The sequence below is a fragment of the Nerophis lumbriciformis genome, linkage group LG19 (assembly GCF_033978685.3).
Source record: "Nerophis lumbriciformis linkage group LG19, RoL_Nlum_v2.1, whole genome shotgun sequence".
In the NCBI taxonomy this organism is placed as follows: Eukaryota; Metazoa; Chordata; class Actinopteri; order Syngnathiformes; family Syngnathidae; genus Nerophis; species Nerophis lumbriciformis.
In genome coordinates this window covers 7,563,318-7,707,496 of record NC_084566.2, presented here as the reverse complement: position 1 = coordinate 7,707,496, position 144,179 = coordinate 7,563,318, and the positions used below count along the sequence as shown (strand labels likewise).

General features: G+C 38.5%; 4 protein-coding genes across 8 annotated transcripts; 1 reads left to right on the top strand and 3 right to left on the bottom strand.

The window, feature by feature from the left end:
* Positions 1-23,582: 23,582 nt before the first annotated feature.
* On the bottom strand, positions 23,583-59,106 carry trappc11 (trafficking protein particle complex subunit 11). The gene is made up of 30 exons (XM_061979602.2): positions 58,939-59,106; positions 56,887-57,109; positions 54,499-54,668; positions 53,097-53,167; positions 52,527-52,641; positions 51,470-51,569; positions 51,296-51,369; positions 50,369-50,465; positions 49,847-49,980; positions 49,505-49,646; positions 48,356-48,449; positions 47,163-47,242; positions 45,975-46,053; positions 44,803-44,857; positions 44,510-44,655; positions 43,145-43,206; positions 42,138-42,270; positions 41,210-41,340; positions 39,258-39,383; positions 37,653-37,828; positions 37,413-37,561; positions 35,645-35,766; positions 34,883-35,002; positions 34,377-34,442; positions 30,171-30,318; positions 29,778-29,889; positions 29,574-29,665; positions 27,735-27,868; positions 25,890-26,054; positions 23,583-24,110 (listed from the first exon to the last, which is right to left on the bottom strand). Exons 2-30 carry the CDS (start codon positions 57,091-57,093, stop codon positions 24,066-24,068), a joined length of 3,345 nt encoding a protein of 1,114 aa, XP_061835586.2. The 5' UTR covers positions 57,094-57,109; positions 58,939-59,106; the 3' UTR covers positions 23,583-24,065.
* A 5,355-nt stretch (positions 59,107-64,461) lies between these two features.
* Positions 64,462-81,165, bottom strand: spdl1 (spindle apparatus coiled-coil protein 1). Of its 2 annotated transcripts, none has more exons than XM_061979907.2 (14): positions 81,089-81,165; positions 79,141-79,311; positions 76,596-76,772; positions 75,581-75,775; positions 75,376-75,516; positions 72,569-72,667; positions 70,422-70,532; positions 68,756-68,896; positions 67,899-67,999; positions 67,438-67,558; positions 67,018-67,084; positions 66,650-66,820; positions 66,502-66,577; positions 64,462-65,003 (listed from the first exon to the last, which is right to left on the bottom strand). In XM_061979907.2, the coding sequence occupies exons 2-14, from the start codon at positions 79,309-79,311 to the stop codon at positions 64,847-64,849; spliced, it is 1,728 nt and encodes a 575-aa protein (XP_061835891.1). In that variant the 5' UTR covers positions 81,089-81,165; the 3' UTR covers positions 64,462-64,846. The 2 variants fall into 2 exon arrangements, with proteins under 2 accessions (XP_061835891.1, XP_061835890.1); XM_061979906.2 differs by having other exon boundaries at positions 81,035-81,163.
* Positions 81,166-86,493: 5,328 nt separating this feature from the next.
* uvssa (UV-stimulated scaffold protein A) lies at positions 86,494-132,793 on the top strand. Of its 4 annotated transcripts, none has more exons than XM_061979604.1 (15): positions 86,494-86,652; positions 90,271-90,395; positions 92,911-93,064; positions 94,510-94,686; positions 104,049-104,169; positions 105,839-106,288; positions 108,720-108,829; positions 109,036-109,164; positions 114,999-115,113; positions 118,751-118,958; positions 120,337-120,462; positions 120,549-120,732; positions 123,530-123,638; positions 128,563-128,746; positions 132,266-132,793. In XM_061979604.1, the coding sequence occupies exons 2-15, from the start codon at positions 90,286-90,288 to the stop codon at positions 132,357-132,359; spliced, it is 2,271 nt and encodes a 756-aa protein (XP_061835588.1). In that variant the 5' UTR covers positions 86,494-86,652; positions 90,271-90,285; the 3' UTR covers positions 132,360-132,793. The 4 variants fall into 4 exon arrangements, with proteins under 4 accessions (XP_061835588.1, XP_061835587.1, XP_061835589.1 ...); XM_061979603.1 differs by having other exon boundaries at positions 120,334-120,462; XM_061979605.1 differs by lacking the exon at positions 128,563-128,746 and having other exon boundaries at positions 120,334-120,462.
* On the bottom strand, positions 125,088-126,162 carry LOC133618850 (thyrotroph embryonic factor-like). Its single transcript, XM_061979607.2, has one exon. The coding sequence runs from the start codon at positions 126,055-126,057 to the stop codon at positions 125,161-125,163; it is 897 nt and encodes a 298-aa protein (XP_061835591.2). The 5' UTR covers positions 126,058-126,162; the 3' UTR covers positions 125,088-125,160.
* Positions 132,794-144,179: the final 11,386 nt, after the last annotated feature.

Below are 144,179 nucleotides of genomic sequence, written 5' to 3'. Positions count from 1 at the left end.
ATTTCATCATTGATATATAAACTATCAGACTGCGTGGTCGGTAGTAGTGGGTTTCAATAGGCCTTTAAGACTGTGTGGTATAAAATGAGTAAAACATCAATAGAGTATTTTGTTTTCCAATTTTTTTCTGCAATCCTGTTCTTTTTAAAGTGAAGGTTACAATGAATACTTAAACATTTATAACAAATCCATAAAATTATAAGTTGATTTTAATATTAGCCTCAAAATAAAACATTGCAACTTTTGACACAACTTTCCACATAAGCTGCCGCAAATTCAGGTAATTTAGGCCACAACGATCAAAAAACTAATTCCAGTGAAATCCTGGAGAGACTGATATATCTACTGCTGTGAAATAAAGTACAATAGTGTGACTGAGAAGCTGAAATGTATGCAACTGTCACATAAGAGGACCAAAATAAAACAATCCAATGTCCATAAACAATATTGGGTACATATCTGCCCTCTTAGTAATTGAACTTTAATGTGGTGCATATGTTAAGTAGCTGAAACAGTCAAAACAGTTGAAGGGTCAAACTTCGATGGTGCGCTGGAGGCAGATTGGTGATCTCATTGGTCACATGTTTACATTTTAACAGCAATGATTGAATTTGTTCATGCACTTATTTGCTGGCCCAGAAGCAATCAGAAACACAACACTTCCTTGTGTTCACCCTGCATTGCACACTTCCTCTACCCTTTTCACAGCCATTCAAACTCAAAGGCCATCAGGCTGACTGCACCCATCACATGCTTTTAACGTTGCCGTGGTGACGGAGGGAGGAAAGTGCACGGCCGGCTGAGAGGGGCAAGCTCTGACGGCAAGCAAGGTTGCACAATTTGATCTGTGAATTCTACTAAATTAAACTGCTCATTTTCATGCACTCTGTCAGCTGCTGTTAACATGATCTTACTGCTAACACACATATGCACAAGCATTAACACACGCACACACGCACACACGCACACACAGTGAGGGTTGTCTGCTTTGATAGAAACTTATTCCGCTCAAAAATTAATCCGCAGCCAAAGATTAACATTTAACAAAAATATCTGAGGGACAACGTGTGGAAGCAACATTAAAGCAGACATGATTAGTATAAATATACAAACATATTATGTTGTAAAAACAGTATATATATATATATATATATATATATATATATATATATACAGTTGCGATCAAAAGTTTACATACACTTGGAGAGAACATAATGTCATGGCTGTCTTGAGTTTCCAGTACTTTCTACAACTCTTATTTTTTAGTGATAGAGTGATTGAAGCACATACTTGTTGGTCACAAAAAACATTCATGAAGTTTGGTTCTTTTATGAATTTATTATGGGTCTACTGAAAATGTGACCAAATATGCTGGGTCAAAAGTATACATACAGCAATGTTAATATTTGGTTACATGTCCCTTGGCAAGTTTCACTGCAATAAGGCACTTTTGGTAGCCATCCACAAGCTTCTGGCAAGCTTGTGGTTGAATTTTTGACCACTCCTCTTGACAAAATTGGTGCAGTTCAGCTAAATTTGTTGGTTTTCTGACATGGACTTGTTTCTTCAGCATTATCCACACGTTTAAGTCAGGACATTGGGAAGGCCATTCTAAAACCTTAATTCTAGCCTGATTTAGCCATTCCTTTACCACTTTTGACGTGTGTTTGGGGTCATTGTCCTGTTGGAACACTCAACTGCGCCCAAGACCCAACCTCCGGGCTGATGTTTTTAGGTTGTCCTGGAGAATTTGGAGGTAATCCCCATTTAAAGCACCAGTTCCATTGGCAGCAAAACAGGCCCAGAGCATAATACTACCACCAACATGCTTGACGGTGGGCATGGTGTTCCTGGGATTAAAGGCCTCACCTTTTCTCCTCCAAACATATTGCTGGGTATTGTGGCCAAACAGCTCAATTTTTGTTTGTTGCAGTATGTTTTACACTTTAAAGGTTTTTGTCCATCTTAAACATTCATTTATGTTCCAACACATCTTTACCCAGACGTTAAGAGCATTTGTGAACTGTTGAGAAGATCATTAGCTAACAACACCCAAAACTAATGCATGTGCATGTGTTACGTACATAAGTACGTAGTTAGAGGGATGATATAACGCTTACAATACTTTGGAAATTTAGCGCCCTCTGGGCATCTGTGTGGATGTTGCAAACAGCCCCTTTAAAGAAAACATAAGTTTGTTCCAGATTGTTAACAATAAAGAGCGATTCCCAGGCAGCGTGAAAGAAGCAGGTTGCATTTGTGAGGTGGTAAATGTACAATAACTTGTACTTTCTGCAGCTCTCACTTGCAGCATGAATTGGCTCTGAAATATTACCCATGAATTCTCCTTGCTTGCTCTTTTTTTCATACTCATCAATGAATGCTTTATAAAATAGATGTATAACATTTAACTTATGACTTTTGTGTCAGGAGCCAATGATTAAAAATTCAAAGACAGATGGCCGCCTTTCTTATGTAAAACAATACTTTTTCATTTGCATACACGAACTTTGATTGCACACGCACGCACGCACACACATACAAACACACACACACACACACACACACACACACACACACACACACACACACACACACACACTAATAACCTGGAACAAGAAGCATAATATAATATGAAAGTCAGAGAAAAAAATTATTTCATCTCATACTAACCCATAATAAAAAAAATTCAATTACAAAACCCAAAACCAGTGAAGTTCCCACTGTGTTACATGGCCTTTCCTTTTAACAACACTCAGTAAGCGTTTGGGAACACCAATTTTTGAAGCTTTTCAGGTGGAATTGTTTCCCATTCTTGCTTGATGTACAGCTTAATTTGTTCAACAGTCAGGGGTCTCAATTGTGGTATTTTACGCTTCATATTGTGCCACACATTTTCAATGGGAGACAGGTCTGGACTACAGGCGGTCTAGTAACCGCACTCTTTTACTACGAAGCCACGCTGTTGTAACACATGCAGAATGTGACTTGGCATTGTCTTGCTGAAATAAGCAGGGGCGTCCATGAAAAAGTCGTTGCTTGGATGGCAACATATGTTGCTCCAAAACCTGTATGTACCTTTCAGCATTAATGGCGTCTTCACAGATGTGTAAGTTACCCATGCCTTGGGCACTAATACACTCCCATACTATCACAGCTGCTGGCTTTTGAACTTTGCGCCTAGAACAATCCGGATGGTACTTTTCCTCTTTGGTCCGGAGGACACAACGTCCACAGTTTCCAAAAACAATTTGAAATGTGGACTCATCAGACCACAGAACACTTTTCAGCTTTGCATCAGTCCATCTTAGATGAGCTCAGGCCCACGAAGTCAGCGGTGTTTCTGGGTGTTGTTGATAAATGACTTTCGCTTTGCATAGTAGCGTTTTAACTTGCACTTACGAACTGTAGTTACTGACAGTGGTTTTCTGAAGTGTTCCTGAACCCATGTGGTGATATCCTTTACACACTGATGTCGCAATTAGATGCAGTACCGCCTGAGGGATCGAAGGTCCGTAATATCATCGCTTACGTGTCGTGATTTCCCCAGATTCTCTGAACCTTTTGATGATATTACGGACCGTAAATGGTGAAATCCCTAAATTCCTTGCAATAGCTCGTTGAGAAATGTTGTTCTTAAACTGTTGGACAATTTGCTCACGCATTTGTTCACTACGTGGTGACCCTCGCCCCATCCTTGTTTGTGAATGACTGAGCATTTCATGGAAGCTGCTTTTATACCCAATCACGGCACCCACCTGTTCCCAATTAGTCTGTTCACCTGTGGGATGTTCCAAATAAGTGTTTGATGAGCATTCTTGTGCCAGCTTTTTTGAAACATGTTGCAGGCATGAAATTCTGAATGAGCTAATATTTGCAAAAAAATAAAGTTTACCAGTTCGAACGTTAAGTATCTTGTCTTAGCAGTCTATTCAATTGAATATAGGTTGAAAAGGATTTGCAAATCATTGTATTCTGTTTTTTTTACGATTTACGTGTAACCTGTATCGCTGTTGATGAAGTATGCGTTGCATTCACTCGTGTGTGCGTACAGAAGCTGCACATGTCTTGTGACTGGGTCTGAACAATGTTAGAATGGATGAAAAGCGGACGTGACGACAGCTCGTAGAGTACGTTTAAGGCAGTGCATTTAAGGCACGCCCCCAAGACTGTGGTCCGGGTGGACTAAGAGATATAATGACTGATGAACACCTTCATTCGATAATGAAGGTTGCCTCAGCTCAAAGCCTGAGCCTCAACATTAATGAACTAGTCTCCAAGAAAAGATGCCAGGTATCTGGCTTGGGCACATCAGATTAGATCGGTGTGTTGGAAACTGAGCAGTTTAAAGTCCTGAATGATTGTTTTGTTCATTGTTATTTTATTTTCAAATTTATTAGCCTGAGGAAAAAGTTAATGTTGATATTTACCTCAGAAGGCTGCAAATAGAAAAGAGGCATTCAATTTTTATTTAAATTGTATTTAATATGCCATTGATATTTTTGAATTATTATTATTATTATTTGAAACTCGATTTTGCATGTCACTATAAAGTTATATAAGCCTTGCTTGTTCAATATTCAATGCAAAACTTGTTTGGGTCCCTATTAAATGGTTCATTTGTTCAACCTTGGCCCGCGGCTTTGTTCAGTTTTAAATTTTGGCCCACTCTGTATTTGAGTTTGACACCCCTGCTCTACACAAAGAAACAAGAGGGGGGCTGAGGACTGGTGAGTGTCACACAGTGTCCTACAGGAAGAAACAACAGGCCTCCAGGAATACATCAACAAAATGGTCCCCAGGGAAGACCAGCTAAGTGAATACTTGAGGCAACAGAAGTCCAGTAAAGAGGAGGAGTCAGATGGGCTGTCATGGAGAGACAAAACCCTGTATGGCATGTACCACCAATGAATTAAACAAGTGTCTGACACACACTATATATATATATATATATATATATATATATATATATATATATATATATATATATATATATATATATATATATATACAGTATATATATATACATATATATATATATATATATATATATATATATATATATATATATATATATATATACAGTATAAATATATATATATATATATACATACACATATATATATATATATATATATATATATATATATATATATATACACAGTATATATATATACACATATATATACTTTTGTTATGTTAATGGTAGTGGGTAGTGGCCAAGTGGACTTGGCAACTACTTCAGGGCATGACGACCCTGCCTGACACGAGTCTCGGGCTCAGCTGGCTCCGGCTGACAGTACCCGGTATGGGCCCCTGTCCAGGGTTACGGATAACGGAGTGGAGCCCCGCAGGCGGTCTGGTGTTCGATACAACACTTTTCCGGCAGCTCCTGCAGCCAAACTGATGCCAAACGTATCGCTATGCTTTCCTTTGGACTACGTTAGTAAGGACGAGAGGGGGATTCTGACGAATGGGCTACCCAGGATCTCCATACCTCTAGCCCAGGCTTGCGCCAAAAAACTGGAGAGGCTACTTCAGTGCCACCGTCAAAAGTAGCAGAAACAACACGGGAGATAGCAGTTACGAGTTATAAGCCGTTTTCGATTGGCGTAGGATATCGGCGCTACGGGTTATCTCCGTCGGTGGGAGGGACCATTGCGTCCTACTGGTCAGTTACCGCACACCTTAAGCTGGGCAGCCCCCGGTTAATAAGGTACTGACCCGCCACAGGCCGCCTGCTTCATCGGGTGCTTGGAGCTTAAAGGACTGACTTGACAAGCGGACTGTAAATACTGCACCAGGCAAACAACGAAAAGAGAAAAAACTGCCTGTCTTGCGTTTGGCAAGCTGGAACGTCAGAACCATGAGTCCTGGCTTCTCGGAAGATTTATCCACGGTTGACGACAATCGGAAGACGGCCATCATCAACCGCGAGCTCAAGAGGCTCAACATCGATATTGCTGCCCTGCAGGAGACGAGACTCCCCTCAGACGGCTATATCAGAGAAGAAGACTACACCATATTTTGGCAGGGAAGAGAGCCACAGGAACAACGTCTGCATGGCGTCGGACTTGCAGTGAGGAACTCCTTACTCTCCTCAACTGAACCACCAAATGGAGGCACAGAACGCATACTTTCTCTTCGCCTGTCAAGTGCTTCAGGTCCAGTAAACATCCTGAGCATTTATGCTCCTACTCTTTGCAGCTCTACAGAGGCAAAGGATCAGTTCTACAATCATCTGGACTCTATCATCACTGACATTCCTGCCACTGAGCACCTGTTCTTACTAGGAGACTTCAATGCTCGAGTGGGATCAGACCATGACTATTGGCCCAAATGCATTGGACACTTTGGCATAGGAAAACTAAACGAGAATGGACAGAGACTACTAGAACTTTGTTCTTACCACCACCTTTGTATTACCAACACATTCTTCTCAACAAAGCCACATCACAGGGTTTCCTGGAGGCATCCCAGATCCAAAAGTTGGCATCAACTAGATCTAATCATCACAAGAAAATCGTCAATGAACTGCGTTCAAATCACCCGCAGCTATCACAGCGCTGACTGTGACACGGACCATTCACTGATTGGCAGCAGGGTGCGTCTTCAGCCCAGACGGATTCACCGTACAAAGCAGAAAGGCCGCCCACGCCTAGATACTGCCAAAATGCATGCCCCCGACCTACGTGAATGCTTCGCCGAGTCCATCGAAAATGCACTCCAGGACTGCCCTGCTGGTAATGCTGAAGAACGATGGAACTACATCCGCGATGCTGTTCACAGCACAGCCATGGCCATCTATGGTAAGAGAGAAAAGAAGAACCCAGACTGGTTTGTCGCTGGGCTTGCAGAGATGGAGCCCATCATCGAAGCCAAGAGAACAGCCCAAATGAGTTATAAGAACGATCCATCTGCAAAGACACTTGAGGCTCTCAGGAAGACAAGAAATAAAGCCAAACGCATTGCAAGGCAATGTGCTAACAGCTACTGGCTTGACCTCTGCGAGAGTATCCAACTGGCTGCAGATAACGGTAATTCTCGTGGCATGTATACAGGTATGAAGAAAGCTTTCGGACCAACTACCAAGAAGGTAGTGCCACTGAAATCCTCCACAGGAGAAGTCATCACAGACCGTGGGCTCCAGATGGAAAGATGGGTCGAGCACTACCAGGAACTCTACTCCCGGGATATTGCAGTCAATGACACTACAATTGAGAACATCGAGAACCTACCTGTCATGGATGATCTCGACAAGCTCCCAACCTTAGCGGAGCTCAAGAAGGCAGTCAACTCCCTTACCTGTGGCAAAGCTCCAGGGAACGATGGCATTCCCACTGAGATCATCAAGAACAGTAAGGACACTGTTCTTCTAGACCATCTTCATGAGCTTCTATGTCAATGCTGGGATGAAGGAACAATTCCTCAGGATATGCGTGACTCAAACATCATCACACTGTACAAAAATAAAGGGGATCGCAGCGACTGCAACAATTACCGTGGAATATCCCTCCTAAGCACTGTCGGGAAGACCTTCGCTAGAGTGTTACTCAACAGACTGCAATTGCTTGTTGCCCATGTATATCCAGAATCACAATGTGGATTCAGGTCGGGGAGATCGACCATTGACATGATATTTTCTATCAGACAATTACAAGAGAAATGCCGTGAGCAGAGACAACCATTGTATATCGCCTTCATCGACCTTACAAAGGCCTTCGATTTAGTTAGCAGGAAGGCTCTTTTCAAGCTTTTGCACAAGATAGGCTGCTGATAACATCATTCCATGAAGATATGCAAGGAACTATCCTGTGTGACGGCTCCGCATCAGCCCCATTCCCAATTGAGAATGGAGTGAAGCAAGGATGCGTGCTTGTTCCTACGCTCTTCGGAATCTTCTTCTCGTTGCTATTGTCAGAAGCATTCAAATCATCTGACGATGGTGTTTACCTACACACAAGGAGCGACGGGAAACTGTTCAACCTCGCACGTCTCCGGGCAAAGACTAGAGTGCGTAAAGTCCTCATCAGAGAGATGCTCTTTGCAGATGATGCTGCTCTGGCCGCACCATCAGAGGAAGCACTACAGAGGCTGATCAACAGCTTTTCTGATGCATGCAAAGACTTTGGCTTAACTATAAGGCTCAAGAAGACCAACATTATGGGACAAGATATGCGCAACATTCCAAGGATCTCCATTGGAAACCACACCCTGCAAGTTGTTGAGAACTTCACCTATCTTGGCTCAACCATATCCAGCAATCTCTCTCTCGATGCCGAGCTCAACATCCGCATCGGCAAAGCATCTACAACGATGGCTAGACTCTCCAAGCGTGCTTGGGAGAACACACTGCTAACAATCAACACAAAAATGAAGATCTATCAAGCCTGTGTTCTCAGCACTCTACTTTATGGCAGCGAGTCATGGACCTCGCATGCACGCCAAGAGCGCCGTTTGAACTCCTTCCATCTTCGGGGCCTGAGGCGGATTCTGGGAATCAAATGGCAGGATCGCATCCCGAATAAGGATATCCTCGAGAAAACAGGAATGAAGACAATCTTCGCTCTCCTTACACAACGACGTCTGAGATGGCTTGGCCATGTAAGTCGAATGGATGACAGTCGCATTCCAAAAGACATCCTGTACGGTGAACTGGCCTCTGGAACAAGGGCTGTGGGAAGACCTGTCCTTCGTTTTAAAGATGTGTGTAAGCGTGATATGAAGGCCAGTGACATCAACCCATGGGAAGCTTCTTCAGCTGAACGTGGGAAATGGAGGAAGTTAGTGAAGGAGGGCGTACATCAGAGTGACTTAAGAAGAGTAAGACAGTGGGAAGAGAAGCATGAACGTAGAAAGCGAGCAGTCACACCCCTACTGAATCAACCAACAATACAATATGTATGCAGGAACTACAACAAAGCATGCCTGTCAAGAATTGGCTTATATAGTCACAACAGGCGTTGCACATGACATGAATTGACATTTGTGCGCAAAACTCTATTGTCTCTCGAGACAGACAGATGCCAGATGATACTTTTGTATATATATACACATATATACACACATATATATGTATATATACATATATATATATATATATATATATATATATACATATATATGTATATATACATACATATATATACATATGTATATACATATATACATAAATATATATATATATATATATGTATATATATATAAACATTTTATATATACATATACATATATATACATATATATATATATATATATATATATATATATATATATAACTCAATTCAATATATATATATATATATATATATATATATATATATATATATATATATATATATATATTGAATTGAGTTAATGCATGTTTTATAATACAAGTATTTCATAAGAAATAAATACTTCAATAATCAAAATTGTGTGTGCAAAATAACAAATTTTACATAATTACAACTAGGGATGTCCGATAATATCGGGCTGCCGATATTATCGGACGATAAATGCTTTAAAATGTAATATCGGAAATTATCGGTATCGGTTTCATAATTATCGGTATCGGTTTCTAAAAGTAAAATGTATGACGTTTTAAAACTCCGCTGTGTACACGGACGTAGGGAGAGGTACAGAATGCCAATAAACCTTAAAGGCATTTCCTTTGCGTGCGTGTCGTCCGAGTCACATAATATCTACCAGCTGTTTTCATCACGAATTAATGCAAGGCATTCTTGGTCAACAGCCATACAGGTCACACTGAGGGTGGCCGTATAAACAAGTTTAACACTGTTACAAATATGCGCCACACTGTGAACCCACACCAAACAAGAATGACAAACACATTTCAAAAAACATCCACACCGTAACACAACATAAACACAACCGAACAAATACCCAGAATCCCTTGCAGTACTAACTCTTCCGGGACGCTACAATATAAAGAGTTGGACAATATCGGAATATCGGTTAAAACGCCTTTATCGGACATCTCTAATTACAACATAAATGAGCAAACCTTCTTGCCACAAATCCAGTATATCTTACAAGACTATATTAATGTTGCGTGCCACAGGGGACAGTGAGAATGTCATGGGAAATTTGCAATTATATTCTTATCAGTGATGGAGCAGGAAGGGGCTTGTAATTATGTTGCAGTAAAATGTAATATGAAGCGTCCTGTCATTCAGTAATTGATATTTCAAATGGGCATATTCATGCGTAATCACACGGTGCATGATCTGCATATGGTAATATGTAATAAGATCAATTACAAGAGGCATCTTTGTGGGAAAAAAATATATCTCAGGTTTTGTTTCCATTCTACAAAATGTTGCCTTGGGTAGCGCTTGTCTCAGCTAGCATCCAATATTGTGCGTGACAAACAGATGCTTTCTTTTTTACTTTGGTGCCTTGACAACATGGCTTGTTCATTCAGCCATCTTTAGCACCAAACCCGGCGATGCAAAACTTCCTTTTGTTTTTAAATTGTTAATACTCCGGCTTCCTCCCACTTCCAAAGACATGCACCTGGGGATAAGTTGATTGGCAACACTAAATTGGCCCTAGTGTGTGGATGTGAGTGTGAATGTTGTCTGTCTATCTGTGTTGGCCCTGCGATGAGGTGGCGACTTGTCCAGGGTGTACCCCGCCTTCCGCCCGATTGTAGCTGAGATAGGCTCCAGCGCCCCCCGCGACCCCAAAGGGAATAAGCGGTAGAAAATGGATGGATGGATGGATGTCCATCCATCCATCCATCCATCTTCTTCCGCTTATCCGAGGTCGGGTCGCGGGGGCAGCAGCCTAAGCAGGGAAGCCCAGACTTCCCTCTCCCCAGCCACTTCGTCCAGCTCCTCCCGGTGGATCCCGAGGCGTTCCCAGGCCAGCCGGGAGACATAGTCTTCCCAACGTGTCCTGGGTCTTCCCCGTGGCCTCCTACCGGTCAGACGTGCCCGAAACACCTCCCGAGGGAGGCGTTCGGGTGGCATCCTGACCAGATGCCCGAACCACCTCATCTGGCTCCTCTCGATATGGAGGAGCAGCGGCTTTACTTTGAGCTCCCCCCGGATGGCAGAGCTTCTCACCCTATCTCTAAGGGAGAGCCCCGCCACCCGGCGGAGGAAACTCATTTCGGCCGCTTGTACCCGTGATCTTGTCCTTTCGGTCATGACCCAAAGCTCATGACCATAGGTGAGGATGGGAACGTAGATCGACCGGTAAATCGAGAGCTTTGCCTTCTGGCTCAGCTCCTTCTTCACCACAACGGATCGATACAGCGTCCGCATTACTGAAGATGCCGCACCGATCCGCCTGTCGATCTCACGATCCACTCTTCCCTCACTCGTGAACAAGACTCCGAGGTACTTGAACTCCTCCACTTGGGGCAAGATCTCCTCCCCAACCCGGAGATGGCACTCCACCCTTTTCCGGGCGAGAACCATGGACTCGGATTTGGAGGTGCTGATTCTCATCCCAGTCGCTTCACACTCGGCTGCGAACCGATCCAGTGAGAGCTGAAGATCTTGGCCAGATGAAGCCATCAGGACCACATCATCTGCAAAAAGCAGAGACCTAATCCTGCAGCCACCAAACCAGATACCCTCAACGCCCTGACTGCGCCTAGAAATTCTGTCCATAAAGGTTATGAACAGAATCGGTGACAAAGGGCAGCCCTGGTGGAGTCCAACCCTCACTGGAAACGTGTCCGACTTACTGCCGGCAATGCGGACCAAGCTCTGACACCGATTATACAGGGAGCGAACCGCCACAATAAGACAGTCCGTTACCCCATACTCTCTGAGCACTCCCCACAGGACTTCCCGGGGTACACGGTCGAATGCCTTCTCCAAGTCCACAAAGCACATGTAGACTGGTTGGGCAAACTCCCATGCACCCTCAAGGACCCTGCCGAGAGTATAGAGCTGGTCCACAGTTCCACGACCAGGACGAAAACCACACTGTTCCTCCTGAATCCGAGGTTCGACTATCCGGCGTAGCCTCCTCTCCAGTACACCTGAATAGACCTTACCGGGAAGGCTGAGGAGTGTGATCCCACGATAGTTGGAACACACCCTCCGGTTCCCCTTCTTAAAGAGAGGAACCACCACCCCGGTCTGCCAATCCAGAGGTACCGCCCCCGATGTCCACGCGATGTTGCAGAGTCTTGTCAACCAAGACAGCCCCACAACATCCAGAGCCTTAAGGAACTCCGGGCGGATCTCATCCACCCCCGGGGCCTTGCCACCGAGGAGCTTTTTAACTACCTCGGCAACCTCAGCCCCAGAAATAGGAGAGCCCACCACAGATTCCCCAGGCCCTGCTTCCTCATAGGAAGACGTGCTGGTAGGATTGAGGAGGTCTTCGAAGTATTCTCTCCACCGATCCACAACATCCGCAGTCGAGGTCAACAGAGCACCATCCCCACCATACACGGTGTTGACACTGCACTGCTTCCCCTTCCTGAGGCGGCGGATGGTGGTCCAGAATTGCTTCGAAGCCGTCCGGAAGTCTTTTTCCATGGCCTCACCGAACTCCTCCCATGTCCGAGTTTTTGCCTCCGCGACCGCTGAAGCCGCACACCGCTTGGCCTGTCGGTACCTGTCTGCTGCGTCAGGAGTCCCATGAGCCAAAAGAACCCGATAGGACTCCTTCTTCAGCTTGACGGCATCCCTCACCGCCGGTGTCCACCAACGGGTTCTAGGATTACCGCCACGACAGGCACCAACTACCCTGCGGCCACAGCTCCAATCGGCCGCCCCGACAACAGAGGTACGGAACATCGTCCACTCGGACTCAATGTCCAGCGCCTCCCTCGTGACATGTTCAAAGTTCTTCCGGAGGTGGGAATTGAAACTCTCTCTGACAGGAGACTCTGCTAGACGTTCCCAGCAAACCCTCACAATGCGTTTGGGCCTGCCAGGTCTGTCCGGCATCCTCCCCCACCATCGCAGCCAACTCACCACCAGGTGGTGATCGGTAGAAAGCTCCGCCCCTCTCTTCACCCGAGTGTCCAAAACATGAGGCCGCAAATCCGATGACACAACTACAAAGTCGATCATGGAACTGCGGCCTAGGGTGTCCTGGTGCCAAGTGCACATATGGACACCCTTATGTTTGAACATGGTGTTTGTTATTGACAATCCGTGACGAGCACAAAAGTCCAATAACAAAACACCACTCGGGTTCAGATCCGGGCGGCCATTCTTCCCAATCACGCCTCTCCAGGTTTCACTGTCGTTGCCAACATGAGCGTTGAAGTCCCCCAGTAGAACGAGGGAATCACCCGGGGGAGCACTCTCCAGTACTCCCTCGAGTGAATCCAAAAAGGGTGGGTAATCTGAACTGCCGTTGGGCGCATAAGCGCAAACAACAGTCAGGACCCGTCCCCCCACCCGAAGGCGGAGGGAGGCTACCCTCTCGTCCACCGGGTTGAACTCCAACGTGCAGGCTTTGAGCCGAGGGGAAACAAGAATTGCCACCCCAGCCCGTCGCCTCTCATTGCTGGCAACGCCAGAGTGGAAGAGAGTCCAGCCCCTGTCAAGAGAACTGGTTCCAGAGCCCTTGCTGTGCGTCGAAGTGAGTCCGACTATATCTAGCCGGAACTTCTCCACCTCACGCACTAGCTCAGGCTCTTTCCCCCCCAGCGAGGTGACGTTCCACGTCCCAAGAGCTAGCTTCTGTAGCCGAGGATCGGACCGCCAAGTGCCCTGCCTTCGGCTTCCGCCCAGCTCACATCGCACCCGACCTCTATGACCCCTGCTATGGGTGGTGAGCCCATTGGAGGGGGGACCCACGTTGCCTCTTCGGGCTGTGCCCGGCCGGGCCCCATGGGGACAGGCCCGGCCACCAGGCGCTCGCCATCGTGCCACACCTCCGGGCCTGGCTCCAGAGGAGGGCCCCGGTGACCCGCGTCCGGGCGAGGGAAATCTGGGTTCCTTGTTCGTGTTCTTCATAGAGGTCTTCGAGCTGCTCTTTGTCTGATCCCTCACCTAGGACCAGTTTGCCTTGGGAGACCCTACCAGGGGGCATAGAAGCCCCCGGACAACATAGCTCCTAGGATCATTGGGACACGCAAACTCCTCTACCACGTTAAGGTGGCAGCTCAGAGAGGAGGTTAAATACTTAATAGTTAATACTTGTGTTAAACAATATGTCAACAAATAAAGTTTATGCATATGGAAATGAGCATGCAGTATATCTTTTTTTGTACAATATACAAATACATTTATATATATATATATATATATATATATATATATATATATGTATATATATATATATATATATATATATGTATATATATATATATATATATATATATACATATACATATACATACATATATATACACATATATATACATATACATACATATATATACACATATATATACATATACATACATCTGTGTATGTATATATATATACAGACATATATATATACATACATATATGTATGCATATATACAAATATATATATATATATATATATATATATATATATATATATACATATATATATATATATACATATATATATAGATATATATATATATATATATATATATATATATATATATATATATATATATATATATATATATATATATATACATGTGTACTGAAAACATAATTTTGATTCTTTGTATGTCTTGTACATGTGAAGAATTGACAATAAAGTTGACTGTTTTGTTGATATACTGTATATACATATGTGTTTAAACGTCAAAACACATTGATGTCAGTGTGTGCTGTACTTCCTTATAAGGGCATACCCATCTGAATGCCCCTCCCCCACTCTCCTTAGGAGGTAAACTCTGTGCTGCTCCCTACTTCACTCCTGTCTGCTCAAAGATACAAATTATGTTAAATGCTTTCATTAATATTTATAATTCATCTTTTGTCCTTTTCATTAATATTTATAGTTATTTGGTTTTGTTTTACTGAATTTGAATGTGTCAGTCTCCTTTAATAAAAGTGTTTAGTGTATAAAACAGAATATTTGGATTGAGACTGGTTCTACTCCTAATACTACTACGAGCAGCTCTTTGGTCGTGTTAGTAAAAGCGCAGAAAGGTTAAAGGTCATCATGAAGACAGCCAAGCAAGCGTGCAAAAAGTTTCTTGGACAAATAATAATATTTGTATTGCACTTTAAATTTGAACAACAAATCTCAAAGTGCTAGTAACAACAAGCATTTTAGTTTTCAATCTTCTTTGTGACCACAAAGTAAAAGATTTCATTTTGTATAAACATTTACAAAAATATAATAAATACATATTCAGAAATAAATAACATTTCTGTCTTTAACTGATTTTATAAAATATTCCTGTGAAAATATTTGCCATTCTTCTATGGAGCTACACTGCCACCTGCTGGTCGACAGTATACTGCACTGCACAATCTTGCCGAGCACCACTTGATTAAATTGATTGATTGAAACTTTTATTAGTAGATTGCACAGTACAGTACATATTCCGTACAATTGACCACTAAATGGTAACACCCGAATAAGTTTTTCAACTTGTTTAAGTCGGGGTCCACGTTAATCAATTCAGGGTGAAGACCTTTATCAACAACATGGAATAATAAATAAATCAGTAGATGTGATAGTTTATTTTACAGGAAGGCTCAAAAGACGACAAACATTAAAAAAAACAATGTGAAAATATTGTATTAAAATAAAATATAATTAAAACAATTATTTTATTAATATAATACAAGTTTTAAAAACATCTTAGTATTATTATAAATACACTAAAATAAAAAAAATTGTTCATTGACACAATTCACTAAAAGGTCATCGACGACAAAAAAAACTTTGGAAAATTAAAAATCTAAAGTGACAAGCGGTAGAAAATGGATGGATGGATACATTTTCAACAGATTTTAACAATCACATTTTTACTTTAAGGCATTCAGGACCAAAGTCAAGTCCACTTACACACAAAGAAAGAACCACACCATCTCTCAGACAGTCTCGTTCCACTTGTTGTTTAGTCCAGTCCTTTTGGTCCTGGACTGAGTTCACATCCGACCAAACAAAGCAGAGCAAACGCACTAAAGTTAATTTTAGCCAGATCAAAATTGACAACCTCACCAAATAAACAACCTACACTCAATATTTTTGAAATGAAAAAGTTCCGCCCGATTGTAGCTGAGATAGGCTCCAGCGCCCCCCGCGACCCCGAAGGGAATAAGCGGTAGAAAATGGATGGATAAAAATATTTTACGGATGAACAATTTAAAGATTTTCCCGTTTTAAGTACTACAAATGTAAAACAATATTTTAGAGATTAAAATGTTGCAAATATTTAATAATTTGATAGATTCAAGTTATCTAACAAATATTTCATAGTTGAAAATGTTAGATGTATTGCAAATTTTTTGTAGACGAAAATGTTCAAAAATGTTTCAGATTTTATAGATAAAAATATTACATTTTATTGATGAAACCGTTTTATACTATAAATAATTTATAGATGAAAATATAAAAAATATTTTATAGATGAAAATGTGTAAAAAAAAAATAGTTTGTAGAATAAATGGTCAAATATTTTATAGGTGAAAATGAGAGTTTTATTTTCTTGCTGATCTTCTTCATGTTGCCAAGAAGATTCATTCTTCTAACGGCTGCCGACATTCATGGAAGATACCCACCCAAAGGTTGCTGAGCCACTCAGCAGACAGAACTTGTGGCTTGAGTGTCCGCCCTAAGATCGGTAGGTCGTGAGTTCAAACCCCTGCTGAGTCATACCAAAGACTATAAAAATGGGACCCATTACCTCCCTGCTTGGCACTCAGCATCAAGGGTTGGAATTGGGGGTTGAATCAATCAATCAATCAATCAATGTTTATTTATATAGCCCTAAATCACAAGTGTCTCAAAGGGCTGCACAAGCCACAACGACATCCTCGGTACAAAGCCCACATAAGGGCAAGGAAAAACTCACCCCAGTGGGACGTCGATGTGAATGACTATGAGAAACCTTGGAGAGGACCGCATATGTGGGTAACCCCCCCCCCCCCCCTCTAGGGGAGACCGAAAGCAATGGATGTCGAGTGGGTCTGACATAATATTGTGAGAGTCCAGTCCATAGTGGATCCAACATAATAGTAAGAGTCCAGTCCATAGTGGGGCCAGCAGGACACCATCCCGAGCGGAGACGGGTCAGCAGCGCAGAGATGTTCCCAGCCGATGCACAGGCCAGCGGTCCACCCCGGGTCCCGACTCTGGACAGCCAGCACTTCATCCATGGCCACCGGACCTGTGCGCCCCCCCCTCCACAAGGAAAAGGGGAGCAGAGGAGAAAAGAAAAGAAACGGCAGATCAACTGGTCTAACAGGGGGGCTATTTAAAGGTTAGAGTATACAAATGAGTTTTAAGATGGGACTTAAATGCTTCTACTGAGGTAGCATCTCTAATTGTTACCAGGAGGGCATTCCATAGTACTGGAGCCCGAATAGAAAACGCTCTATAGCCCGCAGACTTTTTTTGGGCTCTGGGAATCACTAATAAGCCGGAGTTTTTTGAACGCAGATTTCTTGCCGGGACATATCGTACAATGCAATCGACAAGATAGGACGGAGCTAGACCGTGTAGTATTTTATACGTAAGTAGTAAAACCTTAAAGTCACATCTTAAGTGCACAGGAAGCCAGTGCAGGTGAGCCAGTATAGGCGTAATATGATCAAACTTTCTTGTTCTTGTCAAAAGTCTAGCAGCCGCATTTTGTACCAACTGTAATCTTTTAATGCTAGACATAGGGAGACCCGAAAATAATACGTTACAGTAGTCGAGACGAGACGTAACGAACGCATGAATAATGATCTCAGCGTCTCTAGTGGATAAAATAGAACGAATTTTAGCGATATTACGGAGATGAAAGAAGGCCGTTTTAGTAACACTCTTAATGTGTGACTCAAAGAAGAGAGTTGGGTCGAAAATAATACCCAGATTCTTTACTGATTCGCCTTGTGTAATTGTTTGGTTGTCAAATGTTAAGGTGGTATTTTTAAATAAATGTCGGTGTTTAGCAGGGCCGATAATCAGCATTTCCGTTTTCTTGGCGTTGAGTTGCAAGAAGTTAGCGGACATCCATTGTTTAATTTCATTAAGACACGCCTCCAGCTGACTACAATCCGGCGTGTTGGTCAGCTTTAGGGGCATGTAGAGTTGGGTGTCATCAGCATAACAATGAAAGCTAACACCGTATTTGCGTATGATGTTGCCTAGCGGCAGCATGTAAATACTAAAGAGTGCAGGGCCAAGAACCGAACCCTGAGGAACTCCGCACGTTACCTTAACATAGTCCGAGGTCACATTATTATGGGAGACGCATTGCATCCTGTCAGTAAGATAAGAGTTAAACCACGACAAAGCTAAGTCTGACATACCAATACGTGTTTTGATACGCTCTAATAAAATATTATGATCGACGGTATCGAAAGCAGCGCTAAGATCAAGAAGCAGCAACATAGATGACGCATCAGAATCCATCGTTAGCAGTAGATCATTAGTCATTTTTGCGAGGGCTGTCTCCGTAGAGTGATTTGCCCTGAAACCGGATTGAAAAGGTTCACAGAGATTGTTAGACACTAAGTGTTCATTTAGCTGCTGTGCGACAATTTTTTCGAGGATTTTCTAAATAAAGGGAAGGTGGGACACCGGTCGGTAGTTTACCATGAGGTCAGGATCAAGGTTAGGTCTTTTGAGCAGAGGATGAATAACCGCTTTCTTGATTGCTAGGGGAACAGTGCCAGAGGAAAGTGATAAGTTTATAATATTTAGCACTGATGGACCTAATAATACAAAAAGCTCCTTGATAAGTTTCCCAGGAAGTGGGTCAAGTAAACATGTTGTTTGTTTTATCCCACTTACACGCCGTAATAGTTCTTCTAATGTTATTTCATCAAAAAGAGAGAGACTATTTTGTATTGCAGTATCCGTCGTAGATACAGTTGTTTCTGTGTTAATAGAACCCAGTTGTAGCTGGGATGCGTTGTCTTTAATCTCCTTTCTAATGAGTTCAATTTTCTTATTAAAGAAATTAATAAAGTCATCTGCCGAGTGGGTGGAGCTATTGGGAGGAGTCCCTTGTTGGGTTAGCGATGCTACTGTACTAAACAAAAATGTAGGGTCGTTTTTGTTGAGGCGGATGAGATTTGAGTAATATTTAGCTTTAGCTAAGGTAAGCATGCGTTTATACGATATTAAACTATCACTCCATGCTTGATGGAAAACCTCAAGCTTGGTCGCGCGCCATTTGCATTCCAACTTTCTACATGATAATTTATGAGCTCTGGTTTCTTCTGTAAACCATGGGGTGCGCCTTTTAGGGGCCCTTTTTTGTTTTAGCGGTGCTATACTATCAATGGTTTTGCGCAGGGCATTGTCAAAGTTGTTAGTTAGGTTATCAATAGAGCCGACATAATTTGGGAATGGTGCTATTACCGAAGGCAGTAGGTCAGCAAGAGTCATCGTTGTGGCAGCATTAATGTTGCGGCTGCTATAGCAGTTATTATCATTATTAGTTTGTTGACAATGAGTCAGAACTTCGAATTTTATAAGGTAATGATCGAACATTACTTTAGTATACGGGAGTACCATAACTTTGGAGGTGATGACACCCTTGACCAGCACTAGATCTATCGTATTACCGTTGCAATGCGTAGGTTCATTTATTATTTGTGTAAGACCACAGCTATCAATTATAGTCTGGAGCGCCACGCACTGAGGGTCCGATGGGGTATTCATATGGATATTAAAGTCCCCCATTATGATTATATTGTCTGCGTGCGTCACTAGATCAGCAACGAACTCTGGGAATTCATTGATAAAGTCCGCGTAGGGCCCTGGGGGGCGGTAGATAACAGCCATATCGAGAGGCAGCGGTGCGACAGACCTCATAGTAAGCACCTCAAACGATTTGTATATATTATTTAGGTTAGGGGTAGGGTTAAAGTTTTCATTGTATATTAGTGCGACACCCCCACCCCTTTTAAGGGGACGGGCAATATGCGCATTCGTATAGTTAGGAGGAGATGCCTCATTTAGCGCAAAAAAATCGTCTGGTTTGAGCCAGGTTTCGCTAAGACCAATGACGTTAAGATTGTTGTCTCTAATGACCTCATTAACTAATAATGTTTTGGGAGACAATGATCTTATGTTTAAAAAGCCCATATTATAAGTATTGGGCTGTTTTGACGAGTTTTTGTTTAAAATTTCCGTAGTAGCAATATTAATAATGTTGCGTTTATTATACGTAGTGCACTTTAAATAGTTTCGACCATATCTAGGAATTGATACGACGGGAATTTTCAGATTGTTTGCTTGATGCTGCGATCGACTGAACGCATCATGATTTGCCACCTCAGTAGAATGCATATCTACCCCGGACACATTCACAACAGAAAACACATTTTGTGAGTTGTGTGTTATTCTAAGAAAATTGCTATGTGTACAGGAATTATCCAGCCTGGTGCTGGCTAGTTCTAGCTTAACTGACTCCTCACCCGGACTAGCAGGCTCTGTAATTGCCTGTGACCGGGCTTGCTCTAGTGTAGTTAGTCAAATGTGACTTAAACAGTAGTCTATGTTTTTAGACAGGATGATGGCGCCTTCCTGGTTAGGGTGAAGGCCGTCTCTCATCAGCAAGCCTGGTTTGCCCCAGAAAGAGGGCCAATTATCAATAAACGTTAGTCCCTGTTGTCTACAGAAGCTAGCCAGCCACTTGTTAAGCGAGACTAATCTGCTATATCTCTCATCATTGCCTCTCGCAGGCAGGGGGCCAGAGACAATTACTCGATGGCTGGACATCTTTCTAGCGAGATCACAAGTCCTGGCTATGTTTCTCTTTGTAATCTCTGACTGTCTCATTCTAGTGTCATTGGAGCCAACGTGTACAACTACATTCGCATAACTAGTGGTGCGATTAGCCTGTCGTACGTGTTTACTAGGCCTGTTGCGAGTTAGCTCCCTAAGATTAGCCTCAATGTCAGGTGCTCTGGCACCGGGGATGCACTTAATTGTGGCTGGTTTGCTAAGCTTTATGTTTCGGGTGATGGAGTCCCCTATGACTAAGGTGTGGTGCCCGGTAGACTGGGGTGTAGGACTAGCTAAAGAGCTAAATCTATTATGCGTCTCAACCGGTACACCGTAGCTTGTAGGCCGCTTAGGACTACTACAGGCTGGGCTAGTTAGCTCGCTACAGCTAACGCTAGCAGATGTGTCCGCAACATCTAAAGTTACGAGATTACTCTGCTCTAACTGGCGGACACGGCCCTCTAGCAGAGCCAGCCTCTCCGTGAGTAAGGTGCAAGACGCGCAGGAAGCCATACTCACGGTGTTTTCTGTCACCGAGTGAAGTTCCTGCTGTCTTCCGAGAAGTCCTGGTCACGGTGTGCAGGAGTAGATTCCTTCTGACCGGCGAACGGCGCCGCTTTTCTCCGCGCTAGCTTCGTTAGCTTAGCAGCTAGCTGCTAGCTAGCACTAACGAATGATAACAAAAGATGATCGATAGAACATATGGAATCCGAGTATGACTCAGCTTTTAGCCTAGCCGTCAAGCTAGCGCTACAACAGCACTTCTGTCTGCTCAGTGTTGCCAACTCCAAAAATTATTCCCGGGCGCAGCCAACGCTGCTGCTCACTGCTCCCCTCACCTCCAAGGGGGTAAACAAGGGGATGGGTCAAATGCAGAGGATAATTTCACCGCACCTAGTGTGTGTGTGACAATCATTGGAACTTTAACTTCAACACAATCACAGTCTTCTGGAGGGTCGCCACTTGGCTGTTGTTCACTTGTTACTCATGAGCCACAAGCGAGTAGAAATGGAACGTCTACCTCATGGAAATATCAGGTTCAAGGTATTCTCCCGACAAGAAAGGACTCTTTTTCGCAGTGAGAAGAGGCGACATCACTGCAGCAAACACCTGCTGCGCGCATAGTTCAGAGGTGGGTGGTGCTTCACTTCCATGTTGAGATTACTGTTAAAGTGCAGTGATAACATAACATTTAGATTGTTACTGTGACTGATTTAGTAAGTAAGATGGGATAAAAGCTCAACAGAAATGAAAGACGGTCGGCAGGATGTCAAAATGAGACTTTTTTTATTGCAAACTGTCGATTCAATATCAAAACATGTCAAGACAATTCTGAAACCGATCACACACGAGGGAGGGGGTGGGGGTGGGCGTGGTCGTGGTCGGGGTGGGACGGGGGCGTGGCTAAAAGGGGAGGAGTATATTTACAGCTAGAATTCACCAAGTCAAGTATTTCATATATATATATATATATATATAAGAAATACTTGACGTTCAGTGAATTCTAGCTATATATATATATATATATATATATATATATATATTTATTTTATTATATATATATATATATATATATATATATATATACATATATATATATATATATACATATATATATATATATAATAAATACTTGAATTTCAGTGTTCATTTATTTACACATATACACACACATAACACTCATCTACTCATTGTTGAGTTAAGGGTTGAATTGTCCATCCTTGTTCTATTCTCTGTCACTATTTTTCGAACCATGCTGAACACCCTCTCTGATGATGCATTGCTGTGTGGCACGCACAAAAGTGCTTTCATCAAATGCACTAGATGGCAGTATTGTCCTGTTTAAGAGTGTCACAACATTGCTGTTTACGGCAGACGAACTGCTTTACGGTATACAAAAAAGTGACTGCTGTTGTTGTGTGTTGTTGCCGCGCTGGGAGGACGTTAATGAAACTGCCTAACAATAAACCCACATAAGAAACCAAGAACTCGCCCTCCATCATTCTATAGTTATAATGTGATTGGGCAGGTACGCTTTTTTATATTGTGGAGGACCTGAGTCCGCCTGAATTTCGGGAGATTTCCGGGAGAAAATTTGTCCCGGGAGGTTTTCGGGAGAGGTGCTGAATTTCGGGAGTCTCCCGGAAAATCCGGGAGGGTTGGCAAGTATGCATTATCATAACAATCAACATTTTATGTTATTTATGCGTGACACTGTTATCTAAACATGGAAGCGTAGCTCCTCCTCTGAATGCAAGTGCTCTTAAAGCAGGAATAGAAATTCTGTATTTTTACAAAATACACAATCTGGCAAGACACCAACACACAGTAGGCATTTTTTTAAATTGTCATTACATCATATGTTTCCTTTTTGTGTTGAGCTGTTTAAAAAAGCATAATGTTTAAAACACATTTATTTGAAGCAAATTAATTGTCCGTTCATGAGGTTAAAACTTGAAAATTATTTGTCTAGTGTACACATATTAATGATGAAAAATTATACATATCTGCGATTACCCGCAATTAATTTTGAGTTAACTATGAACAATGCGATTAATCAGGAATAAATATTTTGACAGCCTCTATAAAAACACATTTTGAATATAATTTCAAATAGAAGCAAAACTATTATTCTACTATGATTTCATGTTTACTCTTGTTTTAAAACCCTTTTTAATGGTTATAAATGGTTTATATGTTCATGGTGAAAACAACATATTCACACTTAAAATGATAACACAAATGAACACAACTATACCATTTTCATTATTTAGTTTAGTTTGATTTCATTGATCATCAAATTTATGCTTCAGACATTTGTTTTTTACACAATTACATTTCTTCAATGATGAACTAATCTTTTATTTGCATCATAACAAATCACAATGTTCATGTTTAAGCTATTAAAATTACAACGTTTATATTTCATGTTTTTTATAGATTCTTTGTTGGTGTACATTTGACAAGAATGTTGTCGTTGAATCATAAAACGTAAAAAAAGTATATTTAAAAAAAACATGATGTCATGTTATTCAAGGTGAAATGTGAATAATTATCTATAAAACATACAAAAGTATTTAAAGAGACCATTGTGTCACCAAAATGTCATCTTTTAATTACACTGTTATTCTTGATGAATGTTGTAATAATAATTATATAAATGACAGTAAATTAAATGTTAGCATATGTTGTCTGAGAAGAATTACACAGTACAATGTATACAATACTGCAGTATTTTTACTTGCACTTCAAAGTCACGCTGCAGCGATGGAGTCATTGTCCAAGTCTTTGCCCTGCGGCTGCAAAAAAAACATAATAGAATAATATTAATATTGGTGTATTTCATCCCATTTAGCAGTAAATAAGTTATTTATTGTGTAGCAAAAATACCAACATAACAGTATAATTTGGTGAATGCCATAAAGTAATCACACAATTATATTCTTAATTATTATAACCTCCCTTTTTTCCCACATTTCACACATGATTTAAACATTTTGCCATCAAAACATTCAACCTATTCCTTCTATCTATTTTTTATGTACAAAAAATTCCCAGATATTTAGGATTCCCTGCTTTTTCGTAACACTTAAAAACTACCATAAATTCCGAACTATAAGCCACTACTTTTTTACCCTACACTTTGAACCCTGTGGCTTATAAAACAAAGTGGCAAATTTATGGATTTTTCTTTGCTGATGGCAATTATAAAAATTGTTTTATAAAAAAAATTAAAAAAAATTTTAATTAACCAGGTGTTTTATTGTTTGTGTTATGGCTCCATCTTTTGGACGAATTCACCCAGTGCAGGTGCTGCAGTGTTCTTCCATTTATCGGTCGTGCTTTTTTTTTTCAACCAGAATGCGGTCCATAGTGTTCTACTCGTATGGATACTTCATTCATCACTCCAGGCAACATTTGTAAATTTTACAGTATAACTAAAACTGTTAGTACTTACTAAACTGTCCCATGTGTGATGTCTGTAGGAGTGTTTTCATACATATTTGTACATGCATTAGCTAATATGCCAACAGGTTTATGGGTGTCTGTGTTAGTATTATTAACTTACAACTGCATTCTTTTTGTATTGTTTCAGTTTCACAAATTTCTCAGTCAATTCACCAAAATGTTACTGTGGAGTTACTGAGTCTGTTTAGTCGATTGAAGAGCTAGCTTCCGCAGCTATTGGGTCCATGACGATGACTTCTGTTTTGTTTGAACAGCCGTTTTACTGCCGTGTTACAGGCACCGTTTGGAAACAGTTAAAAGTATACAAAAAAAATATTTACAGAATCTTTCCCTGTAAATAACTCATGTCGCAACATATATATCTGCAGCTTATAGTCATGCAGCTAATATGTGGAAAAAATATTTATTTTCTTATAAAATTTTGTGGGCGTGGATTATATCCGCTCTATTGTCCGAAAAATACGGTACTCCCGCATTTCTCAACCGATTCAAATCATTCCAATGTCAAAATGCTCCTTGCTAATGTTAGTCAATTGATAGTATGCTAACATTAGCATGTAAACACTAGCATGCCAGCTTTTCTTAAACATATTTTTTGCAGGTATATACTGTACCTTAGAGTCATAGATTTCAGTACTTGAGGCATGCTAAGTGTTATCATGCTAACGTTAACACACTAGCTTTTTTAGAACATTTTGGAGGTATACAGCCTCATATATTTAGGTATGTGACGAATGTTGACTGTAAACTCGTGTAAACTCATTTTGCGGGGCACCCACCTATGAATCTTAGATTTTGTTACTTGTCGCTATCTGGCTAGTGTGCTAACTATAAGCGTTTCAGTTGGGCTTTTCAGCATTTGCACATGCAATTTCTCCTGAAATTACATTTTGTAGTGTTACATTTTATTACATTAGGCAGTAAGTAAGTAAACATTAGGTGTTGTGCAGAAGAAATACACACATAATAGAATGTTACATGTCATCACATTCAGCAGTAATTAAGTTAACACTCAGTATTGCGTTGAATAAAAACATGGTGTCCATAAGGACTATTCATGAACATTGTGTATATACGAGTAAGTTTTTTTTTGGTTTGGTTAAGTTTACCTTGACAAAGACTCGATGAGGAAGAAAGCGCTTGAGGTTGTAAGCATTATTGGACCAACGAGAGACATTGATGCTGAGTTGAGGCAGCGTTTGATAACCAGCCATCAGCGGATAATAATTATACAACATTTGCTGCTCGGAACCAGGAAGTATACGTAGATGCACCTGCAAAAAAAAAAAACGTAATTATCATCTATCAAAAAAAGGAAAAAATAACTGTTTTCATAATTTACTTGCTTTTGTATCAAATAAGTTTTATTTTTTTAAATGTAAAAACTTTTTGGAGAATTTGATTAAAAACATTTGCTGCACTTTCAACACATCAGCTGCAAACTTGATTGTGTGATATTTCATACATGACTTTTTGGAAGATCACTGCATGAAAATATGATATCCATTTATAAATTTACTTGCTTCTGTTAGAGGGTAAGGGCACTTTTTTTAATATGCTTATCATACACAATTCCTATGTAAGACAAGAACACATAGGGTTTTCCTCAATGCATTTTAAGTCATAAAATATGGCGGTGGCTAACAATGCAGCTAATGGAAGTACATTATTGCGGCCATAAAGCCCTCTAAAGAAACATCCAAAAACAACAATAATACGCCATTTATACCTTGCGACATGAATATTAATCAAGTATTGGCAATATTGTTATCAGCGCATTATAAACGCAGACAAACTACATTTAGTGCGCAGAAAGCTAACTAGGTTGTGCTGCTATATTGATTTATTGAGCTACTCTCTGAAACCGAGTAGTCAGGTAAGAAATCTGGATGTGGTAATGGACTCAGACTTGAACTTTAAACAGCCACATTGAGTAAATAACATGAGCAGTTTTTACCTCCTAAAAAACATTGTCAAAATTAAAGAATTAGTGTGCAAAGCAGACTTAGAAAGCCTAATCAATGCCGTTGTCTCCAGCAGGTTAAACTACTGCAATGGTCTTCTCACTGGGCTCTCTAAACGAGCTGTTAAGAAGCTCAAAAAGGTTAATTATGTCTTCTTATACATCCATCCATCCATCCATCCATCCATTTTCTACCGCTTGTCCCGTTCGGGGTCGCGGGGGGTGCTGTAGCCTATCTCACATATATTAAAATTAAAATGTTCTTGTAATCAGACAATATTTTCGGTATATTAGATGGATTTTTTACCTGACATGTTTCGACTGTCTTCTTCAGAAGGGTCACCTGACCACTGTGACTGTTACCTATCAGCTGTTCTTATAGGCATGACCTACCTGGCACACCTGTCAAGTCTACCTGGTTTGCCACGCCTATAAGAACAGCTGATAGGCAACAGTCACAGTGGTCAGGTGACCCTTCTGAAGAAGACTGCAGATGACAGTCAGGTAAAAATTCCATCTAATTTACCGAAAATTGTCTGATTACAAGGAAAATTGAAAAGTAAAAGTCCTGACTAGAACCAGGAAATGTGACCATATTAGTCCAGTGCTTAGGTCACTGCACTGGCTTTCTGTTGCTCAGAAAATAGACTTTAAAACGGCTTTGCTCGTGTACAAATCTTTTCATGGTACTGTGCCAAAGTACATCTCTGACATAGTGTGGTCTCAGCTTGTGCCCAGAGTCAGGACCAAACAGGGTGAGGCTGTGTTTCACTTCCTGTTTCCAAGTCAACTACAGTGACGGGTCAGCACGTTCAAGACAATAATGCAATCAATCATATTTTCACTTCTAAACATCCTTTAAATATGAGTGTTGAACTATGTTTAAGTCGTCAAGTAACAGCAGATTATATTCATGTTATGTTGCACGTTGTAAATGTTAATAACATCAACATGATGAGGATTATGATGATGATGATGATGATGATGGTACCTGTTTGAGTCCAGAGAACATGAAAGAATCAGAAGGTTCCACAGCGATCTGCACTTCCTGTACCAGAGATGTTCTGTTCTCAATGTGGAAACAAACTGGAAGAGACTCTCGCACTCTCCCAAAGGAAGGGATATCTTCATAAACAACAAACACATGACAGTCAAAGTGTGGAAATATATAATTACATATACTTGGATAACATCCTCGAAGTAAATAAACATCTTGCTATATATTATAGTAGCGCCTCATTCATTCATTAATGCATTTATTCTTACATGTATTAATTCAATCATCGATTCATTTGTTGATCAATTTATTTCAACAATGTATTCATCCATCCATTGTTTCATTCATTAATTTATGTATTCATATTTATTCATTCATATATCAATTAATTTAATCATTAATTCATATATTTATTCATCAATGCAAACAGCCATTATTTCATTACTTGAATTTATTATGCCACCAATGTATTTTTCATTCTTTCATCAATGAATGTATTCATTCTTTCATAATTTTTTGTATTAATTCATCCAATCATTCTTAATTTTTTTTTAAAAGATGAAGAAACTTTTTAGTTTGCGTGACAAAATGAATTCAAGTTATGTTAATTTGTGAATAACAAGTGAAATAACACAAATCAAGAAATGCTTAATTTCAGTTGTATTTTATTTATATATTTTAAAAGAAAATTAGTGAACAAAGATTATGAATAATTGTATTTATTAAAACTCATCCATAAAATGCAACTGAAATTAAAATGGTGTTATTGTTATAATTGAACGTGTTGTTCACAAATACATAACTTGACCAAATGCATTCTTTTTATTACACAAACTAAAAATGTCAAAGAGTAAGAAAAGTACAAATCATTTTAGACGTAATGCTAGAAGTAATGCTAGAAGTCCTACCAGACGTAATGGTAAAAGTACTGCTAAAAGTAACACTAAAAGTCCTTGTAGAAGTAATGGTAAAAGTATTGCTATAGGTAACATTAGAAGTCCTGCTATAAATAAATGCTATACGTAATGCTGAATGTAATGCTGGAAGTATTGCTAAAAGTACTCCTAGAAGAACTACTAGAAGTAACAGTAAAAGTACTGCTAAATGTAATGCTGGAAGTACTGTTAATAAGTACTCCTAGAAGTACTGCTTGAAGTAATGGTAAAGTACTGCTGAATGTAATGGTAAAAGTACTGCTACATATACGGTAATGCCAGAAGTACTGCTAGAAGTAATGCTAAAAGTACGGCTGGAAGCATTGGTAAAAGTACTTCTAAATGTAATGCGAAACAAAATTATTCTAAACTTATGTCCTGTTCTTCTTTCCTGGTTCTGACATAGCTTGGACTTATGTTATATGTCATATACTTAGGATACGTGCATACTTTAAATATCAGAGCGTACTGCATGGTTCTGAAGATCGCTGATGTTCTTCCAACACCAAAGTATATTCATTACAACAAGGCTGTCAAAACTGTAGCCTGCAACCCACAACCGATTTGTTTTATTGTCCAACAGAATAATCATCAGATTATGGAGCTTAGCTGACTTTTACCACTGAGTGTCGCTGCTGTGTCACATCAAGTATGGCCAATTTGGTTTCAAAGTTGGTAGCAAACAAGGCGCCCTGTAGTTACCTATTTTAGGGATCCTCTGGCCATACTCTGTCTGATTGGTCAAAAGCCTCTCACGTGACAACAGGGGGCCATGTTTGCTAAAAACGAGTTGGCCATACTCTCTCTATACACGGCTGTGACATCAAAGTAGACGTAGAGGCGGCACTAACTAGAGCAGTGATGTCAGCATGAGAAGGTAGAAAGTGAGGACACTGACCAGCATGGATGTGAAGTGGGACAGACTCCAGAAGGACGTGGGGCAGAGACACTGTTGTTTCAATTAAAGGACTGTCTGGACTTGAGGACTGTCTTTAAAACACAATAAAAACCGTTCAGTCTTTAATATTCAGCAACAGGAATTTTCTTTTTAATCTTCATTTAAAAACTGACTTGTGTGCGTGTGTTTGTATGTGTGTTGTACCTCCTCCATGAAATCAGGTATTGTCCAGTTGCCACAGTGTTGTTGTTATTATTTTGTGGTGGACAAAGAAGACTGAAGCACTCACTTGCACACTCATCTTTCTGCAGAATGACTGAAGACAAGAAAAAAGGCAAACTCATTCCATACAAACAATTTCATATGAGGACGTTTTATTAATGACTTGTTTGTTGTGTAGCAAGCAGTGAAGTTGTTGAGCTATAACATGATGTGTGGTTTTCATGAGAACATCAGTTTTTAGTAGGACTTTTCTATACCATGCACACCAGTATTGTACTTTTTAATCACACCTAATATTAATAATAAATATAAATATTAAATGTAGTGCATTTTATTGTCAAAAGTTACGTGATGTGTGATTAAATGAAAGTATACCTTGATGTAGTTGCTGTGGTGTGTTGGTCTTCATAGTGAAATTCTGCAGAGAGGAGGAAGCTAATAGCAGTGGCCAAGGAGACAAAGATTGGATCTCTGTTAGCATCAGGAAGGGAATATCCACTGCTACCTGCTCCAAAGGCTCCAACTGAGGAAAACAACACAAACTTCTCATCCATCTTATATTTTAAATGATCATTCCACTACATGATTTGGTCACCCATGCACGCACACGCATCAGCTTCTGATGGTATGTTTCACTTGCTTTATACATTTCTATACCCACACTCAAACACAGCTTGTCTTTAAAAACTGATTTTTTGTAAATGGGAGACTAGAGTGAAGATTTTAAAAAGTGCTGCTTTAGCATTTGTGTATTACTAAGTAGAACGGATCTTATTTTGTCTTTTGTCATAAGAAATTGGTAATATTTCAGCATCAGAAAAGCAGTAATAAAAATATTGATATATTTTAAATCTATCATGCACTTGATTTTATAGATTTCTAAATGGACAAAAAGGAGGCTTATGTGAATGGACATTTAAACATGTTTAAAATAGCAGTGTTAGTGTGCACATAACTAAAGTCAAACAGCTGCAAAATACCAACTTTATTCGTGATATAATGTCTAAATTTGTATCTAGTTGAAGTAACAGACCTGTGGTTTCTAACGATAAATGTTATATGTTTGTAAAGCTTTATTACACTTCAGTCAAATCTCACCATTTGTTGTGATGGTCTGCATCCCAATGAACCTTTAATTGATTTACTTCTTGTTACATGTATTATGATGTTTGCAGACAGCTTTGTGTGGTAAAATCATTACCGGTAATATATCCTGATGCACACCAGATTATTCCTCAACTGCACATATGCCTAACTTCTCTATTCTCTACCAATATTTCTTAGTTCCCTTATTTGCTTGTTGCTAGCTTCCACGCTAAGTTTTAAGTTTTTTTTGTAAGTTAAATTTTTCATTCCGTCGCTGTTAAAATAAATGTAGCATAAAGTACTGTTCATATATTTGTAAAGGTAAAACTATTAAATCAGCAGGGGATCAAATACTTCTTCTCCCTACTGTACACACTTAAGTCAGCCAGTAGTTGTGTTGAATTATATGCTTGCTCCTAACAGTTATTTTGTCATTGACCATAACTTTTTGGATTATGAAGCATACACAAATTATGTTTTATAGACCATCTTCAAGCCGCTTTCTGACCTTTTCTTTAGAATGCGCAGTTTTTTGAGGGGTCTTATATAAGTGCCTCCACTTCGACTTCATCTTCTCTTTGTCAGCCGTGTTGTAATTTCTAGATATACTGTATATTCGAACAATACACGACTTTGTAGTTGAAATGGCAACAGCGAAAAATGCATGTGTGAGCCAGTCTGCACCACAACAAGAAGATTGAGGAAAAAAATACCTTATCCTCTACAGTGTCAGACTACAACGGCGGACTCGCGCAAAGCTCTACGAGTTAATCTCTACCATATATGGAGATATCCGCTGACTTCCCATGAAGGAAAAACATCATAAATTGTGCAAATTTTAAACGGCTCATTTGGAGGAAGAACATTATTTTATACATATCTTTGCCGTGCCTCCATGGTTTCTTTTCAAATTTATAGGATTTATGCAGATCCCAAATATACAAAAACAGGTACTAATTGGTAAGAAAAGTTTTCCCATGTAGGAAAAACATCATAAATTGTGCAAATTTTAAACGGCTCATTTGGAGGAAGAACATTATTTTATACATATCTTTGCCGTGCCTCCATGGTTTCTTTTCAAATTTATAGAATTTATGCAGATCCCAAATATACAAAAACAGGTACTAATTGGTAAGAAAAGTTGTTTTTTCATAGTAGGTCCCCTTCAATATAGCAAGTGGAGGTGGGAATCTTTTGTAAATCACGACTCGGTTACGATTCAGGGTCTACGCTTCTGTTATGAATTGATTATTTACATATCTTAAATTATTATAATGTGTAATGTTAATATGTTGTATATTATTACATATTCTAAATGTACTACATTTATTTATCATTTGCCCCAATTTAGAACTGTCTGGTATACTTTATTTAACATTGTTAAATAAAGTATATCAGATGGTTCTAAAATGACAAGTCTCTAAGGTGCGCGGCTGCGCAATTGCACACTGCTATTGCGTCCTCTGCGCACAACAAATATATGCCGCCTGCAAAATAAAATCCAATCTGACCTCTAATCAAAATAAACACATAAGTATTTGTTCTGTAGGATTTTGCAATGCAACTCTGAGTGAAATGTGACAACAAGTGGCCCTAACAGATAAAACAATGTCAACACTGTTCAATTAATGTAACGTCTGTCGAGACGCTTTAAAGAGGACAAGAATTCCAGTGATCACTTTATTGAGCTAACCTGTTTATAATCGGCCGTAACCACATCAAACACATTAGTAAAAAACGTATATCCCCAAAGACTGGTCAATTTCTGCCGTACAAAGCAGGCTTAAACCAACTCTTTGTCATCTGTCATATCAACAGCAGCCGCTCTCTCTCTCTCTTGCGCCAACACACGCACTCAAGGCACTTAGCCAGTGATGCGTTTATTGCCACACAAAAAGTCAGACAACTCCAACACCACACAAAGTATAAATGCCAGGTTGTTACACTACGACTCCTCAATTAGATGTGTGCTTATTTGACTGTCATTTATTAAGAATGTAATTTATGGATATTAATCATGAAAGGCTGTTACTATATTACAGGAATGCTAATAAAAAATATATATTTTACAGACAGAAAATTACAATAATGTAAATTTTATCCCATGCTTATTACATCTCATAGTGCAAAATGAGAATGTTTTCAGGTTAAGTAAATGTGATGTGAAAGGGTAACACATTATTTCTAAAGTAGGACCCCACCTAAACATACAGTACTTGTACACTCATGAAAAACAAGATTTTGTTTGTTATTTTCATTGTACCGTAAGTGGGCCAAATCACCTATATTAGAAAATAATCTTATGAACATGACTGCTGTCATTTGATATATATTAAAACATTTAACTTGGGGCAGGTGTGATGCTGGTATGGCCACAGTGTGCACGTCTGATGTTGCTCACATGTGCTCCACTGAACTGAATGCTCAGAGAGTTTGTGCGTTTCTTCAGACACATGAAAAATTAGAGGGAATATTGTTTAACATAGCTGGAATAGGCTGCAGCACGCCCCGCAATCCCGAGAGGGACAAGCGGTACAAAATGGATGGATGCATGGATGGATGGATGGATGGATGGATGGATGGATGGATGGATATGTAAATAATTGATGTTTGGACATTTGTCCATCAATTCATGAATCGTTTATGTTTTAATGGTGATGCATTGGAGAATCGATAATTTTCCCCCACCTTTTAGCAAGTGTAAAACATTAACATAACATCAGGAGCTTGTAGAACAACAACACTACTGTATATCGTGGGATCTAACTGTGCAAAAAATATATAAAAAAATTGAAAATGAATAAATAGGCATGGATCACAACAGTTGAGTTTAATACCTACATGATTAATATTTCTCCATGGTGGGTCAATAAAGTTAATCTTAGTCTTATATTAATAATACAATTATTAAATAATATATTTATTACTACATGCACCTGGGGATAGGTTGATTGGCAACACTAAATTGGCCCTAGTGTGTGAATGTGAGTGTGAATGTTGTCTGTCTATCTGTGTTGGCCCTGCGATGAGGTGGCGACTTGTCCAGGGTGTACCCCGCCTTCCGCCCGATTGTAGCTGAGATAGGCTCCAGCGCCCCCCGCGACCCCAAAAGGGAATAAGCGGTAGAAAATGGATGGATGGATATTTATTACTAATAATACTTTGTTTATATTTATCATTTTGTACGTTTATTACCATTTATCCAATTTACCGGTCGAGCTACGTTCCTATCCTCACCTACGGTCCGTGATTACTCAGACTATAGTCGTACAGACAAATTCATTTCGGAAATATATTTAAGCTGTAACTGCTCATTAGACTCTTACAAAAATAACCACAGCCAAACTTTTGCAAATTTTAAAGCAAGGGCAGACAAAGTGCTGACAAAAAGTATAATTTTAATGAAAACAAAGAAAGGCAATGAGGAAATTATTTGTATCTGTTCCTACTTGAGTTTAAGTTGAAGACCCCTGATCTAAAGAAACAAGAACGTACCTTTGTGGACATAAAGTTGGCAGAAACCTCAAATGGAACAACTGTCTCTATGGTAATTGTTTCATCCTGTAAGACAGGGTGAAAGTAAACAATTAAATTGGAATGTTTGCAACTTCCTCAATGTTCATTTTTAAACCAGAAAATATATGACAAGAACACCATCAGCTGGTTAATGTTACGATTAGTGGTGTAACAGAACATATAGATTTGTAAATGTCTATATTTTTCACAATTACTAATTATATTGAAGAAAAATTGCTAATCGGTCCAAGGAATTAGTCCGGTGTTCACAAAAGCAGTCATGTTATGATAAAACAACACACAAAGCTAACATGTGTGATACATGATGTGAAGTTACAAGTAGTAGTCAGAAGAAGGCTGGACATATCGCTCACAATACGTAAAGTTAGCGCCTTCAAAACATCCAAGTAAAAGCTGTAAGCAGACCCTTTAAGAGACAAACAAACAAAAAAGGTGTGTGATTATTGAAATAGTTGTGTGGTTACCTTCTGACATTTGCACACTATCTGTCGTCCATCCACCATCACGTCAACGCTGTAAGCTACGTGGAACAGGAACAGCCTGGGTCCAGTTGTAGAACACGTCACATAGACACACCTCTCCAGCTGCAGACAAAAGCTGTGTCAAATGCGATTGTGTTTTTCCTTTCAAAAAAATTATATAAATCTGCAGGAAGGTCACCAACTCGATTGTGTCATCTAGAATCAGTTTATTTAGCACCAGTTTGTCTAGCTAGATACAATCTGTATGTTGAGAAGCTGTTTTTGGTGTGGTTTTGTTTGTTTCAATAAGTAGATTATCGATGCACCACCTCTTTGTCATTCATTAATATTCCAGGGAACAGCTAGAGCACATCACAATCCAGGAGATTTTTAACTTCAGTTAGGATGTTGGTAAACAAAGATCATTTCTGGGAGTCTCCCAAAGTATATGGAAAAATGTGTCTTTTCTGTTTGTTTTGTTTTGCAGACAGCTTTGTCTGGTGGCGGAGTAATGAGGCAGTCATCAATTAGTCTGATTGATAACTCCTGCGTTCACACCAAGAAGACATTAAATTATTCCTCATTGTTTCCCCACATTGACCTGAGTTCTCTATTCTTTGTCACTACTTCCTTGTTTGCTTGTTACTAACTTCCATGGTACATCTAGTTTGTTCTTTTTCTGTGTTCAGTCTTTTTTTTTTTTTACACTTTTGTGTCTTGGAAATGTTATCTAGAAAAAGTGTCAAAATAAAAGTGACTTTGTACCTTTTCACCTGCTTCCAGATTCCCCAGAGGTATGTCAGGGAGCAGAGGAAGTGCCGTGTCATCACAAACCTTGGAGTTATCCAGAGTCACGCGTGTAGTCTGGCTTAGATTAGCATCTTGGCCTAAAACAACAATCAAAATAAATACACAATTATTGCTGCTAAATACATCATTTATAACCTTATATTTATGTTGGTAGATTTTCTTCACATTCTGTATTTTGTTCAAATAAAGCGAGCATAAAAGTGATTGTATCTCTGTAGGAATTAAATGTCAATCAACAGGAGGTCAAAAAACTATTTTCCACATTGTAAAAGTGAGGAAACATCCAAAACACATTCACATCTATGACGGGGACACAAATGTTACCAGGATGTCAGTAACTGGTAAACAACTGGTTCTTATTCTGGATCCTCAAAACTAATGAGCTGCCTCTTGCAGCATTTTTCAATATTTCCAGACGCATGTTAATAAATGACTTCAAACATTATGGATGGACTGAATCTGGCTTTCACTGCAGTCTAGCCAATCAAACAACTATATTTATTGTGAAACTTGTATAAAAGTGTCACATGACGTATTAGGATGAGGGGTCAAGGGTCTAATGAGTGACATTGCATTGAAAGTCACCAAAGTCCAGATATTAGTTTTATAAATCACATTGTTGTTCCGACGAACCAGGTAGAATTAATTAAGATCTGATTATTTCTTCCTGCTTCTTTTTGGACATGTTGACTATGTGTATATTTATATTAAAGCCGTCAAATTTAATGCATTAACTAATGTGATTAATCACAAAAAGTTATGGCATTAATCATGTATTAACACAAAGTCATCAATTACACACAATTTACATTGACACATACATGCTACTTTACCGTAACCGTGGATGGTTGGTTACCTTACAGGCGGGGCTGTTTTTTATATGGTCAGTGATCAAGTCAATGCATACGTTAGTGCAAAGATGTGTGAAGAATTGTGCTCATTGACAAATTTCCTTTCAAAATAAACTCAAACGGTACTTTAAATAACACAATTAGCAAGTTTTGAGTGAGTAAATGGTGTGCATTCAGGTAAAATGTTTAAAAAATGTTTCTGAATGACATTCTGACAATAAAAATGCATTTGTGAATATTGGGGTCATGTTTTAAAGTTAATTAAAACCATGCAAGCAACTTATGATTAATTGCAATTAATCAAAAATCCAAAGTGTGATTATTTTGATTTTTAAAAATGTATTGTTTTACATCAGTAATTGATATATATTTGAGATGTTCCTTATGTAATTTTGTTAAATTGTTTCTAATTGTTACAGAATGATAACAGGAAGTGACCATATGTGTTAATAATTAATATACATTGGAAAAGGCATAGGATTAAATAAGATTTGCTTCTTACTACTACTTTCTGGACATGTAAGGAGAAATTAAAATATGTAAAATATGTGATGTATCATATGTAACTGTATACATATTCGAAATAAACTTAAAACCACAACCATAATAAACTACATCATCATCACGATGGCTCTGTTTGACAGTATATTACATAGTGTTTTAGTGTGAATAAATTAGATTTCACATTCAAATGAATCAATATTAATTCATTGAATTCAAATGAATCAATATTAATTCATTGAATTCAAATGCAATAATTTTAAAGTAAAAAGCCTCATATTACATGTGTGAAAGTATTATTTGAGGTGGGATGTACAATCAATAAAAGCTCAGAGAGAGAGAGAGAGAGATGTAAGATTGTGCAGAAGTACCAGGTTTCAGTCCTGCAGTCAATTTCAGGTCCTTGGATAGAGCTTCCTCGAGGGATTGAACAGTGAAGTGAATGCAGTACATTTCATTGCTGAGAGCAGGAGGTTGATGATGGAGCTCCACATGGACCTTTGGTACTCTTGATATGATCCTAAACATGACAAGCAGTTGAGAGCAAGCACACTGTAGCCAAACTTGGAATATTGTGCAGAATAACATGAGCAGTAATCAGCACGCCTCACATGGTACTTTGCAGGATGTTTAAGCGGTCCCAATCTAGCTCCTCTTCGGCGTCACTCCCGCCTGATGAATGGTTACTCTGTAGGACTTCTTGGGTTAAGGCCGCGTCTCCGCCGGCACCTCTCCATCTCAAAAACACACAGCGACCACTGCCAAGCATGACCTCAATACCAGTCACCTGACATAGAAACAAACATTGACTTGACAAAAAATATTTAAATGGATACATTTTAAACCTACTCAGTGGCCTAGTGGTTAGAGTGTCCGCCCTGAGATCGGTAAGTTGTGAGTTCAAACCCCGGCCGAGTCATACCAAAGACTATAAAAATGGGACCCATTACCTCCCTGCTTGGCACTCAGCATCAAGGGTTGGAATTGGGGGTTAAATCACCAAAAATGATTCCCGGGCGTGGCACCGCTGCTGCCCACTGCTTCCCTCACCTCCCAGGGGGTGAACAAGGGGATGGGTCAAATGCAGAGAACACATTCCACCACACCTAGTGTGTGTGTGAGAATCATTGGTACTTTAACTTTAACAATTGAAGAACTGCCCGGTGGACTGTTGGTTAACATGTTTGCTGCAGTCAGGAGACAGCGGGTTCAAATCTCTGTTTGGAATTCTCGGCGTGGAGTTTGCATGTTCTTTCCAAGCTTACTTCCATTTTCTCACTTCCTCCCACACCTCAAATACATACATGTTATTATACTGTCCATACAGCAGGTATGAATATGGTTTGCAAGTTTGTGTCGTGGGCTCTACCTTACCCGTGAACCAACTCAGTGGCCTAGTGGTTAGAGTGTCCGCCCTGAGATCGGTAGGTTGTGAGTTCAAACCCCGGCCGAGTCATACCAAAGACTATAAAAATGGGACCCATTACCTCCCTGCTTGGCACTCAGCATCAAGGGTTGGAATTGGGGGTTAAATCACCAAAATGATTCCCGGGCGCGGCCACCGCTGCTGCCCACTGCTCCCCTCACCTCCCAGGGGGTGATCAAGGGTAATGGGTCAAATGCAGAGAATAATCTCGCCACACCTAGTGTGTGTGTGACAATCATTGGTACTTTAACTTTAACTTTAACTGAGGACAAGCACTATAGAAAATGGATGGACACTTTTAAAAAAGTTACATTGTAAATGCTAAATGTATTTTCATGGCTTGAACAGACTTTATGGTGTAGTATAAATGTAATTTGACTTGAAGAACATATCCATCCATCCATCCATTTTCTTCCGCTTATCCCTTTCGGGGTCGCGGGGGGTGCTGGAGCCTATATTGAAGTAAAATCAATGAAACTGACATTTATTGACTATCATTAGCAGTTTTGCTCATGTGACAAAAAGTTTTCATTTTACAATTTTAATGCTAAAATTTGTGATATTTTGCTAGCTTGTTTTCAATGAATTCAGAGAATACAATAAAAACAGTTTAAGAGAAATATTTGACACTGTAATAAAAACTACAATTGTTACATGGATTTCAAATTAACTTTAATGGTTTTTAATTCACTTTAATGGTAAAGAAAATTAGCCCGTTCCAACCATACTTGTCAGGGTTAGGGTCCAAAAAAGTGTGAAGACCCTGAGTGAACATTCCAGTTTAGCTCACCTCAATTTTTTTCCCGATATCTTTGGTTTTTGCCACAAAGCTGAAGTTGTAACATTTGGTTTTTCCAGGCATTAGAAGTTTGCACTCCTGACTTGTTGCCTCCACAACACACCATTGATTGTACTCCTAGAAAGAAAGCAGAAAGTCTTTCAATTGTATCAATCAGTCAAGTAAAATAATCAAAAATGTTTAATCTTTCAAAATGTCATATTTGTGGTGTCATGTTTGCTGTTCATTTGGGTGTGCTGTAGTGTGGCATAAAAGGAGCAGGGTCTGCTTTTCATCCAAAAGTAAATGCAGACAATAAATATGACACCATCTTCCTGCTGCTGGAAAAGCTCGCCATTAACCAATCAAAGCATTACAGGCCATTAGGTTGATGAGGAAGACGAAGAATGGCCAGAGCCGTGCATAGACAGTATGGCAAACTCTGTTTCAAAGTTGTTAGCAAACATGGCGCCCTGTAGTCACATGAGCGACTTTTGACCAATCAGAGATATGGCCAGATGATCGCGTAGATGATTGGTCAAAAGCTCCTCACAGGACTACAGAGCGACATGTTTGCAACCAACTTTGAAACAGAGTTGGCCATACTCTCGGAAGGGTGAGTAAACACGGCTACCATGTGGACAACTGATGTGGAGATGTACTTTTAAATTTGATACATTGTAAGAGTTTATTACATGTTAGAAATAAAAAAAAATGTAAATGTTTTCCTTACTTAGATTTGAAGTTTTAGTGGGATTTTAAGACCCACACTACATGTTAATACATGATGTCTAAATGAAAAAATTAATCTGCAATAATACATCTGAGATTGTACTTAAAACTACTAACAAAACAAGACAAACAGTTTTTAAAGTAGTATTATAAAAGGTAAACACAAACAAACAAATGTGGAAAATCCTTTTTGACCCGTGATTAAAGGGGAACTGCTCTTTTTGTGGAATTGTGCCCATCATAGACAATCCTTATGTGAGACAAGCACACATATATTGTTTTTTTTAAATGCATTCTAACTCGAAAATGAATGCTAGCAAGAGTCTGGAAACATTGGGAGTAATGGGATTCGCTCTATTTTCGCTCTAAAAAATATCAAAAACCACCGTCAACTTTTTAAATACACACTTGAATTATACTTATATGTAATGTAGTAACAAGCACATTTATAAAAACATGTAATAATGACGTATTTTGGGCATTTTAAGCATATGACGGCGCATTAATTTCACAGACGCATCACAACGTTTTTATTTCCTGCAACAAAAATAGCTACCACTAATCATGGCAGAATTCATGAGAGTCAACGACTATTTTTGAGCCTTAATATACGGAGGATGAGCTACAAGTTTTAGAAGCTGAGTAATAGGCAGATCCAGAAAGTAGCATTATTACGAAATGCTAAACAAGAAATACAAACTACAAACATAAAAAAACACAATAACTTACGGTACAATGTCTACTCTCACTGGTATGCCGACTGATAGGATGTTTATATCTTCCGGTTTGGATTAAGAATTAATCATAATCCTCACAACAACAAAAAAAAGTTGGGCGCAAACAGGCTTCTTTTTATGTTTTTCTCTCGATCTCCGGGTCTAAGTTATGTATCAAAGTTGACCAATTCCTTGGTTTATGGCCACAACTTTCTACTATACAATGCATGATTCATAAACTAAAATTAACTTTTACCAACTCAGAGGTGATAATCTAGTTACCGCTCTGTGATCACGGCGCCACTAAAAGTAGTATTGTTAGCGGTTTTTGGATGTTTTTTAGAGGTTTTTATTGACGCAATAGATTACTCCCATGAGCTTCATTGTTAGCCACCTCGTACTTGCCGTATTTTACAAATTAGAATGCATAAAAAAAGAACTTGAGAAATGTAAACAGATGAAGTATAAATAAGAGTAAGTGAAATATAGTAATGCAGTTATTTCAATATATTGTACCTGATTACTCAAGCTGACAGCCAGTTTGGTGAAGGATATAGGATGAGGACAGTCAACTCTCAGGAACACCTGCAGTTGGATAGCTTGGTCCACATGAAAACTGGGAGACTGGAACTTGGCTTTGCATTGAACTAGGGGCACAGAAGGAGGTGAGAAATGTCTCTAAAAATTACACCACACAAACTGCTTTATGAAATGATATAAAGTATTCTGCCACACATTCTACAGTTGTTTTTAACTTAAAATTATTACCTGGTTGTTCACAGACATGTGTGTATTTAAAGTACTAATTACAACAACATTTTTTACTTTTTCAGTAATACCTGTACTTAATTTACGGAACATTCCATTTAGTATAGAGGAGTTTGGATTTACCACACGTGACACAATAAAAGTGATGGACAAGAAGTGTTTATGGCAACTACTCAGAAGACAAATACAGTGTTTGGCTGGCAGGAGTCATGGCTAGTGATGGTGCCAAGGAGGAGCCAGAAGTTGAAAAACGTATTCTATGGTTAAAGTTTACTATTTAGCAACGCTTAAATTTCTCGGTGAAATATGTAAACAAAGACAAGTAAATAAGTAGAAAGCAATGTGTCGCTATTGATCAGTCGAGATGGAGAACAATACCACAAACTAAAACTATTGTTACTGTACCTCAACCTAGAATAATCTTGTATATGTTTTCACAATTATCTTAATTGGAGAATTAGCTGTCAGTAGTTTGCAATTTATTGTGTTGGATTTGAACATTATCCAAGGTACTGTATGTACCCAGTAGCAATGGGTAGTGTTGCACCTTACCTACTACCTATTGGTTTTTGAAAGCATAGAGACACTTTGTTAGAAATGTGAAATAAAGTCATTGGCCATGATTCTATGTCATGTCAAATGCAATTTTGAGTACAGTATAATGAGTGTTACTCACTGAAGGGTATATAGTCCTGCACATCAATAATACATTGGTTTGAGCCACATGAAGTCATGCTTTCATTCCACATTGCACGTGCAGCAGCAGCAGAAGATTGATCACACTGAGGCTCGGCATCAGGTATCTTATTCTGTTAGAAACAACACATGGAGAGATGATCACTATGTACATACAGCATACGGTCATTTACACTATTATTTGCAATTAATATGCCATAAAAGTTTTCTAGCGCACGGATTTATGTTTTTTTGTAATTTAAACAATAGATTGACCCAACCTCAAATGTTAAGTGGGGACGGCGTGGCGAAGTTGGGAGAGTGGCCGTGCCAGCAATCTGAGGGTTACTGGTTCAATCCCCACCTTCTACCACCCTAGTCACGTCTGTTGTGTCCTTGAGCAAGACACTTCACCCTTGCTCCTGATGGGTCCTGGTTAGCGCCTTGCATGGCAGCTCCCACCATCAGTGTGTGAATGTGTGTGTGTGTATGGGTGAATGTGGAAATAGTGTCAAAGCGCTTTGAGTTCCTTAAAAAGGTAGAAAAGCGCTATACAAGTACAACCCATTTACCATTTAAGTGCTCGTCTAATGGATTTATACTTTCAGTCTCAGTGCCATAACACATATATTTGAATACGAGCTATACAAAGCATTGACATGTTTATTATTATATTATCTACAACTTATACAACAACAGACGCAATTAACTATGAATCCATATTTTCCTCAACTACAATAACATAAAAACATTACAGCCGTGGATTGTCTGTAAAAATTAATTTCATGAATAAATAAAAATAAAGGATCTTGAGCAATGGAGGATAATTTAATTTCATTATGATACAAGAAACATCACTATATTAGTGACATTTGCATGTTTATGATTCTTCTAATTATACTGTCTTTACATCCCATCTGCAAAACATATATCTTTTTACAGTACTCGGTTTTCTTTATACCGTATGTGGGTAACAATAAATTAGAGATAGACATGCTGTGGACGCACCTTGAGAACTTTTATGAGGTTCTGCTCAATCCGGGACTTTTGCTCCTTGGTCAGTGTCGAAGCTGAAATAGAACATCCAAATATCAGCATCTTCCAAAAATTATACAAATGTATACTTTAACAGACCCCTTCAAAGATATGAATATATACAGGTACAGTTTCCTTTAAGGATATGACTATATACTGTATGTTCTTCTACAGAATATAGAAATATATAATGTAACATACTCTTCAAAAATATGAATATATACTGAAACACAGTGGTCCCCAACCACCGGGCCGCGGACTGGTCGATTGGTACCGGGCCGCACAAGAAAAAAAAAAAATATATATATTTTTTTTTTTTTATTAAATCAACATAAAAACACAATATATACACTATATATCAATGTATATCAATACAGTCTGCAGGGATACAGTCCGTAAGCACACATGATTGTGCGGGACAAATTTTCAAGCGTTGACCGGTCCGCAGCTACAAAAAGGTTGGGGACCACTGCTGTAACATACACTGTATATTGTAACATCCCGCACAATATATGAATATATTAGTGCTGCAGCTATTAATTATTTCAGTCATTAAGTAATCTGTCCGTAAATGTGTTTGATTAATCGAGTAATCGGATAAAACACGCTTTGTAGCCTCAATGCGTATTTTAAGGAAAATAGTCTAAATAAATAACTATTTTCTGCTTGCCTTTTTTTTTTCTTCAAACGCACATTAACAACATTGAGACGCACTTTTATAATGTGTACATTTATAAAGATAAACAAAAAGTCAGCTGTGTGCCGCCACACAGATCACGGCACCCACACACCACTGCTCTTATGTGTGCCGTATTGCAGTGGCCGTGCGGAAACTATGTCCACATATTTAAAATTCAGAGCACTCCATGCGGTGCGAAGTGAACAATTTTTATAAGTTAAACTCAAACAATTAACCGACGCAACCATTTTTTTAAGCAAAGTAATCGTTGTAGCCCTATAATATATCCTTTAACATACCGGTACTCCTTTAAAATGCATGAATACATATTGTAACATCCCTCACAATATATGAATACGGTGTATGGAATTAATGCAAAAGCAAAATATAATCACATAAGTGCTTGTTTAAAAGCAAATGTTGATGGTGATGCATTACAACAACTTCGTTTATAAGGACTTTTGAACATTGTGTTGATGAGCCCTGCATACATCATCTCAAAACATCCTGCAACCCACCTGCTGTATACGATAGGACTCAGTTACTCAGCTGGTCAACCTCCCATGGAGACACCACTAGTCTGAACCACTACACATTACACTTAATTGTGCATTAACACTCTGGCTTAGAGGTTTAGTGTCTGAATACTACCTACTTACCTCTGCCCAGAAGCTCCATACAATATATGATGTAGTCCTTGACACTGGCCATCAGGTAGGCACAATGAAGAGCTGTGGTTAAAATGGCTGACTGGATTCCACACCAATGTTCTGTGCGATAGTCACACATCACATAGTCCAACAGCCTGATAACAAAACAAGCACAGAACAACTCACTGACAAGACAATCTTTGAAACCATAGAAGTAAAAATAGAAAATTAAATCTGATGTGTTCATCTAGGAACATAAATAGCGTGTAGAAGTGAAAAATCGAGAAAAACGAATTACTTACTTGAGCGCTTTGGCATAATCTTGAGCATGATAGTACTCCTCTCCCATTTGCACCACTGGCAAAAAATGCAAAACAGTTACCATGGATACATTATAAAATATACTTGCAATGATCAGCAAAGTACATATTGATAACAACACACATGTACATCTACATGTAAAGCAACTTTGGGTACTTAGAAAAGCGCTATATAAATCCCAGGTATTATTATTATTATTATTAACATTGCTTAGAAATGCAGATTTCTCATTTCAGTCCCCATTAAAATTTAGTTGACACTTCGCTGTTTATGTTTTGCACAGGGTGTACCCCGCCTACCACCCGAATGCAGCGAAAGGGACAAGCGGTAGAAAATGGTTGGATGGACAACACAACCACACCTAGGAAGGACATTAATTGTTTTTTAAAAACAAAGGGCCCTGATTTAAGTACCGGTATAAGTGCAGCACACGTTCTACATGCATCTTATAGTGCTTGGAAAAATTATCTTAGTACAGAAGAGCAATGTACTTCGGAGAGGGAAAAACATCTCAGTATAAAGAAAGACTTATAGCCTGCTCAGTGAAAATGATCTTAGCAAGTATATATATTTACATTGTGCTGGATACATTGGGATGAATTATAGCTGTATTGGGATGAATGCACTGGAAACACCCAATCTCACCAAGTATATATATTTGTAATTGCTACTCAAAATATCTAAACATGTGACATAAAAACTTGTTTTTAAGCAATAGATCTACCGAGGAAAGAAATACTACTTTTGAGCATCACACGTTTGATATAAGACACACAACTTCACAATACTAGTAAGTATAACTAATAATACTTTAATTGCTAATTTCAAGCTCATTTACGTTTTTAAAGTTTAAATATAATGTACTATATCATGAAATCCCACCAAGACAATGTTGACTTGTTCTATTGGGAGATTTGTCTGCTCATTACTGTCAAGCAAAATTAACTTGTATTATTTTATTTTATTTTTTTACTCTTTTTAAGAGGGGCATTTTCTCCAGTGTGGGAAGACATCCACTAACACAAATGTGAAGTTTGTTTAATAATGTGCGTGTATTGTAGTGTTGCTAGAAGTCATAAGAGTTTGTGTTTTATGGTGGTTGTGTAGCTGAGCATTAATTAAATAAGAGCTGTGATAGTAAAGTGTTACTTACTGAGGTGACTTTTCATTCGTGGACACTTGTACTTCTTAAACTGAGCAACAGCATTACTGAGAAGAGTGATGATCACCTCCTGTGCAGACACAATATTTTGTTTTAATACAGTATATACTAAAATGCTGCACACACAGCACACATAAAAGTACTCAATGTATGTACAGAGAAAGAAGGAGCGAATGCATTCAGTTTACACTGCACATGTTTTCACAATAATAACTATATAAGATCCTTTAAATTTAAATACCTATTTAATTTTTTTTTTTATCAATACATTGTTTTATATTACCGGTACATATAACAATACTGCATCATACATTCTACTAAAGAAGGAAGAAACTTTGATGTCGGATGACATGTAAGGACGACACTTTGGGATTAGCTGCTCTCAATTAAGGAAGGATACTCAGATTTCAAATGATCAGGAAGACAATGCATAATATGCAACATTCAAATTAAGACGACATATACTTTGATGTCTTTATCAGGAAGACAATAACTTAAGAGAAATATGTTAATGTAGTTAATAGGATGACAATGCAACATGTGCTGCATTCTACTCAATAAAAAGGATACTTTAATGTCCTAATTGGGAGACAATGCATTGTATGCTGAATGTCACTTCCAAAGAAAGATACATTGATATGCTTATGCTGCATTCAACTAAAGAAAAAAGACACAATGTCCTAAACAAGACTTAGGACAACAAAGCATGATACCGGTATGCTGCAAATAACTTCAGAAGATACATTGATGTCCTTATCAGGACGACAATGCATGATAGGATGCATTCTACTCATGAAAACAATTCATTGATGGCCTTATCAGGACAACAATATGCTGAAATTAAACTCAAGAAGAAAAAAGGGTGAGGGATAGAGACTATCTGCAGTTGGAATTCATCTTTCACCTCAATGAACCATAGTTCTCTAGTGCCAGCAGCACTCATGTAGCCCCAGAGCATGACATAACCACGACCATGCTTGACTGTAGACACAATTCTCTTATCGATCTACTCAATTTTGTTTCCAGATATTTACACGAAAATGTTCATTTTTAGTGCATAGTAAATCTTTACTGCTCTACCAGAAGTACACTGACTACTCTAAAGTCTATCCAAGTTTACTTCCTACAGTTTTCTCCCTTGAAAAGATAAGGGTGTTGTGTACCATTGCATGCACTTACTGAATGTGGTACATCTCTTTCTTTGATCTGTAACGCTAGGATTCCTCTCTTTTCTTTGTCTTGGTCAGGAGGATCAATACCTACAAGAACAATTATAACATTTTAAAAAATTTCTCAGAGATATTATTCAAGTATTTGAGGCTATGATCACATCGAAGGCTTAAAACGGTCATTTGTAAGTTATGATATAGGACATTTTTTATGTACACAAATATTACAAATAAGTACATATGCAAACAGTACATGTATTTGTAATCATACTTTTTTGTATTCAATTAAAACATAAACATGTTTTATTAAACAGAACGTGTTTATGGCATCTAGTTGGTAAACAAATCTAATCTATCAAATCTAGTGCAGCTTTTGGCTTGCAGTAGTCATGGCTACCGATGGTGCCATGGAGAATCTAGAGCTTAAAGAGCCTCTTTCATGGTAAAAGTATCCTGTTTGGGAACACTTCCAGGTGCAATACATAAACAAAGACAATTGGATAAGATGAAGCTGCCATTGTTCAGTAGAAATGGAGAACATGACAACAAACTAACTGTTAATACTGTACTTCAAACAATAATACACTTAACCACAAACTGTACTTCAAATAATAATAATTAACTTTACTATAAACTACCAATACTGTACTTGAACCAATAATAAACTTAACTACAAACCAAATAATCATTCACACCTGAAACTATGCCTGTTGTACTTGTCTGTATTCTTGTACTTCACAAAAAACTAATACTGGAGAACTATTTTACTTATTTGAGAATTATATTTATTTATCATAGAATGACTTGTCAGTTGTTTACAGTGTTTTTTGTTTCTTTTTCAAAATCAAAACTGCTTACACAAAAGTTAATCAGTTTTATGTTTTGCACTTTGTTTCTTAACTGTAGATAAAATGAATCCAATATTGATTGAAACTGATGGGACATAAAATCATGATAAAGGCATACGGTTACTTCAAATACATACAAAAATGTTGGTTGTGTGTGTGTGTGCGTGTGCGTGCGAGGCTGAGGCTGTGAGGCTGTGATATGAATTTTGAGAGATGTGAAGTGGTTTGGATCCTTCCAGCTAAACCTGTTTTTCATCAAATCAATGTGGACACAAGAAGAATAAGATGAATACATCTGATTGAGTGCTGCTAGTGTAAACATAGCCTTAAACGTCAATATGCATTAAAGACCTACTCTGATGTCCTTGTCTCCATGGTCTCTGACCATAGTAGTCCAGTGCTGCATTCTGGGTGTCCAATTGGTCAGATGAAGGATACTCCGCTCCAGCCTAACACAATATTCATATCACAACAAATGTAAATACCCACCCAAATAAATTGATCAAGCTGAAGAAATTTAGCAAGATTGAAAAAGTCACAGTGGTCATCATACCAACAATCCATATGACCAACTCAGAACTGAACTTTACAAGCTCCTTGTTTGAGGATATGTACCAAAATAGAGGCAATAAACAAGAGGAACGAATATAAATCAAATCAAATATTCACTATTTACAGTACTTTGTTACATGTTGTACCAATAGTCAGTCACAAGACAGTTGTTTTAGTTTGCTCAAAGCAGAGTTGAACTAATGCTTAAGTCACTGGCAAAACAGCTACTAGATGTGTTCATGTTGATATCATGATCTCAACACTGACATGTATTGCACAGATCTTTGGTGGGAGTGAACAACATGACATACATAGGTCACTTCCTCAACAGCGCCGCCCAGTGGCGACAGGAAATTGTTTGCACAGAGCCTACCGTACTCTTCTAAGGGTATTTTCTGATCGACATCATATTAAAGGGAAACACAAGTTGAATGACTTGGCTTCTTGAGGTCATGATTGGTGTGTACAATGAAGATGACACTATGAAGATGTTAATATGTCAACACCTCAATTTCTATTTGTTTAGTTTAGCCTTCCCCCCCCCTGCTGGCTTAACCGACGCCCGTATTTCTAATTGCATCAACTTCTGCACCACCAACATTTGTGTGGGTGAGCACCCATTCAATGCTGCTTAGAATTCATCTTGTTTTGCAGCTTTTGTATATTTACTTTCACTTTAGTTAAAAAGTCTGACCATAGCTTCAATGTATGAAATGATAGCACTCACATGTGACAACAGTCTGATTTAAGGCACTATTACAAAGCAAACCACACAAACTACCAACCAATAATTGTTTCACCCATGCAGGCAAAAAGGTTTTGGGAATAAACGTTCCTGGGGTTTTACTCCAAATTGTCCACGTTATAATTACATTTTGTCTGAACTAAAAATAAAAGATGATTCTTATTTAAATAGCTTATGAAAAATGAAAAATGAAAAAAAAAAAATCACCTGACTGAGCTGCAATGCTTGTCGCTTCCTGTCCTGGCTGTAGCAGGCAGCCTGCTGGTAGTAGAAACCAGGGTTTTGTGTCTGGATAGCTGGCAGGCCTAATTTGATTGCTTCATCAAAAAGCTCACCAAAAGACTGGAACCTGAGAAGACATATTTTTTACACAATGTTCCACTTTTCAGTTAACCATCTGCGGTTAAGGAGCATGTACAGTTAATACATTGCATGATTAATGTGATAATATTTTGTGATTAGTCACGTGAGTTAACTTGTTATTTTTGACAGCCCTAATATAAATATACACACAACAAATTTTAGCAGTCTAATGCATATTATACTCACTGTTTTGACATCCATGCTGCATGCTCAAAGGCCAGCTCAGCACAACCTATCTTCTTCTTAAAAAGGTCAATGTGCTTTCTGAACTGAGAAATAGCATCAAGAGGAGTATTGTGCTGGAAACAAAGACGGCACACCTAAAAATAAAGGAAGAAAAACACAATCAACAGCTTGCAATTCCTTTCTCTATTGTGTTGTCTCTCATGAGCCAAATACTGATTCCATTACAGTCACTGGATATTTAACATTCACATTTCTTTACAACGCCCATGTTTTCTCTTTGGTGGCTTTAGTAACATTGAACTTGCATTCTGTCTACAAGTAACGGGAACTGTGGATCTTTTTCTGCTCTAATTTCACTAATGGCTCAGCTGATACTGCTTGTTATTTAACATTTCATCCCAACTAACAATCAAATCATTACGTCTCTGTGTGACAAATATTTGTACCGTTACAGTGTATTGACACATACAGGTATTGCTAGATGTTGATCATTACAGAATAGGGTATCAAACAGATACAGACCTTGTAGTTAATAAATCCTGCCAATGTTTTGATCTCCAGCATGTTTGACTCGTAGGCTCTGAGCTCTTGGACAAGACTATAAGCAGTCCTGTAGTGCCTGCAAAATAAAACACTTCAAGCAGATTGTACAATTTTTTTTACACACGCATAATTGAAGATACTGTATAGGAAGTAGGGTTCACTTTGATGTTCTTCACTTTTACACTAAAATCAATACCATGTGGGTAAATGTTAAACTTGGCCCACTTGTTGGTGAGGTCATCACTCACGCAAAGAAAACCAGGCATTACCTTATCTGAAATCAATATCACCAAAAAAAAGGATACAGATATGATGGTCTTTTTTTTATCTCAATATTGGTCAATCAATATTACCGACCATCCCTAATAACAATCAAAAGAGTAAAGAATAAGACTATTTTTCACTTACAAGATGATTTTTTTTCTGTGTAATGTTCTAATGCAAACTATTTTTCATTGAGGGCATGTTGCAGTTATGGCTGCCCTCAGAGGGCTTTTAACAGTAAATATACAATAATTGTAATGTAGAAGTGACTCATATTTTTAAATGATTGCCTATGCATTTTTTTTTTTTTTTTGGTACAAATTGATGGATCACTTGCTTTGAAATCACAAGTCTGGGTGAAAAACAGATATTTCAATATTTCTATTTTAACAAAATATAAATATAAATAAACACAATATAAATATATATTTTTTGCATAATTAAATAATATTCAAGTATAAAAGCCAGGCAATTGTTTGCTGTATATGCATTTTCAGTCAAAATCAAAAATGATGATGAGAATTTCTAGGCATTCATGGGCCACATAAACAATGTGGTAGACCATCAGATCTGTGTTCTAATGGGTCAGATTTATTTGATTTTTAAAACATGCAGTGAAAAACTAACTCACTAATGACTTACTTTAAAGCATTCTGGGTGTCTTGCTTTAGCTCACTGAAGAAAGCAATTTTAAACTGGTGTCGAACAAACAGCAGCTACAAGAAAAAAGATCAAGTCTTTTGTACTAATCATGTAAATGTCAACAAGAAAAGCTTATGCTTCATATTAACGTGCAAATATTATTTCCATAGTTACCTGATGTGTGGTCTTGTTGAGAAACTCCTTATGGGATTTAACCCTGCGGATTTCATTGTAATAGTATGTCTGAGCATGCTCGTAAAAAGCATTCTCCAACCTGCAAAGATTTAAATAAGACTATTTTACACACAATAAATTACAGTGCACTACTCAGAGTTGTGAAGGGAACTTAACGGTTCACCTTGAAATAATACTTTACATAAACAGGTGCAACTTATCAAACTGAAATATGACAGAAACTTATTTGATTTTGTGAGTTGAATTAAGAAAAATACTTACTGTATTTAATACTGATTTTTTTTAATTTGCTCTAAGCTATTCACATGCACATGTAACATAGTACTAGTAGATAAAACAAGTATTTGATCCTCTACTTATTTAGTACATTTACTCCATCAAAAATATGAACACATTTTTATTTATGCTTTATTTGAAGAGAAATAATGTGAATCTTGAAAGAATCTCATTATGTGTATAAAATACACCAGTCACACTTTCAAACTTCTACACCACCATGAACAAGACCAACAAACTGTCAAAGATTGTAGACCTGCTCAAGACTGGAATGGACTACAAGTTTGAAAACACCTGAATGAGTCACAACAAGACCCCCAAGAGAATGAGATGTGGGCAGATGACCTACTGGTACTACTACTACTACGAGAAACATCAGTGCAAGTCCACCAGTACAAGTACTACAACTACAATAAACTACAAATGTACTAGTACAAGTACTACAACTACAAGAACACTAATACAAGTATTACAACTACAAGAAACTACTAAAGTACAACTACAATGCACTACTACCATTACAATAAACTATAATACACTACAACTACAAGTGCAATATTACACGTACTACAACTACAAGTATAATAAACATGTGATCTCTGTATTGTATTGGGATGGAATATTTATTTCAAAGCATATAATACAAACGTATTGCTATTTTATTTCATGCTCCGGTGTAATGTGTTAAAATAATGCTAGAGGAGTGTTCATATAAAAGTCAACACAGTAAATTAAGTATATTAATACAGTATTTAAGTACCGTATCATGTAACCAACAAGGTGGTCAGTGTGTGGAAGAACAAACAGACTTTTTCCTGACAAATCACAGGCGTGGCAAAGAGCTGCAGCTCGTTCAGATGCCACCAAGTCTTCTCCTACACAAACACAAGACAAGGTAATTCATGTAATATACAGCAAATACACCGTAAATAAAGAAGAAATAACTGCATTTTTAGTAGAAGTTACAAATGAAACAGTGATACAAGTCAAGTTAAGAATGGGGAAGAAGCAGCATTAATATATTGAAATATAAGGTTTATCCTAAACTAAAACTTTGTGAATACTTCACAACTTCACTTAATCCAAAAAAAACATTTCTGTACATCCTGCAATCACATAACATATACAAAACGTTTTCTCTGAAAGTTAAATCATACATACACATAAACAATCAAAGGATGTAGAAAGGATTGTAAAAAATAATTTAAAAAAATAACTATTTCTCCTTACAATACATTGTATGAAATACTTAAATGGTATGCAATCCTGCTGAAAAGACAGCTATAGATATAATAAATGTGACGTTATTACTAGCATATCGACTCCTCACCTGGAGGCAGAGGAGTTTTCTTCTGAATTAAAACCACGGCCACTTTGGTATTCCTGCTTTGAAGGCTTGACCTAAATACAAATAATTTACAAACTAAATACATAGTCATAAGTTTAACATTGCCTCATATATAGCAATAAGTACGTTTGCCCAAACATTTCACTGGTACCGTACTTCAAATTATAACAACAACTTTATTACTGAAGATCCTTTGCTGTCAATCTTGTTTAGTAAACTCAGCTACTGTGAGAGCTACAAATATTTGGAGAGTTCATTGTTTTAATGCTTTTTGTCTTTACAGTATACGTCATTCACAATGGATTCAAAATAAATAAATCAGCACGTACACTTCAAACTTTAATTTTAGAGTTGTGCTAAACAAAGTAATTTAGGGATTTAAGCTACAGTAAGTGTACCCAAACACACACTGATAAGCAGCATTTTAAGCCCATGGACATTTTATTATTATTTTATTATCATTAAAAACAAGATGAATATAATTACAATTATTGAAGTTGAATCACTGGATGTTATCTACACAATGTAAATGGTAAATGCCATAATTTTGTCGAACTTAATTAAAGCTAATACAACACTTTATTCACAGGCTGATTTGTTTATAGATTTATTTCAAATCCATTGTGGTTATGTAACAATGTGTATACTAGTGAAAGCTACTAAAACATTTGACAAATGGTGTACATCAGGGATATTCAACCAAATTGTTTTAGGGACCACATTTTCACGATTACAGGACAGCTCTGCTTTTTTTAGTGGCCTTCTGCAAAAAAGCTAGTCAAAGATCATTTATATGACAGCACTCTTGTGTTTTTAAAGATCTGTTGCAAAAATGTTAGTCTCTCACAGTTTTTTTTAACTAAACTCACGGGCCACTAGTTGAATAGCCCAAATAGTGAAAAGGACAGAACCTAAAATGGAACCTTGAGGAACACTACTAGTAGAACTAAAGAAGTTGAAGAAATTCCTATAACTGCATCTGAAATAAACAAGCTACAGCAGCAACTTAGTTACATGAATCACACTACAAAAAATGTGTAACTGCTATAAAAGAGAGTACTTAAAGAGGTGCTTTGAGGTTCCCAGGGTTCTATGTTTGCTTGCAAGGTTAAAATGTCAATGCAAGGATCTGCCAATGTGTTTACAGTGGTCCAAGTTATTCTATGCAACTGGAACACTATTGTGTTTCAGGAATTTGCTGCACAAATGTTTGTCTCCCAAGTTTTGGACTGAACTCGGGGGTATGGTGTCATTCCCTGGCAGGATTTGTCACCCGGGCCGCAAGTTGAATAGCCCTGGTGCATATGTAAACCTATATGTGCAATGTGAGCATGTGATATTTTACTTTTAATAATACTGCAATGAAATCAATATTTGTACATACCTGACAATCTCCACCTTAGTAGCACATTCTGATTGCTTCTCTTTCCACTGTGGGTCATCCCAGTCCAGTTCGTAGAAGACAACAACCAATGCTGGGACTAGGTTCAAGTGCTTGTTCATCCACAACGTTTTCAAGATCCCTTTAGGAATGTACCACTCGTAGGATGTACGCTACACGGAGAGAAAAAACATCCAGAAAACATTCAATGTCTATCATTTATGCTTCAATTGTAGAATACAGTATTTCCTCAAAGGATAAAATATAGCTTAAAAGAAGACCGTGTACAGAAGGATTGTCCCAAAAATTCAAGTTCAGATTTATCAAACACTAATAAATATGCCAGAAACTATTTAAACAAAAGGTCAGGACACAACAATAGTATAATATTAGCATCAACCAACATGGTGTCCACACCAGATCCAGTACATGTTAATGTTGCCGGTCGCATGAACTTCTTGAAATAAATGGCATAACAACATTCCAATGCCTGCTGTTGGGGTTTTTATTTTGCTATGAACTGAAGATACTGGTACAGCAGTATACATTTACCATCAATACATAGCATTATTGTGTAAATATCTGGAAACACAAGTAAGAACATGTCCTTGTTGTGAATATCACTGCCCTAATCATATTGGGACATGCAAAGCAGTAATCTTATATCTAACTTGGCCTGGACCGGTAACACATTTTGCTGGACGAGATATTGTTCTACAAATTGTTGATAAATGATATTATTGTCAGCATTATGTTAAGACCAAATTAAGCACCAATGCAATCATGATATATAATAATAATGCAAGTAACCTTTTCAAACGCAATAAACTTTAATTCTCATTAAATCTTTAATTGTCATTTTTTTAGCATTGTAATTGGAAGGACAAAAATATTTGATTAAACAAACATAAAACTAACTCTCAATTTCTGTTAGCAAAAACAGATCTCTGATAAATATTTGTGGCCATCACTTTCCAACAAATTTAGCATAATGGCTGGTTGGTCCATTTTGATGGGATCATCTTGCTCACTCAGTTTGAAGCTGAAATATTCCCTCACTGTACGTCTGGCTTTGCAATCATCGTATTTTCCTTCAAAGTTGTGTTACTTTGCAATGCTTCTCACTAACAAACAGCGACACTATCAAGGCTCTGTCGTGCACCGTGTGTGAAAGGTATCACTCCTGTCTCCGCACGCCGAGACAAAGATTGTTGATGACAGAGGGTTTACTGCGTTAATTCAGTTCTACTATTGAATAAACACGCTCAAATGCTGAGCACGGTGCACCCACTTGCAGCCTGTTTGGAAGCGACAGAAAAAACAAACATACATGGCATTTTCTGTTACGACTAAACTATTGTTGTAAAGTGTGAAATGTTTGTCATGCAATTAATACTGTTCTACGTGTCGCTGTCGGGTGGTCACGGCAGTTACTGCAACTTTGAAGAGTGTGCATTTTGATTAACACTTCATTGAACAGAAGTTACCTAAGCCAAGCAGAGCAAGCTACGGTGCCAGCACATACTTCATGATGAAATACATATATCCCCAAACAGTAGAAGTTTGTATCTTTGTTTTTGTATGAGATATCGCCAGCTAAATTCAAGATTTGATCGTAAATTGAGCCCCTTCATTATGCTAATCAGCCATGATTTGCAATGTCATCCAAGTCGTAGTAGTACAAATTCCTATTTGTTTATCGTTTCTGTCGTTTATAGCAGCATTGCAGTCTACATGTATATATTTGCTGCACGTATTGTCTTTTTAAGTTTCACCCTTTTGAATGTCGTTTATCCTGCTGACACGCTCATTGGTCACCAGAGTCATGACATGAGAAAGTTGTTAGACAGCCATTGCATGAAACATGCACCACGAACGGCATATGGCAATTTTTCGATGCCGGCAGAATTATCTAGTTCATTTTCATTTGTCATTCAATTAATTGATATATTATCGGTCCGGGCCTGTATCTAATGGCCTTATCAGTCTTCCTAGCTCCATGTTGCAAAAGTCACATACAGCCCAGCTTTCGAAGATAGGGAATAGTAGTCTCTATAATAGTACATTCATGGTTCCCTGAACCACATCTCCCCTTTGCTAGCAGCACTCCTGCACAACTATGATTGACTGAAAGCAGGACACAACCATCTAGCTACTAACTTGTGTTGCCAGCTAATTGGGCAATCATGCTGTGTTTTGACTCATTATCAGTGAAAAGTTCAAGCTGTACATAGACTACTCCACTGAAACATTAGGGGGTGTACTCACTTTAGTGAAATACCATACATGCACAGAGACAGTAATATTTACAACTCTTCTTAAAAGCATTCATGTATTGGATGCTCATGTATTATTATCATTCAGTAATTTAACTTTTATGTATTGGCACACCTTAGTACGACATTTGGGATACTCATGGTCACCCGGGAGAATTTTGAAAGAGATTGGAACTCTGTCAGCCCGTCTGTTGGTGCTAAAGACATCCCAGATAGCGCGGTGCACAGCGTTGTACACCACATCCAAACCAGTCAGAGCCACAAATGCCATCGGCCGACAGCACAGCTCTGGAGGAAGCTCCCACTGCAAACCTGCCATCATCTACCTCTACAAATACCTGAAAGACATGAAAACACACCCTATGTTAATTTATTTGGATGAACAATGTTACTGCTCTTCTTCAATGTCATGGTTAACAAGTGTTGGTAGTAGTTAACAGCGTTAGAGTATAATGGTCTTACTAACAGCGTTATTATTTCAGTAACGAGTAATCTAATGAATTACTGTTCCCATCGTTGCAACGCCGTTGCCGTTACTGAGAATGTGAAGTGGCTCGTTACAACAGTTTGGTTGAATGACGCGCAAGGTGTCAGGTTTTGGACACATTTCAGCTGCCTGGAGAAAAAGCAGAGGGGGTAGGGGGATGATGACGCCATTTTAAATGTGCTGATGACGATTGGGTAGATGGGCGGATCATGCCCTACTCACGCTGTTTCACTGACACACAACAAGCGCGCGATAATTGTGACGAGTCGGAGCCAGGGAAATTCAAAGGCAGCGTTCTCAAACTGAAAATACAGGCACTACTTTTAGCTCATTTAAATTAAAGTCAAGAATGTTTATGCAACATGCACGCTATGTCCAGGAAAAAAAGTGTTTATCCACGTCTGCCTCAAACAATACATATCGCACCTCACATTGACACATGACACTTGCAGCTTTTGCTAACCAAAACCCAAGCCCATAAGTAGCCAGCTTTTTAAATCAGCTTCTTTGGGGGCTGGCTGTCCACTGCTTCTCCCGTGCCTTGTCCTCTGCTGGGCACATCTGTCCATGGCCTGCGGCTGGCCCTGCTGGGCGGCATGGTACACCCAGCTCTGGTGATCCTATTGCTGGCCCGCATGACTGCGTGGGGCCGGGGTTCCTTGTTACCTGGGCACCCCACCTGCTGTTTTGGCTTGGGCTCTCTGGGTGGCTGGGGCTGTACTTTGGCTCCCGCACACACTGGGAGACAAATATATTGTACATACAAATACACATACATACTTCCATACACAGGTACATACCCTCCCACATACATACACAAATACAGTACATACATCCACATGCACATTCACTGTACAAACATAAATATGCCACACATATACAAGCACATATGCATACATACACTCATGTATATAATCATTTTTCATCCAAGATATATAAACGCTGTTCCCCTAGGGGAAACTGGGTAAAACATAGCACACTGACAAAGCTAGTGTTACTATAACAATCTACAAGGTTAATACAGTTCGCTTCTCTTTCTTCCCCTCCATTTATCTTCTTTCTTTTGTAATTCAAGTTATCATTACATATATGTATTGTTGCATTTGAAACAATTATATTGTTGATAATAGAGGTAATTATTATTTTTCATTTTCAATAGTGCTATTTCTATTAATATTTTTATTACTTCATTTGTAGTGCAATAACGTTCATTGTCATTTCTGTGTTATTAATGTTTACTTCACTAACTGCTTCTTTGCTATCACTTTTCTTATCATATTTGTACGTATCGTATTTGCTGATGTTGTTGTCTCTCTGTCTTATCCGGCTGCATCAGTCACATGACTGTCACATGACACATTTGTTGTACAATTTCTTATTGGTTAAATCGACCACGCAAATAGTGTAGGGCGACGCTAGCTAACGACATGCTAACAGCCATCGCATAATAACATCATGCAACGCACGGCCGTCAAGTAAATGGATCAAGGTAATCCAAGTAGTACTGACACAAGACATGAAATAACAATCAAGAACAATTAGGCATCCACGTAATATCTCAAATCCGCCATTAAAAATAAAAAGATGCAACCTCGATTATTGAAACAGAAGGGACCTTGAATTGAGATTTGTACGAGTGTAACGTAATCATAAATGTTCTATTAATGAACAAGAACATACCTTAAGTTCCGAAATGAAGTAGAAAGATCACATGTAGCATTGGTAGTGAGTTCTATCAGACCAAAAACTGCAGCTTGTGGATATCTGCTGCTGCTGCTGCTCCCCAATCTGCATGCGGAAGTAAATCTGCCAACAAACCATACTACGCATGCGTACACGATAGCAAACCACGTCAACATTCAGCGTTTTTGATTGACTTTTGAACGAATGGAATTTGTGTCCAAATGATACTGTATTAAACATGTATGTACATAACTTATTTTGACTCTGCTCTTGGTGTCATGTCTGTATTTCTTAGTGCTTTTATTTGGGCTATTTCCTATCGCACCTTGCTGGTTTCCTGTCTAAGCGTGTGAGTATAAAATGAGCCTCATCTGCAGGCTATCCTGTGTATTGCTTTTGGAGGAAACTACAATGGGATTTATTGAGCTTCATGGGTGTCAATACGTCACCATTTGACCAAGTGTAAATGTTATGCACATCATAATAAATAGTCTCACTGTCATTTTAAGAAATCTTAAGCAGAAGTCTAATAATTCCGTTTTGTTTACGTATAGTTGTGTGTGCAGAAAACGAGCAAATACACACACACACACACACACACAAATATATATATATATATATATATATATATATATATATACACATATACATATATACATACATATATATACATATATATATATATACACACATTTATATACATATATATATATATATATATATATATATATATATATATATATATATATATATACATATACAAACCCTGTTTCCATATGAGTTGGGAAATTGTGTTAGATGTAAATATAAACGGAATACAATGATTTGCAAATCCTTTTCAACCCATATTCAGTTGAATATGCTACAAAAACAACATATTTGATGTTCAAACTGATAAACTTTTTTTTTTTTTTTTTTTGCAAATAATCATTAACTTTAGAATTTGATGCCAGCAACACGTGACAAAGAAGTTGGGAAAGGTGGCAATAAATACTGATAAAGTTGAGGAATGCTCATCAAACACTTATTTGGAACATCACACAGGTGTGCAGGCTAATTGGGAACAGGTGGGTGCCATGATTGGGTATAAAAACAGCTTCCCAAAAAATGCTCAGTCTTTCACAAGAAAGGATGGGGAGAGGTACACCCCTTTGTCCACAACTGCTTGAGCAAATAGTCAAACAGTTTAAGAGCAATGTTTCTCAAAGTGCAATTGCAAGAAATTTAGGGATTTCAACATCTACGGTCCATAATATCATCAAAAGGTTCAGAGAATCTGGAGAAATCACTCCACGTAAGCGGCATGGCCGGAAACCAACATTGAATGACCGTGACCTTCGATCCCTCAGATGGCACTGTATCAAAAACCGACATCAATCTCTAAAGGATATCACCACATGGGCTCAGGAACACTTCAGAAAACCACTGTCACTAAATACAGTCGGTCGCTACATCTGTAAGTGCAAGTTAAAGCTCTACTATGCAAAGCGAAAGCCATTTATCAACAACATCCAGAAACGTTGCCGGCTTCTCTGGGCCCGAGATCATCTAAGATGGACTCATGCAAAGTGGAAAAGTGTTCTGTGGTCTGACGAGTCCACATTTCAAATTGTTTTTGGAAATATTCGACATTGTGTCATCCGGACCATAGGGGAAACGAATCATCCAGACTGTTATCGACGCAAAGTTCAAAAGCCAGCATCTGTGATGGTATGGGGGAGCATTAATGCCCAAGGCATGGGTAACTTACACATCTGTGAAGGCACCATTAATGCTGAAAGGTACATACAGGTTTTGGAACAACATATGCTGCCATCTAAGCGCCGTCTTTTTCATGGATGACCCTGCTTATTTCAGCAAGACAATGCCAAGCCACATTCAGCACGTGTTACAACAGCGTGGCTTCGTAAAAAAAGAGTGCGGGTACTTTCCTGGTCCGCCCGCAGTCCAGACCTGTCTCCCATCGAAAATGTGTGGCGCATTATGAAGCGTAAAATATGATAGCGGAGACCTCAGACTGTTGAACGACTGAAGCTTTACATAAAACAAGAATGGGAAAGAATTCCACTTTCAAAGCTTCAACAATTAGTTTCCTTAGTTCCCAATCGTTTATTGAGTGTTGTTAAAAGAAAAGGTGATGTAACACAGTGGTGAACATGCCCTTTCCCAACTACTTTGGCACGTGTTGCAGTCATGAAATTCTAAGTTAATTATTATTTGCAAAAAAAAATAAATAAAGTTTATGAGTTTGAACATCAAATATATTGTCTTTGTAGTGCATTCAATTGAATATGGGTTGAAAAGGATTTCCAAATCATTGTATTCCGTTTATATTTACATCTAACACAATTTCCCAACTCATATGGAAACGGGATTTGTATATACATATACATATATATACATACATATATATATATATATATATATATATATATATATATATATATATATATATATATATATATATATATATATATACGTACATATATGTATATATATATAAATATATATATATGTGTGTGTGTTGTGGGTATTATATATATATATATATATATATATATATATGTGTGTGTATAATATATATATATATTATATATATATATATATATATATATATATATATATATGTGTGTGTATAATATATATATATATATATATATATATATATATATATATATATATATATATAGAACGTCAGTAAGACGCTGACTGATAGAATCTTATTTTACCGTTTGGATGAAAAATTACTCATAATCCTCGTGAAGAAAAGGGGGGTTGGAAAAAAGCGTCCTTTCGTGTCATTCTCTCAATTTTCAAGACTCAATTGGCTGTCAAATTGTACCAACTTGACGGAATACGTCTTCATCCTTCTACTATCAAGGTGAGAGGCCTGATTTATGATCTACAATAAACTTCCGCGAGCAAAGAAAAGAGGAAACAGGTTAACACTTGTTGATGTAAACATAGGCGCCGCTATAAAGAGTTTGTCTGCATTAGCGCTTATAATAAAAATATCACCAATACTTGTTTGATATTAAAGTCACAAAATGTAAATGGAGAATTGTTGGTGGTTTTTGGATGTTTTTTTATTGGGGTTTATGGGTGGAATAGAGGAGTTTTATTTACGTTTATATACAAGTTAGAAAGCATTTAAAAAATGTATCCGTCATCATGTCTTTCATAAAGATTGTGAACGATAGGCAAAATTCCAAAAAAAAAGTGCAGCCTTTAAGGACGTGTGCAAATGAGATTATGGGAGAAAGCATAGAGTTTTGATTGCTATACTTTGTGTATATTGTTCTTGTATAGTTACAGTACACCATGTGATCACCACTGCCATATGCTGGCTGATTGCTGTGCTTTTGTAACAGTGTTTTTAATAAATACAAAACGGATTCTGAATCTTGGAATCTTTATCGAAGTAAGCACTTCATACTACTTCATACCTACTCAGTGGCCTAGTGGTTAGAGTGTCCGCCCTGAGATCAGTAGGTTGTGAGTTCAAACCCCAGCCGAGTCATACCAAAGATTATAAAAATGGGACCCATTACCTCCCTGCTTGGCACTCAGCATCAAGGGTTGGAATTGGGGGTTAAATCCCCAAAAATGATTCCCGGGCGCTGCCACCGCTGCTGCCCACTGCTCCCCTCACCTCCCAGGGGTGAACAAGAGGATGGTTCAAATGCAGAGGACAAATTTCACCACACCTTGTGTGTGTGTGTGTGTGTGTGTGTGTGTGTGTGTGTGTGTGTGTGTGTGTGTGTGTGACAATCATTGGTACTTTAACTTTACTTTAATGGATTTGTTTGTCCCTCTCCCTTCATTCAATTGAAACCGTTCAAGTAGCAAAACGTTCAGCTCATTAATTAATTAATTGGTACCATTAAATTATCAGTTTCCCCAAAATTCTAAATTTTTCTCCATTGTAATTTGAATGGGCTATTTTTACAACTTGCAAATTCCCACATTTCTTAACAAATTCAACCCATTCCACATCAACACATTCCTCTAACTCCGGCCAATCGGGGTATCTATTTTTTTTTAATAGCAGAAAAGTCGCTGGTTTTTGTAAGACTTAAGACTCTATTGAAAAGTGTTACTGCGTCCACATTTCTCAACCAATTCAAATAGTTCCAAAGTAAAAATGCTCCTTGCTAATTTAGTCAACTGCTAGCATGCTTTTTCAGCTAATTTTGCAAGCATACACCTCAGAGTCACATAACTTGGTACTTGACACATGCCAACGTTAACAAGCCAGCATACTAATATTAGCATGCTAACTTTTTAAGTTAATTTCACAGGCATACACCTCAGACTCATATAACCTTGAACAGTACTTGAGAATATTTACTGTTGGAATGATATTAGCATGATAACTATTGTAGCATTTTTTTTTTTACTTTTTCAATTTATTTTGAAGGCGTACACCCCAGAGTCATACGTGAAACATGGTAACGTTATCGTACTAACTTTTTTTGGCCAATTTTACAGGAGTACGCCTCAGAGTCATATAAATTGGTACTTGACCCAATCTAATGGTTAGCATGCTAACTTGTTTTGCCAATTTTGCATGCGTACATCTCAGAGTCATATAACTTAATACTTGGTGCACGCTAACGTTAGCATCCTAACTTTCATCCATCCATCCATTTTCTACCGCTTGTACCTTTTGGGGTCGCGGGGTGTGCTGGAGCCTATCTCAGCTGCTTTCGGGCGAAGGCGGTGTACACCCTGGACAAGTCGCCACCTCATCACAGGGCCAATACAGATAGACAACATTCACACTCACATTCACACACTAGGGCCAATTTAGTGTTGCCAATCAACCTATCCCCAGGTGCATGTCTTTGGAGGTGGGAGGAAGCCGGAGTACCCGGAGGGAACCCACGCAGTCACGGGGAGAACATGCAAACTCCACACAGAAAGATCCCGAGCCCGGGATTGAACTCAGGACTACTCAGGACCTTCGTATTGTGAGACACATGCACTAACCCCTGTCTCACCGTGCTGCCCAGCATCCTAACTTGTTTTGGCAATTTTTTGAGCGTACACGTCATATAACTCGGTACGTGACACCTGCTAACTTTTTTTGGGGCCAATTTTACATGCATATGCCTCAGTCATATAGCTTGGTACTCGACCCAATCTGACTGTTAGCATGCTAACTTGTTTAGCCAATTTTGCACACGTACACCTTAGAGTCATAAATTGGCACTTGGCACAACGTACGTTATAAATTCAGTTTGGCATGAGCATTTCAGCATTTACACGCAATTTCTGCCAAAATTGCACATTCTAGTTAAGGAATACACTCCAACCTCACATGTGCATGCCTTATTTCATGTTTATCATACTGCACTAATGTATTATCTATAAACTAACACCAAATAAAATCTGACTGGACTTACCATAGCTAATTAAGACTAGAATAACACGTAAGCTTGATCATAGTTTTTGATTAATTTCATATTTAATAGATGAAAAATATATATCTTTTGGCTTCATGTCTATATACGTTTTACTTCACAGACAATACTGGAGTTTTATTAGCAGCGTAACCAACAAAAAGAACAGAAGTAATCTTATGTCACAACAACTTTGGCCTAGTTATATTTTTACATTAACAATAAATACTGTAGTAGTACTAGTAGTAGTAGTAGTAGTAATGTGTACCGAGAAAAACTAAAATTACTAATAAAATAGTTTACACAAAAGCATAAATATATACTTTATTGTCAATATAAGATGTTTTGAAAGTAATTGAAAGTAATATTCAATTATTTTGAAACTATTTTGCAGTGAGAAGTTGTTCCAGTTACTACAACAACAGTGTGATATACTGTATACTTACTGTGTATAAATATACATAGTGTATAAGGTACAATAACAGAAAGAAATATGTATTCTACTGCTGAGAACACTGATTTTCCAAAGTGCTTCCAGATCCCACATGGATCACCTCAACTCTTTGACCTTTCCTTTTCTTTTCCTGGTGTTGCTCTTGGTAATCCTGCTCTTGGTCATCCTTCCTTTTCATCACACTGCAGTCTGCCACATGACAGCTGAGGATGACAAGAAAACCCAATTAAATAATTCAACACAACAATAATACTGCTTCATAACCACATTCAGCTGATTTCCCCTGTTTACTAAATTTACTCTTATGGAGGGAGTGTTAGTGTGACATGTATATTTTACACATAATAAGTAGAGATTATTAGTATAATAATTTCTTAAAGGGTACAGGACTTATGTGGGTGTTTTAAGAACATAAACACTGGGTCACAATGCTTGCTCCTTGGTAAGAGGTTTAAATGCTTATTTTACTCAGTCAAATTAATTTACAGTACAACCTTTAATTCATGTATTTTTTATATCATGTATCTCTACCATAAAATAATGGATTGTTCATATATTTGTTAACATACAAAATCAGCAGGGGATCAAATAGTTAGTTTTTGCAATTGGTGAACTGGAATTTTCTTCAGTATTTTTATTTACTGTATCTTTTCTGACAAAGTTTATAGAGTTATAACAAACTGACAGTATATGATAAATGATACGTTGTGCAGTGAATTAATGTATGTTTAACACCTAGGAATGTCCCGATCGAGCAGCCACCGATTGTTATCGGTCGATTTTCATGAAAAAGACCAGTATGTGATAGGCCATTGCAGATTAGTGTCTTTAAATGCAATCACAAACCCTGATCCTCTCTGGCTGACAAACGGATTGCAGTTAATTACGAGTCTCCATACACAGTGTGGAGATGCTCCACTAAGCTAATAATAATCGCCTCCATTAATTAAACTGCACTTCTAAGTATCTTAAGTGTCATTATCAAGTATCACTATCCCGTAAGGACGAGGCTCAATATGTTACATACCGAGAGAAAGCCAGGAGCAGGCCTCTGGAGCAGGCGCGTTAATAGCTAAGCTAACCTAGCTTTACAAAACATTAAGAAATAAGTGCTTAGTAAAGTTTAAGAACTGTAGATGGTTAATAAGAGTATAGAGAGAGGATAACATAACAAGAACTTTTAGTGTGTCTGCATTGCCAAAGTCACTACACAACATATAAGAGGTGTCGATATAAAGGGTAGTATACAGTCATCCGGAAAGTATTCACAGTGCTTCACTTTTTCCACATTTTGTTATGTTACAGCCTTATTCCAAAATGAAATTAAAAAACATTTTCTTCTCAAAATTCTACAGACAATACCCCATAAAGACAACGTGAAAAAAATTCTGCAAATGTATAAAAAAAAAAAAAAAAAAAATCTAATGTACGTATATAAGAGATTACTGCCTTTGCTAAATACTTTGTTGATGCACCTTTGGCATCAATTACAGCCTCAGGTCTTTTTGAATACGATACCACAAGCTTGGTACACCTATTTTTTGAGAGTTTCGTCCATTCCTCTTTGTAGCACCTTTTAAGCTCCATCAGGTTGAATGGGAAGCATTGGTTGTCATTGAGGATGTCTGTACATAGCTGCATGATCGGAACATTCCTATTTAATACTGCATGAACACTGCTGTTCACACTCCAAACTCTGACCTTGGATTAGGAATGAATGCAGGGTCATCCTCACAAATCTTTGTACATTTTGCAGGTTTAGGCTCCAGGTGGACATCTAAGTCAAAGCAAAAAGAAAACATTTTGTCATCACACTAACTAGCAGCTATAGTTTGGAAGTCCAGCACACCTTCTGACAAGCATGTTGTCTCAGCAGCAAGACGTGTGTCCATCTCAGAAATCACAGCATGTGTGATGTTTGTTTCCTTGTTCTTATCAAGTCCAGCATTTTCAGAAGGCAGGGCAGGATCAACAGGTAGTTTCTCTTTCCGTCCATGCTTGGATGAGCTAACATTTGTTTCTGCAAAAAAAATAACAAAAAGCAATAAAAACCCAATGTATCTGCAAACTTTTCTTCATTGTATATAATACATTTGCAAACGTGTTTTGAAATAAGGCTACAACATACTGTGTAAGTGACGCTGTGTTAAATAACCAAAAACCTATCCTGATGCATTATATGTAACTTATAGCTTAAAACGCTAACACTCTAATTACCTTTGGGTTCATATTTGTATTGGAGCTCCTCCACTCTAAGCTGTAGTCTGATTATATCGCTCTGGGCCTGTAGGAGGAAACAGAAACATTGAATCAAACAAATACTTCATGGCTTTGCTGGGATGCTACCGTAGTAAAACACAAATCCAAAAAGTTGACGGGCCATATAAAGGCTAAGTGAAAAATGCATAAAGTCTATTGATTAATATCTATCAATTTATCTGTCGATGTAGTCAAACCTTTTCTGCTGTTGCTATGAACTCTTTTTTGGTGGAATGAATAGTTGAAGTCTTTGATCATCACTAACAAGAAATAATACATTATTGATGTGATTTTGATGATTTTAAATGTATTTTTGTGGTGTGGGTTTGTCATTGATACGCACGATCGCACACATACGGTAAGTTTTTAGCTATGTACCTTTTTAACATGACGTTCAGAGGAGAAGAGCTTCCTCTCCAGTTCCAGGGCTTTCTGGCTTTCTGACAAGGACTTCATCCTTTGCAGGGAAAGTTCATCTCCTAAACGTTCCACATCCTTACTGCTCACACGCAAGCAAACAAACACACACACGCACACGCACACACAAAAATTGATTACATAATACAAACTGCATTGTTGAGCTAGCTAGCTACTCCTACTGCACTGCTTTAATTTATTACACCTTTATTTCTTGTTTCGTTACCTGTTTTGTATGCATATACCTTTTTGTGTAGATTATTTTGATAAAAGTATGAATGTTGACAAGTAGACTGGTCATAAAACTTGCAAATACAATAAGCTTGACTCCTGAATGTAAACATTAACATAAACATTAAAAAAGCAATATCCAAGTGGGCACCAGGCATCAAGCCTTTTAGAGTGAAAACAACTTTACTCACATTGTATTGTCAAGTTTCATTTTCAGCAAGTCAGTATAATATGTTTCATCCTGGCCATCACTGGCTGTTGGTTGATTACTCTCCTGGGTCTTCAGCAATACCTGCAGACAAACATAGTTGATTCTTGCTAAATATAGTGAAATACTGTATCTTATTTTAATATGGTGTTGTGCTTATAAAAGTGGAAGAAAAGACATTGTGAAAAGTTGTATTTTTTATTCATTTTTTGTCAGTGCACAATATAATTAACCTTTATAAAATGACGTCCTAATTTCACTATGGTTTTTGAACCATGTGCATGAAAACTCATTTGATGTGTCATAATAGAGGATAAAAAATGCTGGAAAGCTCACCTCGAAATATTTATCATAAAGTACTTCAAAAATGAATCAAATAAAACACATTCTGGACTAAAAAAACACTCTATACTATTTATGGAGTTAAAAAAATACATGTTATAAATTGTATAGTGTAAATTGTCTATAGTCTGTATGCATGTGTGCATATATGTGTACTGTGATTGACTGGTGATCAGTCCAGGGTGTATAGAATATAGATTTATGTATGATTTATTTACTTGAGTATATAATTTGTAAGCTCCAGCTCTGACCAATGAAGACAACCAGTGTAGAAAATGAGTGAATAAAATAATTAGTTAAATTTATATTAATTTAGTTTTATATATATATTTTACTCGTTTTATAGTATCAGCCATCAATCGATTACATTGTGAAGTTATTATTTTCTTTCCCTACCAGAAAGGTAAAGGTGAATGTATTTATCAGTAATAGTTGACACATAGAGAAAGACAGTAAACTCGCCAGATTATCTGCAAATTCTAGATGATCATCACTCACCTCCAACTTCTCTAGTTTCTGCAGCTTGCCCATCAAATGATGTATCTCTTCATTCTTCTCAGAGAGCATTGACTGCAGTCTCTCCACTTGAGAGGGGTCAGCCCTTGAACCCAGGAGCTGCATCAGCGTGGCAATCTGGACCTGAAGAACACACATACAGTATTCAGGCATGTGAAAACCCTTTCAGAAAATAACATTTTGTAATTCAAAATTAGGGACACGCGGTACAAAATGGAAGGATGATTTCCTACAATTGGGTGCATTTCTACACTATATTTTACCTTTAGATGTATTCTCATCTACCAACCTCTTTTGGCTGTCTATTTGACACTCACATGTCCCATGTAATGTCCCACAGATTTGTTTTTTTTGTTGTAGTTTTTTTGTAGTGTTTACTAACATTATTATAATTAAAATGCAAAGTAAATTCTATAATATGCATACAAAGAACTCAGAGAATCATTTGGCAACTATATTCTGTAGCCACACCCTGTGAAAATTTTACTCTCGTTTTATCAAACTCAAAGGGATATATTTCAGAAGCAATATGCAGTAAAAGGGTTAAAATCCCTTTTGGCACACGTGCGACAGTTTAAAAAAAAATAGTCGCACAGTCTATTTTTAGTCGCATCTGCGAGTAAATTTGTCGCATTGTACAGCACTGAGTCAAAAAAAATAAATAAATAAATATATATATATATATATATATATATATATATATATATATATATATATATATATATAAAAACTCTTTTTTTTTATGTTTACAAATTCAGGGATTAATTCCATGGACACAAGAGGATTTTAAGGGCAAAAACCAAAGGATTTAAGTGAGTAGTGCATAGTTATTAATTTTGTTTAGTTATTGTGTACTATTGATTTTGTTTTGCTCAAACTATTGTACGCAATAAAAGACAATAAGGAACTAATTTAGATTTTGTGTTGATATTGTTAAACTGCCAATAGCACTCAACATTAATACATTGAAAATGTACAATTAATACCTACGATCGCTTTCAGGATTGGTTATGTTTAGGAATATGAATGTGTTTTATAATAATATACTTGTTTTATATTGTGCGCTTTGCACACAAGGAAATAGTTTTTTGGTTTTTTTAAAGGGGTCATGGTGAGATTTTTTTCCGACGTTTAAAACACTTCCTTGTGGTCTACATAACCCGTAATGGTGTTTCTTTGGTCAAAATGTTGCATAGATTATGATTTACAAATCATCTTCAAGTCGCTTTCTGACTGTCTCTTCAGAATGCACCTTTTGTGGGCGGTCCTATTTACGTGCCAAAGTCCTTCTCCAGGCCAAGCCCCCTTCGACTGCGTCTCCACCCCGTCAGCCATGTTGTAGTTTTTAGTAAGCCTTTATCAATCTCAAATTACGAACAGGTTGTTTGGAGCATGTTTGGAAGAAGGCAAAATTGTTTTACAAATGTCTTTGCTGTGCCTCCATGGTCAGACATTTTCAGGACTTATAGTGATCCAAAATACAAAAAAACAGGTGACAACAGGTAAGAAACTGTGGTTTTGCATGACAGGACACCTTAAAAGCGTAGAACGTGTTAAATATTAATATTAGTTGGAGGACTTTTTAAACAAGAGTTTTAGTCTCAGGAGAATACATAATAGTGTATATTAATATTGAATATTGAGTTACCTTCATGCGCTGCAACTGCTGTTTGTTGAAAGCATGTTGTGTTTGAAGAGACTCATACTGGACTTTCATGCTGATGAGTTTTCTCTCCATTTCAGATCGTTTATCCTCCAACTGAAGTGCAGAAAAATATGTACACATGAACAGAGCAATGTTATATCATGTCTGTATACACTCGATTAGAGAACAGCACAATATTTGTAATATATAATTTAAATGAACACATGAAGATAGGCAAACACACACTAGGCCTGCACGATTTTGAGAAAAAAAGTAATTGCAAATTTTCTTTACAAAATTGCGATGCTTATATTTTATACATATAAATAAACAAAACACAAATTAGAACAATATGCAATACTTTACTTTAAAAAGCCCCACTTAAGAACTTTCAAAGCGGTAGTGTTTTGCCAGGAGAAGAGTGGACCCCGACTTAAACAAGTTGAAAAACGTATTCGGGTGTTACCATTTAGTGGTCAATTGTACAGAATATGTACTTCACTGTGCAATCTACTAATAAAAGTCTCAATCAATCAAAAATCCCATGATAACTAGCGCATATAGCGTCATAGTGACATTTCTAACAGGCTGTCATATTGGCACAATTATTACGTCTCTAATGGCTATGCTGATGTTGAATAGCAGACACTATCAAGAAATGATCTTCGATTGCGCTACAAACATGACGCTCCTACCAAGAATATATCGGGACGGATGCAGGTTTGAAGCAAAGATAGACCGGCGGGAGATTTCTTTACTTAATTCATGGTTGAAAAGTTACTTAGTGCTGCTTTAAAAGGATATACCTTTTTATTTCTCATTACTGTATAATTGTTTACCATTGTACTGTAATTAGAAGGTAAATAACTTTTAGTTATCCTAAATAAACAAACAAAAAAATAAAATGGACTTTCATTTCCGTAAGCAAAAATGTAATTTAAATAAACATTGAACATCTTAAAGTGCTTTTTTTTCCTGTTGGAAAAATTACGTCGGGTTGTCTTTTTTTGTTACCGTCACGTGATCACCACATTCTCTCTCATTCGTCTGTGTTGATGAGCTCATATTGCCCATCTGATTTGAATCTGAAATATTCCGACAACGAGACATTTGGCTATGTCATCATGTTTGTTTCTCTTAATTGTTGTTACTTTGCAGAACTTCTCACTAGTGAGTTGTGAGGAGTGAGGCTCACTGTCGTGCTTCCTGAGTGTGTAATTGTGTAAGAGAGTGGTCTTGCTCTCCACCGACCAGGACAAAGATTGTAAAAGACTAAGAAGAGGGTTCACTCTGTTTAGTTAATTCAATCGTTAAACAATCGTGCTGAGAGCGATGCACAGTGTGAGACCTCTTTCTCTTTCTTCCCAGTTCACAAAGAAACAAACACAAAGACATAGCAGTTTATTGACGCTGGAAAAGTATTTCAACATCATGTTTATATATATTTTTCAATTGATTGACTTATTGACTATCAGCCCATGCCTATTCACCATTAAACATTTTAACAAGGAGCAAGTGGTGTTTGTTATTAGCATACTGGCTGCTTCCACTGCAGCGCACAAAAACTTGCTGTTTCTTTAAACACTTTTGATTGGCCAGGAGGCAAAGAACGCAAGACTCAACAATTCTGATTGGCGAACATTTTTGTCACTCAAATGCTGGTGACGGAGGAGAAAAAAAAACCTTCAGCTTCTTGCGGCTATTTATCGCACTAATTAAAATATCAATTCAATGTCGATTAATCGTGCAGCCCTAGCACAGAACTTTTCAACTGGCAGCCCAGGGGCCAGATCCAGCCCAGGAATGACACAATACTGACCCCCGAGCTTAGCTCAAAACTTTGGAGAAAAACATCTTTGCACAATGATGTACAATATGTCTGAGCACAGCTGTAGCTAACAAGTCATAGTGGAGAAACTCTCTTATACTCCAATCAGCCTGCTTTGAAGAGCCCGCTGAAAGACTTATGACCAAATATTTGCATGGCTGTATCATTTCTCACTTTATAAGTTCACTTGTTCGTTTTGTAGGGATGTTGTTAAAAACCTGGTCAAATTCAGGACCGATCTGACTATGAAGGCAACTTGAAGCAAAAGTGGTACATCAAGACCTCTAGAAATGCAGTAAGTATTTGACAGTTCTGATCTTACCTCAGCAAAGAGAGAGTTCCCTTTACTGTTTGGGTCCTGGCCTTGTTGAAGGAAGGTGTCCAAATGCATCTGGAGTTCTCGGTTGGCCTCCCGACATTCCTGTGGCACAGAGGAGAGGCAAATAGGTATGTGGTCTCGTCGTTTTTGACATTGTGTTGTTAAACTAACATCCTTTTTATTTGACCTGCAAGAGGAGAAAATCAACAATTCAAATTTAGATTTTAAAAAAATTGCACAAAACCGTCAGCTGTTGTCTTTAGCTGTGGAAATTATGAAATTCAAATGAATGAAAAATCCAGCAGAAGAGAGGTTTTATCAGAAGAGAAGAGGCTTTGTTCACACCAACACAGATCTTTTAAAAACATGTTACAAACGTTGGTCGTTGTCCTTGAAAATAGAGCTTTTGGAAAACTCCAACTCAACTCACCCGGTCACAGTGGATATTTTAAAGTCAAATACAAATAAGGCAACAAGAGAAATATCCTACACTTCTCTTTTATAAAGTAAATCTGAACAGCCAATATGGGCATCTACATCAACTATATGATTTGCCTGAGAAGCTGGACAGAACAAAAATAAAAAAATAAAAAAAAGATTGTATATTAATTACATTAAAATATTAAAAAAAAAAAAATTATACATTATAGAAAGGGGAACTGCACGTTTTGGGGTAAGTTTGTCTATCATTCATAATTCTTATGTGAGACAAGAACTCATATGCAAGTCTCAAGTTTTGTGTTTCATAATATATACATATGTGCCTTGTTCAATGTTTTTTTCAGATCTTAAACTGAGGCCCTGCACCCCAATTGGAGTTAGTTTGGGATTTGCTTTGTTGTCCTTCGCTCCCCATGTTTACATTTTTTCTACTTACCGGTACCTTTCTACAGGGCGCCGCTATTGTGGCAACCCATCAGTCTTCTTGTTGTGTCTAGTTAAAGTTAAAGTTAAAGTTAAAGTACCAATGATTGTCACACACACACTAGGTGTGGCGAAATTTGTCCTCTGCATTTGACCCATCCCCTTGTTCACCCCCTGGGAGGTGAGGGGAGCAGTGGGCAGCAGCGGTGCCGCGCCCGGGAATCATTTTTGGTGATTTAACCCCCAATTCCAACCCTTGATGCTAAGTGCCAAGCAGGGAGGTAATGGGTCCCATTTTTATAGTCTTTGGTTTGAACTCACAACCTACCGATCTCAGGGCGGACACTCTAACTGAGTAGGTCTAACCCTGTCGACTGTATGTCTGTTCTTGGACGGGTTTGTACTGAAATCAAATTGTGTTATACATTTTAAGTGCAATGACAATAAAGTTCCATTCTTAATGTCTTTCTTTTTTATGCATTCTAAACCGTAAAAAATGCTATCAAGATGCAACAAACAATGCAGATAATAGGGATTTGATCTATTCTGCCTATTAAGCCTTCTAAAAAACTCTCAAAAACCTCCAACAATGTTTTATATAAACACAGTAAGTGTGTATGTAATGTAGTAAGAGGCACACTCATGATAGAATGTAATATTTACAGTATTTTGGTCATTTTAAGCATTGCTGGTACTTTTTTTAATGCACTGATATCACAAAGTGCATCGCAACATTCGCTATTTCCTTTTACCAACAACTTCTAATCATGGCAGACTTCATGAGAGCCAACGACAACGACTTAATACACAAATGATGATCCAGAACCTTATATTTTTTAACCTGAATATACGGCGGATGAGCTACAGGTTTTGGAAGCTGTGTGCTAAGCAGATCCACCTTTGGTGAAACGCCAAGCCTCACGTCGCAGTATTGTTAAGTGCTAAACAAGAAACACAAACTACGAACATAAAAAACAAACTTACTGTACAACGTCCGCTCTCATTGGAATGCTGCCTGATGTGATGTTTATATCTTTCAGCACAAGATTTGTGTTCCACGTTCAGATGATGAATTCAACATAATCGTCACTCCTCAAGTAAAACATGCTGGGAGCAAAAGAGCGTCTTGTCGCGTCTTCCTAGTGAAGGCTTCCGGTCGAAGTTGAACTTCAAAGTTGACCAACTTATCGGCTTATGGACACAAACAACATTGTATTAAACAAGTTAAAGGGAAAATAAATAATTTAACAAACTTTTACCAACTCAGAGGCGATGCAGCAGTTCAGTATGTCAATAACTGCAGAAGTACGTCCATGAGCAAGGCGCTGTGTTACTAAAAATAGTTCCTCGGCGTTAGCTCTTACAATAACAATGTTGCTAATACTTGGATAAAATGCAGTTCATGGCATGTAAATGGAGCATTGTTGGATCATTAGAGGGCTTTCAAGGCAGGAAATATGAATCCCATTAGTTACATTGTTAGCTGTCTAGTACTAACCGTTTTTTACAATTTAGTCCGCACAATACAGAGAACCGACATGTGTGTTCTTGTCTCAGATAAAGATTGTGAATGATTGGCAAAATTAAAGAAGTGGAGTTCCTCCTTTAAGGCTATGGATGCTGTAGGGTTGTCTTGGTTTACAAGACTCTACAGCATTGCGTGGGCATCGGATGTGGTGCCTCTGGACTGTCTCTGACCAGGAGGCAGTCTATGTACATTAAAAGTCAACAATCAGAAAGGAGGGGAGTTGTTGGGCTGTCTATTTAATGCCCGCACCTACAGTAAGTTGCAAAAGGGTGAAACATTGCGCATGTAAAGAAAGAGAAAGCCACATTGTTAGTGTCTGCGCGCACGCAGTGTGGTTTTTACGCACAAGACTTTTGTCACCATACTTGAAGCATAACAATGCATCAGAATGGGAGCTACTAAAGCATACTGTACCTACCTCTAATGCCTTCTGCCAGGTGGCAACTTCTTTGTTGCTCTCCTCTGTGATTTTCTGCAGATTGTGCTGTAAGCTGCTATTGGTCAACTGCAGCTGTTGTTCCCTGTACTTTGATGTCTTTTGTGCCAGTTCCAACTCCAACTAGAAGACACCAAGGATTTAACACATGCAATATGCAACATGTTGTATGATATGTCTCCTTCACCTTGATCTTCTCCAACTGCAAGACCTTGTTTTGCAACTCCAGTAACTCTGATGTTGGTGAACATGGAGTGTGTTGATTGAGAACACGTAACTCTTCCATCTTGTTCTGCAGCACCTCGGTCTGAACATCAAGTTTTTCTTTCAACTGTTTCTCATTTAGCCGTGTCTCATCCAAAGAAGATTGTAATCCCAGCATCTAAGAGAAACAAATTCATCAAGTGATGAATGCAAAAACACTTGTCTGAATATAAAAGATACAGTATTGTAAAATACAAAACACATACGATATAGAAAGTCTTCATGTTAAAAAAAAAAACTAGTTCTGCGCACAGTAAAATAATATGCAGAAGAATACTCGGTAGCATGTCCCTACGAAATCCCTTATATTATTTGTAGTTGACTTCTTTCATTTCATTATGTCTTTTAGGTGTGAGGCAGAATCTTCTGATGACAGTGTGTCAACGAAAAGGAAAGTGAAAATAAAAAGTGAAATTAGACAATCTAAATTTGTTACATTGTATTTATTTTTTTAGATGCACATCTTTGCACATTTGTTGTTGTTGCTGCTGATGTTTCTTTTTAAATGGACATCCTGCACATCTGCTGTTGTGTTTCCCTTTTAAATGCACGTATTCTTGCAAAATGCACATTTTTGTACTCTATCCTGTAAATGATGTACACCGGACTTTTTTTCTTCTCAAATAGCTCACACCGTGGTTCAGAGATAAACGTTTTTTTCGATGTGTGTACAAAACCCAAAACCAGTGAAGTTGGCATGTTGTGTAAATCGTAAATAAAAACAGAATACAATGATTTTCAAATCCTTTTCAACTTATATTCAATTGAATACACTGAAAAGACAATTATTTAATGTTCGAACTGAAAAACTAATTTTTTGGGGCAAATAATTATTAACTTAGAATTTAATGGCAGCAACACATTGGGGGGGGTAAACAGAAATTATTTGAGAAGCACTGTTTTACACTGTATTACATTTAAAGAGTGTGTTGTTGTACCTTGTTGTTGAGCTCATTCAGTGTTGTCTTATGGCTCCTCTCCAGTTGCCCCGTTTCCTTGTCCATCTTCTGTCTCTGCTGCTTCTTCATATAGTCAAATTCTGATTGCAAAGAATCAAGGAGCTTGGATTTCAGCTCCACTTCCCTCTGCAGAGTATACTTGTCTTGCTCAAGACCCTAACATACATCAGAGACAGAATAATAGCTGATTATGAACATGTTCATAATGAATGCCTACTCTGAGCTTGCACTAATTGAGTGAGAGACACTACTTTAATACTTACCGTACTCTGCATGTTTTCTACGGTTATGTTCCAATTAATGTGAAAAAAAAAGAGTAATTGATCCCCTGCTGATTTACTTACAAAATGAAAGGAAAGCTCTATATTATTTTTGTGTGGCTTTTCTTGTAACAGAAACTAAATGTAAGAAAACATTTATATACATTCATTTGTATTAAAGATGAATAAGTGTTGCTACCTATACATAGGGTGACTCAGTACATGTTGTAGAAAGCCTTGTTAACAGTAGGGTTGTCACAATACCAGCATTTCAGTAGTTGATACCGATGAATTTCCACCATTCTCCATACTTTTTTTATACTACAATAAAAAAATTAAAAAAACAGAATCCATGTACTTTTAAATTGACAACTTTTTTGAGAAGTGTTTTAAAGTGTCAAGTATTTAAGATTACTGTGCTTCAACATATTTCTGCACTGAATCTAAATTGCAGTAGCAGCTGCCAAGAGGTTACTATACATTTAAAAAAGAACAACAGTGTTCTATAACCACTCAGTACATCAAAACACACACTAATGTGGTTATTAATATGCTTATAAGTGACAATAACAATAGCTAACCATTTTTAATTTATAATTGTACCTGCTATGCCAGAGAAGATGCAGGAGAAAGGTTCTGTGGAGTCGATTTTGCGACTTCTACGTTATATTTAGCGAGGAGAGGAGTGCATTAAAAGTCGAAGAGGAGCGTGTCTTGCATATTGCATTTATTTGGTCATCAAATCCAAGCGGTCCACAAGCCCAAAAAGAGTGCAAACAACCACATGCAGAATGTTGTTTGTTACGGTACTTGTTTTAAAAATGCAGGAACAGCAGCTTTCAGCAACACAGTAACTTTTGTAGTTTTTGCCCAAAAAATTGCAATCAAAAATCGAGTTTTCAGATACAGTATTTGTTTAAAATTGTGCAACCGTAATGCTAAATATAGCAATAAAGTTGCTCAATTGGCATCACAGATCCTTTCTGCTACATCTTATTCTCTGGCAAAGCTTGTGTGTATGAGGTGTTTTGGCAAGCGCAGTTACGATATATACCGCCATAGTTCCATTATAATTTGTTTATGATCGAGGATGAACTGAAAACACCAAAAAAGCATTTGTGACACAAATACTTTTTTAAATAAAAACATGGGAAACACTGGCTCATTTTTTGAAGACAGCAGGCGCTGACTGCTTGGTGTTCACACATAAAGAATCAGCGCAGTTCATTGAGGAAAAAGTGTTATACAGTATTTGGTACAGAGGATACTAAAAAAAGCAAGTATCAATGTATTGTTGTGTGTGTTGGTATCGTCTTGGTATCAAAATACTAGTATGTTTTTGACATTTCCCGATGAGATCTGAGTCAAAATTTAGTTGACTTAACCATAAAAGAAAAGTACCGTAAATTCCGGACTATAAGGCCGCTACTTTTTTCCTACACTTTGAACTGTGCGGCAAATTTCTAGATTTGTCTTCGCTGAGGGACACCATAAAATAATTTTACAAAAGCACAAACACAGAGAGGGTGTTTTGTTGTTTGTGCGATGGCGCCATCTTTTGGACGAGTTCACTCACGGCAGGTGTTGCAGTGTCCTTCCATTTACCTGCAGTGCTTTTTTTTTTTTTTAATCGGAGTGCAGTTCAGTCTTCTAGCCGTACGTAGAGTTCTATTTGTATGGATACTTCATTCATCCAAGCAAAGTTTGTAAGTTCTGGAGTATAACTAAAACTGTTTATACTTCCTAAATTCTCCCATGTGTGATGTCTGTAGGAGTGTTTTCATGCATATTTTTAAGTGCTTTCGTAATGTAATGACACTATAGTCGTTAGCAATAGCAAATGTGCTGCCACGTATACAAGGGTCTGTGTTAGTATTATTAACTTACAACAGCATTCTTTTTGTATTGTTTCAGTTTCACAAATTCCTCAGTAAATTCACGTCATCGTGGAGTTAGTGTCTCTTTAGCTGATTGGAGAGCAAGCTTCCGCAGCCAGTGGGTCCATGACGATGACTTCTGCTTTGTTTGATCAGTCGTTTTACTGCTGTGTTACAGGCACCGTTTGGAAACAATTAAGGTATGTAAATTAATATTTACAGAATCTTACTGTGTAAATAACTAATTTCACAACGTATATCTGCGGCTTATAGTCCGTTGTGGCTAATATATGGAAATGTTATGTTTTCTTCTAAAATGTATTCGGTGTGCCTTATAGTTACAAAAAACAGTACTTTCACTTAGTGGCAAGACTTGTAATGTCATACCTCTAGAGCACTTGTCATCTCTATTCTCTGTTCCTCCAGCCTCGTCTGCATTTCCATGAGCTGATTGAGAAGATCCAAGCCAGCACGGGCAGCCTCCTGGACCTGCTCCTCCTTCTGCCTCAGCTGGCGTCGGAGGCCCTGTACCTCATCCTCTGTTGCTGTGCCAGACATCTGAAATGTACACACATTACAGCTGTTAAATTGCATGTATTCATAACAGGATTTAGCTGAACAAAACCTTTAGTAGAGTTGTACTGATTTTCCACAACAAAGTTCGGCATGGCTCTGTGGTCTTGGAATCGGAGAGTTACCAGTTCATGTCAAGGTGCCCCTGAGCAAGACACCAAACCCCTTACTGCTCCTATGGGTCGTGGTTAGCGCCTTACATGGCAGCTACTGCTATTTGTGTGTGTGAATGGGTGAATGTGATGTATAATGTAAAGCGCTTTTGGGTTTTATTCCAGGTATAGTAAAGCACTACATAATTACAGACCATCTATAAGTACCACACAGGAATATGTTAAGCCAGCAGTTTGTTTTTTCTAATTGGCACTTAACAAATTGTAAATTAAAATGACTACTATTAGATATCATCCATCCATCCATCCATCTTCTTCCGCTTATCTGAGGTCGGGTCGCGGGGGCAGCAGCTTAAGCAGGGAAGCCCAGACTTCCCTCTCCCCAGCCACTTCGTCCAGCTCCTCCCGGGGGATCCCGAGGCGTTCCCAGGCCAGCCGGGAGAGATAGTCTTCCCAGCGTGTCCTGGGTCTTCCCCGTGGCCTCCTACCGGTCGGACGTGCCCGAAACACCTTCCTAGGGAGGCGTTCGGGTGGCATCCTGACCAGATGCACGAACCACCTCATCTGGCTCCTCTCGATGTGGAGGAGCAGCGGCTTTACTTTGAGCTCCCCCCGAATGACAGCTTCTCACCCTATCTCTAAGGGAGAGCCCCGCCACTCGGCGGAGGAAACTCATGTCGGCCGCTTGTACCCGTGATCTTGTCCTTTCGGTCATGACCCAAAGCTCATGACCATAGGTGAGGATGGGAACGTAGATCAACCGGTAAATCGAGAGCTTTGCCTTCCGGCTCAGCTCCTTCTTCACCACAACGGATCGATACAGCGTCCGCATTACTGAAGACGCCGCACCGATCCGCCTGTCGATCTCACGATCCACTCTTCCCCCACTCGTGAACAAGACTCCGAGGTACTTGAACTCCTCCACTTGGGGCAAGATCTCCTCCCCAACCCGGAGATGGCACTCCACCCTTTTCCGGGAGAGAACCATGGACTCGGACTTGGAGGTAATATGATTAGATATCATATTACACTACTTTGTTTCGACTTCTACAACACGAGGCATGCTAATGAGGAAGATGTTTACATTTGTGTGAAGAGGGAACACATGTAATGATATTTATTTGCATGTGACAGCAGTGACGTCACACCCCTATGGTACAATAACCAAGACGAGCTGGTACGATGTAGTTTTTTGTTTTCCAAGGCTGGATTCTCGGCTACAGAAATGTTGCGCCGAAGATGCCCGAGTGTTGACGAAAAAACCTGGAGTCGCTTTGCCTCATGTTGTGAAAAGTAAAGACTTGCAATATAGAAAACAAATCATTGCCGTCTGTTTAAGCCCATCATACAAAACACAGCATAGTAATACACGTTTGCCAATCGAGCCAACATTATTATTAATAGATACATAGTTATGGTTTAACTTTATTTCGAACATGCTCGTCGTGGTCCCTTACGATTGCGACATTTAACATAGGCGATGCCGGGTTCTCGTTTAGATTACATAAACATATATGAGACATTAATTAAGTTTATACATGGGCCTTTTGCGCTGCTTATCTACAGACAAGAATAATAATAAATCAAACACCTACTATATAAATGAACAGACGCACTTCGTTCAGACTGCTTCGACTGACTTTTCTTACATTTCCGCTTTTTTTTAAATTCTTCTTCTTCTTCTTCTTCTTCTTGTAGTTTTGTTGGCGGTTGGTATTCAATGAAGTATTACCGCCCCCATTTGGCCTGGAGTATGAATCAGCAGTTATACTGCAGTGAACGGAAGAAAATATAACACATTGTTTTAATGAATCTTGTGTTATTTTTTGGGAAATAAAGTTATCAGAACTTAAAACAGATGTGATCGTACCCAGATCACAGTATTATTTATAAATACAATTAACGTGTATATGTTAAATGCGACGACGCTGCTATAATTAATTATAATTAGTTTATATTAAAAGTTGGTGATAAAAGTAAATCATTTGTATTGAGGGCAACACTTGAACAGACAATTGTCTTAATATCAGATATTCAGCAAGCGTTTCAATACAACAGCAAATAAAATAACTTTTTAAAAATCAACAGTGGCATTTATTTACAATTGTAACTGCCTTAATTTGATTTTAAAAAGTCACATTAATCTGTTGATTAAAACCCTTTTAATTGTAGGCTTTGATTTAAAAAATAAGAAAATGAAAAATGCATTGGCTTGTATTGTCTTAGACTTAGACTTAGACAAACTTTAATGATCCACAAGGGAAATTGTTCCACACGTACATGCAGTAGCTCAATTACAAAGGATTTATGCAAGGCTTGAAAAGGGGTTGGATGAAGCAGATGCTTATAATATCCCAACCCCTCTCACTCATTCCACATTTAACATAAACAATATAATACAAGAACAATACTATACAAACAAAAACAAGAAAAGCTCCTGTACACTAACAATACAATAGTACCACTGTTACTATGAGACAAGACAAGACGAGACAAAACACACACACACACACACACACACACACACACACACACACACACACATACACTTACACACACACACATACACACACACGGGCCCAAACACTCTCTGACCATACACCTCTCTCTCATCGTTCGGTGCTGAGGGCATCACTCTCTTTCCTCCTCGTACTTCTTCAGTACTTCTTTTTTAAACAGTCTTTTAAATTGAATCATGTTAGAACAAGATTTTAACTCGTCCCCTAAGTTGTTCCACAGACTGACTCCACGCACTGAAATGCACATTGATTTTAAAGTTGTTCTAAATTTAGGAAAATATAATTTGTTGTTTCCTCTTAGACTGTAACTATGGTGAGCATCTCTATCCTGGAATAGGTTCTGTATATTGGATGGTAGAGAGTTTTGGGATGCCCTAAACATAATTTGAGCAGTTTTAAAATTGATCACATCGTGCAGTTTAAGTTGCTTTAACTCCATGAATAGTGGATTTGAATGATGTAAGTAGTGAACATTGGACACAATCCTAATGGCCTTTTTCTGCAGAGTGACTAAAGGCTGTAGATGAGATTTATAACAATTTCCCCAGACTTCAACACAATAGTTTAAATATGACATAATAAATGAATGATACAATAACAGCAGAGCATTGGTGTTCAATAAATGACATGATCTCCTCATCATTCCAACACATTTAGCAACTTTTGTCCTCAGGTAATTTATATGAGGCTTCCATGATATATTTTCATCTATTACCACTCCTAAAAATGAATTTTGTTGGACATGTTCTATTGGTGTATCATCAATAACAATCCTGATGGGTATATTACTTTTGCGATTGCTAAAGAGTATGATTTTGGTCTTCTTTAAATTCAGAGACAATTTGTTGGTATTAAACCAAGTTTTTAACTTGATCATCTCCTCAGTTACAGAGGCCAGAAGTTGCTTCACGTCGTCACCTGCACATGTAATGGTTGTATCGTCAGCAAAGAGGATGAACTTCAGCAGTGTTGATACTTTACATCAACACTGCTGAAGTTCATCCTCTTTGCTGACGATACAAGGATGGAAAGGATAACGGAGGTATAAAGTAGACTAAAAATGTACCGTTACAATTGTAACTGCCTTTAATTGATTTTAAAAAGTCACATTAAGCTGTTGATTAAAACCATGTTAATTGAAGGCTTTGATTTTAAAAATAAGAAATTGATTTAAAAAATAAGAAAATGAAAAATGCATTGGCTTGTATTGTCTTAAACTTAGACTTAGACTTAGACAAACTTTAATGATCCACAAGGGAAATTGTTCCACACAGTAGCACAGTTACCAAGGATGGAAAGGATAACGCAGGTATAAAGTAGACAAAAAAAGGTACCGTAGTAGCAATATAAAATATAACATATATGTAATATTTACACATTATATACAGTGTTGGGACTAACGCGTTACAAAGTAACGCGTTACTGTAACGCCGTTAGTTTCGGCGGTAACTAGTAATCTAACGCTTTATTTTTTTATATTCAGTAACTCCGTTACCGTTACTACATGATGCGTTACTGCGTTATTTTACGTTACTTTTTATGTAGTATAAAGTGTGTTTTATCGGAGCGCTGCTTTGTCATCGTTCTGATTCTTCTTGTGTCACAAGCCGGAGAAGAGAGAGAGAGACATGCGCTCTGTGTGGGTGTGTCTGAGTGTGAGTGTGGGGAGCGAGGGGGGTGCGTGTCTGATCATGGCGGAGCCAGAAGTCGAGTTTGCTAACATGGAGATATTTTCACTACTTTTCTTTTGTCGAGCACAAAGAAAATAACATTTTAGTTAAATGTAAATTGTGCTTTGGATCAAAGATGCCATCTACTGCCCAAAACAGCAATTCAAATCTGCTGAAACAAGCTACATAGCAACATGCTTCGACGAAGCTAGTAAAGAGAGACAGAGACTCTGATGCCACTTCACCTCCACCACCACCACCATTCACCGCTGAAGGTACACACACTCTGTCAATCAATGTTACCTCTAATTGTTCATGTGTGAGCAAATGCAAAAAGTCCCTGAGCATTGAATGGAGTCCATGTGAGCAACTTTAGACGTGCACACTGTGGCTACACCAGCAGCACACCTGTCCCAAACCTCACTAAATAACAACTTACATCTCCATCCATCCATCCATTTTCTACCGCTTGTCCCTTTCGGGGTCGCTGGAGCCTATCTCAGCTGCATTCGGGCGGAAGGCAGGGTACACCCTGGACAAGTCCCCACCTCATCACAGGGCCAACACAGATAGACAGACAACATTCTCTTATTATTAGAATCAAATGACAGCAGTCATTTCCATTTCTAATATAAGTGTTTAGGCCCACTTATAATGACAATAACAAAAAATATTGTTTTTCATGAACTGTGTACTTGTATTGTTTGTCTGGGTGGAGGTCCTGCTTTGGAAATAATTTGTACCCCTTTCAGACATTGCATTTAGTTCCCATTAAAACATTCACATGTTGCACAATGAGATGTAAGCAGGGGATCATGTGTACATTCCTGCAACTTCCTGTTTGTAAAAAATATATTTTTATTAGTATTTATTTAATATACTAACAGCATTTAATGATTAATATTTATAAATTAAGATTCCTAATAAATGACACTAGAATAAGCACACATTTGATTGGTAAATCATAGTGTAACGACCTGGAATGACACTTTGTGTGGTGTTGGAGTTGTCCGACTTTTTGTGTGGCTGTAAACGCATCACTGGCTAATTGCCATATGTGCAAGTGTTGGCGCACGTGAGAGAGCGAGCGGCTGCTGTTGATATAACAAAGTTGCTTTTGGTCTGGTTTGTACTGCAGAAAATGACCAGTTTTGCTAGATATCATTTTTTTTACTAATGTTTTGGTGATGTGTTTATGGCCGACAGTAAAGAGTTTTGCTCAGTAAAGTGATGGATGGAATTCATGTCCTCAAAGCGTCTCGACAGACGTTACAATATTTGAACAATGATGACGAAAACGGTTTTCTCTGTCGTGTCCGTGTCGTGTCGAAAATTGTTATGCGCTTATTTTTTTATTTGATTTTGTGCATGGCATAGATTTGCCGTGCGCAGAGGACGCTTGAGCAGTGCGCAATTGCACATGCGCGCTCCTGAGAGGGAACGTTGCTGTCAATTCTCTTATATACTCTTTCATTCTAGACTTCTAGAGTGTTTGATTATCACATCACTCTAAATGTATAGACTATAAAGTTCACAAACATAAAGAGGGATCCTAGTGGGCCAGGCCAATCTTTCCTTATCTCTAAACTAAAACTGGGGAAATGTGTAGTGTTCTGGGTTTCAGACATGATTTTGTATAAGAATTACTTGAGGAAGAAAATGCCTGGTTAGACTTTGTGTATGTAGTGTGTGCCTTTCTTGGTTTACATCTATGCTGTTATTATGCTGTTTGTTACTTATGTATGTTATGTTGCAGCTATTTAAAATAGTTTTGTCAATTTGTTCTGGCCAGAAACAAATTGGCCTTTGTAACATATATTTGTCTTTGTGTGTTGTATGTAGACCACATGGCTTAGCAGAGTTGAGTGATGCAAATGCATGTCAAGTTGATCAACAGATTGTATTATTCTCCAGTGCAATAACAGTACTGAAATGAAGGCTAAAAGGGCATTAATTGGAGCTTTAAAAAAAAAAGAAAAAAGAAGTAACTAAATAGTTACTTTTCACAGTAACGCATTACTTTTTGGTGTAAGTAACTGAGTTAGTAACTGAGTTACTTTTGAAATGAAGTAACTAGTAACTGTAACTAGTTACTGCTTTTCAGTAACTAACCCAACACTGATTATATATATACAGTATATGATATATACTGATATATTATATTATATTATATTTTTAAATAATATATATGTCTTGGATAATTAGGAATACGGTTTTATTTCATTTAAATTGTGGATAAAACAACATATAGTATCTATTGTAAGAGGTCAATGTATTAGCTCTCAATCCACTAAATAACTTCAATAAAAAAGCCAAAAGACAACAAGTTAAATGTGTAACAACCAGTATACTAATAAATAGATTACATAAAAATGCAGCTGAGATAGGCTCCATCACCCCCGCGACCGCGAACTGCACAAGTGGTAGAAAATGGATGGATGATTTGCTGTCATGATTTGTTTGTGTATATCACGTGACCACAGAGATGACGCAGGGAAGCTTCCTGTTTGTATTGACGCCACACACAAGCAACCTATCATGTAAATATTCTCAGTCATTTACCTTCTTTTTCTTCTTCTTCGAAAACATAAGTACCTCCATAAAGAAAATAAACATCGTATGCACTGAAACAATAGTTTTTTTTTTTACTGTACTTTATTTATATCGAATATATCAACTCACAATACTTCCAGTTGTAAAGTGTACTTTTTTTTAGCCTGTAGATATAGATTTCAAGTGAAGTGCTTCGTTTAAAAACATGTATTACAAAATTGACAATTTGACTCGCACATGACGTAACAGAAGCGCCGTCGAAAAAATGGCGAAAAAGGAAGTGACATGGTGTTACGCATGCGTAGACTGATAGTGTGTTCTAGTGCGGAAAAACAAGAAGTGGCAGGAGAAGAAGGACCAAATTGAAAGGATTCATTTGTTTTTCTACAGTGAAATAAGCCTTTTTATCTACAATACAAGTTGTTTAACTGCTGCGAGTTCAATGTCCTAACACGCTGCCAGTGCGAGCAGGTAAGATGACGTCTTTGTTTACGCTGCTGCAATGTAAAAAAAAAAATCTTACCTGTACTGTGCACACTCATGTATTACAAATATTCCATCTTACGTACCAAGAGTGAAATTAATAAACAACATCGAATACATACAATACAACGTTTAATGCATAATATGACACAACGTTAAATACTTTATACATTGAATACACAATAAAATACAACTTTAAACGTATTATATGATACACGTTAAATATTACAAATATTTGACATGATATAACGTTGAATACATAATATAGTACAAACATATCGTACTATGAACATATAACATTAATGTCTTGGCAGACAAAAAAAAATCATACTGTACATGTACAATGTTGTATAAAGTACCAGGTGGCAACATAAGTCATTAATTCATATAGAACATGCTATATATACATTATATTTTCTTGTTTTATTTACATGACAGAATGACATGTCTAACGCATGTGTAGGAGTGATCATTAAATGTCTTTATTTTGTTTGGTTATGTTGGAGTCTTTTTTTTATTTATTGAATTCTATTATGAAAGTTTCTGTAATGTAACTGTGGAGGTAGTCCACCCACACTCTATGGAATATTTGTTTTTTAACCAAATACTCCTAACTGAACAGAGCAAAACATACAGTGGTACTTCAGTTTTGTTGATGTGAATGTGATATACATATGATTAAAGATAAGGAAATGGATGAATGAGCATTTCAGTTTTACATTTATTGAATACTCTTGTTGGTAAAGACGGCAATGAGAAGAAAGCCTTTGTACTTTACGACCAGTTCTTTCTTGAATTAAAAAATGTTTCTCCTCTTCTTTACCAAAGTGCTGGCACTCGTAACTTTCTTTGGATTATTTTGCAGTCATGCTCAATAAAAAAAGTACACAGACTGAATCACCAACGCATGGATTCTTTGTTTGGACACTCCATTTCACGCAAGGATAAGCGCGGTCAGACTAGTTTATTGTACACAATGTTTGGACGTGCGATAACCATTTGTGAACCTGAGAAATGCGTTTGCCAAAATGTTAGTTAAAAAGTGTGACATATGAAAACAGAGGTACCACTGAACTTGTTTAAAAATGTGTAAAACGGCGTGGCGCAGTGGGAGAGTGGCCGTGTGCAACCCGAGGGTCCCTGGTTCAATCCCCACCTAGTACCAACCTCGTCATGTCCGTTGTGTCCTGAGCAAGACACTTCACCCTTGCTCCTGATGGGTGCTGGTTAGCGCCTTGCATGGCAGCTCCCTCCATCAGTGTGTGAATGTGTGTGTGAATGGGTAAATGTGGAAGTAGTGTCAAAGCGCTTTGAGTACCTTGAAGGTAGAAAAGCGCTATACAAGTACAACCCATTTATCATTTATATTATTTAAAACACAGCGGTGCAATACCACTATATGATTTATTACTATCATATCAGTGCTCACCTGTACTGGTCTTTATACTATTCCAATAATGGTAAACTTCAAGTGCTCCCTGTTGACATCATAATAAAGATACATTTTAAATGCAAATATAAGCATACATGCCAACCTTGAGACCTCCGATTTCGGGAGGTGGGGGTGGGGGGTGGGGGGCGTGGTCGGGGGTGGGGCGGGGGGCGTGGTTAAGAGAGATATATATAAAAAATACTTGACTTTCAGTGAATTCTAGCTATATATATATATATATATATATATATATATATATATATATATATATATATATTATTACATATATATATAGATATATATATATATAATAAATTATTATTTATTATATATATATATAAATAAATACAATAAATACTTGAATTTCAGTGTTCATTTATTTACACATAAACACACACATAACACTCATCTACTAATTGTTGAGTTAAGGGTTGAATTGTCCATCCTTGTTCTATTCTCTGTCACTATTTCAGAACACACACATTATACAAATATACATTATAAAATCAATAAGAAAACGGGAGCTCTAATTTGGGAGTCTGAATTAGGATCAGAAGTTCCTATATAAACATTGCGTACTCACGTCGCCTTTTTGTATTGATTACTGCAGCTGTGCACTGGATTCATTCACAAATACAAACTACAACTCACAAACACTTTAGAGTTAGGCTCCACCATCAGAATGTGTACTTAAACTTATACAGATCACATGGATATTATTCAGTGAGTTGATTCACCAAAACTAACCTGTTATACAGGAGGAAAAAGCACACAGGACGTTTCAATTGTTCACAGACTGGTCGCGCTCATCAGAATGACAAGACACTTCCGGTCTGCAGGTGATAGCATTCAATTGGGAAGAAACGCCCTACTGCCCCCTACTGCCCAATGTGAATACTGATAAATGTGTAATGACAGCTCCAAAAACGAATTCAAACCACAAAATAAATTAAATAAATCAACACAAAAATGTGACACATTATGGGTGGGTCACATATGCATGTACAGTAGATGGCAGTATTGTCCTGTTTAAAAGTGTCACAACATTGCTGTTTACGGCAGACGAACTGCTTTACGTAGACGAAATGCTGTTGTTGTGTGTTGTTACCGCGCTGGGAGGACGTTAATGAAACTGCCTAACAATAAACCCACATAAGAAACCAAGAACTCGCCCTCGATCATTAGCTGTTTATATTGTGAGAAAGCGGACGTGTGAACAGGCTGTCAACACGTCACTCAGGTCCGCATGGAGCTGGAGGGGGCGTGGCCTCCAGCTCCGCCTGAATTTCGGGAGATTTTTGGGAGAAAATTTGTCCCGGGAGGTTTTCGGGAGAGGAGCTGAATTTCGGGAGTCTCCCGGAAAATCCGGGAGGGTTGGCAAGTATGAATATAAGTGAAGTTACTGTACTACAGTAGTACAGTCATTAAGAGAAATTAAATGTGTTAACAATAGAAATAAATAAATAGGTCAACTGTCGATATTCAATTGCACTTTTACTTGATTCGGTATTGAAAGACTTTGTCATAGTTTATGTAGTACATTTTTCATGTGCAATTGATGTGAGATCTTCCATCCATCCATTTTCTACCGCTTGTCCCTTTCGGGGTCGCGGGGGGTGCTGGAGCCTATCTCAGCTGCATTCGGGCGGAAGGAAGCCGGAGTACCCGGAGGGAACCCACGCAGTCACAGGAAGAACATGCAAACTCAACGCATCTTATCGTGTATTAATACTCCGAAAGACTTATTTTATGAACTACCATCAATGTGAACACCATCTATCTGTAATTGTGCTGGACTATTAATTTTGCAATTACAAAATAACTTTTATTTTATTTGTTTTACATTCATTCATCATTTGTTAGCATCAAACCACTTCTTTTTAAATTGAAACATATTGACCATTATTCTCCTTATTGACTCCCGTACATTCTCACAAGTACAAAACTATAAGTTTTGTCTGCAAATGTAATTTAAATACTTTGGAGACATTGTTATTGATACAAAAACTCAACCGTTTTGGACCTGTGGGACGCCACGCGCAATGTCCAAGATGATTTTAATGTTTATAAATTATTTGATTACAAGCTGTTTTCATTGTTTACGAACAATTTATTTACAAGGTGATTTTATATTTTATAAATGCTTCATTGAGCACGAGTGTGTGATTGTGCAGGTGTCCCACGAAGCCATGGAGTTGTCTCAGAGGGACAGACTGTCTGAGCTGGTGGAGGAAATTACCACCTCTGGTCAGACGGATGTCAACAAGCACAAGATGAAGGAAGTCAAGAAAATATGCAAGTAGGTTACAGCCAGAAGATCATGTAATCAAGACACCTAAATATCTTCTCTCAGTTAAAAAGTGTTGTAATGTTTACTTAATAATAACAAATCTTACTAAAACATGATCCATAGTAACTAGGGCTGCACAAATAATAAGTTAACTAATGTAAATAATTATAAAACATATTTTTACATTAATCATGGATATACACAGATTAATCATGCAATTTATTTTGACTGTGCATGCTCCTTTACCTTAACCAGGGATAGTTACTTGAAAGACGATACAGGTTCTTATATGGTCAGTGATCAGGTCAAAGCATATGTCAGTGCAAAGTTGAGTGAAAAGGTTCTTACCGGTGTGTTTGCATGCAATGTTACCTTCTAATTACACCCCGACTGCACATTATATGTAACTGTTACTACGTTTTGAGCAAATAAATCTAGTGCATTCAAGTAGCCTAAAACATTTTTAAAAAATCCTGTATTACATTCTGACAATACATTTGCATTTGTGTTTGAGGCCTTTTTAAGTTCATTTAAATTAAGCAAGCAATGAATAGCCTGTGATTAAATGTAATTTAAAAAATATATATACCTTGACAGCACTAATAATAACATTGTGTGTTAAACATACTTGGCCAATAAAGCTGATTCGGATTCTGATAAAAATAATAATAACATTTAAATGATTTACCACCTGTGATAGTAACAGTACTGGAATGACTTGATTACTTGTAGCTGTAAAAGTGTCATGCAATCTGTTGTGTTGAAAGATTAAGAGTGGGGTTTTTGCATTAGTGCTCGCTAAAGGTGTTATAATGCCTATTATGACAGACCAGCTCATTAAACTAGTTAAATTGTTCAGGTTTTTAATGAATAAGACACCGAGCTATATACAAATAACATATTTGTGGTTTATAACATGAACTATGAATAATAAAACATTGAACATAACAGAGTATGTAAACATTGTGTACTTCTTAGACAACCTCCTCCACATGGTTTGCAATCAAGCAAAAACACCACAAACAAACAAACATTGACTCACCCTACTTTGTAAACAACCCCCCCACTCAGCTTTGTACCAAAGTTTAGTCACTATAGTAAACGACATCTTCATCACTTGAATTGTCAATGCTTTCAATAACATTGCAGTTAATTCCTCAGTTCAATATGTAATTCATTTAACAGCATGATTGCAAAGGCAAAACAGTGGCATCTACTATACCTAAATCTTGTCTGAATGAAAAATGAAAAAAAAATAAGAAGACATAATTAATCTTTTCCAGCTAGAATTGCAAATCATTTGTCGGCTACATCTTCAATGTTAAGCAATCAATCAACATTTTTATTATACAGCCCTTAATCACAAGTGCTTCAAAGGGCTTCACAAACCACAACGACATCCTCGGATCTGAACCCACATGCGGGCAAGAAAAAACTCAACCTAATGACAAACCTTGGGAGGGACCGCAGATGTCAGGGACTCATTTATACTCTAGCCTTTATACTGTATAGACCCCTTTTTTAGACCAATTGACCTGCCACTTCTCTTTTCTGCTCTGCCCCCCTCTCCTGCGTGGAGAAGTTATCAAGTGGCCATGGATCAGTTTCCACGGAGAAGGCACTAGCAAGGTTTAAACAATAATTTAGAGACATTTGGTGTAGTTTTTTGGTTCAGTTTATGTGGCGATCAATTAATTAGTCAGCTGGTTGTGAGAATGTACTGTGTAATGCAAATTACACCTTCAGTTGAAAATAACTAACTGCATTTGATATTATCTTTTTTAACTTTCTGATGTATGGATCTTCATATTCATACAAGCTATTGTGCTCAAAATACCGACTCCTGGAGCTCAGTTAGGGCTTGTAGTTTTTTCATGGTGAATGGCGGCTTCTAACCAAAATATACTATTTCTACCGTTTGTGCCTTTCGCGGTCGCGAGGGGGCTGGAGCCTACCCCAGCTGCATTCAGGTGGAAGGCATAGTACACCCTGGACAAGTGGCTACCTCATCGCACGGCCAACAGAGATAAACAGTCAAGGATTCACATTTACACATTAGCGCCAATTCAGTGTAGGCCAATCAGCCTATTTCCAAGTGCAATTCTTTGGAGGTGGGAGAAGGCCGAAGTACCTGGAAATAACCCAGGCAGTCACAGGGAAAACATGGCAACTCCACACAGAAAGACCCCGAGCCCGGGAATCAAACTTGGGACGTTCTCGCTGTGAGGCACGAGCGCTAACCAATGCTCCACAGTTCTGCTTGATGTTACAGCACTACAGTATAATCACAAGGGAAGCTAAAACAAGTGAGACTGATGATACAATAATGTGATTTCCTGCTTTTTTAAAATTCCTTTGCTATTTCTCATTACTTGAATCCATTGGGGGTTGTTTTCTTAACTATACTTTCTATTAACTCCTTGTTTTCTCATTACTTGAATCCATTGGAGGTTGTTCTCTTAACTATACTTTCTATTAATTCCTTGTTTCAATGAACTATTGCTTTTATTTATTTATTTATTAGGGAGTCAAACGACTGCATTGATCACGTGTACCATACAATCATGTCCCAACTCAACCAAGACCACGCTGAGATCCGCCTGTCAGCCTTTCAGCTGGCCAGTGAGCTCTTCACCAGGTCCCATCACTTCAGAACTCTTCTAGTGGACAACTTCCAGGTACTGCAAATATTTATTTTGTTCATTTCAAAAACACAAATTAAGGGGTGTCCAAAGTTTGTCTTGTATTGGCACATTCTAAAGACAAAATAAACATATCCCGGATTAGAACATTACACCAAAAAAGGGAACCGGCTCAAATCCCCCCAAAATGGGACTTCATAACCAAAATGGCTGACGGCCCATGGGTCTTACTGTACATAGTCTTTGATGATCTCCATGCGTCCTGTCATGATGAGAATGTGTACACGTTGCAAAATATAGTAAGCCTTCAAAAAAATTGTAGTTGGTGTAGTAATAACAATATTAGTAAAGAATAGTAATAATAAATATGGCAACAGGGTTGGAATACATTTTACACTAATTTGCTTTTTTTTTTTTTACTTATAACACAAAGCGAATATGTTTTTAGATACTTTAGCATGTATTGATTTAACTACATGTATTGTTTTAGTATCTTTTAATGTACAACATGTATCAAAAGGCCCCTCATGCTTTATTCTTTCAATATATGACCCTCGCTAGAAAAGGCTTGGACAACACTGCACAAATGCAATTATTATGTCAAGCAGTGTACGATATGGTACGGTATACGATATGATGTGTGTTATTCAGATACGATATATATTGATATTGAATGGAACAGGGGTTGGCAACCTTTTAAAACAAGAGTAATTTGGTCCCCTCTTCCACTTAAGAAAAATAGTGTGTGTGAAGGCACAAAACATAACACAGCTAATGAGTGTTTACTCTAACAGGCAAAGGCATCTTTCTTTGCTCAATTAAATAATTTTCTTCCGAAATTGTTCTATTTTTGCGACGTGTTGATGGTTAGCCTACTGCGGGGGTCACTCATTTTAGAAGCCGACAAGTCTTTCATTGCACACACACACCTTCCATTTCCTTGTCTTTCTCGCAGTCATCCAGTCAGGAAACATTCATGGCCTTACAGACAGTCAAAAATTATAGAAAGTATATCGAAATATTGAGCCTTTGTGTGTTTGCTTTTATACACCAACACAACACTATCTCAACTTGAGCTCTATATATATATATATATATATATATATATATATATATATATATATATATATATATACACAGTATGTTTCAGAGACAATAAATCATTAAAGTAATAACAGTTTTTTTAAATGTCCTATCATACATTGGCAACTTTTCATACGTCTGTATATGTTTATAATGTCGCACTACATGATGTACAAGTGCCATATCATGAGCTTTCTGTGTTTTTAAATTATCCCTGATTTTATTTATGCACAATACTGTGGACTGGTGCACACCTGTACTTTATGGTTTTAATCCCACACAGGTCACTATTTGTTTTTGTGTTTGTAAAAGTGCATGAGGACGATGCAGATGGTGATAGGCAAGAGAATATCTAAATCTTAATTTGGCCTTCATCATTTTTGCTTTCTCTCTGGCAGGAGTTGTTGGAGTTGACAGTGGAGACCAACTTTGAGCGCCCCCTTCCTGCTCCTCAACCAGTAGCCAGAAAACTAAGGTCTCTTGCTGTGCAGACCATCCAGTCCTGGCAATCCTCTTATGGCTCAGCATATAAGAAGTTGGAACTGGGCTACCACTTTCTCAAACAATTTAAAAAGGTGAGTGAGCCTGAGGAACATGTAAAAATACAGTACAACCTGCAATAAAGTCACATTTTTGAAGGAAATCACTGACACATTTCAGTTTGCCAAAGCATTGATTAAAGCAAGCTACTTCCCTGATGACCTAATTGACGTTTTGCAAAAAAATAGAAACATCAAACACAGATACAATGCGCAAAACTTCGTGTGGGGAGAGAGTATTTTGCATGTTACCCATCATGATTTGTAGTGGTATTTGATGGCTGTAATTATAACATGTTTATAGTGCTTAGACATTTATAATGTTCACAAGGTTCAATGGGCATGTTACTTTGTGTGACACATTTATGTTGACTTGTGTTGTTTTTGACTTCATCTGTTAGTTTTTTTTCATTCTTACCAAAGGTGAGAACGGTTGTTTGGATTGCCACATATACCTTTATGCTCAGACAATTATTATCTAGTATATGTAATCATTGACTATCTTCACTCACATCTGCCCATTTGCAACTTCTCATGTGTAGTGGAGATTTTAGGTTTATATAAAAAAACGTTAAAAGAGACATTCTGCGAGCCATTTTGAAGACGCTGGCAGGCTGCATACAACCCGCGGGCTGTCAGTTGGACACCCTTGGTATATACTGTACCCCACTAATATTCGGTTAAATGTACCTGATCAAATTTCACTTCCAAAAAAACTTCTTGTATCCATCATCAGGCTTCTGACATAGAGTTTGATTGTGTGGAAATTTTTGTATTTTGTTAGTTTTATAATATACCTCACGGTGCAACCTGGACACATCATCAGTGATTCTCCCGGGGTCATAGGGTGTTACGGGTCTTAATCAAACACCCTCTCCCGGGCGACCCAGCCGAGGGTGATCAGTCCCTCGACTTGTGTCCAGGTAGCGCTCTACGCCACGCGTCCCCCCTCTGACAGTCTGCTTTGGGGTTGCGCCGGTGGTGCTTGGAGGTTATGGGCACTGTGGGGAGTGTCCGGGCCTGGATCCTCCTCCGTCTCATCAGGTGCCGTACAGGGTTCTGGCACTGTGCGTTGCACCACGGGTTTCCTTAGGCAGCCTATCTTGGTCTAATGTGTCTTTAGGGTTTTTCGTAGCGTTGTATGTAAGGCTGCAGCTAACGATTATTTTTCTATCGATTAATCTATAGATTATTTTTTTCGATTAATCGGTTAATCTATAGATTATTTTTTCGATTAATCTATAGATTATTTTTCCTTTTACCGATTTTTTTTTTTTATTTAAAATGAAGATGAAAAAATAAATGTTGGCCAGTTTTTTCAAAAGGCATGACTTTTATATACAAAAAAAAAAGTATGGCCACTCAGTCAATATTGACAACAACATGACAAAATATTCTGTAACAATGTAAACATTTAAAACTTTTAACATTTAACAAAATTAAAAGTAGCTTATTTGCTTTTTAATGTGCAAATATAAAAGTAAACATCCAGTGCAAATCTTAATATTCTGCAATAGTATAAGCATTTCTAAAGTAAAAGTATTGCTTATTTTGCTTTAAAATGTGCAAAAATAAAGATAAACATCCAATACAAAAAAGTGCAAAACGAAATATTCTGTAACAGTGTAAACATTTCAACAAAAGTAAAAGTATTGCTTATTTTGCTTAATAACACAACAATGATAGTATGATTAAAGTGAAAGTTAATTGTTGGTTTGTACATAGTATATGTAACTGTTAATGTTGTAAAAGGTATTTGCACAACTAATTAACGTTAGCGTTAAAGAGGAGCGCGTCTTTGTAAACACTGAACAGGCATGCCAAACGCGCCTCTCAGAGCGAAACAGTGTTTTAGTTTATGAATTTACAACGCAGATACAAATGACACATTCATGATTTTGTGTAATGATGACAATGTATACTCACGCGGACGATTGACTAGTTGATGGTGATGGCAAGAACGGGTGTTTTCTTTTCAAATGTTCCTTCATAGCCGTTGTGCTGCTATGATAGGCCATTTCCGCTCGACACAGTGTGCATACAACAACTGTCAAGTGTTTTGCTTTTTTCGCTGTGCTTATCCCACACTTGAAGGGATGTACCAATGCTGAATGTGGCTTCTGGATTTCACTCAAAAGACCAGACCGTAGTTACTTTTTCCTTTTATTTTCCTTTAGTTTGCAACAGTTTTTCCAACCAAGAAACAGCTTCTTTTTTCTTCTTTAGTCTTTTTAGCAGTCTTTAGCAGTGTTAATAGACTTTAGTTTCTTTAGCTGTCATTAGCTGTCTTTAGTAGCCTTTAGTAGCCTTTAGCTTCTTTAGTAGGTGAAAAACCTTTAAGGACAAAACACCACAAGATTAACATGCTGTAAAAAATCAATCAATTATCAATCCCATAATTTACAACTATTAATTAGCTATCAAACTCTTAACCATTAAACAAGTGCAAGAAAATGGACACATCTTTTCCCTTTAAGTTAAAACAGATTTTAAATAAATTGTCTCAACATAAATGCACCAAGATACATATAAAATACATTTAACACCAGAAACACAATAGATAAATGCAACAGAAAACCCAATATGCAAATACATAAATACCTAACCAATTAACCACCTATTTAGATACATATTTAAAATCCATATTCAATATAAATATATTATTAATTTAGCAGTGAAACACTCAATCTTAAACGCTGTCTACTGGTAGAAAAATGCCCCTTTTTCTACGCCCTCACCAACACAGTTAAATCCAACACTTTAAATTGAGCGACTTCACCCTCCTGATGAAGCAAACTGCTCCAACATTTATCAAACTAAGCAAAGAATATCAACACTAAACAACAGTTACATAACACACTGTGTGTATTTAGCCTCCAGACTAAGCACGCTACATGCACACAACCCCCCCTCCCATCTCACCAGCGCAACAGGTGCGCCACACCCACGAAGAGAAATATTAAATCTTACATACTTTTGGCACAACTCTGGGTTATCTGTAATGAACTAAACCTTTTTCCACTCTGCGCTGGCGTCTTTTGTACTCCTTGATTTGACACAGCGGTCTAATTACCGGGCTCGCGCACCAGCAGATGAGACAGGAGCGCGCCGCGTTATACCTGCGCGCGAACGTAAACTGATCGTCTCTGATTTTATAAGCCGACTGGCCGAAATAATGCCGAATTATATACATTTGTTTATTGAAATACTCCCACACTTTTGACGACTTTTGGCGTGCTTTTTTTCCCTCGCTCGCACCGCTCGCATCATCTGCTTTGCGCTCCGCCATGACGGCAGTGTGACGTAAATATGCGACGCGTCGAAGCATAAAAACGACGTCGACGTATTTACGTAACCGATGACGTCGACTACGTCGACGCGTCGTTTCAGCCTTAGTTGTATGGGTGCTCCCTTGCGAGAGCTGCAGCTTGGGATACTACCCCTCCCTGCCCCGGTTGCCGTCTTTCCGGGCTGTCAACTGTCTCTCCAGTTGTCACCACTCTTTCGGGGTTGTCATCCAGCCTCTTCCTGGAAGTCAATGGCGATGCCATACTATATTAGTTTTATAATACACCTCACCGTGCAACCTGGACACATCATCAGTGATTCTCCCGGGGTCATAGGGTGTTTCGGGTCTTACCGTAATCAAACACCTTCTCCCGGGCGACCCAGCCAGATAATTGCGTGTGATTTGTCGAGGTTATTTCATCGTCCATAGGGTTAACTCATGGCTGGGAGAAGAACATTCCAGAAGTTCAATGTTAGTCTGCTTCATCTTTTCCAAATGTACTTTTGATGTGTGTTTGGATCATTGTCCTTTTGGAGCACACTTAGAGGTGCTGTTTGCAACTTCCTAACAGTAACATTTCAAAGCAAAAAATATAGCTACAACACCACGGGCTAGCTCTGTCCTTCTCAATTATTTTCTGTTATGCCCCCCCTCAGGGAAAAGAAAATATTTTGCGCACCCTCACTCTCCACTGCGACTATTAATGGTATCATTTGCCTATAAAATTGTTACAAGTATACCTTTGCATAACATTGTATCCTTATCAACACTGAAGAAAACAACACACTAGTCTTTACTTGTGTTCCACCGTAGTCACAGTAAAGCCCCCCCCAAAAAAGCCAAGGGCTACATACACTTTGTCATATTCTACTATGGCAAAAAAATATATGTTACCCTGGCATCGTACTTCGGTCTCCATTATTTAAGGAGGACTGGGCTAGTTTATGTTACCATCAATGGTTTAACAGAACACATTTGTTTCACAATTACTAAGTTTATGTAATAAACATTTTTTACCAGCCCAGATAAAATAATTGGTGTTAACTGCGGTCACTCACCTTGTCTCGTCAACACGTACGCGCATTGAGTACATTCACGCTTCCAAAAGCAGTCCAAGAGAAGCAACAAACAATTTGCAGTTTTGTTGTTGTTATGATAAAATATACATTCAATTACAGCTTACACTAGCTATCCAAATGGCTATTATAAGCTAACAACACCTAAAGCTAATGCGCGTCCATGTGTTACGTAAGTACGTAATTACGTCATTACATACGAAAAGCCGTAAGAGATCGGGATATACTGTGTAAAATACATTGGAAAGTTGGTGTTCTCTAGGCATCTGTGTAAATGTTGCAAAGAGCCCCTTTAAAAGAAACATCTCCTGGATGCGCTGGGATGTAATTTCAGTGTTGTAGCCTATTTTGGGTCTCACAACATACGGGTTGATCAAGCATTCCAGTAGCAACTCACGGATCAACCCTCTTTATCCAAAGCCACATTGTGGCTTTATTTGTGGCTTTACCTGTGGATTGTATCACCTTCTTCCTGGCTACTCTTGTCACGTCCAGTCGATCTGCAGAATGACCGGCTTGCAAAGCCTCTACAGAAGACCTCTATTGGCTCAAATGTTTTCAAGCTTACGCCCCTGCACTCCTCCACCAGTTTCTGGCACTTGGCACATTTCCTTTTATGTGCTTACTCCATGTGTTCTTGCTAGGGCACTATCAGTTCCACCATGATCAAATGTTTTGAAGCCTCAAAGGTAGGGATGATGTTCGAAAACCGGTTCTCCCGATGCTTCGATAAGAAAAGAACCGATTCCATGGATTCCAATCCCTTTTTGAGAACCGGTTCCCGTTATGGAAGTCACTATACCGTATTTTCGCGACCATAGGGCGCATCGTATTAAAAGGCGCCGTGTCAGTTACGGATGCTATTTCTGTATTTAACGCATAAATAAGGCGCAGCGTATTTTTGGGTGCAGGCTTGATTAAACATACGCTAGCCTAAAACATACGCTAGCTTAAAACATACGCTTGCATGCATGGACGCTGTTTTAAAAAGGCAGCAGGAGCAAAGCTTAGTTCGGTTGTACTTTATTGAAGTATTTATCAATGTACTCACATTATTTTTTTATTAATCCTCATCCACAAATCCATCAAAGTCCTCATCTTCTGTGTCCGAAATGAACAACTGGGCAAGTTTTCCATCAAACACGCCAGATTCTCTCTCGTCATTTTCAAAGTCAGTCTCGTTGCCGTGGGGCTCCTCGGAAAAGATGCCGGCTGTTGCGAAAGCTCGAACAACAGTGCAAGCAGACACGTTAGCTCAAGCATCCACGATCCATTCACAAATTGTGGCGTAACTCGCCCGACGCTGCCTCCCAGTTTTTGTGTTCGTCTGTCACCATGACGCTCACAACTTCACTTTGAACATCCTGTTTACACCCATGTCCAGCAGTTGGAGTTCCTTCGTCATGCCTTAATGATGACTCCAGGTGGAAACTTTTCTTTCTGCAGCGTCTTCCCCTTGAAAATCACCATAGGTGTCAGTTTCTGTCCATTAGCATAGCAAGCTAGCACAACAGTAAAAGCAGACTTCTCTTGCCACATTGTGCGTATCGATTCGCTACCGTGCTGGTCCCCTTCTTCTCCACAGTGTGCTTCACCGGGATGTCGAAAGTGAGCGGCACCTCGTCCATGTTGGTGATGTGTTTGTCGGCAATTGTTTTATTTACAACGCACAGAGCAGCACTATATGCTCACTGGGGGCGTGTCTTTAGCGTCCTCTCTCACCTGAAACCTTCACCCTTTAATGTCCGCATGCTGTCCTCAGTCACGTCCGCCTTTCCTCCATATAAACAGCGTGCTGGCCCAGTCACATAACATCTACAGCTTTTGGGACTCAGTGCACACACAACAACCTATCTGGATTCGATAAGAGATTCGATAAGGAATTGGTTCGATAAGAGGATTCAATAATGGCATCGACATCGATAATTTCTTAACGAACATCATCTCTACTCAAAGTTAACGATCATGTCTGGCCGTAGTAATGTCGTTGCAATTTGAGCTGGTGACCTTAGCTGCTTTCTCACATCAAACTGCAGCTGTCAGTCAGAAGCTATGTGAAGTATACCTGTCATTTGTATAAATGCAGGGGGCCTCTTTTCAGCCTTGAATTACCTTCTTTTGAGCAGTGGTGTCTGCTAGTGCTGAAGGCTGTAGCTAAACTCTCAGCACCTACCTTGAGCATCCATGCGTGGTGCCAACTGTAGCGGCTGTCTATCAGAGCCTTTGGGCAGCTGCTGAGATATTCCAAGGACCCTCTTCCCGAGCAGAGCTGGTAGAAAGGTGTTTCACTTTTCCCCCGTACATGGATATTTACTCAGCTTGGGAGGGAATTATAAACTGCTTGTACTACAAACCAGACCCGATTGGACCAGGTGATCTTGGTAATGTGACTCAGGACACTTTGGAGTGTTCCAGCCTCCAGGTAAGACTACTTAATCTGTACGTCTGCAAATATGTATAAAATATGTTGGCTACTACTTTAAATAGCATGCTTATCATCATAGTATATTCTTCGTTTTTTGTGAAGTGTTTAAATAGCAATATGAGTTAACTGTTTAGTTAGTTGTTTGCCATTGCATTTGTCAGCTTGTTTGCAAGCTAGAGTCCGAAATTAAACGCATAGGAGCCATAGCCATTGATGATTTTGTCATTAAGAAATCATGTAAGAGCAGTAGTGATGTTGGTGGGGATGGTTGGTGGTAAGGTAGAAGTTGAGATGTATTACCTTAATGGTCCTTTACTGTAATGTGATTATCCAGTATTTGTCAGATCCTGGTTACAGCCCTGCTGCCAGTTGCTGTTTCTGTCGTAGCCGTAGCTCTGGGTCATCAACTGCCTTATCTGCCCTCCATTTCCGTCCTGTCGTAACCTCTATGTCAGTTGAGTATATTTTGCATTCCATGGAGTCCCTGTACTGTAGGGCTTTGTGTGCCACCTTGAATTTTTCAGTTAGGCCTCTGAAGTGTAGCTGCAGGGTGGTACTCGTCCCATACAGAGCTGCGCTTGAAAGACCGCGTGGAAGGCCCAGCCACTTCTGAATAAAGCCACTGATCTACCTTAAAGGGACTCCACGGTGGTCATTGGGACTGCGTAAATCAGGAGTGGACATACAACTCGGGGCATAATGGAATACTTGTAGATCCAGGCTTTAAATCCAACAGGTAGCACAGATTTGTCGACTTGGTGAGACAAGTACCAATCTCTTTATTTCTGAATGGCAGCTGTGTTTTTTAGCTTGCGTCAAAAAGCTTGCCCAAGCTCTTGACCGGCTTCTCTGTGATGGAATGGATGGAATAACAGTTGAGATTGTAAACTGGAACCTGTCAGTCACCCACCCCTTCCTCAGAACCATGAACCTTATGTTCAACCTAATCTGCACACTTATGTTCAACTTTCATTTGTCTAGTTGTTGATTTGAGGTAAATTATAGGATATTTTTTTAAGATTCCATCTACTGTGCACAATGTATAAGTACCACTGACACAACATCATGCTACTACCACCATAAGAGACACAGTGTTGTTAACTCGGCGACTTTGCCACTAAATCTGTCGACTTTCCAATCCTTTTGTTACTTTTTTTGGTCTACACCTACTAGCGACAAATTTAACGACTTCTTCCGGTGTTATTGGATACTTTTTTGTGTCTTGGAGACTGAGGCGTCATCAACAAGCAGTGACGGGTGCTGCCTGTTAGCTGGTGTTGCGAGCAGAGCGAAGAACCTAACAGGGAGGGAATTGCAGCGGTTTGCCCATGCGCAAATCATTTGTCGTTTGGACTTTTATGGTGCGTTCAATGTGTAGTGGGGAGTCTGAATTTCCGACTTCCCAGCCGGAAGTTACGACTGGAATTTTAAATGCAAATGTTTCTTCACTGTCACACTTAAATAAATAACCTAATTTGATTTGCCTACTATACACGGCCTCAGTCCCTTACACACACACACAGACAATTTTGAGGTGTGTGTGTGTGTATGTGTAAGTGTAAGTGTAAGTGTGTGTGTGTGTGTGTGTGTGTGTAAGTGTGTGTGTGTGTGTGTGTGTGTGTGTGTGTGTGTGTGCGTGTGTGTGCGTGTGCGTGTGTGTGCGTGTGTGTGTGTGGGTGTGACAAAAGTTGAGCATCTCTCTGCAAGCCATCATGTCAGTGCAGAGAGGAGACCCACATGCCTCCAGACTGCAAATGAAATGCGCGGTGGTGCAGGGGTTAGTGCATGTGCCTCACAATACGAAAGTCCTTAGTAGTCCTGAGTTCAATCCCGGGCTCGGGATCTTTCTGTGTGGAGTTTGCATGTTCTCCCTGTGACTACGTGAGTTCCCTCCGGTTACTCCGGCTTCCTCCCACCTCCAAAGACATGCACCTGGGGATAGGTTCATTGGCAACACTAAATTGGCCCTAGTGTGTGAATGTGAGTGTGAATGTTGTCTGTCTATCTGTGTTGGCCCTGTGATGAGGTGGCGACTTGTCCAGGGTGTATCCCGCCTTCCGCCCAAATGCAGCTGAGATAGGCTCCAGCAGCCCCCGCTACCCCAAAAAAAGGGACAAGCGGTCGAAAATGGATGGATGGATGGATGTGCAAAGCTGCCACTGTTTCCGCCTTGGTTTAAACAGCGAGATGTAAATATTTCTTCACTGTCATGTCAAGCTAATATAAAATCACTGCAACGTCCCAATTCCATCCTTCATGTTAATGAGCCAGTCATTAGATTTGGTTCGTTAGTATCACAACCCTCCATTCTTTTAATCAAATTTGATACTCTAACATTTATCAATGCAGAACAAAGTTGATTAAAAAACAACTAAGAATTAAAAGAAGAAAGGTCATCTGCAGTTTTATTAATAATTATAATGTTTTAAAACTCACTTTAGTATCTCTCCTACAGAGTTCATTGCAATAAATTAAGCAAATTAGGCGATTACATCGTCTAGCGACTTTTAGTACAGCCAATAGCTACTTTTCTTGCTGAGGAGTTGACAACACTGGATAGACAGTAGACACACAGTCCCTTTTTAGACTTTTTTGTGCTTTGTTTCAGGTGGACTTTCAGGATGCTGAGGCCAGGACAGTAGCAGAACGGCAAAGAGAGCAAGAGAGACAAAGGAAAATGGAGAAGATACACGACCAACGACTCAAAGCAGCCATTGAAGAATTGCAAGGTATATACAAACAACACTTTTTATGTATGCCAGTGACAAAGTAATGGTCTCTTATTTTCCAAAAAGGTTGAAAGCTTCTACCGTCTGATAAACAATTCAAAATGTTATATACAGTAAGGACGTGAGATGGAAGGTTTGTACAATGTAACCACGGCAATGCACATCAAAAAGAAAAGTGATAACTAAGCAGCATAGTCTTCTCATTATTGAACCATTTTGTATCTCCCTCCTTTGCAACCTTCTAGTGTGTAGTCCGCTTGATGCTAAAGAGCTGTATTTTGGTCTCTTGTTTCATGACGAACATTTATAAGATATGTAATGTAGGCAAGATTAAACATCACAATACTAACCTAACCAGTCAAACAACCACATTGATAATGTTGCTTACAAACCATCACATAACATTGGCAAAGTAAGTTTCTGAAAGTTGCATTATGATGTTGATATTTAGGTACCTGTTCAGTGTAATCCTGTTTAATTGCTGATATCCGATACATCAGCAAACAAAAGATATCGGATTATATGGGCTTGCATGTAAAATTTGTGATGTAAGCTTTGATACAAGCAGTCATGCAACTTGTTTACCTGTTCAAAGCTGGACAGCCAGTTAGCACCTAAATGTACTCCAATAAGCACACATGGTTGTTTTTTTCTTGTATTTTGGTCAAATAATTTAGGAAAGGTAAACATTACGGGTGTCAAAAAAATAAATTTCCTATTTGTACCGATTCTTTATCGATTCAAAAAAATCAAAAATCGATCTGTTCTGTCCAGCCACTCGGGCAAATCATATTGTTAATGTAGATGCCCACATTTGCTGTACAGATTTATCTTAGAAAATAGAAGTGTTAGATACTTCTCTTGTTTCGTTTTTTTTTTTTGACTTTATAAATGTTTGAGAAAACTGGTTTTGTTTAAAAAAAATTTTTATTTTAAGTAATACATGAATTGGTCAGAGCTGTTTTTCTATTTTATGGAGGAATGTAGTTAATCATAGAACTGGCATCCAATGTTATTAAAAAAGTATAGATTTTGAATCGAGAATCCTTTTGAATTGAGAATCGATTCTGAATCGCATTGTTACCCCCAATAATCGAATCGTGTGGTGCCCAAAGATTCACAGCCCTAGTAAACATGTTAGGCTATATAGGCTACTAGGAGCGAGCAGCTGCATAATTGCTAAGCACACAATAGCACACAAGCTAGACATATTTAGAAAGTGCTGCACATTGATGCGATTGCATACAATTTTAAATATTGATTTAAACTACTTTAAACACTGGAAAAATAGTATTCATTATTTACGAGACTTTACTCTGAAATTTAATGTTAAAGATTATTCAGGAACGATATACTCTTTATATATTTGTGTTACTTTTTATGCCAACTATACTTTATTTCTTTAAAACAACTACAAACATTTTAGTTCACATTCACATTATGAAGGCCATGTGCATATATTTCATGTATTTGATGATTCTTTGAGTCCTGTTACTCTGAGTCATCTTCACCTTAGGAGCTTTGTACAAAATAATTTCCATTCAGAGCAGTTCAATGTGTTTATGATCAAATGTACAGTTGAAAAAATGTAAGCTAATTATGAGTTTCAAAACAGATAGAAGCCGGTGCCGCAACAGTGATTTTGACCCCAGTATTATTTATTTTACAGAGTCCTCCCCAGAGATTGAAGTAGCATTGACGGAGTTGGACTCCTGCCTTACGCTGCTTTTCCCTCAGTTTGACTTTGCAGACAGCCATGCAAGTAACAACAGTGACAGCTGCTTGCTCACGCAAAAAACCACAGCATGTTTGTCAGACGACGAGCAGCCCTGTTGCAGCACGAAGCAGACCAACAACACCAAAGACAGCATGCAAGAGAACAAGGAGAGAAGTAGCAAAGACAAAAAGGTAAAGAAGAAGAAGAAAGAAGGTGAAAATGAAAAAGTCAACTGCAGTGACAAGATGGAGGAGATTGAAGAAGGACAAAGTTATCCTATGATAGCCCATGAGGAAGACGGTAGATGTGAAGCAGAAGAAGAACCTCTTCACGGAGACGCCTTTATTCAAAACTCTGGTCTAATCTCCCGCTCGTATTGTCTGGACTTAAACATTAGTCCTGGTAAGTATTTTTTGTTTGCATAATACTGCATGGTATTTCTGTGTTAACAGCTTTGAGGCGCACACGCAGTAAGGGATACGATTGTTGGCTCCAACCCACAATGGTCATTTAAAAACTGGAAACTGACGAATGTAATGTCTATGGATGTTCTCATTCATCAAGTTATTTTGTATTCAGGGCATTCAGTGGATCGCAACTGACTGTTCAGTTTACCTGAGAATAACAAAAGTCACATTTAAAAAAAACTACAATTTGACAAGCTACAAAGCTTTTGATAGACAAGACTGGAGTTTTTTGACGAAACACATCAATTTCATGTAGATGCAAAAATGAAGCATACAGAGAAAAGAACATCTCACCTAATTTTGACATGGAGGTTATATTCTGAGGATGCATCCACCACAGGGTGTGTTTCATCTGGGCTGGGTACAATGAAACCTTAAGACTAAGAAGGCATTCTGGAACCCAATGTGTTGCTCAGTGTCAGAAAGCTTGATCTCACACGCAGGTCATAAGTCCTCCAGCAATACACTCAAGAATGGCTAGGGAAGAAAAACGTGACTATTCTAAAGTATGAGCCGTGATTTAAATTAAAAATGCGAAAAAGTATTACCGTAGGTTACGGGACCAGCATTTTTGTCCAGGACAGTTTCATGAGTTCTTTTTAACCAAAAATTTTTAGAAATATCTGATTTCCATGCATTTATTTGTTGTCTCTATTATCACTCCTGTCAGTTTCCATTATTTCTGTTATTTTTGTGTGTCATTTCATGATTCGCAGCACTTCTTTGGCATTACGGTGCCAACAATTTCAACCTTGACTGTATTTTAGCTGACTCTGCCTATTTAAACTTCTGTAAAGCTGATATTTAGTATGACCACACCAACACGTGCACGTGTGCAGCCTAGCCAACTGTGTTGCAATTGCTCGTCCACATGAACATACCACAAACTTTCATAATAGTAAGACTTCAACATGTTTAGATTGTAAAAGTGAGTGTAAAATGTGTAATGTCAAAACAAATGGTCATACATTGACATAGAAACTTTGTGTTATTAATTTGTTCCAAAAAGTCCAACCAAGATCAAATCGTACAAAAACTGAAAGAATTGTTTTCATAAAAAATAAAGTAAATCCAATTAATCCAAAAATATGAAGATTAAAACACATTTTATAGAGAATAATGATAGTGTTAAAGCAGAAAACAATGTGAAATACATAAATGATAAATGAAATATATTAAAATAAATGAACATTCAACATCACTTGTAACTTTATTGAACACTTGTTGGCGAAGATGACGAACGAAGAGGAATGAGGGACAGGGGAGCCACACAAACACCACGTTCGTACTTTACTACAAGTTCTTTTTTTGAATTCTATAGTTTTTCTCACTTTCCTTTTCAAAGTGCTGGCATTTATGACTTTCTTTGGTCCCATGGTGGATTTTTTGCAGCCAATATAAAAACTACAGAGACTTATAAACCAACACAAGGATTCTTTTTTTGGACAATACATTCCACTGAACTTTAACTATTAATGTTTGGCTGTACGATAATGGAAGCAGACTTTTGTCAAAGAAGATTGATTTATACATTAAGTGGGGCGAAAGGTGAGGTAATACTGTACATTCTTAATGACTATACAGTGGTCCCTTGCCAAGTTGTGTACCAAAGTTTGCGGCTTCACACTATTGTAATAGTTGTTTTTTTTAATGTAAGCTTATTCTACTACATATTTTTGTCCTAAATTAAGCATAGAAATAGCTAGATGAATTACAAATATCAATATTACAGTAGATCTTGTGGATACATATATTGGCCATTAGATGAGAGTGTGCTGTTCGGTATCGTGGGCTCTGATTGGTTCAGCTTCAGGCAGCATTACTAAATTAGTTTAGACAAGTGTAAAGGTGAATATGTGAGTTATTTTTGATTTGTGGTCTCTCATAATGTAAAACATGTACGTAGAATGTTTTTCATGCTATACCTAGTAAAATATACAATTTCTAATGAATATTTCCTGTTGCACAGAAATTAATTCATCACGGTCAGGCCAGGAACCAGTTAGCATTGATTATTTATATATATATATATATATATATGTGTGCATATATATATGTGTATGTATGTGTATGTGTATATATATATATATATATATATATATATATATATATATATATATATATATATATATATATATATATATATATATATATATATATGTATGTATGTGTATATATATATATATGTGCATATATATATATATATATATATATATATGTATGTGTATATATATATATATATATATATATATATATATATATATATATATATATATATATATATGTACAGGTACCAAATACTTCTAGTACAGTATTTGTAGTAGTGGGAATAATATAATCTGTTACTGCATGTTTATTGGACTCAGGTCTTCATGTAGCAGAGAATGAGGATAATGAAGCGGTACTTTCAACACTGTTGGATCTACAAAGACTCCTAACAAGCAAACATCTGCCAGCTGTGCGTCGTTGGGTTCAGGTTAGTACAAGCACAGATAGCAACACAAACCTTATTTAATGATGTAACTACAATACGACTCAGTTTTTTTTCTTGACATTTGTAGCCCCAAAGGAATTAGCATCGTTGTCTTATTGGGGGCATTAGTGTGATGAAAAAACTCACACTTGTCATCTGCCATCTTGAAATGAAGTGGATAATAGGTGATGGTGTGTGTGTGTTGGCAGGTGTTCATCAAGTGTGGTGCAGAGCAGCAGGTGTTGAAAAAAGCGTTGGATTTAAAGAGATCCCTGGAGGCTGCCCAGAACAAACTGAACAAGTTGCACATTGACTGTAAGAACAGAGTCAGAAAAGTGGTGAGTTGCCTTCTTTACTTTCAAAAATGTATTTTACAACACACTCCAGTGTCTTTTACAACATACTCCACCTTTTCTGAGCCAAGGCACATTTTTTTCATTGAAAAAATCCCGAGGCAGACCACCAGCAGAAAACATAAAAAAATGAAACTCAGCAGCCGATATTGACAATAAAAAGTCGTTCTCGCAATAGTTGGATATGAATTCAAACCATAACCAACCATGCATCACTATAACTCTTGTCTCAAAGTAGGTGTACTGTCACGACCTGTCACATCACGCCGTAACTTATTTTGAAGTTTTTGGTGTTTTCCTGTGTGTAGTCTTTTAGTTCTTGTCTTGCGCTCCTTTTTTTGGTGGCTTTTCCTGTTTTGTTGGTATTTTCCTGTAGCAGTTTCATGTCTTTCTTGAACGCTATTTCCCGCACCTGCTTTGTTTTCGCTATCAAGACTATTTAAGATGTGCGGACGCTATCATTCTTTCTAGGGACATTGTTGATTGTCATGTCATGTACGGATGTACTTTGTGGACGCTGTCTCTGCTTCACACGCTGTAAGTCTTTGCTGTCGTCCAGCATTCTGTTTTTGTTTACTTTTCAGTCAGTTCAGTTTTAGTTTCATTTTGCATACCCATCCCTAAGCTTCAATGCCTTATCTTAGCGGCAGTAGCCTTTTGTTTATTTTTGGTTTAAGCGTTAGATACCTTTTTACCTGCACACTGCTTCCCGCTGTTGTCTGCATATTGTGATCACGACAAACATCTACAAAGCAATTAGCTACCTGCTGCCACCTACTGATATGGAAGAGTATTACATTGTTACGCTGCCGAGCTCTACACAGCACAGACACTCAACAATGGTACAATTGCGGATTATAATTACTGGTTTGCAAAAAATATTTTTAACCCAATTAGGTGAAATTACATAATCTCCAATGGCACACCAGACTGTATCTCACGGCAGACTAGTGTGCCGCGGCACAGTGGTTGGAAACCTTTGACATACTCTACTATCCAACATATGTTGAATACAATTCCTAATTGTCTACAGCATTGTTTATCCTAGTATACAGTGGAAAATACAAATTTGCTAGCAGAAAAGGCTGCCATGTCTATACAGAAACTGAAAAGTGAAGGAAAGGTACTAGTTGTATTTGACCCCACCTGAAAAGAGTGACCAATAGATGGCAGCGCTGCGCAACAAATATTTCTCAAGTTACAGCTTATTTTTGATTATCTCCATTTTCTGTGAATTTTACTTGATATGCAGGCATACACGATTTCACAAAATAATAACGCATACTAGTGCCTGTGTAAATTTGCTTTACAGATAAACCATCTGTTACAGTAGATATCTTTACTCTTCTTCGCTCAATATTTGTTTTAAGGGGTCATATTATGATTTTGTTTCTACACCTAAAACACTTCATTGTGGCCTACATAACATATAATGGTGGTTCTTTGGTCAAAATTGTGTATAGATTGTGTTATACAGACCATCTTCAATCTGCTTTCTAACTGTTATTTATTTATTCTTATTTACGTGCCTCTTGTCCCCGTCATCCATGTTTAAGTTGTTTGCGCTTCCATATGGAGTCTACTGACAGATGTAAGTTAGAACTATATGCTACTTTGTATTAAAAATGGCAACAGTAGAGAATGCATGTGCCTGTGCTAGCCAGTCTTCCCCACAACAAGAGGAGAGAGAAGCAGAAGGAGCTTATTGACTACAATGTTGGTCTCTAATGTTGGACCCGTGCAAAGATCTTCAGTTAATCTCTACCATATATGGAGATATATGTTGGGAAAAAACAATGGGGAAAAAACATTACAAATTGGGCGAATTCCAATCGGTTCATTTGGAGGAAGTACGGAAGAAGGCAAGATTGTTTTAGAGATATCTCAACCATGCCTCCATGGTTTGATTTCAGATTTTCGGAACGTATGCAGATAGTAAATACACAAAAACAAATACCAATAGGTAGGAAAAGTTGATTTCGTATAATAGGTCCCCCTTAAAGTACATTTAAGTTATTTCTAGATTTAGATGGCTTCCAAGTTAAGAGTATTTATGGAATGTTTGTCAGAAGAATTGCCCCAAAATCTCATCGTTATTACACACAACTGTGATTGATTGAGACTTTTATTAGTAGGTTGCACAGTGAAGTACATATTCTGTACAATTGACCACTAAATGGTAACACACGAATAAGTTTTTCAACTTGTTTAAGTCGGGGTCCACTTAAATTGATTCATGATACAGATATATACTATCAGATATATACTATCATCATAATACAGTCATCACACAAGATAATCACATTGAATTATTTACATTATTTACAATCATTATTTACATGAGATAAGTGCTAAGTTATGATATTGTTGCCGCTGCTGAATACGCATTTGCTTCTTTCTAATTTCCAATTCTTATTAACACTAATTCTGTTTTGCTTGTTTTTGTCAACTAATTCAAACAATAGAATAACCTTTTTCAAAACATTTATTCCAGTTTTCCTAGAACTCACATTCTGGCCCAAAAATGCCATAATTTTTCCACATTTCTCAACTAATTGAAAAAATGATGTCGCTCATTCTATTTTTCACTTCCCCCAAATTCACATCTTCCTAAAATGTCACATTTTCCATTTTGAGTTGAGCTTCATCCCTTGAGCTCAACATGACATGCTATTTCAAGCTTTGCATTCCCTAGTTAATAATGTCATAGTTTATTAGGTTGACATTCTAAACATGAATGTTGTCCAGTCAGCACAAGTAGCAAGCAGATGAATTTAATAATGCTTTGTCCAAATGTCATTGTGCAGAGTGATTGTAATTTATTGTAAAAGACGGGATTATTGGTCAAGAGAAGTCAGTGCATGCATAGTTCAACTTCATTAGAGGTGTTTGACACTATTAAAGAACCGTAATTGCACATAAAAAGGGATGGATCCACTGAAAAAACTGGCTGATGCTCCACAAACCAGCAGTACCTTTTTTTGTGTGGTCTTAAGCAGAATCTGAACATGTCTAAGGTAGTGTTCCATGTGAAATGAAATCTAAAGTAAAGGTGTGTCATTTCATGATTCACAGCACAGATCTGCAAAAGGTAGAATGAAGCAGTTAACTAGACAGGAGAGAAAACGCTCCTTGACAGAAAATGGTTTGTGAAGCTCTGGCTAGGCTAATAGAGCTGACACACGTGATTAGTGATATAAAGACATCACGTTACACATCATGTGAACTGACTACTTCCTCCAGGGAAAGGAGTGTTGGGGGCAGGGCTGCCTTAAATCATTGGAAAACATTTAGTTTGCAGAGAAAATAGCAACTAAATGCTTTTTACTCGGTTGTGTTTTCAACCTGTGATGCGAGTAATTACCAGTCAGCAACACATGCAAAATTACACTGTAAGGAATCTAAATACGTATTTCATGCATTGGAGCTTACAACAAAGAGGTCCCTGGTTCAATTCTGACATACAGTAGGTCCCATAAGTAACACTGTATGTAGTCATGCATTGACATTTCGACTGCTGTATGTTAGAAATGTATCATAATCCTCATAATATCTGAGATATGTATACAAAACCATTACAAAATAATAGAAAAGATTACAAATATTAAATTACAAAAATGTATTTATGCTGCCATAGGTTCCTGCTTAACTTTTAGCATAGGACCTGGTTCAATTCTGACACAGGTTCCTAGTTTACTTCTGACATACAGTAGGTCCTTGGTTAAATTTTGGCATACAGTAGGCCCCTGGTTCAATGCTGGCATAAATCCCTGGTTTAATTCTGACACATGTTCCTAGTTCAATTCTGACATAGGTCCTTGGTACAATTTTGGCATACAGTAGGTTCCTGGTTCAATTCTGACACAGGTTCCTATTTTAATTCTGGCATAGGTCGCTGGTTCAATTCTGGCATAGGTCCCTTGTTCAATTCTGACATTGTTCTCTGGTTCAAATCTGGAATAGGTCGCTGGTTCAATTCTGACATAGGATCTGACTGCAGGTCATTGTAATCTTTCACTGGTTTGTGTTACCTCTGCTTAATAAATAGATTGAATGTGCTTCCATGGCTATGTTCTTGTCAACAAACGGGGTATTGTTTGGGTGGCAAATTTGTTACTTCAATCATTGATTTCTTATTCAATATTCCATCAGAGCCTCGTAATTACTAGCGTGCAGTGCAGTTTGTGTCAAGTTTTAAGGTGGTGAAAAAAAACTATGTCTTCCTCCAACTAAGACCTTGTTTCTTCCGTGTTTGAAGACTGAGTGCGTGAACCAGGAGCGGGGCTCCAGCGCAGGAGGAAGGGACACACACAGCTTCCAGCACGCACAGAGTGATCAGTGACACTTCTGCATCAATCACTTGTACATTTGGTTATGGTTTAAGTTTATTTCAAACATGCTATACAGATGGGTGAAAAATATACTCTAGTTTGATCAAATTTGGATATATACATTTTAGGAGCGAAGTGCTAATTAAAGGGTTAAAATCTGTAATCTGTGCTACTTTTGAAAAATTTCAATTATTGCCTATTTTTAGTCGCAAATGCGACTAAAATGCTCGCATTGTTCAGACCTGGTCCTCTATTCCGCCCATAAATCCCAATTGAAAAACATCCAAAAGCTCCAACAATATTCCATTTACATTTCATGAATTGAATATTAACCAAGTGTTAGAGATGTTGTTATTTTAAGCGCTAACGCAGACAAACTATTTATAGCGGCGCCGTGATCACTAGCGTGAGTGCCTATGTTTAAATCATCAAGTGCTAAGCTGTTTCCTCACTACCTTTTGCTCATGAAAGTTTATTGTAAATCATAAATCATGCCTCTCACCTGGATAGGCGAGGACATATTTCGACAAGTTGGTACACTTTGACAGCCAAAACGAAACGAAAAAACACTTGGTTCCACACCCCTTTTCTTTGCAAGAATTATGAGTCATTTTTCATCTGAAACGGGAATATAACACAATTCTATCAGTCGACGTCCTAATGACAGCAAACATTGCACAGTAGGTGATGTTTTATCATGTTTGTTTGCTTTCATGAAGTCTGCAGTGAGTAGAAATCAACGATGTAGTGGGGAAAAAAACAAACATTTTGATGGGGTTTTCAAATTAATATGATCAAAATACGTAAATATCAAATGTTATCATAAATGTGCCCGTTACTACATTACATATAATTCAGTGCTGAACTGTACAGTGTACTTTATACTTCCTACAAACGAGCCGTTTGGAATTTGCTCCATTAGTGAAATTTTTCCCAATTGTGACGTCGGCGAATAGCTCCCTATACTGTATGGTAGAATTGTATCCAAAGTGCTTTGCGCCAGTCCGCCATTGTAGTTCGCGCTGTAGTCAATTAACTCCTTCCTTTTCTCTATCCTCTTGTGGCGCAGACTGGTTCATACATGCACATGCATCCTCTGCTGTAATAATACAAATGATCATATAGTTAGAATTGTTATTTGTCAGTAGTCTCGCTATGGAAGCACTAAACTACAATATTGCTGATGGGGAAAAGATGGTGTCGAAGTGGAACCAAATAAATAAACTCGCCCACAGAACGGCGCATCCTGAAGAGACAGTCAGTCAGAAAGCGGCTTGAAAACGGTCTGCAAAAAAAAAAAATGTATTCAACATTTTGACCAAAGAAACACCATTAAATGTTATGTAGACCACAAGGAAGTGTTATAAATGTGGAAAAACAATCATAATATGACCCCTTTAAGATGAAATAAAAACAAAGATATCGTTTTTTTCTTTGCATTTGCCCGTTGCAATAAATACATGAATATTTTTTCTGTCTCACATGAAGGTTTCATCAGATGGAGTGGAGGAGGAGGAGGATGATGATGATGATGATTTCAGCGAGGTACCAGAAAAAGAAGGATACGAGCCGCATATCCCCGAGCATCTACAGGAGGAATATGGTTAGTTGTTAAACACACCAAGGAACCATATGTACACTATCGCAACTTTACATTCTTTTTTGGACACTGAATACAATAGGCCTCCTTCAATTTTTAACTACGATCGTGTGCACAGTTTAGATTTCAATAATTTCTTCCAGACAGAATAATACATACATGACATACACTCACTTCAATCGTATAATTAGTGTTTTTTGAAGATCGTAGAATACCATTTTATGGGTGTACTTACATTAGACCATTGGTATCATGATGGATGAGGGAGAGCTTCCCCTTCCCAGCATGTGCTGGCCTGCATTCACACTCATCATTCATGTTACAAACTATTGTCCCATCACTTACAATTCGGATATTTTAGGACAATTTTTATGACTTGGTGGATTAATACACTTTTATTTTGAGTCATTCTGAACAAGATGGCCAAGTGTGAATCAACTATAACTAGACATGCCCAAGCGCTAATATGTTTATAATCGGTTTAAGTACAGTATTAATATTTCCAGTTTGTAGAAAAGTAAAGTTTATAATTGGTTTAAGTACAGTACTCATAGTTGATGTTTGTAGTCCTGTTCTCTATCTATTCTGAACAATGGCAACACACTGCTTTCATCCTACCCACTTGTCTTTGTTTACATATTTCATCGGAAAGACTAAGTGTTACCACACAGGAGACTTTTACCACGGAAGAGAGTTTTCAAGTCCCAGATTCTCCTTGGCACTATTGCTAGTGATTCCTGCGAGCCAAAGACTTGATTGTATTTGTTTAGACACTTCCTGTCCAGTTTCAGTGAATTGCAATTTTTAAATTTGAGTACCCATTGGAATTTTCATGTTAAAATAATGTAAGTTTTAGAGTGTATGGAGTGTTTGAGTCACTAGAGAAAAAGCGCTATATAAATATAATTCACTTCACTTCACTTTAAAGAGCAAAGAAAATGTGTGTGAAAGCTGTTTGGACTGTGGGGAAGGCTCATGAAGACGTTGAATACATATAATAATCATATAAATCATAAAAATAAATAGTGTTCCTACATCGGGGACAAATTCACCTACCACAGGGATAATGTAATCCCCAGAATAATTGAGGGCAACACTGTAATTATTTGTTCATTTCCACTGATGGTACACACTTATCATTGAATATTTTTTCCTGGGTTACTAACATGGCGAGCCCTTCTCCTTTCCTTTCTCTGTCTATCTTTCTTGTCCTTATTGTGTCACCCTGATTATTAGTCTTTTTATCCCTGCCTGCTCAGGACGCTATCGCCTTCTTTCTCAAATTAACATGTTAATTACAGCCCCCGCTTAACCCTGGGAAATCAATACCTCCCGTGTTGTTGTTTTTTTCTTTACCTCCTCTCTGCTTTTCCTTTTCTTCTGTCAAAGAGCTGCACATGAGTTGTTTGTCAAGGTGATCATTTTAACTGTATTTGGAAATTGGTCTCTGTGATTCTTTATTACTAATGTAAATAGAAGGTAATACACCTTTATCAGTCCTATTAAGTATAAATGAGTAAATATATACACAAAAGTGTATAAATCAGAGAAATTGTGACTTCAGCAGATAGGAAGTACTTGCATACCTCTCCGTCACTCATTTGGAATGAAAGAGCTGCTGAGAGTTTGAATTGTGTCTTGCTGCGGGTGGAAGTCATTTTCCATCATAACTTTGCTACTGTCGGGGGAGGAGAGGATGGACACCAAGGGAAAAGCTGGCCTTGCTTATCAGTTCAGTTTCCACTCAGCAGCATCATAAAGTGCTTCCATGTGGACCCTGAACCTCATTAGCAGATAGTCTGTTCTTGCTTTTTTTAAACACTACATGATTTTATTTGCATTTTTTTGTTGTTCTATTTATACATATTTTATGATTTGACACTAGGACTATGTATTATGGCCTGTGTATTCCTAAATCGATTTAATTTCGATTCATATGGTTCTAAATCAATTAAACACGATTTCAGTCATTTGATCTACAATTAAATATTGGAAATGTTTCAGACTTGTCACAAAATACATATGTACTTAGATTTTTTTCTTCATCATAAAAAACGTTTGCTTAAACTTTCTCCAATGTCTCGCGAGTGCAATTTTAAAAACAGGAAAGGAATTAATAGTGAAAGTTTAATTGTCATTGCAACATTCCATCACTGCAAATTGCACTCAGGTATTATTTCTTCAAGTCCAAAATAATAACAGTAAATATGTAAGCTATTTTTCTGTGAGTCATATATTTTTTAGCACACTCAGACAGAATGTAACACACAGCAATTTTATCATGATCTTACTAGACTCTAATAATCGATATTACAACTTTTTAGGCCAATTTAAAGATTCCGATAAAATCAACTATTTTACCGAGCCCTATTTGACACTTTACTCTTACTCTGCCTTTATGGCTTTCTAGCTACTTTTGTTGTCCAGGCAAAGTTCAACTTACAATAATAGTCTTGAAATGTTTATACTCCAATCCACTATGTTTTGACAATACTCACCATTAGATCCTTTGCTACTTCATACCATCAGGGTCAGTTCCATACATCAGTATTTCTATCATTAAGTTGCAGTTTGCTAATCATTTCAAACAGGGCTATACACATTGAGGCATTACAAAACATTGACACAGAATAATCTGTACACAGGCGGCTGTGGCACAGGAGGTAAAGCGGGTAGTCCAGTAACCAGAGGGTTGGTGGTTCAAATCATTCAAATTAATGTTTGCCAGAGGTTGGAGAGGTTGATGGTAGAGATGCACTGAAATAAAATTCTTGGCCGAAACTGAAAACAGAAAACGAGGAATACAACGCTAAAAACCAAAACACTGAAATAAATTAAGCAAATGATCATTTCTTAAAATATCTTGAGGGTGGTGGGACAAAAAGGCAAGTGGTAGAACCAAAAACATGTCACCTGCACAAAGCCGGAGGATATCACAGATGTCCGTAAAGACAAGCTGATTTTCGACCAAAATCAAGGCTTTTGCCGAAGCAGGCTGCAGCCCAAAAATCTATAATCCATTCATCCATTTCCTACCCGCTTGTCCCTTTCAATAACCTTATAATCTTTAGCACGGTCTAAGAAATGTACAAGCGTTGTCTAACTGTCTTCAACCTCGGCAGATATGATGTGTTGCAAGACGACTGACTTGTGTGGGTGGCGTTGCTTCAGATGGCCGTCCAGCAACTTGGGGGTTACTGGTTCGAATCCTATGCCGCTGACACTGGTGTATGAATGTGAAAGAATGTTTGGTGGTGGTTGGAGAGTCCGTAGGCGCAATTTGGCAACCACATTTCCATCAGTGGTACAAATGTAGGTTACTGCCATCAATGTGTGAATTTGCAGTTAATGAATGTTTAATTTTCAGTTCTCACTGTAAAGCGCTTTGAGTGTCTAGAAAAGTGTTATGTAAATCTAATCCATTCTTGCTATTTATTTTGTGTATCTCAACAATCTACAACATTCAAAGACAGAAAGTATTTTGCTTTGCTATCAGGTCATATTAGTATCAATGATCACACAAAATTACATGAAAGACAGACTTGAAGACTTTTGATCGGCTGATATTCTCAGTGCAGCTAATTGGATTGTAAACCTAGAATGCAAAACAGATGTTTAGTTCCACTTTTTTTGTTGACAGGTTTGATTCCCTCTTCAGCCCCCTCTTCCACTCCAGCATTGCCTGTGACAAAAAGAACTCCTGTCCAAAAGCCTTTTACTCCACCTTTAGCTTCATGTTCTCACTCCAGGAGGCTCCAAAGACTCAAAGAAGAAGAGAGGGATCCTACTTGTGCTGCTGCAACATTACACCTCCTTCGAAAAGACCTTCCTCTGACTGCAGTATCCAGGTAAAAATACTTGGAAAAATACTCTTTACTGTACATACAGTGCTTTCTTCAACTTAGTATTTTCGTAAATAGTTGTGTCCAGTAATTTGTGTGAAGTTCTGCCAGGCACAGCCTTAAGAGTCAATATGCCCGCCAGGAAACTCAGCTTCTCCACCAGGATGTCAGGGATGATGGTATTGAACGCCGAGCTGTAGGTGACCAACAGCATCCTTACATAGGTGTCTGGGAGTTCCAGATGTTTCACAGCTGAAGGGAGATGGCATGGCAATGGCATCCTCTGTGCACCTGTTTGGTCTGTAGGCAAACTGGAGTAGATCCAAGTTCTGGGCGAGGCAGGTTTTGATATGGCACTCCATAAACACAGACATCAGTACCACTGGTCTATAGTCATTTAAGTCTTTTATGGCTGTCCTCTTGGGGACTGGGATGACAGTGGCTGCCTTAAGACAAGGCGGGACTTGGGCTTGTGCCGGGGATTAATTGAATACCCTTGTCAGTACTCCTACCAGCTGGTCTGCACAGTCTCAGAGCACCTTTTCTAGTATGTCATTCGGCACAGGCGCTTTACACGGGTTTAAAGCCTTCAGTGCCGGACGAGCAGTTGAGGACTAAAGGGTAGTAAGGGCATCTGCGATGTTGCTGATCTGGATAACTCAAAACGGGCAAAGAAATGATGGCGTTCCTCAACTAGCGAATCTTACATGTTGTTGACTGCAGCTGAGTTACTTTTGTGGCTCGTCAAGTGTTTGATGCCTTGCCACTTCCACCATGAGTCTTTGTTGTCCAGGTGCGCCTTCACTTTCCTCCTTGATGTTTCTTTCCTTACCCTCCAATAAAAGCAAGTGAAATGTGTTTCATTGTAGTGTGACTTGACTGACAGACACAAGGTGAGGTGCTTGGTCATCTCGAAGGAGAGTAAATGTGCCGTTCTTTCACAGAGCCAGTTGAGATGGCTCAGGGAACTTGCCCAGATGCTTTCTAGATGCCCCCATGGTGAGGTGTTCTTGGCATGCCCAGCTGGAAAGAAACCTCAGGAAAAACCTAGAAGACATTGGAGGGACCATTTCTCACAGCTGGCCTAAGAACCCCTCAGTGTACCCCAGTAGAGCATGAAGTGGTGACTGCAGACCAGAAAGTAAATTGGTATCCCTCCTGAGACTGTTGCCTCTTGACTCAGACCCAGATAAGCAGAAGAAAAAAATAAATCCACTTCCACTTTTACACATCTCAGTTTTCTAAGAAAGATTCTAGCCTACCACCTGAGCACTTTTGAGGTGCACCTACTAAACTGCTTAAGTGTGTGTGAATGTATTATTTGTATTATATATTGTAGCAACAAAAAAACAAACTAATTTAATAAAATGTTTACTTGCAGCAGTTCCTCTCATCCAAGTTCGACTCAGTCCAACACAGGCCCAACAACTTCAAAGGCTCCAGTGGTTCCTTTTGGTTTAGATCTGTACTACTGGGGCCAAGATCAGCCCAACTCCGGGAAGATCATCAAGTATTATCACTGGAACACGTGCATAGATAGCATTGTGTAAAATGTAGCATTCTGATCCACATGTGTACTGCTGTGTTTACCTTCAGAATGGGCTCTCAGCACCAATTCTGGGTTCCATCTATTGTGGAAGAAGAGGTGGAGAACAAGGAAATGTTGGCGGAGAGCAAATGCAGATACATCTCCTTCCCCGGCAAATTCACTCCTGTTAACCATTACTGCCATGTGCCAATAGGCAACGGGAAGCTGTGTAAGAGACAGGACCGGCTGAAGGTAACACAACAAAGTAGTTTGATCTCTAAATGGGATACACAACTACTTCTTATTATTACTATTACTTTCTTCAGCTACTTCCCTCATTTAAAACTTAAAAACTCGGACAGGCAAAAACTTGTATATAATATCCTCATGTTTACATATTGTTTTTGTTTGGTTTTTAACAAAGAAAACTATTGTGTAGTTACATTTTGGGTTTACACTAATTCAAGGGTTAGAGGTTTAGGAGCCATTTTTTTCCTTTTATTTTGTAATATACTGTATATTTGTAAGAACCACAAGTGAAAAATGGTAATGGTGGATTAGTGGGATATATAGCATTAGACCCGACTGCAGAAAAACATTTAAGGGGGGGGCATTAAATTTTATCAGGGGGCCTTCTGCCAAAAATTAACTCCTGCCGCGGGAGCGCACACGCTTTTTAAAGCTGCACTGCTGGCGTTTCATCTGTCCACAACTGACTACTAGGTGTGAGACAAACACTTATATTTGTGGGTTTTGTATGGATATGTGTTTACATTGTTTTAAATCCTTGATCGTGGCCGCAAAATCAAAGAGTTGGCCATTCATATGGAACAATGAGATTGTAAAGGACTGTTGTTGATCCGATGTTGATGTGCTAAAATCCATTTTTTGTTTAGAAGCTACATTAAATATTACAGTGACTGTTCTTTGTTCATCCACATAATAAATATTATTAAAGTGTTTGGATGTATTCATTAAATGAATGTATTCTTGGTTGTCAAAAAAAGATTCAAAGTTATATCTGGATAATGACACATTTCATCTGTGTAGTATTTGTCTTACATGTAGTAATAAGTTGTGGACAGACGAAGCCCCAGCAGTGCGTGCTGAGGTGGCGGGATTACATTTTTGGTACAACACCAAAAGAAGCAAATAACAGATTTAACTTACAGTTGTGTAGATGTCACGATCGATGACTCGCCTGCTGATGACATCTTAGCAGTAAATATAAAAGGTGTCCTTTTAGGGACGGCGTGGCGCAGTGGAAGAATGGCCGTGCGCGGCCCGAGGGTCCCTGGTTCAATCCCCACCTAGTTCCAACCTCGTCATGTCCGTTGTGTCCTGAGCAAGACACTTCACCCTTGCTCCTGATGGGTGCTGGTTAGCGCCTTGCATGGCAGCTCCCTCCATCAGTGTGTGAATGTGTGTGTGAATGGGTAAATGTGGAAGTAGTGTCAAAGCGCTTTGAGTACCTTGAAGGTAGAAAAGCGCTATACAAGTACAACCCATTTATCATTTATTTATCATTTTCACTGTATCTCAGTTTTACACATATTGCAATGTGGAACATGGTAAAACAACACATTTTGGTTTGGTTTTTGGCGGTGACTTCCTCGTCTTACAAGGAAAAGCATCTGATTGGCACTCCTTCATTACTAACCCCAACCCCTTTCTTAAGTACGCTGTTAAAAAGCTTTGATTGGGTATATTCCGAATTTGTCTCACCTATTGATAAGAATACATGTCAGCTAGTTGTGTTATCATCTTAGTCAATGTGCTTTTGTTTTGATTAGTTATCGTTTTATTTTTACCTGCTCCACTGTAAAAAACAAAAAACAACCAAATAAAATAAACAGCTTTCAGCCCAGGGCTGGCAGGACTGACTCTGTTATTGAGAATGTACACTGGACCAAACCGAAAACAGTAACAAAACCTAACCCTAGATGGAACACTGCAAGTGCTCTACTGTAGCTCCATAAGTCTGTAACATCTCTCATGTCTTTGAAAGGTGCTCTACTTTTCCCATATTTTCCCTATTTAATTTCATAATAATAATAATCAATGTATTTCATAAGGTGCTTTCTAAGACACCTTGTGGTTAGAGTGTCCGCCCTGATATCGGTAGGTCTTGAGTTCAATCCCTGGCCGAGTCATACCAAAGACTATAAAAATGGGACCCATTACCTCCCTGCTTGACAATCAGCATCAAGGGTTGGAATTGGGGGTTAAATCACCAAAAAGGATTCCGGGGCGCGGCCACCGCTGCTGCTCACTGCTCCCCTCACCTCCCAGGGGGTGATCAAGGGCGATGGGTCAAATGCAGAGAATAATTTCGCCACACCTCGTGTGTCTGTGTGTGTGACAATCATGGGTACCGTATTTTTCGGACTATAAGTCGCAGTTTTCTTCATAGTTTGGCCGGGAGTGCGACTTATACTCAGGAGCGACTTATGTGTGAAATTATTAACACATTACTGTAAAATATCAAAAAATATTATTTAGCTCATTCACGTAAGAAACTAGACGTATAAGATTTCATCGGATTTAGAGATTAGGAGTGACAGATTGTTTGGTAAACGTATAGCATGTTCTATATGTTATAGTTATTTAAATGACTCTTACCATAATATGTTACGTTAACATACCAGGCACGTTCTCAGTTGGTTATTTACGCGTCATATAACGTACACTTATTCAGCCTGTTGTTCACTATTCTTTATTTATTTTAAATTGCCTTTCAAATGTCTATTCTTGGTGTTGGGTTTTATCAAATAAATTTCCCCAAAAAATGCGACTTATACTCCAGTGCGACTTATATATGTTTTTTTCCTTCTTTATTATGCATTTTCGGCCGGTGCGACTTATACTCCGGAGCAACTTATAGTCCGAAAAATACGGTACTTTAACTTAGGGTCGCTGGACAGCAGCGAAAAGCATAACAATTACAGTTAAAAATGTAAGCATACATAACGCCTGCAGCAGAGCAGTGTGTTTCTCTGTCACATGTTTAAAATGTGTAATTCTAGTGACTTATTACTGTGCCCTGTAGTGTCCGTTCCATGGGCGTATCATTCCTAGGGATGAGGAGGGCCGGCCCTCCTCCCAGGAGGAGCGTCAGAGAGAAGAGAATGAGAAGAGGAAGAAAGAAGAATCAAATAGTAAGTGTGCACAAATATTGTTAAACAAATATTGTTCAGGTGAACATGTTCTGCCAGTCCTAACCACAAAGACAACTCATATCTAAAAATAATTTACGAAAGCAGTCATGATTACATAAGCAGCTATAACTATTAAATAGTATGTGTGTGTGTGGCAAGTTCTCTAAACAGAGGTGACCATAAAAGTAAATTTTTATGTAGGATAGTTCATGTGATTTGCATACAAATATAGTAAAAGTTAAGACTCAAATGTTTTTTCTATAATTAATCAAAGCAAATATATATGGCCATGAAGTATTTGATAACAGCATTTTTATGAAAGTAAATTACTCCCTTTTTTTTTTATCGTCTTAATGTGCAACTAACTGACAGACATACAAGGTGGAGGTAATATTGATAGTTTTAATACAGAAAACAATGTGAAATACATATGAAGAATGAAAGAAAATGTATAAAGGCTCACAACTTTCTTTATGCCATGATGGATTATGTACAAAATAAAAAAGTACACAAGTAGACTAAATCACCAACAAGTGATACTTTGTATATTACATTCCACTAAATAATACATGGACAAACGGACTATGCAGTGAATAAGTGAAGTGAAGTGAATTACATTTATATAGCGCTTTTTCTCAAGTGACTCAAAGCGCTTTACATAGTGAAACCCAATATCTAAGTTACATTTAAACCAGTGTGGGTGGCACTGGGAGCAGGTGGGTAAAGTGTCTTTCCCAAGGACACAACGGCAGTGACTAGGATGGCGGAAGTGGGGATCGAACCTGCAACCCTCAAGTTGCTGGCACGGCCGCTCTACCAACCGAGCTATGCCGCCCCAAGCTAGTCCGCTGTGCAGAGACAAGAGGGGCAGACACACAAACTGAAACAGGAATCACAGAATATCACTAATCCCCTGAAGACATGTCCCAGTCATTTACTATCAATGAAAAAAAGACACTTCTTTAAAAAGACATGTGAAGATGAACCAACTTATACTATCTTTGAAATATTGTTATCGCTCCCTTAAAGATATACTGTATAACGAAAACCCATAATTGTCACCTAAATGAAAATACACAACATCGGGGAAATGTACTGAAAACTAAATTCGTTGTACTTTTTGAAGTGGAATGACAATTAAATTCTATTTTATGTACTTGACTATCATCTTATTCACTTACATGGATGATTAAAAAAGTACAGGTACATTGTAATAGCTTGTATTGCCTTGCATTGCGCACACGCTGCTACTGTGGCTCCTTCTCTTCTACACCCGGTCTATTAAAATGTTCTGTGTGTGTCATTTGTTTATTCACGTGTTAGAAAAATAAATCAAATGTGGTCTACTGGCACCGCACTTGAAAGAGAAGAGAAGAAGGATGAGTGACATATTTGTGTTGAAGGACATTTCACCGGCAACAAGCAGGAAATGACTCCTCCCTCCCTCCCTGTTCGTCAGCCCACAAAGTGTATTGTGTTGGGTCAGTACATCTGACAATATTTCATACACATATTGTGTCCCTTACAGTTTTCCAAATTTGGCTTCGTAGTGACCCACGATGTCCTTGTAGGAGCTGCACTCCTTGCGCAGGTCCGACACCTCAGTCCTCAAAACCGAGTTCTCCCGCTCCAAGAACGCCGCTCGCACCGTGATCTGGTTCTCTTTTAGTCTGTGGGCGTCGCGTGAGCGCTTGGCTGCCACGTTGTTCTTGTTTCGTCTGTGCCAGTACTTTTCGTCCTTCTGTTCGTCAGGAACGTACACCTTTTTAGCTTTCTTAATCATGGGCTGAGGCTTGAGCTCTTCTTCGCTGAACTTGTGTTTGCGGGGGTTGAAGAGTTCGCCCCCCGGTACACTAGACAAGACCAGGTCTGTGGGGTCTGGCTCGTAGTTGATTTCGACTTCGATTTCGTCAGGATTAACAGGCTCTGGTGACGTGCACTCTGCTTCTGTTTTTACTTCTGACGTAACATCACACGTGATGTCTGTCTCGCAGTTAGTGATGATCACCACCTCCTCATCACACTTGCCCAGCTCCTCAATGGGCAGCAGGCCCACGTCGGCCTTCTTCTTTTCCATCGAAATGCTCCCTTGGAGGGAGTCTTCTCCCTGTGAGGCGGAGATGCCGTTCTCCATGAGGAACTCCTCGAGGTCCATGTACTCCAGGTGGAAGTCCTCGTCGCCATAGGGGATGGTCTTGTCCCAGATAGCGGGGGTGAGGGCGGCTGACGGCCCCATCTCACTGACTCCTCCGCCCAGGTCGGCACTGTCATCCAGACCCAGTTTCTCCTTGTCAGTGTCTTCATCACCGTCCAGTATATTCGGCGGAGGCATTTCCATTATTTTCTTCAGAACAACGGGGAACGACGTGGGGGCCCCGGTGCCCGTTTCCAGTGTGACGACGACAGCTTCTTCGGACATTTTCCCTTCCTCGTTAGTTCGCGTTAAAAAAAAAATAATAATAAGCGCCTGCTCAGCTTTAAAACGTCTGTTATTTAAGCATACAAAAGTATTCGCAATGACTAAATAAAATAACAACCTACAATTTACCGATATCGTTAGCTCACTTCCTCACGTGACTAGATAAACTAGAGGTTATGCGGGAACATGCAGTGTTTATTCATAACATAACAATATAAACCAAAACCAGGGTAAAAATTTGGCAAAAATCTTCATTAAAAGCTGAAGCATATAAAAAGTTGCACTTTTGAAAACCAACGTACTTGTGCGTGTGTGTGTGGTGTGTTTTTAAAAATAGTGTATTTTGGAAGGAACATACTTGTTTGTAGATAAACATGCTAAAAAATAAGACATGCTTTAGTAAGTCTCTCACACACGCACGCACACACAATGCAGAAGAGTTGTGATGCACGAGTGCTGGTGTGTGGTCTACAGTGTGAGTGGCACTCATGCTTGTGAAAACAAACACAGACACCATCTGGAGTGTTGAAAGAGAAATGAAGACTGCTGCAACATCTATGTCTGAATCCTCTTTGATCCTTTGATCCTTTTTATTTCTCACTTCATCTTTCTACTTTGAAAACTCTTCTTTAGACTTACTTAGTTTGGGTCTCGGTCCACTTGTCTGTAGACATGATGCCATCATCACACACAACACGAAACTGAACTACAATTGTCACCATAATAACATTTTATACACTTTAAGTGAACACTAATATTTCACATCTATTTTCATTCATTATATTATAGTGTATTGCTATACCATTAGCATACACATCAATTATTTATAACAATATGAATGTATCATGTGATACAAAATGTTAAGTTGCTTTTATTTTTTCCATAATACTGTATGGTATAATATATGTTTGCCTATTTCTCCAAACTTTAGGGACATGTTATACAATAACTACAAGCTACTGTAAATTGCATCAGAACTTCTTAACCTTATGCCCCACTTGTACAGTTCACGCAAATATTAACACTGAATTATCCATTTTAATCTTAAATGTATTAGTATTTAAATAATTTGGCCTACCTACTGACAGTTTAACAGGTTTACTAAATAAACCTTGTCAGATTATTTGAAAACAGATTTGTATTTTTACACACACTGCATGCATAACAAGAATGATGTCCGTCAGATCACAAAATAAATATTAATCAAATATACTGCAAAAGAAATGAGTTAGAAAAATACATACACATTGTATATAATTATCAATTACATATACCGTATTTTTCGGAGTATAAGTCGCACCGGAGTATAAGTCGCACCTGCCGAAAATGCATAATGAAGAAGGAAAAAAATATATTTAAGTCGCACTGGAGCGCGGCCAAACTATGAAAAAAACTGCGACTTATAGTCGGAAAAATACGGTACATATAATATTACAATACATATAATATTACATATACATATAATTATTTATCATATTTTTTGCAGTTAAAGGGGACCTATTATGCAAAACCAACTTTTCATACCTGATGGTACCTGCTTTTGTGTATTTGGGATCCCCATACGTCTCGAAAATTTGAACTCAAACCATGGAGGCATCGCTGAGATATTTATAAAATAATTTTTCCTTCCTTCATACTTCTGCCAAACGAGCCGTTATGCATTTTTCCCATGTTTTTCTTAGTTGTGACGTCAGACAATATCTCCATATATGGTAGAAATTTACCCAAAGACCTTTGCCCGAATCCATCATTGTAGTCTGAAGCAATAGACAGTAAGTTCCTTCCTTTTCTCTATCTTGTTGTGGGGCAGACTGGCTCGTACATGCACATGCATCCCCCGCTGTTGCCATTTCATAAAAAAAGTAGCGTATATAGTTCCAACTTATATCTTTCAGTACACTCAATACGAAAGTGCTAAAATAACAACATGGCTGACGAGGATAAGGCACAGTCGAAGTGGAACCGCATAAACAAACCCGCCCATAAAACGGCCCACCCTAAGGAGACTGTCAGAAAGGGACTTTAAGATGGACCGTAAAACATAATCTATACAACATTTTGACAAAAGAACCACCATTACATGTTATGTAGACCATAAGTAAGTTTTTTAGATGTAGAAAAAAATCATAATCTGACTCCTTTAGGAAACTTCTTCATGACTTTTGCTCAGACTTCTTTTGATAGTTTTAGCGTGTAATTCAATCAACTTACTGATGCATTACTGCCACAAGTGGTGGAAGAATGTATGACAACTGAGTACCGTGCGGCCCATACATATAACAGCTGGGAAAGAACAGCCCAGCAATGGTTAAGAAACACTGAATTAAGAAAGATAAAATGAGAATTTAAAAAATGAGAACAGTAAGCTACATATTTACATGTAGTAATCATAAGGTAGAAGTTACAAAATCCAATATTTATTTGCCAAACTATACGCACAGCAATCCGTTGAGGGGAATTGTTCGCCCATGTTTATCTTTATGTTATGTTTATGTTTTATTGCAGACTGGTGTGATGCAGAGTTAGTTCGTGACATTGAGATTCAAACAGGACAAGACCTTGGTTCTGACAGGATGGACAAAAAGAATAAGAAGAAGAAAAAGAAGAAGAGTAAATATGCAAACCTCAGCAATCTGAAGAACAAAGCAAACACGTCTCGTTCTCGCCTGGAGAATCGAATATTCAACAAGTACGTTGTTTTCTGATATTTATATTCATGGTGTGATGTCGTACAGTAACGGTATATGCAATCAATATATTTTCACACATTGACAATGTTTATGGTCTACAGCGTTCAAAGACAAAATACAAAAACATGGACTAAATATATATTTTGTAAATATCTGCATGCTATAGTACGTCAACCTCCCAGTTTGGTACGTACATACCACTGCTGTCTTCTGATGTTTATCCACGACCACTATGTCACACTGCTTGGACGTCACTATTATGTCAGTCTGGATTTGTAGGTCCCACAGGATCTTGGCCTGGTTGTTCTCAACTACCTTTGGTGGTATCTGGTATCTTGATTCTGGGACCTTCAGTCCATATTTGTGATACAGATGTTCTCAGTACACCGGGACTGCTCCCAGGTTATGGCGCTCCATATATGCTTTGCCTGCCATCATCTTACACCTTGCTGTGATGTGCTGAACTGTCTCTGGGGCTTCTTTGCACAGCCTGCAACTGATGTTGTAGACCCCGTCTCTATTGATGTTGTGTTTTTGTGCTGCCATGATTAGTGTTTTCTTTCAGTCCAGCCTTTTCCAACCACTGGTATGTTTTCTTAATGTCAGACATTTGTTCAATTCATCGGTGGTACATGCCATGCAGGGGCTTGTCTCTCCATATACAGCTTGTCTGGCTCCTCCTCTTTACTGGACTTCTGTTGCCTCAGGTATTCACTTAGCCGTTCTTCCCTGACCATTTTGTTGATGTATTCCTGAAGGCCTGTTGTTTCCTCCTGTAGAACACTGTGTGACACTCACTAGTCCTCAGCCCCCCTCTGTTTGCTTTGTGTAGAGCCTCAGGATGCTGGACTTAGGGTGGAACCCTCCATGCATTGTAAAGAGCTTTCTTGTCTTTATACCACTGGCTTGCATCTGTTACAGGGTATCATGCCAGCTGGGTATCTGATTACTGGTAGGGCCTGGATTGTATTCTTGCCGTTTCATCACTTTTGTTCTACCACATAAACACTTGAAGTATTTCTTCTTCTGTCCTATAGCTTGATCAAACATATTTCCTCAGAGACCACACAATCATCTTTACAGAGGAAGGAAGCTGATTCTACTCATTGAATATCAAACATTGAACCCCAGTGGTCCAACTTTTATGTTGATATTTCATATTTCACCTTAGAAAGTGTTGTTTGCCTGGGATTTTTTGCTCTGTGTAGGCCTCAGGATGCTGGACTTAGGGTGGAACCCTCCATGCATTGTAAAGAGCTTTCTTGTCTTGATACCAGTGGCTTGCATCTGTTACAGGGTATCATGCCAGCTGGGTATCTGATTACTGGTAGGGCACAGGTCTTAATGGCCTGGATTGTATTCTTGCCGTTCAGCTAGCTCTTCAGGATCCGCCTCACCCTCTGCAGGTATTTGGCCGTAGATGAACTCCGAGCTGCCTTCTCAAGGTTACGAGTGGCCTCATAATTGTCTTCCACAGCCTCGTCAAATCCCTGATGTTGATGTTACAAAGTTCCAGGCACTCCAGTATCCATGTGTGTGGCATGAAGCCATAGGCTTTCTTGTAGTCATTCCAGACAGTACACAGGTTGGTGCTTCTGGTCTCACAGTTTCGGGAGATTGCCATGTCTACTATTAGTTGGCTTTTGGCCCCCTGGTGTTATTGCCAATGCCCTTCTGTGCGCTGTTCATGTGTTGATCCATATGCCTACCTACTTTGGCTTCTATGACCGGAATTTCCATGAGGGAGGTTATAGGCCGGTAGTTTGATGGTACTGTTTACGTGTACAAAAACACATGCACAATGCAAAATGAACTGCAAAACCCAAAATTGGGGTCCATAAGAGTTATTTGTCCCATAAAGGGTGGACTGGACTGTCCAGTAATTGACCTAGTTCCATTGCACACCTTCTGCATGTACATCTTCCTGACAACCAGCCTCCTCTGCAGTGGACTTTTTGTTTTCGCTCTCACAAGTTTAATTTGTACTGTAGTGGAATTTCAAATCCAAAATACTCTTATCTCCAATCAATATTTTTTTAAATGAATTAAAATAATCTTACTTGGTGCTTGACTCTATAAAATTTACAATTTTAACATGCGACATTCCTTTTAAGATTTTGATTTATTGGTCCCCGTTGGGGAAATTCATTTTCACTGCCGTACATTTAAACAATAGACATTACACATCACAAAACAAAAATACATCATACATGACCAACACATTTATAGGCTTAAAAACACACATTTTTAAATATTGTTTGAAAAACAAAACAATTGATTGTATTACAAACAACTACAGTAGTTTTATGTAATAATGTGTTTGTGGACTTCTACGGTATCTCCTTCCGGCTACTTCTCCGTCAAACACATCATCAGCAGCTTCACCATATTTTCATTGCTAACTTAGCTGAGAAAAAGTTAATAATAAAAACTAGGGGTGTGGGAAAAAATAGATTCGAATTCGAATCGCGATTCTCACGTTGTGCGATTCAGAATCGATTCTCATTTTTAAAAAATCCATCCATCCATCCATTTTCTACCGCTTATTCCCTTTGGGGTCGCTGGAGCCTATCTCAGCTACAATCGGGCGGAAGGCGGGGTACACCCTGGACAAGTCGCCACCTCATCGCTTTTAAAAAATCGTTTTGTTTTTTTAATTTTATTTTTTTAATTTTTTTTTAAATTAATCAATCCAACAAAACAATACACAGCAATACCATAACAATGTAATCGAATTCCAAAACCAAACCCGACCCAGCAACACTCAGAACTGCAATAAACAAAGCAATTAAAAGACACAAACACGACACAGAACAAACCAAAAGTAGTGAAACAAAAATGAATATTATCAACAACAGTATCAATAGTAGTTACAATTTCAACATAGCAGTCATTAAAAATCCCTCATTGACATTATCATTAGACATTTATAAAAAAAAAAAAAGAAAGAACAATAGAGTCACAGTGGCTTACACTTGCATCACATCTCATAAGCTTGACAACACACTGCGTCCAATATTTTCACAAAGATAAAATAAGTCATATTTTTGGTTCATTTAATAGTTAAAACAAATGTACATTATTGCAATCAGTTGATAAAACATTGTCCTTTACAATTATAAAAGCTTTTTACAAAAATCTATTACTCTGCTTGCATGTCAGCAGACTGGGGTAGATCCTGCTGAAATCCTATGTATTGAATGAATAGAGAATCCTTTTGAATCGGGAAAAGAAATTGTTTTTGAATCGAGATTCTTGTTGAATTGGGGAAAAAAAATCGATATTGAATCAAATCGTGGGACACTCAAAGATTCACAGCCCTATAAAAAACATAATGGAAAGATGAGGACCACATTATTTTGTCAGTTAGGAATTTATAAAAAAACAAAAAAACTATGCTTTTATTAGCTTATTAAATATCCACTGCAGAGGACGCCGGTTCTTATTTGGACGTGGGCGTGTGTTTAGTACTTTTGTTGTTTTGTCATCATCTGAAGAAGTGCTTTTGCTGTTTGCAGGAGTTCCATGCGACGAGTCGCTGAGACGCTGAGTAAAGCTGACAGCAGGAAACACGACAAGTTTTCCAACCAGTTCAACTACGCTCTCAACTAAACACTTTCATAAATTTCATCACTTTTGTCCTACCACATAAACACTTGAAGTATTTCTTCTTCTATCCTATAGCTTGATCAAACATATTTCCTCAGAGACCACACAATCATCTTTACAGAGGAAGGAAGCTGATTCTACTCATTAAATATCAAACATTGAACCCCGGTGGTCCAGCTTTTGTGTTGATATTTTATATTTCACCTTAGAAAGTGTTGATGTACGCCTGGGATTGTTTGCTTTTTTTAATACAAGTTCTCATAACTTTATTTATAACTCTAACTAGATTTATTGTATTTTATTTGTACTCTTTCGGTCTCATGACGTGACTAGATTAAGGAAACAGTTTTCTCATTAATGTTGTGTCATAAATGTATGTATTGTAATCTGAAGAAATGAATTGACAATAAATGTTGATCATCCATGCACTTATTAAAAACGACTGCTGTACATGAAATTACCCTTCTGTATTTTTATTCCTAATAATCACAACATTACATTGTGAGAAGGATAGTAAAAGAAATGAGGAACGAAAAGAAAGATCTTCCATTTCTGTTCGTTGACTTCAAGAAAGCCTTCGATTCTGTCAACAGAGGCCATGTTTATCATTCTACCCCACCATGGTATTCTAGATGAGATTGTTCTGGCCATTAAGGCTCTTTACACCAATACCAGTACAGGAGTTATCACCCCTGACGGAGAATCTTGGTCGTTTGAAATCAGCGCTGGCGTTTTACAGAGAGACACTCTGGCCCCTTTTCTTTTTATCATCGTCCTCGATTACGTCCTCCGCGTCTCTCTTGATGCTAACAACAACATGGGGCTGCTACTAAAGCCCGGAACTAGTCGCAGACACCCTGCGAAATACATCACAGATTTAGATATTGCAGATGACATTGCAATACCATCCAACTCATCAGCAGAAGCAGAGGCCCTTCTACATGCTAGAGGATGCCGCTAACTGCGTTGGTCTCCACTACAACTCCTTGAAGACGGAATTTGTATCCACCGAAACTGCTGTATAACTGTTCTCCAAATCTGGAGCCCCACTTAATCAAATTGACAATTTTAAGTACCTCGGTTACTGGATCATGGATTCCGGTAATGACTTCCGTACCAGGAAAGCCCAAGCCTGGAAAGCATGTAATAAAATGAACAGCATATGGCAATCCAACTTGCCCAATTCACTTAAGCTAGACCTCTTCAAGTCTACCATCGAACCCATCCTCATGTATGACCTGGACCCTCAATGCGCGCCTTCACAAACGCCTTGATGGTTGCTATACCAACCTGCTTCGAAGGGTTCAAGGCTTGTCGTGGCAGTCACATCCCACGTTGGACCAAATATACGGCAACCTACCTCGAGCAAGCACCCGTCTGAGCCAACATTGCGCACAGTTTGCTGGTCACTGCTTCCGTGCCAAGAAAGAGCTGATATCCACTAGCGACGCTGAGATCATTATTCATGCGTTCGTTACGTCTCGTCTTGATTACTGTAACGTATTATTTTCGGGTCTCCCTATGTCTAGCATTAAAAGATTACAGTTGGTACAAAATGCGGCTGAAAGTTTGATCATATTACGCCTATACTGGCTCACCTGCACTGGCTTCCTGTGCACTTAAGATGTGACTTTAAGGTTTTACTACTTACGTATAAAATACTACACGGTCTAGCTCCATCCTATCTTGCCGATTGTATTGTGCCATATGTCCCGGCAAGAAATCTGCGTTCAAAGAACTCTGGCTTAGTGATTCCCATAGCCCAAAAAAAGTCTGCGGGCTATAGAGCGTTTTCTATTCGGGCTCCAGTACTATGGAATGCCCTCCCGGTAACAGTTAGAGATGCTACCTCAGTAGAAGCATTTAAGTACCATCTTAAAACTCATTTGTATACTCTAGCCTTTAAATAGCCCCCCTTTTTTAGACCAGTTGATCTGTCGTTTCTTTTCTTTTCTCCTCTGCTCCCCCCTATCCCTTGTGGAGGGGGAGACACACAGGTCCAGGGGCCATGGATGGGGTGCTGGCTGTCCAGAGTCGAGACCCGGGGTGGACCGCTCGCCTGTGCATCGGTTGGGAACATCTCTGCGCTGCTGACCCGTCTCCGCTCAGGATGGTTTCCTGCTGACCCCACTATGGACTGGACTCTTACTATTATGTTGGATCCATTATGGACTGGACTCTCACAATATTATGTCAGATCCACTCGACATCCATTGCATTCGGCCCCTAGAGGGGGGGGGGGGGTTACCCACATATGCGGTCCTCTCCAAGGTTTCTCATAGTCATTCACATCGACGTCCCACTGGGGTGAGTTTTTCCTTGCCCTTATGTGGGCTCTGTACCGAGGATGTCGTTGTGGCTTGTGCAGCCCTTTGAGACACTTGTGATTTAGGGCTATATAAATATACATTGATTGATTGATTGATATCACAGCTCCTCCTTTGGAAACAATCTACCAGGGGTCGCCTCACCTACCTCGAAGTAATCGCACGGGACACTGGGATCCTTGTTTCAGAGCTGGGCTCTGCCATCGGTGACCCCGACTGCTGGCGGAGGGTTGTGCAAGGTCTCTCGGCTACGGCCGCACATTGATGATTGATGGCAACTCCAACAAGACATGGAAATCCCCTAAAACTATTAATATCCTCTATGATCTTCATGCAGACTTCACCTGCAGATTAAAAGCAGAGGAAGTTTTTGTTAGCACTTCTGGAGTCCCACAGAATTGTGTCGCCGCACCAAAGCTGTTGAACACCGCTGGCGACTACTGGATCCAAAGCACATTACAAACTTCCACTTGTGCTTCTTAGACAATGTTGTATTGTTTTGCATTACTTACTTACTTAGGCCTTGGTATTCCCTGAGGAACATAGGCCGTCGACGAAAGCCTTCCATCCATTCCAGTCTTGTGCCCTTCGGTCGAGTTGTTGCCCTGACGGCCCCTCAGCCCTCATCTCCTGTGCCGTGCTTCTTCTCCAGGTTGTTCTTGGTCTCCCTCTGTTTCTTTTTCCCTGTGGGTTCCATGTTAGTGCCTGTTTGGTGATTGATTTATTGGGTTTTCTGAGTGTGTGGCCTATCCAGCTCCACTTCCTTCTCCTGATTTGCAGTTCCACTGGTTCTTGTTTGGTGAGTTCCCACAGGTTGGCATTGGTGATGGTGTCTGGCCAGTAGACTCCTAGGACCCGACAGAGGCAACAGTTTATGAATGTCTGTAGTTTAGTGAGTATGCTATTGGTGATTTTCCATGTTTCTGATCCAGGAGCAGGATGGATTTGACATTTGAGTTAAAGATTTTCAGTTTGGTTTGGTTGTTATCATCAGTCATCAACAATTGAGAACAGAGAAATGGATATTGAAACAGTGTAGGTCTGACTTGGTAGGATATGTACAGCAAGTAGTGGACATAGAGAGAGAAATTAGAAGGCATAAGAAACATATCTGCATTTGATTGTTTACATTTGATTATTAACAATCCGGGGAGGGTGTTAGTTTAGGGTTGAAGATGCCTGGAGGTGTACTTTTATTGCGGTTTTGAAGGAGGATAGAGATGCCCTTTCTTTTATACCTGTTTGGAGCGCATTCCACATTGATGTGGCATAGAAAGAGAATGAGTTAAGACCTTTGTTAGATCAGAATCTGGGTTTAACGTGGTTAGTAGAGCTCCCCCTGGTGTTGTGGTTATGGCGGTCATTTACGTTAAGGAAGTAGTTTGACATGTACTGTCGGTATCAGGGAGGTGTAGCAGATTTTATAGACTAGGCTCAGTGCAAGTTGTTGGATCCTGAAGTCGTCTGCAGCAGACTTGCGGTCGCTTTTAAAGAGTCTTTTCGAGTGCAAAGTTAAGAAGAAATAACTGAAACATGAACTATCTCCACACCGATTAGTCACTGCCTTGATGTATTCCACTCTAAATGAGTGCTACAAATATTGCATAATCTTGTTACCATGTTCGAAATAAACATAAACAGGACTTAACTTTAGAACAGGGGTGTCCAAACTTTTTCCAGCGATGCCTGCGTACAGAAAAATGTAAGGTTGCGGGGACCTGTTTGACATATTTTGTACATGAAAACCAATGTACAGTTTGTGTTAAAAGTAGCAATGCATTCATCCATCTATTTTCTATCACTTGTCCCTCTCGGATCGCGGCAGGTGTTGGAGCCTATCCCAGCTGCACTCGGGCAAATTAACGTGTTACCAAGTTAACGCTATAGTAACACGCAGAGGTGGGTAGTAACGCGCTACATTTACTCCGTTACATCTACTTGAGTAACTTTTGGGATAAATTGTACTTCTAAGAGTAGTTTTAATGCAACATACTTTTACTTTTACTTGAGTATATTTATAGAGAAGAAACGCTACTTTTACTCCGCTACTTTTATCTACATTCAGCTCGCTACTCGCTACTAATTTTTTTATCGATCTGTTAATGCACGCTTTGTTTGTTTTGGTACCTCAATAGTGCCTGCGTTTCAACAAATACAGTCACTGGTGACGTTCACTACGTTCCACCAATCAGATGCAGTCACTGGTGACGTTGGACCAATCAAACAGAGCCAGGGGTCACATGACCGGACTTAAACAAGTTGAAAAACGTATTCGGGTGTTACCATTTAGTGGTCGATTGTACGGAATATGTACTGTACTGTGCAATCTACTAATAAAAGTTTCAATCAATCAATCAATCAATCAAAAGCGTGAAGGATTTTTTCAACCGTACATCCCGTCAAAAGCCTAAAGACTGACTGCACAGTTCCTGTCTTCACAATAAAAGTGCCGCTCCATCGCGCCTGCGCTTTCAAAATAAGAGTCTCCGAAAGCCAGCGCAAACAAGCTAGCAAGCTACGGAATTTGCCGCCAATGTATTTCTTGTAAAGTGTCTTAAAACGAATATGGAAGCTGGACAAATAAGATGCCAAAAACCAACCACTTTCATGTGGTATTAGACAGAAAGGAGGAACTTTTTTTCTCCTCCATTTGAAAACATGGACGTTACCAGCACTACTGTCTGATTACAATCAATGCAAGTCATCAGAATCAGGTAATACACCAACTTATATTCTTGTCTTCATGAAAGAAAGGAATCTATATGTGTTAAACATGCATGTATATTCATTAAAACACCTTTAACATGTAAACAAAAACGGCAAAATAAATAAATACAAATTATATACTGTATATATATATATATATATGTGTGTATATATTTATATATATGTGTGTATATATATATATATATATATATATATATATATATATATATATATATATATATATATATATATGTGTGTGTGTATATATATATACACACACACATATATATATATATGTATATATGTGTGTGTGTATATGTTACTCATCAGTTACTCAGTACTTGAGTAGTTTTTTCACAACATACTTTTTACTTTTACTCAAGTAAATATTTGGGTGACTACTCCTTACTTTTACTTGAGTAATAAATCTCTAAAGTAACAGTACTCTTACTTGAGTACAATTTCTGGCTACTCTACCCACCTCTGGTAACACGTTAACTAGAAGTTCCATAAGCGCGTTCTGCTTGATCCTCAGTCCATTTTGTAGCGTAGGATAATGTATCTGTTGGGGGGATTAATCGGTACAAATCAAAAAACGATTTTAACTTTAGAGATATGAATAAATTGTTTGACGAGCCTCTAAATTGATCTAAATCTAGTAGCCTTTGGATCCGTCAATGTCCAGTTGGAAAGTCATGAATCGGGTTGATTGGAGCTCTGCTAAAAAAAATATGGCCTCTCTAATCTTGCGAGACTTCTGTGATGACGTAGTCATGTTCTCGTTTGCGACTGACAGCAGACCAACATGGCAGACAGCACCGAAAGAGTTTACAGACAACACCCCCCCGAATATAAAATCCAAAGTGCAGATTTTGTTTTAAAATAATGGTCGGTTGGATAAAATTATGGCTATTTGTAATGTTTGGTAAGCAGCAACAAAGTTGCGGCTGCACGACTAATTTGAGCAACCACTTGTGGTGACGGCATGGAGACACTAAAGCCGGCCATGCGAGAGCTAAGTATGCTAATGATCGCAGAGCTACCAACTGGCAAGTCAAGGATACTGATTTGAAAGACTTCCAGCCCCAACTCTGCAAAGTATTCACAGCATTCGCTACACTGTTCATTGTGCTAAAGATAAAGACCTAGCTGCACAGTAACCACCAGAATGGCACTTTGAAAAGTATTTGAGTTTCCACAATAAAGCTGCCGTTTAGTTTACTTGGTGGCGTATAATTATATCTTACACTTGTATACTGTGGTGTTATAACACCTCTACTTGATGCACAGCTTGCTTGTCTCTCTATTTAATTGTTGCTACCCGAGCAAACAACATTAAATACCTGCTAGCTTTCCAAAAGTGTTTTGTTTACATCGGTTTTTTTTTGTCCAGTTGCAATGCAATTAAAAATTCCACATTCACCCATTCACACACACATTCACACACTGATGGCGGAAAGCTGCCATGCAAGACCCTAACTAGGACCCATCAGGAGCAATGGTGTCATCGGCGGTCACTCGAAGCGAGTATGACGATCCTCCTGGTAGGGGGGTATCCCTTTATGGAGGATGCCTGTGCGTGACTTTGTTCAACGTGGGGAGACAGGTGCACAGACAGTCACCGCAGGATCCTTGACAGATCCGGGTCAGGGTCCAGTGGCATGGAGTCCAAGACGACTGGGGACCCTTTTCTGCTGCAGCCTTCATCCGCCATCCTCCGCCTGTTCCACCGTTGAGGTCTTGAAAATGCAATGGTGTAGTGCTTTGCTCAAGGACACAACGGCTGTGACTAGGATGGCAGAAGCTGGGGATCGAACCAGGAACCCTCAAGTTGCTGGCACGGCAGCTCTACCAACCAAGCTACGACTTAGATACTTCTATTTGCTCATAATTAATACAGGAACTGTCTGTTTTGTCCATTTGAAAAATAAACACATGACAATGTTCAGACATGATCCATTTTTCTTTCCTCTTGCAAAGCTCCCTTTTACATCGAATCGTAATGTTTTAAAAAGTATTGTTAGTGATTCGTATCGTAACCCATGTATCGAGATGCATATCGGATAGTCATTTAAAGGTGTCATTTGTAGTAATGCGGCCAGAAATGGTACTGCAATCACGGTCAAAATGCTGTAGTCCCCTCCCACTCTCCATGACTGAGGTGGCCAGATACGCAGCCGAATCCGAATCCTACTCCAAGGAACAACTACACTGTAGGTTTCTCTTGTTTATGCTTCTTGCAAGATGGTTTACTAAGTAATTATGGCACATTTTACAGATGTTGATGAGCCAAATGTATTTGTAAAGTTACGCAGCAATATTTTCGTCGGTAGTCGGGACAGACTGTTGGCATTAATTACCCTGCTAAAATGTCTAGTTTGACCGCATGGACCACCATCAGAATAATTATATATAATAATATATAACATATATATCGCATAGGCCTACTTTGATGGCAAGCCAAGGCCAACAGTAAAATTATTGCCACATTTCGTTCAGCATAACTCATACTTGCCAACCTTGAGACCTCCGATTTCGGGAGGTAGGGGGTGGGGGGCATGGTTAAGGGGGGAGGAGTATGTTTACAGCTAGAATTCACCAAGTCAAGTATTTCATATATATATATATATATATATATATATATATATATATATATATATATATATATGTCTTAATAAGGTTATCCAAAAAATAGTGCTCGATACCGTAGTAGAGCGCAATATATGTATGTGTGGGAAAAAAATCACAAGTCTATTTCATCTCTACAGGCCTGTTTCATGAGGGGGGGTTCCCTCAATCATCAGGAGATTTTAATGGGAGCATTCGCATACCATGGTTTATATAGGGCACAGAGTGGGTAGGTACAGGCTGGCGTAGGGGCGTGGTGATTGGCTCATGTGTTACCTAGGAGGTGTTTCCGTCTGTGGCGGCATGCTGTTACAATTTCGCTGCGCTTGTTGAGGGATGACAGGTCTGGACGGTAAATAATAAACAGTTTCTCTTTCAAGCATAGGTTGCATCTTTTATTACCACTATTGTAAGGTGTGCTGGATGCAAGAATTTGCCATGTTATTGAATATTCAACATTATTGTCTTTGAGGTCCCAAATGTGTTTGCTGAGTTCTGTGGTATTCCGCAGGTTTTGGTTCCTGAAAGAAGCCTTGTGATTGTTCCATCTGGTTTTGAATTCTCCCTCGGTTAATCCTACATATGTGTCGGATGTGTTAATGTCCTTGCGTGTTACCTTAGATTGGTAGACAACTGATGTTTGTAAGCACCCCCCGTTGAGAGGGAAATCAGGTTTCTTTCGACAGTTACAGCCTTTGTTGGTTTTGGAGTCGCTCTGTCCGGGGGCCGACGGCTCATTTGCAATTGTTTTGTTGTGGTTTGAGATAATTTGTCGTATATTGTTCATACAGCTGTAGCTCAATTTAATGTTGTTCTTGTTGAATACTTTTCTTAGGGTGTTGTCTTTGGGAAAGTGTTTGTCAATCAGATTGAGGAATTTGTGTCCAATGTTAGTTGAGACGTTTTTGCTGTATGGGGGGTTGTACCAGATGATGTCGTTTCGTTTTCTGTTCTTTTTTGGCTGGTTTCCTGGCGTGGGTTCATAGGTGAGGGTGAAATTGTATCCGCTTTCATCAAGGGCTTTTTGGTACGGGGGGGTTGCTTGGTCAAATTCAGCTTTGCTAGATGACAGCATCGATAGCCTTTTATTAATTCCGGTAGGTATTCTTTTCGTGGTGGTGGGTGGGTGGTTGCTGTCATGGTGCACGTATTGGAGTGTTGTGTTGGGTTTCGTGAATGGTTGGTAGCTGTTATTTCTCAGGTTGAAAGTGACGTCAAGGAAGTTGACGGTTTGCTTGTTGGCTTCAATCGTGATCCGTAGGCCGTTCTCTTTGAAAATTTGGCATATGCGCTTCTTGGTATTCTCGCTGCTCCTTGGCGAGGCGCGACACACTGCCAGTCCGTCATCACGGTAAATACCAAGGTTCAGATTGAGGCTAGCGAGCTGGGAGAGGAGGAAACTCCCAACGAGTTCACACGTTTCTGCTCCGTCAAAACTTCCCATAGTGACGTCAAATGTTGCATTGTTCTTTTTTTGCCATGGTGTACTGTTGTGGATGAGAATGGAGTTTTTTGCGTGGATGATGATGTTTCTTTCGTTGCCTGTGATTGAGTCGTAGTCTGAGGCGAAGTCTAGATGAAATAGTCTTGTGATTTTTTTCCCACACATACATATATATATATATATATATATATATATATATATATATATATATATATATATATATATATATATATATATATATATATATATAAGAAATACTTGACTTTCAGTGAATTCTAGCTATGTATATATATTTATTATATATATACATATATATATATATATATATATACATACATATATATATATTTATATATATATATATATATATATATATATATATATATATATATATATATATATATATATATAAATAAATAAAAGAAATAGTTGAATTTCAGTGTTCATTTATTTACACATATACACACATCTACTCATTATTGAGTTAAGGGTTGAATTGTCCATCCTTGTTCTATTCTCTGTCACTATTTTTCTAACCATGCTGAACACCCTCTCTGATGATGCATTGCTGTGTGGCACGCACAAAAGTGCTTTCATCAAATGCACTAGAGTCTGGAATCTTCCATCTCTCCCTAGCATGGCCCAAAACCGGTCAATCTTTGCTTCCTGAGGAAGATCTTCACTGCCAAGCACTTGGTAGTCCACTACTTCTTCCCGGAGGCTATCCAGGTTCAATCGCAGCTGCGGCTTGGAACTTACAAGCGTATTTCTTCATCTTACTCGTCGTCGGCTGTATCTTCCTCGTTCTTCTGCTTCATCTTCTTGTTGTGTGCGCAGTTGTGCACTGCACTCTCTAAAAGTCGTAGATGTTATTGTCACATATGCATGTACAGTAGATGGCAGTATTGTCCTGTTTAAGAGTGTCACAACATTGCTGTTTACAGCAGACGAACTGCTTTACGGTAGACGAAAACGTGACTGCTGTCGTTGTGTGTTGTTACCGCGCTGGGAGGACGTTAATGAAACTGCCTAACAATAAACCCACATAAGAAACCAAGAACTCGCCCTCTATCATTCTACAGTTATAACGTGATTGGGCAGGCACGCTGTTTATATTGTGGGAAAGCGGACGTGAAAACAGGCTGTCGACATGTCACTCAGGTCGCATGGAGCTGGAGGGGGCGTGGCCTCCAGCTCCGCCTGAATTTCGGGAGTATGGCATAACTCTATATTGCATCCAACCTGACGCACTGCATTCTCTTCCATTTACGCACATCACCATCTTTCAGTGCAGAGTGCAATTCTATGAGCCAACCCACGTCACGCAAAAACCACGTCACGTATAAATCATATAGCCTATTACCATGTCAAAAGTAGAAAATCATTACATGTAAAGCATTGTATTGTGCCAAGAAAATACCACCCCATATGTGCCTGATGCACATGCAGTGCCAGAAACCGTAATTAGCCGTGCTAATGTTGGAACGCATTTCCTCAGCATATTGAGAAGTAAATAGGCACGAACATTACCAATATCCACATAGGTTTTATTTGTCGAAAATATATTTTGCCCTGTCAATTGGATGACACATCGACATACAGGCTAACAGACATACATTTCCGCTGTTAGCCTGTATGTCGATGTGTCATTGACCGGGCTAACATGCTAAGTAAGCATTACACTAGTGTGATGGTGCTTTGCTCCTAAGCATTCGTTGCACGAACATACTAGTTTTGTTAGACTATATTGGACAATATAGTTTACATACGAAATGTTCATTTCCATTTATTTCAAGTAATAAGAAAACGTAAATGCCTGACTTACCTATCAAGGAGGAAATTAGCAAGTTTGGCGTCAGATGAAAACAATCTTCTCCGCCTTCAATCGTCTCCATCTTTCAAAGGCATCCCCGATACAAATCATCCTTTTGTTCCTGGCTTTGTCATGAATTAGTTGAGAATCGTAACAACGCCTTTTAGATTTACTAAGGTCTGACATGTTTAGTAACTTTACCAGTGGCAGTAGCTAGATGACGAGGGCGGTGCGTAACTGGCAACCTGGATGTGACACACTCACAGACTTTCTAACTGGTCAAACGGTGGAGGACGGGTCATCGAAATGAAAACAATAACAAGATTTCGGGGCTGTAAATCTAATTTTGAAATGAGCATAACCCTGCTGAACTACCGTTATTAGTTATAGAGGTATTTGAAAAGAACATGATTTAATAATGCCTTTTGACATATCAGGGCCATTAAATGATGACTTGACATGAAATTATTACATATGGCACCTTTAAGGTAGCGAGGCACACCCTTAGTATTTGTGTTTAGTTACTGTTGAGGCTCAAGTGGGAAAATAGTGAGCAGAAATGCACAAAGAAAAAGGTACATTATGGAAAAATCAGTTCCAAATTCATAGTAAGTCATATTTGCACAAAGTATCGATATCGGATCGCTTTGCAATACCAGCCTGAATTTTATTAAGTATCAGGTTCTTAAAAAAACATCAGTGGTATCGCACATCACTACTTTATATTCTTTATTCTTGTCACGTCGTCAAAAACATGTCAAAACACCTCTTCACAATAATAGCACTATGTGTCGCGCTCACGCATTGCTGCAATAGTTGTGACCCCAAGATGCAGAGACAGGAGAACAATGTGCAGGTAAGACAATTATTTAATTGTTTAACAACACATGTGACATTGGCCATAA

What these genes read in the sequence shown, in the direction of transcription:
- trappc11 (XM_061979602.2), bottom strand. Translation starts at nt 57,093, where the DNA reads ATGATGGCAGGTTTGCAGTGGGAGCTTCCTCCAGAGCTGTGCTGTCGG. An exon ending in CTTGTTGGTTACATGATACG is followed by an intron (nt 51,570 to 52,526) that starts GTACTTAAATAC and finishes AAATCTTTGCAG; the next exon opens with GTTGGAGAATGCTTTTTACG. An exon ending in ACGAATGAAAAGTCACCTCA is followed by an intron (nt 44,858 to 45,974) that starts GTAAGTAACACT and finishes ATTTTTTGCCAG; the next exon opens with TGGTGCAAATGGGAGAGGAG.
- spdl1 (XM_061979907.2), bottom strand. Translation starts at nt 79,311, where the DNA reads ATGTCTGGCACAGCAACAGAGGATGAGGTACAGGGCCTCCGACGCCAG. An exon ending in ATACAAATATGAACCCAAAG is followed by an intron (nt 66,821 to 67,017) that starts GTAATTAGAGTG and finishes TTTTTTTTGCAG; the next exon opens with AAACAAATGTTAGCTCATCC. An exon ending in GCATTCATTCCTAATCCAAG is followed by an intron (nt 65,004 to 66,501) that starts GTCAGAGTTTGG and finishes TGTCATCCTCAG; the next exon opens with CTGTCATGTGGCAGACTGCA.
- uvssa (XM_061979603.1), top strand. Translation starts at nt 90,286, where the DNA reads ATGGAGTTGTCTCAGAGGGACAGACTGTCTGAGCTGGTGGAGGAAATT. An exon ending in GAAGTCAAGAAAATATGCAA is followed by an intron (nt 90,396 to 92,910) that starts GTAGGTTACAGC and finishes TTTATTTATTAG; the next exon opens with GGAGTCAAACGACTGCATTG. An exon ending in AGAACAGAGTCAGAAAAGTG is followed by an intron (nt 109,165 to 114,998) that starts GTGAGTTGCCTT and finishes TCTCACATGAAG; the next exon opens with GTTTCATCAGATGGAGTGGA.
- LOC133618850 (XM_061979607.2), bottom strand. Translation starts at nt 126,057, where the DNA reads ATGTCCGAAGAAGCTGTCGTCGTCACACTGGAAACGGGCACCGGGGCC.